At 53.1% G+C, this 121,178-nt stretch overlaps 2 protein-coding genes and 1 long non-coding RNA gene across 9 annotated transcripts; 1 reads left to right on the top strand and 2 right to left on the bottom strand.

The window, feature by feature from the left end:
• Positions 1-6,693: 6,693 nt before the first annotated feature.
• On the bottom strand, positions 6,694-9,055 carry LOC110150784 (WAS/WASL-interacting protein family member 1-like). The gene is made up of 4 exons (XM_070472790.1): positions 8,749-9,055; positions 7,951-8,704; positions 7,189-7,737; positions 6,694-7,105 (listed from the first exon to the last, which is right to left on the bottom strand). Exons 1-4 carry the CDS (start codon positions 9,053-9,055, stop codon positions 6,694-6,696), a joined length of 2,022 nt encoding a protein of 673 aa, XP_070328891.1.
• Positions 6,828-111,993, top strand: DNMT3A (DNA methyltransferase 3 alpha). 7 transcript variants are annotated; one of them, XM_070450805.1, is made up of 25 exons: positions 6,828-6,960; positions 33,409-33,663; positions 45,913-46,017; positions 60,225-60,495; positions 66,349-66,392; positions 66,846-66,992; positions 92,251-92,466; positions 92,694-92,852; positions 93,270-93,377; positions 93,595-93,751; positions 94,076-94,225; positions 94,348-94,392; positions 95,366-95,445; positions 95,931-96,043; positions 96,190-96,373; positions 96,624-96,708; positions 98,479-98,624; positions 99,460-99,550; positions 99,729-99,877; positions 100,892-100,977; positions 103,753-103,822; positions 104,464-104,582; positions 105,576-105,713; positions 107,569-107,679; positions 111,448-111,993. In XM_070450805.1, the coding sequence occupies exons 2-25, from the start codon at positions 33,601-33,603 to the stop codon at positions 111,482-111,484; spliced, it is 2,874 nt and encodes a 957-aa protein (XP_070306906.1). In that variant the 5' UTR covers positions 6,828-6,960; positions 33,409-33,600; the 3' UTR covers positions 111,485-111,993. The 7 variants fall into 7 exon arrangements, 6 of the variants coding, with proteins under 6 accessions (XP_070306906.1, XP_070306916.1, XP_070306903.1 ...); XR_011482108.1 differs by lacking the exon at positions 6,828-6,960 and adding an exon at positions 7,483-7,583 and having other exon boundaries at positions 107,569-108,286; XM_070450815.1 differs by lacking the exon at positions 6,828-6,960 and adding an exon at positions 7,483-7,583 and having other exon boundaries at positions 108,202-111,993.
• On the bottom strand, positions 55,073-57,369 carry LOC139029861 (uncharacterized). The gene is made up of 2 exons (XR_011482111.1): positions 57,175-57,369; positions 55,073-57,057 (listed from the first exon to the last, which is right to left on the bottom strand). It is a non-coding gene; the product is annotated as an uncharacterized lncRNA (long non-coding RNA).
• Positions 111,994-121,178: the final 9,185 nt, after the last annotated feature.

The following is a 121,178-nucleotide window of genomic DNA, read 5'->3' on the forward strand; positions in this document are numbered from 1 at the left end:
CACCACAGGCAGGTCAAGTTCTCACCCTCACAGTGCCTTCTTTCCTCTAAACCCAGGATGCCCTCGTTGACCCAACACCCCCCCATCCTTCAACCCCCGCTCAGATCCCATTTGCTCAGGGACTCCTGCGCTCCAGCCCCCTTCCCTTCTTGTCTGAGCTTCACAATTTAACTCCTGATTAACTGGTGAACGTTAGTCTGGATTGTGTTGTGTGTGAACTCCTCACAGGCAGAGACCATCTGTCTCATCAGGCTCTTCTGCACAATCAGTTCAGGCACTCAGTCATGTCCGACTCTTTGTGACCCCCATGGACTGAAGCACGCCAGGTTTCCTTGTCCATCACCAACTCTCAGAGCTTACTCAAATTCATGTCCATTGAGTCGGTGACGCCATCAACCGTCTCATCCTCTGTTGTCTCCTTCCGCCTTCGATCTTTCCCAGCATCAGGGTCTTTTCCAATGAGTCAGTTCTCTGATTCTGCACAATGCCAGGCACCAAATACACAGTATAGAAATATTAGTAAGTATTGGCTTGTAACACAAAGGGATAACCTTCTCAATTCATGAAAAGGTCATTTTGCTAGAAAAGTGGCCAAAAGATAAAATGACAGTTCTCAGTTTATAAATGCAAACACCCCTCAACACATGAAACGAGTTCAACCTCCTCGTGGTCAGAGAAATGCAAAATGAAATGTACAGCAAGAGATCACTGCTCACCCAACCGGTGGGCGGAAGTCCAAGAGTCTGATGACATACTCAATTGGCAATATTCTCTTTCACATGTATTCCTGGTGAGAAGGGAAAAGGCTACATGGGGGTAATTTTTTTAAGCTTTTTATTTTAAAATTATCTCACAGAAACTACAGAAAACTACAGAAAAGATGAAAATGTCACAAAATAATTTATTTTTTTTCTAAACTATTTGTGACAAAGTGTCAACATGGTGCCCAGTCACCCCCCCCAAAAAAATCTTACTATAGGATATATTTCTTTTTATCCTATACTAGAAATATATCCTTATAAATAAGGACACTGTCTTCCATAACTGCAGTACAAACATCAAAATCAGGAAAGTAACACTGATCCATTACTATAGTCCATTACTATCCTTAGACCCAATTTACAATTCTCTAAGGAGGAGAAGGGGACGACAGAGGATGAGATGGTTGTATGGCATCACCGACTCAATGGACATGGGTTTGGGTGATGGACAGGGAGGCCTGGCATTCCGTGGTTCACGGGATCACAAAGAGTCAAACACAACTGAGTGACTGAACTGAACTAAACTGAATTTTTCCAATAATGCCCTTTGTACCAAAAATATCCAATCCAGAATCACACATTTACTTGTCTTGTCTCTTTAGTTTCTTTCCTTCCATCTGGAATACTTCCTCAATCTTTCCCTGACTTTCATGGCCTTGACACTCTTGAAAAACACAAGTCAGTTATTTTGTAGGATATCCCTTTGCAATGGTGTGATGTTTGTGTCCTTTCAAAAGTCATATATCAGAACCTACCCTGCAAGGTGATGGTATCAGGAGGTGCAGCCTTTGGGAGAAGATTAAGTCATTAGGGCAGAGCTCTTATGACTGGGATTAGTGCTGTTATAAGAGAGACCCCAGAGAGCTAGCTTGTACCTACCACCATGTGGGGACACAGAGAAAAGATGGCTCTCTATGCAGAAGGAAGCATCACCAATCATCAGATCTACTGGCATCTTCATCTTGAACTTTCCAGCCCCTACTGTGAGATATAACTATTCATTGTTTATAAACCACCCAGTCTATAGTACTTTGTTATAGCAGCCCAAATGGGCCAGGAGGTTTGTCTGACGTCTCCTTGAGATTAGATTCAGGTGATGCATCTTTGGCTGGAGTATGTAAGACAGAAATGATGCTGTGTCGTTCTCACTGCATCCTGTTAGGTGGTGTATCATTTCAATTTGGTCCACTACTGATGAAGTTAACTTTGATCACTTGATTAAAGGGCTTTTTCATTGTAAAGTTATTCTTTTCCTCTTTGTAATTAGTAAGTATCTTGCTGGGAAGTACTTTGAGGCTGTGTAAATATCCCATTCCCCACTAAACTTGCAATTTGTTCGTTTATTTATTTCTAGCACTGTGGACTCATGGATTCCTATTTTATGCAGTGGATTTATGATCTGTTGGTATCATTATTTCAGTGCTCAAACTTTCCCTTATTTTCCCAGTAAAAGCCCTTTCTGTACCCCATCCTTCTTTGAATTCTTCTTTAACTTTAAAGTATAACATGTTCTGGGCTCATCTTGTTCTTTGCTTGACCCAGCTCTGGAAGCTGCCATTTCTCCAAAGAAAGTCCAGTTCCTTTTGGTAAAGAATGGTATTTAGAAACCAAGATCTGGGCATGAGGTATCCTCATCCCTGTTGAGGTTTCATTGCTTGTACATGCTCTCAGTGGACAGAAGAGGGGAATGTATGTATATACACAAGATGTAAATATACACACACACATTTTACATCTCCATTTATCTCTGGTTCTATCAATATACAGAAGTGAGGCTCAGAGTGGAGTGAGAGGCGGAGGCTAAGGTGTTTTCTGGAGGAAAAGGCTGAATCAGCATCTAGAAATAGGGGAGGGAAGTGGATGACAATTGCTGTGGGAAATCCAGTAAGAAGGTAAAAAGAACTGAATAAAAGGACTGTGTACTAGCACACGTAAAACTGTACAGAACGAATCTGTGTCTTTATGATTTTCTTGGTGAATTAGGATAATGACCTCATTTATGGGTTACAAAGCACTTTTATTTCCCTCTTTGTTGTAATGCTCACAACTTCTGTGGTGGCCATGCACTGGAGTCCACTCATCAGCTTTGGGATTGCAGGGGGCGAGTTACTAGTCAGTCCATGGAGTTCCTAGGAAATGAGCTGACTGGCAGCCAGTTGAGGTTTTAAGGAAGTGATTCTGCAGTCCTCAGACCTAGGGATTGCCCAGCCTCTGAAGGAATCCCCAGGAAGCCACGACCATGCCAATAGGCAGCTGGCCTTCCGCAAAGGGGACTTCTTCCCTGCAGGCCCTCAGGCTCAGCCATTGAAGACAATAAGCCTCCAGACGAGGACTAAGCTCCCTTAGAAGAAGTGAGTCCTGGCTGGCCCTCTGGCAGGGTGGGCCCCTGTGTGCTTTTTCCCTTCCCCTCTCTTCCAAAGTCAGTCTTCATTGAGAATAATCTATTTTATCTCCACCATCATAGGCTTGGTGTTTTGAGGGTGGTTAAATTTATAATGTAGCCACTGTTACAGATAATGAGAAGCCACGTGTAGACCATTGAGAGGAATGCAACTTACCTGGATCCTCTTTATTCTCCTTTGGGAAGGAGAGTAAGTGGATTTTTAGTTGTAGGTGGTGAGGGTTCTTTATTTTAGTAGGAGCATTTAAAAGTATCTTTTTATTGAGGTGAAATTCATATAATATTAAATTAAACTTTGGAAAATGTACAGTTCAGGGGCATTTAGTACATTCACAATATTGTGCAGCCACCACCTCTACCAAGCAGCAAGAGCATTAAAAAAAAATATTTATTTGGCTGTGCTGTGTCTTAGTTGCGGTACGTGAAATCTTTAATTTTCACTAGGGCATGCAGAATCTTTAGTTGTGCCATTTGAACTCTTAGTTGCTACATGTGGGATCTAGTTCCCTGACCAGGGATTGAACACAAGCTCCCTGCATTGGGAGCACGGAGTCTTAGCCACTGCCCACCAGGGAAGTCTCAGCAAGAGCATTTTTGATGGTTGTATGGGGAAAAGACAGTGTACATAGATGCTGGGCGGCCACTGGGTGAAGTGCAGTGTGTCTGCCCAGCACCCTTGCTTTGGACAACAGCTCTGCCCCTTCTCCACAGGGTGCTGTTGGGTCTGTCAGTCTCCAAACCTCCTGAACTCACTTAAGGGGATGGATATGTGATCCATGCCACCCCCAGGTGGTAGGACATGTTCAGAGTGGGCTTTGACCAAAGTCAGAACAACTGAAGTAACCCTCAGGACATCTCTGCTAGGGATGGCGCTGACAGCAAGGGTGCCACTGAAATACAAAACAGGACAATTGTGTCTCATATTTGAGGCTCAGGGGTTTGGAGGGTGTTTTTTTTATTATTAATTTATTTTTTATTGGGAGAGTGTTATTAAAGACATGGAGGACCTTCCCTGGTGGTCCAGTAGTTAAGACTGCACTTCCAGTGCAGGGGGCACGGGTTTGATCCCTGGTCAGGGAAGATTCTGTGTGTTGTGGCCAAAAGTAAATACATAAATAAATAAATAAAATAAAAGACAAGGAACCTCCTGCCCTGGAAGCATTAGGGGGTTTCCTGAAGGAAAGGAAATTATGTTCTTCCACTGGGATTCTCTAAGTTGGGAGAGTAGGGACATGAGACAGCTGCCTACCACCTTTAGTTTGTTTAAAGCACAGAAAAGTGCCCAAAGCGGGAAGAAGACAAGAGTGAAGGTGAGAGAATCAGCTCTGGAGCTGGTATTTGAGTCCCTGGATTGACCCGTTCCCTGGTCTTCCTGGCTATCTAAACTCTTAACTGCTTAATCCTTTTGTCAGGCAGGATTTTGTCACTTGTTTGTTACTGCAGGTGACTGATAACTGCCCCTCACCCCAGATGATCTAGGGTTGACCGGGATACTGGCTGGGCCACAGTGGAGCACACACAACTGATGGCTGTAGGAGCCTGAAGGCTAAATCAATCTGAGCTGGACCCCGTGTGATGTATGGTGAGGAAGGCCCAGTACGGTTAGCCAGCACTGATGTGTCTCTTCTTGGCACAGCCTGGAGGGCCTTCCTCATGCCAAAGACATCAGGACCAGGCGCCAGAACCAACCCTGCAGCCACACGTTTGCTTCTTACTGCACATAAGCAAACCCCCTAACATGGTCACCTTGGGCCTTTTGACATCAGCTTCACAGACATCCAGGGTCACACTTATCCAGGCTCCCAATGAGTTCATCACAGATAATTCTACTGAATAGAAAGCTGCTTTTTTTTTTTTTCTTTTTTGGCTGAGCCACGTGGCTTGCAGGGTCTTAGTACCCCGAACAGAGACTGAACCCAGGCCGTGGCAATGAAAGTGCTGAGTCCTAACCACGGAACAAGCCAAGGAATTCCCTACTGAAGAGAGACAGAACTGCCCACTTGACCCTGAGAGTGTCAGTTTATTGAGAATAACTGTAAGGTTTTAAGGGAACCATCACAATTTCAGAGTCAGACAGACCATGCTTTGGATCCTGGCTCTGCCGCTTCCCAGCTCTGTGGCTTTGACTGAGCCTCAGTTTCTTCATCTGCAGAATGGGGATGACACACACTACCACACAGTGTTGCTACGGACTAGGGGAAAAGTGCCAACCTGGTGCCTGGCACACAGGAGACACTCAGAAAACCCTCACTGCTAGTTGGAGTATTATTATATAAGCCCTAGGGTTTCCCTGGTGGCTCAGATGGTAAAGAATTCGCCTGCAGTACAGGAGCCCCAGGTTCGTTCCCTGGGTCAGGAAGATCCCCTGGAGAAGGGAATGATTACGTACTCGTTTTCTTGCCTGGAGAATTCCATGGACAGAGGAGCCTGGTGAGCTACAGTCCATGGGGTCGCAAAGAGTTGGACACTAGTGAACAACTAACACTTTCACACTTTAAGGAACTAGAAGGTATGGCAACTATCTTTCTAAACATGGTCTTCCCCTTAGCCAACCTTTAGCATGTCTATGATTGTCCACCTTGATGCTGAAAGCAAAGTGGCAAGGACCCTGCAATGCACATATTCATTCGGCCAAAGCTTGTGCCAAGTATGGGGCTACAGAGGTGACAGAGGTGGTCTCTGTCTTCAGAGACCACTTAAGATGGAAGGAACATCTTAAGTCTCTGGAACTGGCCAGGTAGAGACCATGGATAGCAGGACCTCTCACCAGTGCCATGGGGTGACCCCTTGAATGAGGAGGACACTGAAAACTGTGTAGGGAGTGGTATCTGACCTTGAGGCATGGGGAGTTGGCAGACTGAGGGACCTGGAAGCATTAGAAGACTATGTCCCAAAGAGTTAGGTAACTGTTGCTGTGACCCTTGAAGGGCTGAAGTTAGTGGGGGTGGAGGGAAAAGAAGGACTGGTTTCAGCAGAGAAGGTGATGGATGCCTGGGGAAGGGGGCACACTATATCCTGGGCCAGGGAGCTCAGAGCGCTGTAATAAAGATGAAGCACTGGGTGGAATGAGAGTACACTGTGGGAGATGACTGGTGGGGATACAGGCAGAAGAGGGGAGGGCAGTGAGGGGGCCAAGCCTAGCGGTGGTGGTTGGGAGAGTGAGAGCGGTGGTGCTGATGTAAGTAGACAGAGATGCCCCAAGTCAGACACCTGGAGCCCTGGGAACTCTATGGGAAATGAGACCAACCCTCGCAGCAATGGGGTGAGTAAGCACGAGGGTGGAGTGTAGGTGTGTGCACGGAATCTTAGAGCTGGAAGGGATCTTCAATGTCATTTAGTTCCACCTCCCAGCCAAGGAATCTTTCAGTCTTCCACTGACCAACTGAGGGCACTCAACTCTACTTGGACACCTCAAGGTACGGGGAGCTCACTCCCTTCAAGGGAGGCTCATCCAATAGAGGTGCTCGAGCCTCCAAGACGGCCTGGATAGGCCCGGCGCCCCGACCTTGGCCCTGTTGAATGGACTGGCCTCTACTCGGCGGCGGCACCTGGCGGGGGTGGCGGGTGGCGTGGGGGTTGCGACGCGGATGGGCCGGCGCTGCTGTCCCCAGCCCCAGTGCTGAGGCAGGCAGAGTGCAGTGGGCTCTGGTGGAGGTCGGGAGAACTGCAGGGCGAAAGCCGCCGGGGGCTCCGCGGGCTGCCGGGGGGGAGGCACTTGACACCGGCCGCGGGAGAGGAGGGGCCGCTGTCCCTGAGGCCAGTGCTGGATGCGGGGACCCAGCGCAGAAGCAGCGCCAGGTAGCGGGGCGCCCCGCGCAGGGTCGGGCCGGGGGGGTGGTGAGGGCTGCCGCAGGCCCCCGGCGGAGTGGCCGGGAGAAATGGCCGAGGCGGGGTGCCCGGGCCCTGCGCAGGGTCGGGGCACTGCGGGGTCCGGCTCTCCGACCTGCAGCGTGCGGGGACCCCCAGCGGGGACGTAGGGGCCGGGAAGTCGGGCCGAGGGCGCTAGGACCGGCCGCGCGCCCATGCCGCTCCCGCCGCGGCGCCCCGGGGCCCCCAAGTCGGCGCTGCCTCGCGGGCCGGCTCCGCAGCGCCGGGGCCGGGGCCAGCGCGGCCGCGGGGGGCGAGCAGCGGGCGGAGGCCTGGGCCCGCGGGCGGCCGGAGGGAGGGAAGGAGGAAGGCGGAGAGAAGGGGTGGGAGGGGGGGACCCGGCGGAGGAGGCGGAGAGAGGGAGCGCGACAGCGAGCGGAGGGAGGGAGCGAGCGAGCAAGGCAGGCAGGCGGGCCGGGAGGGAGGGAGGGAGGGCGCGCGGGCGGCGGCGGCGGCGGCGGCGGCGGCGGCGGCGAGAGCAGAGGACGAGCCGGGACGCGGCGCCGCGGCACTAGGGCGCGCAGCCGGGCCGGCCCGACCCCACCGGCCACACGGTAATGAGCGCCGCTGCTGGCGGCCCGGCAGGCCGGCCCGGAGGCGGGCGGGGAGGAGGGTAGCCGGGCGGGGGGCACGGTGGCGGGCAGTGCCCGGCTCGGGGCACGCTCCCGGACCTCCGCAACTCGGCGCCGGGCGCTCACGGGGCCAGGGCTGCGGGCGGCGACGGCGGGCCGGGCTGGCCAGGGCGACGCGGGGGATTGGAGGGTTTGTTTATGTCCCCGCGGGCTCGCCAGGCGCCCCCTCCCGTCCCGCCCGCTCCCGGCGCGGAGCCCCCTCCGCGCCCCCGCCCGGCTCCGGGCTCAAGTTCAAGTCTATACAATGCCGCCGGGGGCCCCCCTCCGCCGCCGGCCTCAGCCTCGGTGCCCGGCTAGGCGCTGCCGCAGGGGCCCCGGCCTGGCCGCCCCCGCCTTCCGGGCCCTGCCTGCCCCCGCCCCGGGGCCCAGCCTGGGGCCTGAGGCCGGGGCGCTGGAGGGCGCGGACCCCGACCCGGAATAATCGGCTCCCGCCGCGGCCCGCAGGGAGCGGGGGAGGGGGGCGGGGGCCGGGCCCCGCGCAGGCTCCGCGGCGGCGGCAGAAAATGGCAGCCTGGCACGACCCGGCCCCCCGCCCCTCCCCCCCGGCTCCAGGCCCTCCTCGGCCCGGCGGGGCGGGGGGACCCGGGAGGCCCCCGGGGGGCGGGCCGAGGGGTGATCGGGGGGCCGGGCCGGGGAGCGCTGCGCAGCGATCTTCCTCCGGCCACCTGTGGCTGGGGGTGCGGGGTGCCAGCGGATCTGGGAGGGGCGGCGGGGGTGGGGAGAGTGCCAGTTGGGGGGCACACCTCTCCGCGGAGAGTCGAGCGGCGCGCGCGCGGGGCGGGGTGGGGGGGGGCGGACGTCGTGCCTGGCTCCTCCCTGCCCCCGCCGCTGGCCGTGGGAGCCGGGGCGGCGGCGGCGGCGGCGGCGGCGGCGGCGGTGGCGGTGGCGGCGCCGCAGTGTGGGGGCGGGGCGGGGGCGGGCGAAGATCCCGGACCCGGGCCGCGGGGACCGGAAAACGCAGGGGGTGGGAGCCTCGGGGCCAGGGCCCGGGGCGTTTCGGGCGGGGGCGCCCAGGGTCGCCCCCTGCAGCAGCACCCACCCGCCTGCACACACTCACACGCACGCGGACACACTCACGCACACGCACCCCCGCTGGGCCGGTGCAGACGTGTCCTTGAAAGCTTCGCATCTGCACGGTGAAGGACGAGGCCTTGCCGAGGCTGCGGCTTGGGGTCTTCGGCCCCCACGTCCCAGTGTCCCGGGAGACCCCAAGCTTCAGAGCCGCAGGCGGCTTCGGGCCGTGTCCCGCCCTCACCCCAGCTCCCCTCCCCCAGGCCGCCCTGCCCTCCCTCCCCCTCGGCTCCGAAGGGGCTGGCCGGAGTCCAGGGCCCGCCCCCGGCCTCCCCCAGCCCCCCATCGCTGGGGCCCGCGGCCCTCGGGCTGCCAAACTGCATTTCGCTTTCCTGGAGCCTCCCTTCTTGGGGCACCCACTCCCTTCCCTCTCCCCCTACCCCCCCCAGCCCCTGTTATTTCCCCCTTTTCTCTCCATCCGTTCCGTCCTTCCTTCTCTCTCTACTGCAGAGCCAGTTGAGTAGGTGTTGGCGCCTTGGGTGGGGAGTGAGGGGCTTGCTGGTTCTCAGGGGCTCTCTTCCCCCCCCACTCCCCCCACCCCGGCTCGCGAAGGGGAGCCCCCTGTGGCTGCACCTTGACCCAAGATGGCGTCCTGCACCCAGCTGGGCAGCTCCGGCCTGCGTCAGGCGGGGAGGAAGGGCCCGGGGCCCTGAAGCCACACAACTCGCCCCCTCCCAAACCAGCAGGGACAGGAGGCTGCGGGAGAGGAGCCGGCCGCCCTGTGACCCAGCTTGCCCCTCGCTGCCGTGCCCAGAGACTGCCATCAGCATCCCTGGGGGACTGTTCCGTCTTCATGTTTCAGCTGGGGCTGCCAGCGGCTGAACCAGGCCTCCTGGGCTGGCGGGCTGTGAAGGGATCCTGGGATCAGGTGCTGCTCTGCTGTGCCTGCTCCCTCCCGGCAGATGTGACAGCTGCAGCCGAGGGAGCTTTTCTCCTTGGGCGATGCTTGGAGTGCTAAGACTGGCCTGTGGGATTTGGGGAGCCCAGCTGTCAGGCGGACCCTCCTTAGGCCATCCCCGGTGCTGGCCGGGGCTGGTCTCCTGGTTGGTTTCCTGAGCTTCCTGGGTTAGGAGGCTTGGGTTGTTAGGAGTTCTTGCTAGGTTTCTGGGACAAGGTGGTCCCCCTCTGCCTCCAGGTCCCACTGAGGCCCTGGTTGGGCTGTTTGACAGGCAACTCTGTGAAAAGTGTGAGTCTTGTGTGCGTGTGTGTGCATGTGTGCACATGTGCCGCACGCAGGCAGGGGCCCAGGCAAACCTGTGCAGCGGGTCTGGCACCTGCCTGCCTCCCTTCCCCGGGCCCCACTCCTCTGGGCCCTGGCTTCCTCTCCAGCTTCTTGTCCAGGTCCTTGGGCCTGTCTTCAGCTCCTCATCAAATGCACAGTTCCTGGCCCTGATGGACCGAGGCTCTCCTTGTCCTCCTTCCCAGGCTTACGGACCCGCAATAGGAAACCAGCCTTCGAAAAGGTGAATTCCTTCTCGAATTCAAGGAGTGTCAGTTTCACTGTGCAAGGGCTCCTCCCCTCCTCCCCCCACTCCCCAAGCACTGGAGAAGCAGAGGAGAGGACAACCACGGCCATGTGTCAGGGTGTCTGTGGACAAGATTCTTCTGTAGGGTGGGGGTTGGACTGCAGCTTGAAGGCCCATTCCAGCTTTTAAATTCTATGGCTCTGATTCCAGTGGTGGAGTTTCAGACCTAGGAAGGGGGGTGGGATGGTCTTATTTACACCACACAGGGATAATCAGGAAGGACTTCTCAGGAGAGGAGGTCTGAGTGAGAGCGGGGCCTCCTGAGGAGTGGGCCTTTGTAGGGAGCTGGTGGTGTGAAGGGTGGGGGCCCTTCAGGAAACAGGTTGGTCACATCTGACTCCACAAAGGGTGTAAAAGTTTAGCCTCTGGTTAAGCCCTCACATGTGTGTGTCCTTTTGTAGGTTTACGTGGGCATTTGCTGTGTGTGTGCACAATTTCTGAGATTTCCTCCCTGAGTCGAGTTTGCAGTGAGCGTCTGAGTTCATTGTGGATCTTCTTCAGGCTGAAACTCCAAACCTTCTCATCCTTTCTTGGTTTCTCTGGGGACCAGCCCTCATCCCAGAACCCACCCAGAGTTACCTCATTAGAACAAGAGATGCTCCTAGTTTCATGCCAGTGGTCCTCTGAAAAAGCCTACAAGGAAGACAGGACAAGCTATAAAATACTGGCCTGGGATGACCTGGCTGGGAAGAAGCAGGGCCAGAGCTGCCCTCTGGGGAGCTTAGACTGCCTCCTGCTTCAGCTCTCCTGGTCTGCTACACTCCGTGTCAATCTCGCCTCTTGGTTCATAGTCTCCACGGGACAGGACTCTTGCCCTGGCCACCTCTGGGTCCCCTTGGTCATTTTGTGGAGCTTCCAAGGTGTCTCCTGGATAGTGGGGAAACTTGCTGCACATCTGTGTTTGCATCCCCGTCCTCTCCCTAGCTGCACGGCTGGTGGCTGGCTGGGCTCTCTTCTTGCTCCTGCTCCGCCTTCCCCAAATAGTCACTGCCTACTTAGGCTCCTTAGGCTCAAGCCCCCCTGAAAAACCCAGATTCTTTTTCAGCGTGAGCCAGGACTCCATCAAGGCTCCTGTTTTTTTGGGAGCCAGATAGAAAGGGGACTCTGAGAGCAGTGTTGCCAGCTCTCTAATGGGTGAGTTAAAAATAGACCACCCTCTCCCCATCCTCTGCCTGAAATGTTACCATTAGAATCCAAGCCCTAGAATTTAGGGTTGAAAGACAACTTGAAGCTCTGAGAGCACTTGGAGCTGGGTTGGGGGCTGTTTGGGTGGGGAGCCAGACCCGGTTTCTTCCAGGGTTGGCAGCACTACCCAGAGCCCGAGGCCAGAGGGCCAACTGCCTGCCCATCACATGCTCCCCTCACTTAGCACTTCCTGCCACCTTCTGCTGTCTTGATCCTGGGGTCCCTGTCTTGGTGCCCGGGTCCCCTTGCCCGGTCTCATGCCCCACTGATAGTTAAGTGTCTCTGGCCTTCTGCTTGGAAACAGGCAACAGTCAGGACCAAGGAATGGCCTGTAGGAATTGTTTCCACTTCCCTTTTGGTGTTTAATGGAGAGTAGCGTGCTTGGAGGCTGGGCATCTCTGTGGGCCTGTGTGCTTTGCTGCTGCTGAGCAGGGCTTTAGTAGTAAACCAAAAGTGCCAGATTCCTTTCCACTCAAATCTTAAAGGCTCATTTTCAGGCATTTCTCTCTTTGACTCTTTTTCCTAAAAAAACAAAACAAAAACAACAAACAACCTACCAGATCTGAGATTCATGCAGTGTCAGAGATTTGCGTGTGTGTCCCTTGGCTAAGTATGTGGGCAAGACAGGGTGTGGTGCACGTGTGTCTCTGTGCATATTTCTGTGTACGCGGTGTGCAGCTGCGTGGGGACAGAGACTTGCTTCGACATGAGCCTGTCTGAGGCAGCCCAAGTGAGGGCCCTGGAGTCAGAGGGAACTGCATTCAGCTTCCAACAAGCGCAATTTCTTCGACCCTCCGTTTCCTCACCTATGACATGGAAATGAGACCAGGCTCTACGCATAGGTTGTTGGAAGGATTAAACGAGATAATGCCCATCGCCCTTGGCCGAGCGCAGGCGCTCAGCATGACTATCGTCATCATCAGGGTAGTTTGCATGGCTTGGTGCTGCAGGACTCTGGGAAGTCTTGTCCACCTTCCCGCCTCTGTGTGCAAAATCTTGGACAGATGAGGAAAGTGCTGGTTCTGATTGAAACGTCTTCAGAGGTGGGAGGCTCCTCAGCACCATTTAGCAATCCTTCCAGAGTTTAGCAGATCACAGTCAACAGGTTGTCTTTGTATCCACCTATAGTCCCTCACGCTGGTTTCAGCTCTTTATTCAGATTCTGTCCCAAGTGCAGCCTGTTTACTTCCATGTCCCAGAGACTTGCTGAGCATTTCCTGTGGGCCAGACCCTGTGCTGGGCTTTGAGAGGTTACGTGGTGAGTTTAGGGTGTGCCCAGCTAATTAGTGGCCACAGACCAAGGTCGAAGGAGAGGAAGACACAAAACACTCAAAGGACAGTGAGGTGACAACCAACTGGAGAGATCAGGGAAGACTTCTTGGAGGAGGTGGCACCTGTGATGAGCCTCTGAGCACAGAGATGGGGCTTCCTGACCAAGGAGAGGAAGCCAGGCTGCATGGGAAAAGGTGGCTGGAGTGTGGCGGAGACTCTGGGGCAGTGAGTGGGGGCCTCCATGTGCTGGAGGCCAGCCTGAGGCCCCATGCTGATTTGAGGGGAGTGGGCCCCTGGGCCCTAGCGCCGGCGTGGCCCGTGGAGACTCACTTCGAACTTCCCTGCTTGTGGCTCTGCAGGGTGGTGGAGAAGAGCAAGGAACGAAAGGGAGGGAGGGGAAGGGGCCAGCTGAGCTCGTTTGGTGTAGGATTCTTGATGATTCCTTTATGTTCTGTAGACTGAAGCTTAAGAGCTCAGACTCAGGGAAACAGAGCAGGGTTTAAATTATAGCAACCCCGGGGTGTCGCGGCAATTAAGGGGAACACCAGCGGGGCTGTATCTCTCTCAGTGATGGCAGCGTGATGTGAATGGGCGGCAGGAGGGTCCCTGACCTGGCCTCCCAGAGGTTTCTGGATCTGGTTTGGCACCCCCTGCCCCAGGCTGAGGCATTGCAGCACCCACATCATTCTTGTAAGGGGCCAAGAGCACAGGGAAGGGGAAGGGGGGACAGCAGATCTTGACTCTGCCCTGCCCTCTTCCCTCCCTCCTCCACGTGCAGCAGAACTGAGCCCCCCACCTGGAGGAGGGATGCTCCTAGGTGTGACTGGCAGTGCCTGGCAGCCCCAGCAAGGACAGCCAGTGGACAGGGCCCGCCAGGCCACATCTCCCTTGCTGATCACATCGTAGGCCTGCTTGTCTGGAGGACAGAGGCAGGGGGAGGAGGTGTGGGCGCCCGGGGCTTTCCTAGCCGAATCTCAGCAGGGAATGCAAATTTTTTTTTCAACTGCAGCTCTGCATTGCCCATTTCCATCCTGCTCTGCCCATCCCCCCCCCCCCCCCTCCAGGATTTCCCAGCCTTATTTACATCTATAAGCAGGTTCCTATTTTCTCTTTCCTGAGGTCATGGCCCTGCTCACTGTCATCCCTATTGATCTTCCCTCTGTGTTTCTGTTTGAAATGTCAAGGTCATCTTTAATTCTGAGCCAGTTGTTGGATGCCCCGTCTGGGTGCACAGAGGGGATGAGGACCATCTCACAGCTCGTAACGGGACGGCTGGAACTTGGGTGTCCTGGCCGCTAATCAGGTGCTCTTCCTGCTGTATTTCTAGGTAGATGGATCCTGGGGTCAGTGCAGAAGGTGTTCTAGACCTAATAGATCAGCTCCATCCTGGGATGCCTGGTGCTTCTTACTTCGAAAGATTAAAAGATGCTCAGAAGGACGTTACGGGATGGTGGGTTCAGATCTGTAGTTGACTGAGCTGTGCGTTGGATGTGGGCTCTGTCGTGGTGAATGCCCAGGAACACCTGAGCTGGGGGGCTGGGAGCTTGCCTTCCCTCAGAGTTTCCCCAGAGGACCCAGGGAGGGGCAGGCGAGGCGAGGGTGCTTGGACCCATGCCAGGCAACTGAGATCCGCCAGCATAGCAGAACCTGTTGGCAGAGGGCTTCTTGAAAGCATGGTCCTGTGTGATTTATTTTGTAGACTCTGAAAGGGTACTAAGTTAATGGATAAAAGGGAATCTAGTCAGATTCTCCCAAAGCCTTTCAAATGGGATACTCAATGTGTCTATTCTGACATGTTGGATGTCCATGATATGGTGTGGGGTCACCCCCACAAACAGCGTGCAGAGTCTGATCTCATTTTTGTAAAGTTCCTTTAAAACATATACCAGTATGCACACTTAGAGGCTAGCGCATGCTTAGAAACAAGTCGTTCTAGAAGGATCACCCAGCAAGCGTGTCAGCATTTTGGTTATACACTTTATACACTTTTGTAACCTTTGCAACAACGTAAAGGCACGTGCATTCCTTTCTTAATGACCACAGCAAAAATAAAACCACACTTTTGAAGCTTCTGGATAAGAACTTGAAAAAAATTTGAGTCACCCTTAGGCTGGAAGGGTGGGCCCTTTTATAATGAATGTGAAACTGGCTTGGAGAGTGACAGCAAAGGGTGGAGCTATCAGGTACTTGTATTTTCTGGAAAGGTTGCAGGGAGATTTATTGCAGACCCTGAGGTCTCCAAGCGAAGGCTGGACTGGTTGGGGTTGGGTGAGAGCAAAAAACAGGCAGCTGGCAGCACCCCAGTTCACGTCGGGGCTGCAGACCAAGTTCACTTTAGAGGATAGGGACGGGAAGCTCTCAGATCTGACCAGGATGACAAACTAATCATTGAGGATCTTCAGTCTGGTTGCTCTTGTGACCCAAATGGTCCCGGTGTGGACCTCAGGTGACCCAGCCCTGGCGTAGCTGGGGAGCCACATGCAGGGAGGCAAGATGGTGCTTCAGGAGGCCCCACCAGGGGAGGGGGGGAGGCCTGGGAAACTCATCTGGCATGTGGGCTGAAGCTGTGCCTGACTCTGATCTGAAGGCCCAGGAGCAGGTGGCAGTGACCCAGGTGACAGAGTGGAGAGGTGAGGAGGGGCGAATACAAATTCCTCTGCTGGTTGCTTGGCAACAGCACCCACCTCCCCCTTCCACAATCGGGTCGCCCAGCCCCGGGCCACGGGTGCCAACTTGGAGCTTGCTTTGCCCCATGAGGTTGCCTTTGTTAAAGACTGGAGAAAGGGTATGTGGACTTCTCCAGCCCCGCCCCACCCTGCCTCTGGAGTGAGGCCGTAAGATAAATAAAAGGACCATTAGCATCAGCATGGAAGCAAACCAGTCCCTCTGTGGACTGCCCCTTGTCCCAGGCTGCCAGGGGACAGATGTGCAGGGTGCAGAAGTGACCAGAGGGCAGGCAGACCTTGATTTGCATCTCAGCCCTACTACTCCTACGGTAACGGAGAGACCTAAAGGTCTCTGAGCTGGGTGTTTAATCTGTGAATCAGGGCTGAGAGGAGCATCTGCCTCTTACAGGCATTGCGCGAATCTAATGAAATATTGTGTGACGATGCCAGCACTGCACCCGGCGCATAGTAGGTACTCAGGTGGTGTGCATTCCTTTTCTCTTAATTGTGTCATGATGGGGGTGCATCTGGGGACTGGGCGAGATGACCCCTTTGAAGGCCCTCTTGTCTTCCAAGCCCCGACACGTGTTGTCTGTCATCCTCATCACCCCTCAGGGGTTGCATGGCCTCTGTCTCCTCCTCTGTAAAGCCCGGATTTGCTGGTTGATCTCCAGCCCTGGGCATCTCATCTCTGGGCCTTTAATTTTGATGTACTTCAGTCAGTTTCTTGAGACTCCATGCCCACCAGGAACCAAGCAGGTTCCTCAAGCTCCGGGCCCTCTCCCTTCCTGCCCTCTGCTCTCTTTGGGTCCAGAGCAGGCAGTGGCCTCTGCTCTGGTTGCTGGGCCTGCTGGCAGGGCCAGCTCTGCCCCCTGGCCCACAGGCATGGGAGGGTCTAGGCCGCAGCTGGGCCTGGCAGCTGGCGCACAGCAGTGCGCCCTAATGGTTTTATTACCAGCAACAATGTGTGCTTGCTGCCATCCTCTCCCAGGCCTGTGGTTCCCAGCCCAGCTAGCGGTGACCTGAGGGCCTGCCTGGTACTGGCAGCTCAGCTGGGAAGCCCAATGGGGCAGGGCAGTCGCCTCTGTGCTTTCTTTGGTTAACACCCTCTGTGTAGCCTGGACTCTGAGATGGTGCGGCAAGAGACCGGGGCCCCGACTCGACAGGCCTGGCAGCTCTTACGTTTTCTTTCCAGAGGCTCCTTGTTTCAGATCCACAAATAACATTTGTTTATTCATTTACTATAGACCTACTGTGTGTCAGGCACTGGCTGCAAAAACATAAAGAGGACTGAGCCGGTCCTCAGGGTGTCCGCAGCGGAGGCGAGAGTCTGGCAAGGTGACCATTACGTCATAGGTGGGTGGAGAGAGCTCTGCGGCGTGTGCCCAGGGCATTCCATGAGCTCAGAGAAGGGACATCTCAGGCAAGTGGGGAGGGAAAATCCAAGAAGGGTTTCTTAAGGAGGTGAGGCTGGAGCTGAGTCTTGAAGGGTGGGAAGCAGTTAGCCGAGTGGTCCAGAGCATTTTCTCCCCTGGTGCAGCAAGAGTGAAGGGTGATGGGAACCATGGGATGTGAGGCTGGGAGGGCCGAGCAGAGCTGGACAGAAGGCTGGGATGTTACCCATCAATAAGCATTGGGCTTGGAGTACCATGCTCGTATTTCTGTATCAGAAAGATGGTCCAGGGGCATCAGGGAGGAGAAATTGGGCAGCTGAGGCTGGGGACAGATTGACCCGGCAGAAGGCTGGTGCAGGAATCCAGGGGAGCAGCAGTGCAGGCACGGAGGAGGAGGGCTGTTCTGTGAGGTATTTAGGTGGGAGTGGCTGGGTGATGGAAAGGGTGAGGGAGCTGGCTCAGCCAGCCTGGTGGGCAGGGGCAGGGGTGCCATCCATTGAGAGGATGCGGGTGGAGGGAGTCTAGGAGAGATCTAGGAGTGCTTCCCACGGGAGGCGGGGCTGGAGTTGGGACTTGAGGGCGGTGCTTAGGATTTATGCAGCTGGAGCCTGGGCTGATTCAGGAAGGTGAGAGAGGCCTGGATGTGGGGGGGGGGGGCGCCCAGGGAGGCGCAGTGTCTGGCTGATGCATTAGAAAGGCAGGTGCGTTTTTCTCCGTAACTGGTAGCCATCCTTCTAGATTTTTGAGGATGGAAGTGACTTAACCAGGAGTTTGTACCACATGCACTGGGGATCCTGACATTTGGGGCTTTGAGCTGGGGCTTCTGCTTCTCAGGAGCTCCCCCAAATGATGAGCTGCAAGGCCTAGACCCTGTTCTTCAACTCCCACTGCACGACCTGGAGGGAGTTGTCATCACCCCCTGGAGTTGCAAAGTTGCCATCCACGCTCCATTCAGAGGCAGGTCTGCCAAGGTAGGAGGGAAGAAGATGGTGTCTCTGCAGTGCTTGTAGTGTTTGTTTGCAGTGTCGGTAAGCAAACAGAAAAGAAACAAAAACTGTTTCTCTAAAATAGAAATACGAGTCTTTTGTGTATCCTAGGAAGAGCTGTTTCTAAAGAGTTTCTAGAAAACGGCATGAGCCAGGTCAGCATCCCTGAACCTGGGCAGAGGCGGGAGGTGGCATGGCGTTGCGCCAGGGCCACCAAGCTCGGCGCTGGACAGGCACTGGTTTCACCTCAGCCCTGCCAACTCCTAACCACGTCCCCCTCAGGTAGATCACTTAACTTCCCTTAGCCTCAGTTTTGCCTTCTGCAAAGTGGAGACCACCTCCCAGGCTTGTGTTGTTTGTTTCAAAAACCCTGCTTCTTGCACTCAACTTGCATGTTTTGTTTCATGTATCTTTTAAAAGAATGCTCCTATAGTTGGCCTCGCAGGTGCATGAGGATCGCAGTTCAGCCATGCCTTGCCCCTGTCTGGCGCTCAGGAGGTACAACCCCTCTTCCCCTGTCTCACAGGCTGAGCCTCCTCTTGCTATTCGCCTCCCAAGAGGCCCAACCCCCAGTGGGTTTTGAGTTCCAGGTTTCTGGGAAGTTCCACTTAATCATGTTCCATTGACTCCCTTGTTCTGCAAACCTGGGTCACCCCAGTGTATCTGAAGAGCATCTGTTGAGCTCAGTGGGAATTAGGGGAGGGGGCTCAGGTTCTTCTTAGTAGAGGGGAGGTGGAGGTCTGTGCAGAGTGGCTCCTGGCTGTGTGGAGAACAGAAAGCGAGTGTGGGAAAGGCTCTCACCCACTTGGGTCCTGGGTGGACCGTAGGCTGGGACCTTGCCCAGGACCCGGCTTCCTGTGCCTGGAAAAGGGCTGCAGGACCTTGGTCCATCTCTCTGGGAGATGAGTTCGGGGTGACCTTGGCCTGAACAGTGAGGCCAGCTTCCCAGGAAGCGGGCACACGTGGTGGCCATTGGGCACACGTGGTGGCCTGTAATATGCAGCCACGCCCACGGGGAGAGTTTTGAAGCATCTGTGCCTTGCAGAGGAGGCTCTGGCGGGGGTGGGGGAAGGTGGGTTCTCAGCAGGGGCTCCTGTGGTGGTGACGTTGGCAAGAAGGCCAATCAGGCTGTCTCTGGCTGGGGGTGCGGTGGGTGGGGACCACTGACAATTCGAGGGTGGAAACCAGAGTTTCTCTGGTTAGTACAGACCTGCTCTTTCTTCCCTGTCACAGGGGGAGCGGGGTTTGTGTGGACCGAGGGTGTGGTGGTGTCATCACATGAAATGTAGAGCGTAATTAATCTAGCATACCCTTAATGGTATGCATAATTGTGCTGCCTGGTAATTAGGTGTAAATGGTAAGCAGTTCACATAAATGTTTTTGTAATTGGTATTAATTTTGCAGAGGCAAACTAAGTTTATGTGGTTTCCCTCTTCTTGCTCTGTTAGTTTTCTAGCACAGGCAATTCCTAGCTCTTGGAGGAATTCTATTGCAAATGTTTGTTTATAGGGCCATGTTTTGTATTTTCTCTCAGAACAATGTTATGAATGGTTATGAGGTTCCCAAGCTGGTTTCCAAATGCCTCTTTGGCCCGCACTTTAGGTGAAATGTGTGATGCATGTGTGGGGAGGCCTCGCCGGGAATCCTCCTGCTCCAGGTTCCCGGAGCCTGTGTGTGTGTGTGTGTGTGTGTGTGTGTGTGTGCGCGCGCGCGCGCTCATGAGCACGCATACGTGTCTTTCTGCATGTGTCTGTGTGTGAGTCTGTGTCTCAGTGTGTGCCTGTGACACCTCAGGTGACGGTGGCAGGTTAAGGGTTCTGGTAAAGATGTTATTTATTCTGGTTGCAAAGGCCTTTGCACTGGGGGATTAGGGGAAGCCTCGCAGCATTAGCAGGGAGAGAGCACTCTGGGTCAGGCCACAGCAGCTGTGTAGGAGCCATTCTTGGGCGTGGTGTGAAGTAGGAGTATAGGTTTCCTAAGGACACTTCACCGGCTTTACCCCCTAATTAATAACATGTTTTTTTTTTAATGAATATTTATTAAGTGCCTACCATGCTCCAGGTATCATGTTGAACATTCGGTTCAGATTCTCTCATATCTTAAAACAGAATCAGGAGGCAGGGACTCTTATTCACCCCATTGTGCAGGTTGGTAAAGTGAGGCCCGCGTCTGAGTGGCAGAGGTTTGAGGTGGGTTCTGGCTGAGCCCTCTTAGGGCTGAGCTGCACCAGGGGTGGCTGTGCCACCCGGAATTCTGGGCTCTTCGTCCTTCCTTCGGCTCCCCACCCCTGCCCCTCTACAAGTGGTTTGGTCTAGGTTGGGGCAGAGGGTAGGAGAAAGGAAACAAGGGGGCAGTGGGTAGTTCTGGCAGCTGCGGACTCTGTTTCTCGCTTTCCCTGGGTGGGAAGGGGCCGTGCCCCAGCAGCGGCTCCCAGACCCTGAAGGCCCTCTGAGGGACCTCCTGGTTTGGGCCTGGGAGGCATGGGTCTGCTGGGTGGCCTAGGAGGAGTGTGACAAAGTGCGGGCGGGCAAGCATCCATCACATGGGTGGTGTGGAGAGAATGGTCACAGGCAAGCTGGGGACCAGCCTTCAAGGGCCTGAGTACAGGGAGGCCAGCTCCCCCTACTTCCCATGGTTCACAGACACGCTGACCCAGGTGCCTTCCGATCCCGTGTGCCCTGGACATCTGGGGGCTGGTGGGGCCACACCGACCCAGGTGCCTCCCGACCCCACATGCCCTGAACATCTGGGGGCTGGTGGGGCCCGTAAACCCCACAGGAGGCGTATGCCCTGGCCTAGGGCAGGTGGAGCGGTGGCCTTCTCGGCACAGTGCCTTGGGGAGCTCTGCCAAGCGACCCCTAGAGTGGGGGTTGTGGGGGTTCACTCTAGGCACCGCAGCACTGTGCTGGATGTTGCAGCTGCCTAGGAGTGATTTCACACAGTCCTCTCGGCCTCAAGGGTCCCCCGGACCAGGGAGGATGGGAGGGGCGGGTGGCGGAAGCGCAAGGTGCAGGGCAGGACTCTGACCTCATGTGTTTAGGAAAACATGCACATCCGTCCGCACGTGAGACGCTAAATGACCACACAGCAAACTGATTAAAGACCCCTGGGTGGATGGTCGAGGAGAGGTTATAGGGGGTGGAGGTGCTGAGGGATGGAGGAGAAGGGGCCTGGGGGAGCTCTCTGGGAGGAGGGGCCCACCCCCTCACCCTCGGAGGAGAGAACGATGTGAGTGTTGACACAAGTGTGTGGGAACAGGGGATGTGAGCCTGGGGCCTGGAATGATGGAGTCTGCTAGGCGAGGTGGGGGCCAGGTCAGAGCGATAGGCTGAGGTCAAACTTGGCGAGCCAGCAGTGTAGACCAGACCCGAGTTTAGATTTTACGGTATGTGAAAATCACTGGCATCAGAGGGTTTTTTAAAAATAACAGCTTTGTCAGGATATAATTCACATACCATATAGTTCACCCTTTTAAAGTGTATGATTCGATGGTTTTTAGTACATTCACAGAGTTGGGCAACCATCACCACAATCAACTTCAGAACATTTTCATCAGGCATCATAGGTTTTGATTGAGGAAGCCATGTGTGGAGAATCTTTGCTGAGAGGCTGGGGTGGGAGGGAGAGCCGTGGCAGGCGGCGTTCCAAGATGACTGCCAAGGTCTAGACCTGTGGTTCCTGGGGGCCGGGAGGGCCGAGATGGGAATAGGGGCCTGAGGGTCAGATGCCTGGTGCAGTGTGGGGCTGGAAGGAGGAGGCAGGATCTCAGTTCTCCCTGGGGCGGGTTTTGGATTTTGATAGCTGAGGGTAAGGTGCTGCCACTTCCACACAGAGGAAACCAGAGGAAACATGAAGCCTCTGGTTCTTGAAGAGTAGGATCTTAGGTAACTCCAAGAGATCCAGGTGGGGGTGTCCAGAGAATAAAGATGGAGGCCTTGCAGTAGGAGGTCAGCGCTCACTGAAGACCTTAGTGGAGGAGAATTTGGAGTATAGCTGGAGCCGAGTGTGACCTGAGGGGGTGCCCGCTGTGCAGTAGTGGGAGCAAGACCCCAGCCAGCTCAGCAGACGGAGTGGAGGGCCTGAGGGCCAAGAGCATAGAGCCAAGTGGGGCGAGAGAGCCGGAGAGTCCTCTTGCTTGTGAACCTGCAGCAGCAGAGGTCTCCTGTTCACCCAGAGCCCAGCCCGGCAATGACACTCAGTAAGTGATTGCTGAGTGAGTGCTTGAAGCCGAGAATGACTAGCTGGCAAGGAGGCTGAATTGAGCTCAAAGATGCCAAGGATAGAAAAAAGGCCCTTTGAGGCCGTGGGTGACTATATCTGTCAGGGTCAATTCAGGAGACAGAAACCACATAGTGATTTGAACAGGAAAGTTTTAATATAAAGACTTATTAACTATAACAGGATTGGAATATTGAAAAGATTGACCAGTAAGAAGTAAAGAGAACTGCAAAGGACACAGAAGTAGCATTTCTGAGAACAGCCACTACACTTAAGGTGGCCACACAGTGCCCAAGGTAGAGGCCCCCAGGGTTGAAATCCTGACCGTGATGGAAAGGGCATGGCCTTGGCTCCCCGGATGACAGGAAAGTCACGTGATGCCATGTTGGCACTACTCGCTAGAAATTTGTGCTGCCTGTACCCCCCAGCCCACCCCCCATTCCTAGAACTCAATGGAAATCCATCCTTTTGGGTCCCAAGGAAAGTTGTTCATGAGGAATTATCTTGCTGGAGGCACAGTGCTGCTAAACCACCCCAAAGGAGAACTGAGTGAAGCTGCTGGCTGTTCTTGACTGTGAAGTACTGCTACAGCCAAGTGCTGGAGAAGCACCCTGGCTGCTGGAGCCGGGCACCGGAGAAGCTGTGATGGGACAGGACTGGGCTCCAGGGAGGGCTCTGGCTGCAGGAGAAGTTGTATACAGTGCAGGAATCCTCCGAGAGGGCACTCTGGCTCTGGGAGGGAAAGAACCTCCTCCTTCAGTGTCTGTGCAGTGCCCTCTACTGAGGGGGTTTGGTGTCAGGCCAGCTAGCAGAGGGGACATATTTAAAGGGCCTTGCTGCATCTTCACAGAGCAGGCAATGAAGGGTGAATCAAGTCGCTGGCATAGTCTGCTACTTCCGCTGCACAGCTTCCAGTGGCTTCCTTTTTACACCCACGTGACTCCCCTACAACAATAGAATAGTTGTATTTCTACCTGTCAAAGCAGCTCTCCTGCTTCCTGTTCTCACCTTGTCTTCCAAATGGGGAGTCCCAGCCCTAATTGTCTCAATCACTGTCCTCATGAATAATGCCTCATATTCAATCGCAGTCTCCCTGAATATTCTGTTACCTAAAGACTAGACTGTAATTCGAACTGAATTAACTAAATAAACTAAGTTAACTTCTAACAACTTGTTTATAAAATAATGAGAAGATGGCGGGAAAAGAAGAAAATTGTTAACCATGTACAAATAAACACATGTCTCTATCAAGTAAATGGAAAATATGCAAAACTGCTAGAGTTCTCATTTATGTATTTGTTCACAAGACCATGTTTGCTATCCAGCTTCCTTCTCCCATTTCTCATCCTTTAAGTTATCTGCACTCTGCTGGGACCTCAGCAGGGCCAGCTTTTACCTGGTGGAGTGACCCAAAACCCTTGATTCTTGAAGGATCTGAATCCTTGGTCTTCGGCTTTCCTTGCTCCCCCCCCCCCCGCCCTTTTTTTTTGTTGTTCTTGTAGTTTTTCATTAACCCTTACTTTTGATTATGGAACTAAGGTACCTGAGAGAATCTGCTAGTTCCAGAGATTATCTTCCTGGCTTGTATGGTGTCCAGCAACCCGATTTCTCCTTGGTAACTGGGATTAGTCACTCCAGCTCATGAAGTAACTCCTTTTTGTCTGTTGATTCAGCAGCATAAGCGGCTCCCCAAAAAGTCAATGACTCGTGTTACAATGCAATCATTATTGCAGTATCCTCTTGGTGGGGGGCAACACTCAGAGCCCCTAGACCCTTTCAGAGATACGGGGGTGAAGTGGGGGCCAGATGCAAGGATCACGGGGAGAGTAAGTGAAGAGCCTCTGGAGCTGGCAGTTGTGAACTCTTCTATAGAGAAGGCTAGAAAAGTGGAAAATCACACAGGTGTGGACCGTTGGTCACTTTAGGGTGAGGAGGGGCAGGGACAGAATCAGATCCAGGCTTGTGGCTTTCCAGACAGAAGGCCCCACCAGGGCCTCATGGGAGCTTCCAGCCTGGCCCCTGTGGCCTGCCTCCTAGACGCGGGATGCCCATCAACTCCCAGACGTGTGGCCCATCACCGCACATACATCCCCACCCCCCTAAGGCAGGATTCCTCCTGAGTCACCGCGTTCGGAAATGCGTACTTCTGTATGGAGCTCTGTATCGGCTCATTTTGGCTCCTCAGAACAACTTCAGCTCCTTACCAGTGTCTATTTTGAGTAAAAACCATTTTTTCCCCCTCTTTGCTTTTGGGGCTGTGTCATGGTAACCATAAAGTATGAGCCTAGGACTCTGATTCAACTCATCTCTGCCCATGTGGCCACCATAATGGCAGCACTGGGTGTGATTATAAATGCTCATGCTGGTGGTGCCCCAGCCTCGAGGGTGGTGTGACAGCCACAAGCCATCTTGCTGTGACTCCAGAGCCGGCAGATGGGCTTTGAAGTGGGGGACAGCATGGCAGGGTTGTTGGCCTGTCGCCAGTGGCTTTTGGTGTTCTATGGGCAGCTGGTGGTTTGGGTGGGAAGGACGTTTCTGGAAGTCAGAATGATGGTATGATGACAATCCTCTCCCTCGTATTGAGCGAGAATGAGCAATCAGAAAGTGGCACTGGGGCCTCCCCCGCCCCCTTATCTAGCCCCAGTCTTGTGACCAAGAGAGGCTGTGGCGGGGAGGGGGAAGACGTGGCAGATAAACATCTCCGTCTGGGAGGCCATGCTGCCTCCCTTTAGCTTTCTGCTGCCCCCAGCTTACCAAGTTTATCACCACCCTGGCAGATGATTGGGTGGTGTGGGGTGCACGATACTCTTCTGTCTTCTGTCACCCACAGGACACGTTTGCACCTCCTCCTAAGCTCAAGTGGGAAATTCAGCCTTGAGCCTGTTATCTGCAGGCTCAAGGGGCACAGACAGCTCAGCTGGGGGCCGTGCTACTCACATTCGTCGCCATGTTTGCAAGGACTCCTGAGTTAGATGAACCTGGATTCAGAATCCTGCCCGGGGACTTTCTCCCTGAAGTACTCTGGAGAGGAAATTAACCTCTCCAGGCCTCAGCTTATCCTTCTGTAAAATGGGAATAGTAGTAAAAACAACTTCATAGACTTCATAGGATGGTTCTGAGGATGAGATGGAGGCAGCGCGTGTCCCTTAGCACAGTGCCCAACACAGCAGGTGCTCAGTAAATAGAAGGATAAATACATGAGCGAATGGCTCCCGCATTGGGCAGGGCACTGAGTTGCATGATTAGAAGGTCGCATTGCCTGTTACCACCCCTCCCCCTGCCCTCACTGCCGACCAACCTCACCAGGAAAGAGAGATGACCTGGACACTTTGTTTTCTGATTAGTTCCTGCCCAAAGTTAAAATGTGGCTCAGTGGGAAAGAATCCACCTGCCAATGCAGGAGACCAGGGTTCGATCCCTGGGATGGGAAGATCCCCTGAAGAAGGGAAAGGCTACCCACTCCACTATTCTGACCTGGAGAATTCCATGTACTGTATAGCCCATGGGGTCGCAAAGAGTCAGACACGACTGAGCAACTTTCACTTTCACTAAGTTGAAACATGGCTCAGTGGTAAAGAATCCACCTGCCAATGCAGGACTCCAGGGTTCAATCCCTGGGTCAGGAAGATCCCCTGGAAGAGGAAATGGTAACCCACTCCAGTATTCTTACCTGGAAAATCCCCTGGACAGAGGAGCCTGGTGGGCTACCTATAGTCTGTGGGGTCGCAAAAGAGTCGGACCTGACTGAGTTACTAAGCGACAAAAGTTAACATGTCTGCAGTGGTCACTTGCTAATTGTAAGAGATCCTGATGGAATGAAAAACTGGGGGCCTCAGGGCGACAAGCCTGGATCTGTATTGATATCTGGCTCCCCCTACCACCCACATACTCTGTGACCTCAGCAGCTTTGCTAACCTCTCCTACCTCATTCTTCTCATCTAGGAAATGGGGATAAAAATAGTCTCCACTTCAGAGGGTTGGAGTGAGGTATAAAGATGAACAGGATGTTGAAACTGTAAAGCTCTTTCCACAGGGCCTAGCGCGTTGTAAGAATTGTAATCAGTATGGGCTCCTGTCTAAGTGAAGGACACTCACAGGCACTCCAGGGATGTCAACAAAGGAGAGAAAACTGTGGGCTTGGTTAGTCAGGGACCAATAATTGTTAAAATTGATTGAGTATTTTCTTTGTGTCAGGCACTGTGGTTAGCTTTTTTTTTTAAGTAATAATTTTAATGTTATTTTGTCCATTCTTCTTTGTGTGTTTTTTTTTTTTTGGCCATACCACCGAGCTTGCTGGATCTTAGTTCCCCCACCAAGGAATGGAACTTGGACCCCCTGTAGTGGCAGTGTAGAGTCCTAACCACTGGATATCAGGGAATTCCCTGTTACCATTTTTAATGCATCTCATTTTAATTCTCACAACAGGCCTGGGAAGTGGCAAGTGTCATTTTCCGCATTTTACAGCTGAGAAAACTGAGGCACAGGTATGCCTCAAGTTGCAAAGTTGTTGCTAGTTAAGCCAGAATTTGAACCCACGCAGTCAGGCCTTCCAGGTAAGACTTCAGGAGGTTGAGATTAGCGTATGAGTCAGCGTATGACTGTCAGCCAGAGGCACAGACTCACTCACACCTAAGTAGGGAAAGTCTCACATTACTCAGGGGAGGTTCAGAGATGACCAGCCTTCAGGTGCAGCTGGATTCAGGGGCCCCCAGACAGTGACTTCAGTGTTCCAGCCCTCTATCTCCATCCCTCAGGCAGACTTTCCCCAACACGGCCAGCAGCCCCTGACTCACATCTTATCATTGTTAGCATCTTTCCACTGCACCAAAACGCTCCTGGAGGGCCTCTGGTTGGCCCCGCCTGGTCACATGCTCACTGTGACTGGGGTTGGGGGTGGGGTCAGTGCAAACACCACAAAACCCCCTGGGAAGGAAAGGAAAGGAACTAGATAGACCCAAGCCAGCGAAGTCCACTACAAGTAGAGCAGACTACCAGCTTGAGGGGTGAAGAAGGAGCCCGGTGCCAAGATGGTTAGATATTTGTCCGCAATTCAAATACAGGATTTGAGATGGAGCAGGATAGTCTATCGTTATGGTGATCACATTAGGATCATTTTTGATGGAGAATTTGGGTTTGTGGGCTGTTATGGTTTTGTTTCTGGAAGAGGATAATTCCGTGCTGGCCCTTGCTGAGGTGAGACTTGCTTGACGGTCTAGTTGGTTCTGGTTGGAGAAGGCGTGAAGGCGAGGCTTTTGGGTGCATGGCCCAGGGTGCTGATGGTATTGGGGTTGGTGAAGAGGGTAGGAATGGTACTGGGGACAGTGTGGTGGTGGAGGTGGGAGCTGAACAGCAGGAGGGTGTGGGCAGGAGATGGTTGAGTTGTGGGTCTTGGGTCTGAGATGGACTGATGAGCAAGCGGCATCATGGTTAGGACTGTGGGCAGCCATGGCAGGTGGAGATGCAGTTTGGGAGGAATGTAAGGGAGCTGAGCTGTGCCGCGCATGGGCAGGACTTGGTGGAAATGATGTGCTGGGAGAATTAAACATTTCGTGAGGGGCGTGGTGGGGGGGCAAGGAGGAAGGTACCACTTTTAGAGCTGATGATGGAACTCTGTGTGGGTGTGAGGAGCTGATGATGGTTATTCTGTGGGATGTGATGGTTTCATAGAGTAATAGAGGTGGAAGGACTTAGCTGCACTCTTACGGAGGTGGATGGAGGCCAAGCCCACCCGATGGCTGCAGCTGGGATGTAAGCCCTCGTTCCCAGACCCATTCTCTCTTTTCAAAAATTACTCTTTATTTCTTCACAGTGATACATGCGTATAATTTAAGAAGTCAGACAGGACTAACATCTTTTCACAAAAATGCACTTGTTCCTCGCCTACTTCCACCTTCTTCTTCTCAGAGGCAACCACTTTTAGCTGTTTCTTCTAGCAATTTTACAGCTCGTGGATCTGAGTAATGTGTGTATTTTTGACTCTTCCGTTGTAGACATTTTCCATTGATTTCCTATGTAGTAAATAAGAACTTAACTCTCTTATATGGCCAGCCATGGCTTTCTACCCTGCCATCCTCCTACAGCTCTCGTGGTAGGCAGACTATTAATAGTACCTTACCAATGTTCTTTCAAAAATGTCTTATGCATAAAATAATATATGTATGTGTGTAGCTGTCAGGTTAATGGCCCCACAAAAATTCAGAGGATTAGGACGTGGCCACATCCACATCTGAACCTCGTGTACATGTGTCACCTCATGTGGCAAAAGAGCCTTTGCCGAAGTGGTTAAGTGAAGGATCTTGAGCTGGGGAGATTCATCCTGGATCACCTGGGTGGGCCCAGTGTCACCATCAGGATCTTTGAACGTGAGAGGCAGAGGCAGGCAGGTCAGAGTAGTGAGATGGGATAAAGACCAGCCATCACTGACTTTGAGGATGGAAGCGGGCCAGGAGCCAAGGAATGTGAGCCGCCTCCCAAAGCTGAAAAAGTCAAGAAAATGGATTCTCCCCAGGGCCTCTAGGAAAGAATACTGCCTGCCAACACCTTGATTTCAGCCCAGTGACAAGAACCATTTTGGACTTTGTTTAGACTTCTGACTTCCAGAACTTCAGGAAACAAATTTGTGTTTTTTTAAGGCATTAACTTTCTGGTAATTTGTAACAGGAGCCATAGGAAATTAATACACCATGTAATATGTATATATCCACATGCATACATGCAAACATGCATTCATTTGTAAGTTACATATATATATATGCTTATATGTATGTATACACACACACACACTTGTTAAATCAACTAATACAACTATTCACAGCTGAGCTTTTTACTGTACTACCTAAGTTTCCTTTTTTCCTCCTGAAGTGACTAATTACCTTGCTTCTTTATGTGCCTTATTTTCTTTATACCTTTTGCCCGTACCTGCCGCACCTGCTAATAGCTATCTGTATGGCTTTCCACAAGGGCAGTCACAGCAAGTATTATGTTTCAGTTCCATTTTTTGAGTTATCTGCTCTCAGCGCATACGGCACAGTGTAGCTGCTTTTCAGTGACTTCTTTCTGTGGTTTTCCTTGGCATTCCCGTCACCTTCCTTCTGGTTAGAATTCCTGTTTTCTGGAGCTCATGTCTTCTTGCTTGGTTTACTCCCCTGTTTGGAGCACATTGCCCACAACAGATCTGCATTTTTATCCAAATCCATTCAGCTCCTGAATCCAGACCCCAGAGTTAGAACAGCTAGTCACACCTGTAGTTCTGTCAGGTTAAAAAGACAGCCCCGGGGGTCAGGGGCATGGTGTTGACAGCACTCCAAGTTAGGAGGCTTCCCTCAGATATCTAGTGGTTCTTGGTTGTCCTTGCAGCATTAATAACAGGGCACTGAAATACAGATTAGAAGCTGGTTCACTTGCAGACCCATATTGGCTGATGTAAACAAGCCACTTGGAAACCATTTGGGTTCTGGTTGCTGGTATGGGTATTCTTAGACCTTTCTTCTTGTACTGATAAGATTCTGCTGAAAAGAAGGTAAGGATCTGGCTGCTGGTATTCTAGGAACCCAATGAGCGACTAGCCTGAGGTATTCAACATCACCATTGAAAATAACCTTCATCTCCTTGGGTTTGTGTTTTTGCATTTATTTGACAGCGCCAGGTCTTAGTTGCAGCACTTGGGATGTTTGATCTTTATTGCTGCATGCAGGACGTTTAATTGAGCATGTGAACTCTTAGTTGCAGCTTGTGGGTTCTACTTCCCTGACCAGGGATAGAACCCAGGCCCCCTGCATTGGGAGTCAGCCACCGGATCACCAGAGAAGTTGCCATCTCCTTGGTTTTGATTTATTGTTCTTGCTCTCAGCTGTGCTGGATGACTCTGTGCAAAGACCCTCTGTTTGGTGCTCTCCAGAGAGAAAACCTTCAGACTTTATGGTGGAAGTGTATCTAGATTTTAACTTCTTTCATTTGATCTTTTTCACACATACCTTCTCTTCACCCCTGGTTCCACGGGTGATCCATGGTGCTGTCATCCCAAGTGTCTTTAAAGGATTCTGTCATAAATCACTTGTCATGTACTGTCTGAAATTTGCCTGCTACAAGTCTGCTTTCCAGACCCCCACTTTTTGTTGGTGGTGTTTCCTCTCTGTTCAGCCCAATCTTGTGAATTTGTGTCTTAAACCATCTTTTCCCCACATTGGATTTAGAAGATTGCACATTTGGGCAGTTGGGTGTTTATATTCAGAATCCCAATCTTTTTCCATAACGGTTTTGTAACTGGAGCAGTGATGACAGTGACCATGTCAGTTGTGATACCAAGATACTTTCCTGTAGGATTCCTCAAAACAATTGTTTAAAAGTTCTTGTAAACATTATTCATGGCCACTGTGGACGTTAGCAGTATAAAGGAGAAAATAAAAGCTGCCTATCATGGTAGTGGGCCTTCCCTGGTGGCTCAGTGGTAAAGAATCTGCCTGCCAATGCAGGAGATGCCAGTTCGATCCCTGGATTGGGAGGATCCCCTGGAGAAGGAAACGGCAACCCACTCCAGGTTTCTTGCCTGGGAAATCACATGGATAGAGGAGCCTGTCAGGCCACAGTCCATGGGGTCCCAAAAGAGTCAGACACGACTTAGAGGTTAAACAACAACGAATCTTGGTGGGAGGGTTCTTGGCAAGGGTCTCTGTTTGGTGGTGGTTTGGTGATGCAGCCTTGGCACGGGTGAGGAGGGTGCTTTGGAGCCAGGAGCAGCAGGGCTGTCGTGTCATGCTGGGCACGTGCTGCTGCGTTGGGACCGTGGGCTCAGGAGCAGGTCTCTCCCCTCAGCAGGGCTGCTTGGGAGAAGAAGGAAGCATCTAAGGACAGGCAGGCAGCACTGTGTCCAGGCCTGGACCTTGACTGCCCCGGTGGGCCCCAGAGCTCTGCAGTGCATGGGCTGCCCGGCCCTGTGCTGGGTGATTTTCGATGATGCTGGCTGACTTGGAGGGACACTTACTGACAAGGCTGTTCCATCGGGTTACACGAAGGAGCCAGAAGGCTGACCCAGGTCAGCTGTGTTTGCTGTGTGGACAGAGTGTGCAGCTCAGGCGGGTAAGCAGGGGAGGGTGAGGGGGATGAGCATTTCCTTTCCGGGGTGTCTGCCCTCAGGGTCAACACCCTGTGATGTTCTGCTTTTTCCCTCCTGCTTCCTTCCTCTTGTCACCAGTGCTTTTTCTTACAGAAACCCCTGGACATTTCTAGCCCTCAGGGCAGCATTGAAACAAATTTCCTGGAGAGGGTTCTCTGTCCCTAAAGTACTTGGTGCCCAGCTCTGCATGGACGCCATGCTAGGCCCTCAGCGTTCCCGGAGATGCCCGGACCACCCCCACCCCCACCATCTGCTCCCACCCTTTGCCCTCAGGGCCTCCAGCAGCTTGGCAGGGCAGGACAGGGCTGGAAGACCTGGTTCTTGAAGATCAATCCAATGCTTCCATTTTACAGATGAGGAAACTGAGGGCCAGAGGAGCCCGAGTCAGGATTAGAGCCACCTCTGCTGACTCTGGGATCAGTGTTCTTCTTCCCAATCAGACTCTGCCTCTCTTGGCTTCCACCTCCTTTTCGAAGCTTTTGATGTGATGGGTGACTGGGGGATGTTTGTGCTAACAAACAAGGAATGGGTTTGAGGGGGACTTGCTGGCTAATGATGGACGGAAGCCCTGTGGAGTTCTGGGTTGGATTGGTGTCTGATGGGTTCCTGGGGTTGTCTCTGAGGGGTGGTATAAGCTGGGGGGATGGAGCTTTATAGAGATGCCCTGAGAGCTCTGGAGTTGGTGATCTGGGTTCAAGCCTCTGCTCTGACTCTGGAACACAGATAAGCCCTAGCCTTCTGCAACCTTAGATTCTACAGTAGATGGTAGTGATACTTCTATAGACGGTAGTAACCACTCGTGGAGATGGTAATAATAATACTCGTGGCTGCCCGAAGAGGAAGGCCCATTCTGGGTTTCGTACACCGTGGGACACATGGACCTGCTCTTGCTTCTGCACTGGCTATGCCAGCAGCTAATGGCACACACACGTTCTTCAGCCCAGGCATCCGTGGTCCACCTGCAGCTTCCTTAGGGCTCCCCTGGGCGGGGGTGGCACACCTTCAGCCCATCCAGGCTCTAACTTACGGGGGCCCCTCCTGTCCTGGCCCTAAGGAGGCCCTTCCTAGCGCCAGCTTCCCCTCCACACCACCCCAGCCCCCCAACGCCCATCCCCGGGGAGGGGCTGCACCCGTGGAAGACCCAAGCCTGCGCCTTCTCCGGTTCCTGGTTTTCCAGGGAGCCCTGGCTGGAGGGGGATGGGAGAAGAAGCCCTGGAGGGAGGGGGAATGGGGGAAGCAGAACCGGGAACTGGAAGGGGAAGGGTGTGGGTGGGCCTCGATCCAGCCTGCCTCCCACTTTCCTCCTGCCAGTCCCCTCCCTGTCCTGGCTGGCGCACTGGAGGCAGGGGCTTGGCCCAGGAGAACTCAGTGTCTCCTCCGAGTGAAGGGGGGGGCGGGTGAAGCCACAGCACCCCCACCCCCAGCTGAGGCCTGTGGTGGGGGTGGGGCCCAGGCTTTGTTAGTTCGCTGGCTTGAGGCCCACACCTGAAGCAGGGAGACTGAAAAGCCCCTAAAATTCAGCCTTGTGCCTTTGCAGGGCCCCTTGGAGCCCACCAGTTTCTGAGGGCAGATGGGGCCGGTTCACGGGTGGAGGGGCAGAGCAGCCTGGCCTCCTCCCTCGGCGTGGCTGCGGCCACAGCCTCTCCCGCCCACAGGGCGTCCCCACGACAGCTCTGCAGACCTAGGCCTTCAGCCTGGCCGCAGCCCCCGAGTTCAACCTCAGCTTTCTCCGGGCCCAGGCGCCCGTCCCGAAGTGAGGTGACATTCATTTCACTACATCCTGTGACTGCCGCTCACTTCCTCCACGTGGTGGGAGCGGTGTGGGGGTGGGGGTGCGGGGAGGACAGATCAGAGGAAAATGTAGCCGGGCTGGGGACCTCTGGGATTTCCCAGGGGGTGGTTGGGGGTGGGAGGGAGGCTGCGGGAAGCTTTCAAAGGAAAGAACAGACGTGAATGAAGACACGGGAGGAGGCGGGAGGCAGCTGTGAGTCCCACTGTGCCACAGCCGCGCGGAGGCCCCCGGGAGACTGTCGTCCCCTCGCTGCCTCGGAGGCAGGTGGCGGGCCCCCCGAGGGAAGCCAGGCAGGGCCCCGCTGCCAACTCGGTGGCCTCGATTTCCCCTGGTCCCTAGGGTGCCGGGTCCAGCCGGTGCCTGGGAAGAAGAGTCAGATTGGAGGGGCAGGCCTCACAGGCTGGGGGGTGGGGGGGCCCTGAAGCTTAGGGGCTGGCCCTGGGAGGGACTAGGGGTCAGGTGGGAGGGTCTGGGTGGGGGGGGCGGTGCCCGCCCTGCTGACCCCTCTCTTCTCTTCTTCCACAGGTGGAGTCACTGGAAGCCCAACCCCACCGGCAGCCTGAGGCCGCAGTTCCCCAGGGTTTCCGCTCCGCACCTGGATCTATGTCTAAGTTGTAACTCTTGCTTACCGAGACCACGATAATTCCTTCCCCAAAGCCCAGCAGCCCCCCAGCCCCGTGCAGCCCCAGCCTGCCTCCCACCGCCCAGCTGCCCGCGATGCCGGCCAGCGGCCCCGGGGACACCAGCGGCTCCGCTCCGGAGCGGGAAGAGGAGCGCAAGGTGAGCAGCTGACTGTGCAGGGATGAGGGGGAGAGCTGGGCGCTGGACCTCATTGCTCGTCTCCACATGGGGCTGTAGGGAGGAAGGAGTCTTCTTCTTTTGTGATAAGCAAACTGAGGTGTGAAGAGGTTAAATACTGGAGATCAGGCTCCAGGAGCTGGTCTCTAAGCCCACACCCCCACCCCTCCGCGGTGTTTGAGCCGAACTTCAGAGCCCAGGTCTGTGTGATTGTTAGGGGTCGGCCTGGCAGGGGCCCCAAACCTGGCTTCCTTTCTGAATCGGCCTCTTAACTAGCTGTGTGTCCTTAGGTCTGAGTCATTTTACCTAGTTTAGATCTGTTTGCCTGAGGGGTTAGTAGCTTTGGGGAGGCCAAAGACAAGTTCAAGGAGCTCTGTAGATGGGAGGCCTGGTGAGGACTCCCGCTGCCACACAGACAGCCCGGCTCACTGTGGGGTGTGGGGTGCGGTGAGCTCAGGGTGGCACCAGCCACGGTGGAGACACTGGTTTCCCGCCCCCACCCCACCCCGGCTCTGAGCAAGCGTCACTTCTGGCCCTAAAGCCAGTGACATCCTTGTTTTTAGGGCCCCAAGAGGGGTGACCTCTTTGCCCTTCTGCTGAACTCTAGGATGGGCCCAAGTCAGTTAGAGGAGATCCCTGCAGACTAGTGGGAGTCCCTGCTGGGTCCTGACTGGCTATCTGAGGACCTCACCAAGCCATGTCCACCTGTTGGCAGAACCACTCGAATCCCCAGGGATGGCAGGCCCCGCCTCCACCCTGACAGGGAAGCATGCCAGCCGTGACCTTCCTGGGGCGTCCCATCTGGTAGGCCCGGGCTGGTCCCCGCAGTGTCCTCTGCCTGCTCTCCTTTTCCTGAGCGGGTTTGAGGGGTGGTGGTGCTAGGTGGTAGCTGGGAGTAGCAGGGTGTGCTCACGGGGCACAGTTGGTCTTTCTGGAACCAGGGGGACACCTGACACCAGGCGTGGGACCCCTGAGCCCTCTGAGGAGCGGCAGCTCTGAGGACCGTGATCAGCCGCAGTTCCGAGACCCCGCTCCCTGCCTACTTTCCCCACTGTGTGTGCTCGGCCTCTTCTGAGGCTTGCTCATTCTTAGAGTCAGTTTCTGTTTTCTGGGTGATTTCCATCCATTTGGTCCTTGAGGACAGCCCTTGAAACAAGTGGGGCAAGGACAGATGGCCCTGGTTTGTAGACGAGGAAGCTGGGCCCAGCTAATCAGTGGTGAGTCCAGAAGAGAGCCCTGTCTCCTGCCCCACCTGTGTGGGTCCTGGTATGGACACACACACATACATGTGCATGCATGAAGCCCAGAAACCTGCCTTCCCAGCCAGGAACCCAGTAGAGTGCCTTAGGGTGAGAGGCCATGTATGCCCCCAAGCTGGGGACAAAGTGCATGCTGCAGCCCACCTGCTGGGGCTCCTAGGGGCTGCAGGTCAGTCCCTTTCTTTCTGATCCCATGGGCTTTCTGGGCTCCTCCCACCCAGGACTCAGACTGTAGCAGACCCACACCCTGCCATCAAAGAGCCAAGGCCACCTGCGGCCACCTGTGCTCTTGACCCGCAGCTGTGGCCATGACTAATTCCCTTCCCTCCTTGGGCCTGGCTTTGCTCCTCCTGACCCCCTCCCCTGGCCCAGTGTCCTTTCTGGTGCTGACACTGCTCTGTGTTTATACACCTGCAGTTGGTGGTCACCTGCCCCCCCACAGATGAAGGAGAGGGGGCAGACAGGCCACATTCCTCCCGTTACTGGCCAGGGCTTCCCTGGGCAGCAGAGCCCCCAGGGAGAGCAGCAGATGGGCTCACTATCATGACAATTCAGGACAGAGAAAAAGCACTGGCCAGAGAGTCCCAAGTCCCAGGCCCTAGGCCCGCGGATGTCATTTCCTGGAGATGTGACTTTCAGGCCCTCTGGGTTTGCATTTGCTCAGCTGTAAAATGGGGATAGTAACTCTCACTGTGCCTGTCTCATAGGGTGGTTGTGGAAGTCAGATGAGGTCACGGGCATGGAGTGCCCTGCAAACAGCAAAGTCTGGTCCAATTATGAGGGATTACGATTGCTATTATTATCTACCCATAGTAACTGCTCTGGCTCAAGAGGCAACAAACACACAGGCCCAGCGCCTGGTGCTGATAGAAGGAGCTGATAGACGGGGGCTGGGGCATGGCGGGCGCTCCTCCGTGGTGTGCATGCTGGCTCACCTGGCACGTCTCCCTGGCACCTCAGGGCTGCCTTTCGCGGCTCCAGGAGCCGCCCTGGGAGGGCGGGCAGAGATGCTGACAGCCACCTACGGCAGCCTGTGAAAGCCAGGCCTGGGGCAGGGGTGCCGCGTGGCTGCAGAGGGGAAGATGGGTTTGGGCCAGAGCCCAAGGAACCTGGCAGAGTTTCCAGGGGCGCCTGGCACAAAGGAGCTGCTTGGTGAGCCAGAGGGCAGGGGTGTGGCTGCCCACTGGCCCCTTCACCGCCTGGCCCCACGTGCCCTTCCCGCCTACCCCTCCTTCCCCAGCAGCACCGCCTCCCTGTACCTTTCACTGCTGTACTTCCTGGAGCCACCAGGCCTTTGTTTATGCTGCTTCCTCTGCCTGGTGTGCCCTTTCCCTGAGCTTCTCTCCTCCTTTCTGATCAAAGCCCTGGCTTCAGTCCGCCTTGAATTACAGAGAGAATCAGCGGTTCTCACACTGTGGTCTATAAACCAGCAATACCAGCAATACCTGGAAGCGTTAGATATGCAAATATTCAGGCCCCACCCCAGACCTGCTGAATCAGAAGCTCTGGGGAGAACCCAGCGATCCTTGTTTTAACCAGCCCTCTAGGGGACTTGAGAAGTACCGGTGTGGATCATATCCCGCCTTGCTGCTGCCCCTGGAGGGCAGGACCCCAATACTGTCATTGGGGTGGATCCTCAAGGCCTGACTAGCTCAGAGCAGATGCTCAGAAAATACCTTATGGATAGGAGAGGAGAATGAGAGTGGATGAGACTCCTTCACTGGAGAGCAGTCCCAGAGCTCGGATCAAGCAGGCAGGGCACAGTGCTGTGGTCAGTAGGCTGAGAGAGCAGAGAGGTGTCCTTCTGGCTCCTGCCCAGTGTCCCTTCTCCCTGCAGCCCCCCTCACCTTACCATCCGTCTGCTGGGCAGGGACGGGGCTGCTTGGGGAGACTGGGAGGAGGCAGGCTTGGAAGGGGTGCTGAGCTCTGGGGCTCTGGCCGGGAAGGGTCAGCTGGGTAAATGTGGCCACAGAGAAGGGAGGGGGAGGTAAACTGCAGGAAGGCCAGGAACCTGGGTCCTGGCTCAGGGGGAATCTTGGAGATGGGGTTCTAGGTCTCGCGTGGAGGGGAGAGGTGGGGCAGAGGAACAGGGCAGGGGACCAAGAGCGTTCCAAGCCTCGGGGTTGGAAGGGCCTCCTTGGATCCTCAAATGTGAATCAGTGCCTCACGAGGAGTCTAGGCCCCAGGCTGGGCCCCTCATCTTCCTGCTCCCCTTCTCCTTTGGCCTCAGAAACCTAACATATGCATTGAGTGCTGACTGTCTGCCAGGTGCTCTCTTAAGTTCTGTGCTTGCCTTCTTACAACTGCTCCCTAAGATAGGCTCTGTTATTTCCATCACTATCTTATTAAAGACTAAACTGATGCTCAGAGAGGTCAGGTCACTTGTTTAAGTCCACAGAGCTAGCAAGTGGTGGTGCTGGGATTATAACCCAGGCTTCTGGGCCTTTCAGGCTGCATCCCACGTGAAGGGGGAACAGAGTGGATGTTGCCTCCCCACTGTGATGTTCCGTGGTCCTAGCCACGTTTCTTCTGCTGCAAGTTAAAGAATGTTTATTTAGACTAAAAGTCGAGACGGTCAGAGAATGCTTTTCTCTGCATAGCCATGCTCTTGCCCTGGGGTGGATGTTGGGGACACTCATCCCTAGCAGGAGCTCACGTGTGCAGGCTAGTATGCACGACTGTGTACATGTGCACACGTGTGCGCTTGCACATGCACACACACACCCAATACATGCTCTTCTGTGTGAAGACACTGCTGTGTACATGTTGCTTCTTTCCCTTCTGCCTTCCCTCTTTTGTTTCTCTTCAAACTTAGGTTTTTTTCCAGTGCCTGGCACATAGTAGGGCTCCCCGAGTCTGTTGGGTGAACTGGATAGACCTCCCTGGAGGACCTAGCAAAAGGAAGGGGATAGGAAGATACAAGGATGGGTAAGCCATGCCTGCCCTCGGAGGCGGGCGGCTCCTCCTTGGACCCTCTCCTGCTGGGTAGGAGAAGCACCAGTGGTGGTGGTGGTGGGGAGATATGTATTTGTGCTGGGGAGCACAGCAGGTGTGCCCATGTATGCCTGTATGTGTGTCTTTACATACATGTGTATATATACACACATGTGGCCAGCGCCATGAAGGGAGCTTCTCCCTCCTCACCTAAGTCCAACCCAGAGGGCTGGCAAGCACTGACTTCCTGAGCTCTGGCTTGTGAGCTTCAGGGGCATCCTTGGGTGGGGTTCCCCTGGCTCCAGGCTCAGCTGTTCTTGCTGGTCCACAGGTCCGGCGTCCGCCCCCAGGCATGCCTTCCCTTTCATGCACTTAAAGCGCACATGGTCACTCAGGGCCGGCTCTTTTCTTTATAATTGTCATCATAGGGGTCGCTGAAATAGCCTTCCCTCTTACACATTTAAACAGTTCCAGAAAAGGCGGAAATACCCTTATCTCTTCAGGTACACAGCTAATAATAATGGTCCACGGACAATAAAAAATATCCACTTTTAGCTCAGTGGAGTCGATTAGATGCTCAGGCATGGAGAGCAGACGAGTGATGTAAATAGTGCCCCCACACAGCCCCAGAGCTGACCAGGACCTCCATTGTAGGGTTCAGGCTCTCTCAACTTCTCGAAGTTAGCTGCCACGACTTGTCACGTTTAACTTTGCAGTCAGTTCAGTCTTGAGTGGGGATCAGCTGGACTCTGGAGACAGGCCTGTGTTTGAATGTAGACTCAGCTACATGACTGCTGAGCATCGAAATGAGAGGTTTCCAGGAGACCGTGTGTGTGAGCGGTTAACACAGGGCCCTGGCACAGATTGAGTCTTATCATTTATTTTGGGTAGTTAACTAGCTGTCTGTCTACCTACCTTCTTACCTTTCTCCCCATTTGCTTATCTTGCTGCCTACCGCCCTATCTGCACATTGGTGCCCAAGATCTACTGTAGCCCCGAGGACTGAGGGCCTGGGAGAAGAATGGGGATGGTGCAGATGAGGGAGTGAGTGGTGTGGGTTTAAGCACCCTGAGAGCCCCTGGCCCTTTCTCCTGTCTCCCACTGAGCAGAAGCAAAACCAAGGCAAGTTGCAGGATGAACCCAAGTCCTATGGCAGCGGCTCTGCTATCTTTGGAGGCTCCATGAGGGGCCGTGGGCTGGGTGGGGAAGCCGAGCTCAGTTCTGTGGAGCGAAGAGGGCCGGCAGGGAGCTGAGCAGGAGAGGGTGTCCCAGGAAGAGTGTAAAGTGGGCTGATGCCTTTCCTCTCTGGCACCTGGGCTGGGCACAAGGACTGAACTTGGCCTGCAGCTGCCCTTATGGAGAGCCACAGAGCAACGAGGACTGTCACGTATAATCACCCCACTTAGCACATGCCAGCATGGAAAGGCAGAGTCTAGAGGACTGGCAATTTCCTCACTTAATCCTCACGTAACTGGAGGTGTCCACTGTCATTATCCCCATTTTTACAGGTGAGAAATTGAGGCTGAGAGAGGCTGAAAAACTTGGTAAAGGCCACATGGTGGCAGAGTGGTTTTACCTGGATTCTTTCTGTCCACGAAGTGAGGGTGGCTGGTGGGGCAAGGATGAGATGGTGGGCTGCACAGAACCTGGGTGGGCTGCTGAAGGGGTGAGGGCAGAGGCGCTTAGGAGCCACAGGGGAGGCAGCTAGCAGAGTGGCCATGCTCCATCCAGCCTTCAACACAGCACAGGCCCTTGTGTGTTTAGGTGGTGTCTCTCCCTCTGAACTGCGTTCCCTATTTGCTTATCTTTATATCTGGTACACAGTAGGTGCTCAATAAATGATTCTGAGCTCATCCACGGGCCTGGCCTCATGGCAGCCCCAGGACCGCAAGGGTGGGCATGGCTGGGCTGTGGTGGGCTGGGTGTATACTGGGGGAGTTTCTCTTTTGGAAAGCAGTGAGGCCCCAGCGTGGCGCACGGGGTATGAAGGACCTGGGAGAACCCATGGTGTGCAAGTGCCCAGGAGCTCTGAGGGTGGGAGGGGCCCAGAGGACATGGCCGCTGCCTGCTCAGGAATGGGGCCTTTTGGGAGCCGTGGAAGACCTTCATCAGTAATTATCACACGAAGCCCACCGAGCAGTCAGTGAATGCTTGTTGAATATTTTTGGATAGTTGGAATAGAGGACTGCTGAGCTCTGGGAGGTGGCTGAGAGCAGGAGAGGCAGGGGCCCAGGAGGGCCGTGTGGAAGTGTGAGCACCAACAGAAGTGTCCCATGGCTCTGCCCTCCTGCCCGGCCTCCTGCAGCTCACCCTGAGGCCACCTTTCCACGGGCTGGCCTGGGCCTGCTGGGCATGTGCGTGTGCATGAGCGTGTGTGGGGTGGCCCGGGGGTGGGGGTGGGGGGTCCTGTGCCCGTAGCTCTGCAGGCTGGGGACTCAGGTGCCCAGAACGGGCTCTGCCTGCCAGAGAAGCCAATTTGTTTCACTGAATTCCACGACCACAGACAGATCCTGGGAGGCCGGCCAGCCAGCTGGCGAAGGCTGGTACGTGCTTCTTGTCCCGGGGGGCCCAGGCAAGTGGCTGGCTAGATCCGGCAAGTTCATCCCCTCAACTCAAACACCAACTTGAGACATCTGCTCAGCGGATGCCGGGTTGTTAGCATCCGGTGTGCGTTCCGAAGGGAGCATGTGTGTCTCGCCGGCTATCTCTGGGTGAGGGCCTCGTGGGATATGCTGTCTCTTAGGGGGAGGGGTCCCTGTCTAGGCATGAGGCCCCTGAGACAACCGTGTGTGGATGTGTGTGTGTGTGTGTATGAATGCCAGCGCATACCTTTACCTTGGCTTGCCTGCCTGCTCATGTCACACATATGTACATGTGCCAGGAACACACGGCAGAGGAGGGTATCATGGCATGTTGCTGTGGAAAGATCCAGGGGCTGGGAATGAAAAGATTTAAATTTTGGTCCTTAAGGCCTCCCTTGCTGGCTCTCTGATCTCTGAAAGAACCACCCTGAGCTTCAGATTTCCCGCCTGCGTAATGGAAAAAAAAAAAGAACCAGCTCTACTTTCTGTAAGGCATAAGAATAAAATGAAATAACGTATGTGAAAATGCTTTGTTAATTACCACGTACTGTACAAATACGAGAGATTATTATCGTCATGGCCCAGCTCCTCAGAATGAGAAGTTGTATGTGGCTTAAAATAATCCATCCAGTGAGCTGTGTTAAAATGTAGGTCAAATCCTAGCCTCAGAAGTTGAGAGAGCCTGATGATAACTGCCTCATCTAACAGGCCTCCAAATGAGAAGGGGCTTTGAAACCTGTAAAGGGTTACGTAAATCGAAGTGACAGGATCATGTTTAAGACGAGAAGCTACATTTTAGTCACCCTGTTTCCTGATTTGCAGTTGTAATGATCAAGCAGCACTGATCCTCCTGCTCAGTTGTACTAGTGCAGATTTGTGGATTTGCACACGTGTGTCTCTCTCTGTATGTGTGTGGACTTGTTTATTGAGCATCTACTACGTGAGAGTCATTCATCAAGTATTTTGAGTCCCTGCCCTGCACCAGGTGCAGGGGATGGAGGCATTGGGGACAGAGGCCAAAGAGAATAAGAGAGTTCCTTCCCTGGAGGGGCTCATGGCCTGGCCAGGAGGAGAGGCAGCAGTCAGTTACAGTGTTGGAGAGTGGGTACTCTGTGAGAGGAAGCACCCAGAGACTCAGTCCAGTGGAGGGATGGGAGGAGGAGCCTGGGGGGGAAAGGAAGGGAATCTAGGAGGTGAGTTTGGAAAAGTCAGGGTTTGCTGGTCAACCTGAGAGGAAGGTAGTCGTGGCAGAAGCCAGGGTCTGTATCAAAGTCCCAGGGAGGAAGCAGCCCACATTGGCACCTGGTATGGTGGTTTTGCAATGGCCGGAGCTGCCGGCTGGAATCCTAGGGCCTGCCTTCACCCGGGCTAAGGAGCTTGGGCTGATCCCGCAGGGCCCTGGGAGCCCCCTCCACAAGGGCTTAAGCTCTGTGGAGTGACATAATCAGCTTTGCATTTTGGAAAGATCACGGAGCCCCAGTGTTCCTGAGGATCGCACTGCGGCGGGTACCAGCCAGATGTTGGGGTTTGTCTGAGCAGTGAGTGATGGCTGCATATGCAGGCCGTGAGCTGGGATTTGCATGGGGGCGGGGAGGAGGCACTTCTGGGAATAGTTCTGGTCCGTACGTGCGGAGCAAAGGAAGTTAGCAATTCTTGAGTGCCTCGCACATGTCAGCTTTCCATATATTACCTCAGTTAATTGTTCTACGATTGCTGCGAAGGAGGTGGAGGTATCAGTCTCCCCATTTTGTAGGTGTGGAACGCTAGACTGGAGAGGTTAACTAGCTGGAAGCGCCTAGTGAGGAAAGAGCAGAGCAGAAAGTCCAGCCTGCCCCTCCCCTGCCCCCTCCGCACAAAGCCCACCTCCCTAGAATTTCTGCCCATTCCCACTGGAAGGATCGACTAATCCAGTCCCTTCACTTGACAGATGAGGAAACCAACCTGGGCTCAAAGCTTGTTCTGCTCAATTTGTTACTGTTTTCCAGCTGCTCCAAGTCACTGCGGATCAGATTCTTCCCTTTCAGAGTATTAGTGACGCCTCCTAACTCAATGCTACTTGCAGATTTGATAAGCATATTTTACATTCCTTCGCTCAACCCATCAGCAGGGATACTGAATGAAACAGGCCTCCTGACAGATGCGGGAATGAACCACTTGATACGCCTCCTTGAGGGGCATGGCCCCAAGCCATCTGCTCACCCTGCTCAGCGTATTATCCCCTCTCCCTCGTGGGTGTGAACGTGGGCAGGCCCAGAGCAGAAGGTATCACCACCTCCCTCTGCCCTGCTATGTCGCTACATCATGGAAGAATGACATGACCAAAAATAGCGCGCTTTTCACAAAGCTGTGTGTGGGATCGGATGGAAAGGGTATAGGCCAGAGTCGCTCAGACCTGGCTGCAACTCCCGCCAAGTCTCATGGCCACTTAGTTTCCTGAGCACACCCTGGGGTACCTGCGGCCGAGTGTTGGACTGGGCAGCGAAGGCCTACTTGGGCCCCAGGGACTCCCTGTTCTCAACACGCCAGGACTGGACAGATGGTCTGGTGCCAGGGTCCTCCACCCCTTCCTCTTGGGGGTGTTGAGTTGAATAAAATTCAACAGGGGAAGATGCGCTGAGTGCCTCCGTGCATCAGGCCGAGAGCACGTGGCTTAAGGTGAGGAATGACAGCAAGTCTCCAGATGGCAGGGGGTTGCCTATCAGGGGCCCCCAGAGGCTTTCTCCGTATGCTGACGGGGTCGGGGGGATGCCTGGTAGTCCTTAAAAGTCAGGTGTCTTTGTTTTCCATCTGTGCAGGCGGCCTAGTGACTGTGGTTCCTGAGTGCTGTTCTGAGCCTCTGACTGGCTTTCACGCCTCTGATTAATTCAGAGCAAAAGTTAGAAAATCAGATGAATCCTCCTGTGAGAAATGCACTGTGTTAAAGAAACAGCTCAGAGGCCAGAATTTCTGGGTGGTGGGAGTCCTTCCAGACCCTTTGGCTGCCCAGACTGATCGCAACCCACCTCGGTACCCCACCCCGGCTGCTGCCTGTGCCTTCTAGGCCCGTCAGCCCGGACACAAGGAACAGTCAGAGGCTCAGCCAGGTCTGGCCTGTGTTCTGTAGGCAAGTCCAGGAGCTTGGTGGGCCCTCTTTTTTTCCAGGGAAGATGTCATTCTTCTCATCTGAGGGGCACGTGGAAAACCCACCAAGGGCTGAGTCTGTTCTAGGCTCTGGGAATTCAACAAGGGGATAAACCATTTTATTCATCTCCTTTCTTAAAAACCCCAGAAGCAGGCAGAATGGACACCAGACACCTTTATGGCCCCATTTTATGGATGAAGCAACTGAGGTTCAGCGAGAATGGTCCTGAAAACAGCACACAAACAAGCCAGGCACATACCAATTTAGGTTTGCTCTAAGCTCTGCCTTTCTATGGCCGGCTATTCTGTGAATGCTGAGTTACCTAGTCAGCGCAGTCAAGACAGTGCCCTTTTAGCCATTGTGGAATCTGACGCACCATCTTAGATTAAATTCACCGCATTTGGTTAGATTCAGTTGGAACCTTCACAAACATTAAGTTGCACCGGGAATCCTTGCTCTCTGTGTGATCCAGGTGGTTGTTTCTTAAACGAGGGTGTCTGTGGGGTCTCGGAAGATCGCTCAGAACCAGCAGATCTGGCCCACTCACCCTAGGCCCCCCCAGAGGCCTCTCCTCCACCTGGCTGTGTCCCACCTCAGCCTTTCTGCCCTCACAATCTCTCTGCCAGTTTTTCCTGAACAGAGCCTTTCAGGGGTCTCTGGTCCCAGGGTAGCCTTTCCTCTCTGCCCTGGACCCTCCCCTCCTGTCCACAGCTGGCACTGTGCTCCCTGCCCTTGGCTTCTCTTCCAGACTTCTCTCAGCTGGGTTCCTCAAACCGTCTCATCAGCCCCTCTCCAGGCCCTCAGTCCTCACTGCTGTGTCATTCTGCACAGCTTCTCCAAAGGCTGCCCATTCCCATCCCTAACCAAATCGCGCTGCCCTTGACTTCTCTGTGTCTGTCATTTGTGTGTGTGTGTGTGTGTGTGTGTGTGTGTCTGTCAATCTTTGCCTCTTGAGTTAGCAGCTTCCTTTTTTTTCTTGCACCCACAGTACACTGGTGTCCACTTTCTGCTCTTCTAAACACTCTCTCCGTCTTCCAACTCGACCATAGCTTTCCCCTTGGTGCTAAGGCCTGGCGCCTTTGTCATCATCTCTTTGCATGTCTTCTGAGAACTCCCAGAACCTCGACTGTGATGCCCCCAAATCTCCCTCCTGGTTGGGTCTGTCCCAGATGGGCCTCGAATGGATGGATGGACAGAGGAGCCAGGGTTGCTCTTCCCTCCGGTCTAAGGTCTACGACTGGTCACAGTAGGTTTCCGTCCGCATGTCTCACCATCACCTGAAAATTAATGTGGCAAACCACAAGCTATTTTGAAATCACAAAAAATGAAAGTTGAGTGGGACATTGAGAGCCACCTCGATGAAATCCCCTGGGAATCTGTGTGCCTCCCCTTCTCTGTGGCCCCAGCACGGTTCTGGGCCAGCGCCCTCCCTTGGGAGGACCGTGAAGCCGCCCAGAGCTGCTGATATCGTTACACGGGGGCACAAAGAGCAGCCTGTGGGCCCCCTGCTGGGTCGGGGTCCTGTTCTCTCTCCTGCCCCAACGCAGTTTGTGCTCGTGATTAGTCATGCTGGAGCCGCTGAGTCAGAAGCGACTTGTGGGTGGTTTGTGGCCAGGCTGGAGCAGTGAGGCAGGAGGACTTTCTAGGTTTATGTGTCTGCCCCACGAGACAAGCCCTGCAGGGCCTGGCCCTGGCACAGGTGAAGGGTGGTAACAAAACCAAGCTTCTGGTCCATCCCAGTCACCAAAAGAGGGGCATCACAATGAACTAAGACAAAGTCCCCAGGACTCTCCTGTGGGGTGACACTGCAATGGGGCAGGTGCTTCAGGGCAGGCGAGTGTAGAGTGGCTGTGGCACCCTGTGTGGCCTGTGACAAGCCTGCTTCCAAGGATTTCGTGCACTTCCAATAGACATCACTGTTTCGTGTGTCTCTTCATGGGATTCTCTTCAATAAAGGTGATTCACTCAGTATAGAGCTAATTTCATTTTTGTACTTGTGTTAGATTTTTTTTTTCCCATATAAATAAACTCATATCCAGAAACAACTTTTTTGTCAGAGCCTGTGTGATGAGTCTGTGGTTCAGAAAACGTGTCCACCTGAGGGATAGCTGTGTTCAGCCGGGGCAGTGGGGTGGCCCACAGGTCCCCCCGAGGATATACGGAAATCGGCCCGTGGGAGTGGCTCAGCTCTGCCAGGCAGGAGGCGGGTGAAAACCATCCCTACCAGGGTGCCAGCATGACACCGCCCTGGGAGTGTGGCTGCCCTATGAGTGGGACGCTGGGGAGGGCTCTGGGGGTCCAGCTCTGGCTTTACAGGCTGTGTCTGTGCCCACAGGAGGGAGAGGAGCAGGAGGAGGCTCGTGCCAAGGAGGAGCGGCAGGAGCCCAGCACGACTGCCCGGAAGGTGGGGCGGCCTGGAAGGAAGCGCAAGCATCCCCCGGTGAGTGAAGTGGTGTCCCCCCGAGCCCTGTGCGCGCGCACACACATGTACCCGCACATACAGGCTCTAAATGTCCGTGATGTGTGGCCTGCAGGGACCTGGGCACACTTAAGACTTGGGGATGGGGTACACCCCTCCAGCTGTTAAGAGGTCAATTCCATTCCCCATTCTCTGGACCCAAAAACCACCCTCACAACTCTCCTATTTTCTGCATCAAACTGGAGGCCCCCAGAGGCCAGGGGACTTGCATTATGGATCTAGTGGGACTTGAAGCAGGCCCCTGACTCCCACCTTCTTTCTAGAAGGGCAGCAAGAGGGTAGGACTTGTTTTTCCCTGGCCTGCCTGCACAGGCCCCTCCCTCCCCATCCAGACACCCACCTTGGGCCTCCGTCCCACCTGGAGAACTTGGAGGAAGGGGATTGAGGTCTGGAAGTCTGATCAAAGTGAGTAGGGAAGACATGCAGGCTCATGAGTCCCTTTATCAGAGAGAAGGAGGGCTGGGCACTGTTTTAAGTCTAGTCGAAGTGGAGGACCCCAGCCTCTGGGTGCCATTGCCTCGGAATCCAGGGTGAGGCTCCTGGGTTGCCCAAGATGAGGAGTGCTCTGTGGGGCAGGGCCCAGGGGCTGCAGGAGCCTGCCTTCCTTATGCCTTAAACACAGAGGCAGAACAGTAGTTATTTGCCAGCACCAACGACAGCTGGTTCCTTTCTTTTCGTCCCTTCCAGCTGAGAATGGGGAACTTGGAGCAAGAAGGTAAGGAGGAGCCAGGAGTCCTGCATTTGTAACTCAGCCCTTCAAGGACATGTCTCAGAGGAGCGGGATTTTCCTCCATGGGGTAGAGTAGGGTGAATGGTGGCTGCAATGAGGAAGGGAGGGCTACACCTATTGGAGGTGATGGGGTTTTTGGAGTCAGGAGGTTTGGGAACCTGTGGGGCACTGAAGTGTACTGCTGCCAGTGCTGCTTGGAGATTTGGAGTGGAAGGGGGCAGAAGTTAAGTCATTTCACTGGTAAGTAATTTTGAGCACTTTTAATATTCAAGCAAACATGGATATTTTATGGCCTGGAATGAAAAATGCACAGGTAGTTGAAAGATAAAACTGGGGACTTCAAAGGAATTTCCAGCTTGCAGCAGACTCCAGGCTGCACTTCTAGATTCCTGGGTGCCCCTCCACTCCACCCCCAGATAGAGTACCTTGTAGGGGAAAGTGGAGGGGCACAGTGCCGATGGAGTGAGAACCCGTCGGTCATTCTGTATCTGAGCTGTGCATGTGCTGGTGATCTGCAGAGCACACTCCGCCCTTACTTTCCGGTGCTAGGGGTGGGAGCCGCCACCTGTAGCGAATGGAACTGGCAGCCCTCTGACTCATCTTTGTGAGTCCCAGAACCAGAGGGAGGGCGCATCACTGAGAGGTGGGGGAGGTCCTTGAACCCGTGGGTCAAGGAAGTCAGGGCCAAGTGTGTGTCCAGAGTTGGATGAAGAGAGGGAAGGAGGGGGCACAGACCAGTGGATGAAGGGTCAGTGGGTCACACACCCTGGCCTGGAACAGGGGCCCAGCAGGGAAGGAAAAGCAGTCTTTAAAATCCAGCAGACCTGGGTCTAAATTTCAGCTCCACCACTGACCACTTGTGTGACCTTGAACAAGTCACCGCCTGAATCCTGGGTTCCCCTTCTGAAAAATAGAAATGATAAGGATGCATTCCCCCTACACCCCTGGGAGAATTAAATGGGTTAAAACACCAAAGAGCCAGAGGTCAGCCAAAGTCGGTCCTGTCCTTACCCAGAACAGAAGCAGCAGCGCTGGATTTATTGCTTGCCAGCTGTGTGACCTTAGTAAGTTACTGAATCTCTCTGAGCTTTTGCTTCCTCACTGGAAAAAATATGGCTGCCAGTCATACCTGCCCTGTCCACCTCCAGGGATGCTGTGCAAACAGCAAGGTGGCCTCCAAATGCACAGTGTCATAAACCTGCCCCTCTGGCCCCCATAGGGGCCAGTGGGCCAGGGTCTAGAAGGCCTTTCATGTGGGAGCCTGGCATCAGCCTCTCAGAACTCCATGGAAGGTGTGCACATCCTGTGCATGTCAGTATTGATGTGATCCAGTCCTAATTGACATCTGAAGCCACTTGGACTCCCAAGAGAGGCCCTGGGAAGGGGGACAGAGCACAGGGAGGCAATGTTGATTGGGGAGGCAGGGGGTCCAAGACAGCGTTGTGACAGGGACCCTTGCACATTGCAGGGCACAGAGAACAGCCAGCCGGTCTTTCCTGGCAGCAGCCCCATGGACACCGAAGGGAGCCCGCATAGGGGAAGTCTGTGCTGCAGCCCAGGGCCAGGCCACGGTCTCCTGGGCCTGTTGCAGAGCAGATGCTTGCCCAGGCCTCCTCCCCTCTTCAGCCAAGGAGCACAGCAGGGTGGGTTTTTGGGGACCTGGTGCAGCTGTGACCCTGAGAACAGATTGACCAGGGTGCTTTAAGGCAGCTGAGTGTGTGTCATCCAGCTAAGCCTGGAAACCGGGCAGGGAGTGGTAGGCTCAGCTCAAACCCTGGCAAGTGGAACAGAGCAGGCAGTGCTGGGAAGCACAAGAGGAAAACCTGGCTGCAGGCGGGCTCTTGATTTGTGCCAACGTTGCACACCCACTGCTGGACGGGGAGGGATCAGGTATATCCATTGGTGTCCTAGCCATTCCCCACCCAAGGTCTCTAGATTTTGCCCCCAAGGCCTACCTATCCTCTGGGTACCTTCCACTTTCTCCTGCATCAGCCTCCTGGCTGTGTCCTCACCCAGACCAGGCCCCACCTGCCCACAGCATCTCTCTAAACACCTCCAACCCTCTCCTTTTTGGCCACAAACACATTACACCAACTGAGCGCCTGCCAAATAAATAAGACTTATTTCAACCTAGTGTGTTCAAGAAGAGACCACATGTAATTACAGTAGATACAGCCTGGGGCACGTCACTGTTCAAGAATCTACAGGGGAACTTCCCTGGTGGTCCAGTGCTTAAGAATCCACCTGCCAATGCAGGGGACATGGATTTGACCCCTGGTCCAGGAAGATTCCACGTGCTGTGGAGCAGTTAAGCCTGTGTGCTGCAACTACTGAAGCCCGTGTACCTAGAGCCTGTGCTCCGCAACAGGAGAAGCCACTGCAGTGAGAAGCCTGGGCACCACAGTGAAGAGCAGCCCTTGTTTGCTGCAAATAGAGAAAGCCTGTGCACAGCAATGAAGACCCAGTGCAGCTAAAACTTAAATATTAAAAAAAAAAAATCTCCAGGGGCTCCATTTCTCATGGGATGAGACCTGGAACACTCCGTTTGGCTCCTCACCATGTGACTTCTGCTTCTGCATGGGTGCTCAGCGTCCACCTCTTTTGCCAAAGAAACCCCGTCTGCTTGCTGCTCCCTGAGCACCCTGGGCACATTTGTTCTGATGTTCTTGGCAGCCTTACCTGCTCTCTGCCCACTCGGTGTCACAGCCCACCGAAGCCTGTCTTGCAAATGAAGCCCGGGGCAGCCATCGTGAGCCACGCTGGCCCTCCCTTTTAAACCAATTGTTAAAATGAACACTAAGAACTAAGACAAGATAACAGCCCTGTGATCCCGGACCTGGGTCTGCACACCTGATGGAGAGGCACCAGTCTGAGCTGTTTGTTCCCCCATCTGCACAGAACTTGAGAATCAGAGTTTAGAAACCTTTATATCAACTTGATACTGTCACCACATCCACAGGCACGATTTTGTGCTTTATGGAAGTATCGTTCCCTGGTGGATTGGGAATCTAAGATACCTAAACCAAAGCCTGGCTTTTTGCATAGAAAAGCTTGTAGTGAGAGCATGTTGCTTCCATTAGATCTTCCATTCCAGAGGTGTACCACCCCTTCCCCTTGCACTGGGTACCCACTCACTGAGACTGGCAGCCCTGAAGAAAAGCTGAGAGTGGCACAGAGCTTGACTGCCTACAAAGGCCTTCTACCCCCGTGGACCTCATTTGATGCTGACAACAGACCTGTATGGGGAGGTGGGGGCTGCTGTCATGACCGTCCCCACAGTCAGAGGAAGAGACCGAGGTTCAGAGATGATGACCTAGACTTGGCCTCCAACCTCCCAACTGCAGAGCCCGGGGTGCTCATCCTCCCTTGCCACTCCAGTCTCATCACCTGGGAGACTGGGTACCCTAAATTTGCTTTAAGATAATATACAAAGGCTGGGCTGTTTGAAAACATGTGTAGACCTGGTCTAAAAAGCACCCAGAGGAAACAGAACTGAGCAGGGTGATTGACCCACATACTAGAGAGCCTGTGGCAAAGCGGGGAAGGGTGGTCTGAGGAGTAAGAGGTGGGCCCATTTCAACCAGGCGGCGGTGTTGGTCTGTGGCACTGGCCTAGGAGTCAGGATGCTCATGGCCCCCGCGGCAACAGGAAACAGGAAGCCAGCCACAGGGCTGGGCGGGGCCTCGAAGGGGAGCTGGCACCTGCGTGCAAGGCCTGCTGGCTGGCCAGTTCTCATGGCCCGCAGAGGGGACAGCACCATGTGGGGCTGGTCGCTGCTGGCCCCAGAGCGGAGGCCCACATGTGGGTGCAAGTGTCAGGCTGGGAGGAAGAGGCATCTTCCTGTTCTCCGGCTCCGAGGACGTTGAGAATAACAAGTGAGGGTGTCTGAAGCTGGTTCCTGCCTGATCGCAGGCCCAGACAGCCCTGCGACCAACTTTGTCCCTCGTGTTGGTTACACCTGGGGCTCTAGGAGGGACAGTATCCGCCCTTGCCCACCAGACCCTGGTGGGGGGCTGGTCCTTTGGGGACTGCTCTGTTTACTAGGTAGATGCACTTATTCATTGAAGATTTATACTCATCAACTTCCTCCAGGGTTATTTTTGCTCAGTGGGAGCACTCTGAGGTCACTTCTTGCTAAGAATAACCCAGAAAGGGAGGGAGGGGGAGGGGAGGAGGGGGCTGGGAGCAGGCGCTGAGCTCAGCCAGACCGGCCCAAAGCCAGTGTTACTCACTCCTCTTTGGAGGCGGAACCTCCAACACAGCGCCCCAGTGAGTGAGCTCACAAGGGCCACACTGCTCCACTTCAGAGCGAAGGATTTGGGGGTGTAAGCTGTGTGAAGCTGGGAGTCTGTCCCACGGCAGCTTAAGCCAGCTGTTGTGTAAGTTGCTCAGTAGTGTCTGACTCTTTGCAACCCCATGGTCTGTAGCCCGCCACGCTCCTCTGTCCATGGGATTCTCCAGGCAAGAATAGTGGAGTGGGTAGCCAGGGGATTCGCTTCTCCAGGGGATCTTCTGACCCAGGGATTGATCCTGGGTCTCCTGCATTACAAGTGAATTCTTTACAGTCTGAGCCGCCAGGGAAGCTAGCTGAGTACCTTTTAACTCGGTTATTGAGAGTTTGCAGTATTGGCTCATTTTCCCACCTAATAGGTCCCTTTGCTTCTGAAGACAGCGCTCTCTGTGTCCAGGTTTGAAGAGCTCCTTCACTTACCTCTGGAACCTTGACTCAGTGACTTGGAGCCGCTTGTTTTTAATGCACAAAACTTTCTGAAAGGGTGTCTCCCATTCCTGGGTCCCAGCCCCTCAGGGGGCGTCCCTGCTTGTGAGCCTGCATCAGGCACATGGCTGCCCGCTCCCTTGTCTCCTCATGCTTTTGAAGGGGTGGGGGAAAACAGGGCCGCAGGCCTCTCAGGAGGGCAGAGACTTTTCTTGGAACTGTGCCCTGCAGACGCCTCTGCTGTTCCACAGCTGGTCAGTCGGATCAACACTCATGGAGGCATCCGGTACCCAAGAGCCTGGTCCGAGGTCTGCGCCTGAAGTGCCAAAGAGATGTTGTGGGGAGGGGCTGGACTTCCGAAAGGTGATCCCTGGAAGGGGAAAGTAGGAGATTTTTCCACTTGTGACCCTCCTGAGCAGCATGTGCAGAGAGAGGACCCATGTGCCAGGGAGAGGATGGACTGTGAGCAGACTGGCTGGGCTGAGTGGATGGAGGTTTCATTTAAGAACACCTTCTATCTTGGTTGAAGAGGTAGTTTGCAGGCAGCCTGAGGGTTTACATTTTATCCTCTTGAAAATACGTTGTGTTTATCTAGAGAATTTTTGAGACGGCATGGGGTGTGAAGTGATGGGAGTCAAGTTTTGGGAAGGTCACTCTGGCATTTCTGAGCATGACAGTTTGAGCACCCAAGAATGCAGGGCAATAGGGTGATGAGGCCAGAAAATATGTCCAGAGTCTACTGGGGGGGTGGGCAGCCGTGATGGGACAGAATGGGTAGGGCCTGCACTGCTGGGCTGCAGACAAGGGAGAGGAGGGAAGGTGCTGCTGGCCTCCAGAGATGGCGACAGTGTTATTACCAGAGACGAAGACTTTTGGAAGGTCTGGCAGAGGCCCTTTCAGAGGCCACTCTAGATAGCTGGTCTTACCAGGGAAGCATCTGAGTGAAATCCCAGAATCTCCATTTTGCTTTCCCAAAAACCCCTGCTTATTTTCATCCCTCCCTGGCCCCTTCCCCAGAGCCACACGTCCCAGGCCACCTCCAGTGAGAGGCATTCATTCCCTCGGGTCCCGAGCCCTGAGGGCTTCCTAGGACCCCGTGGGCTTCTTGGGAGCCTGAGCTGCACTTGCCGCACTCCCACAGCGGCGGGGACCTTCCGTGCACGCTTTGGGGCAGAGTTGTTGACGTCGGTCTTCTTTCATCATCCTCACCTAGAGAATTCTGTGCGTTTCAGTTCTGCCACCTCAAGAAAGATGTAACGGAGCTGGAAGAGCTCCAGAGAAGGGCAGCTAAACCGATCCAGGGGAAGGCAGGGCTGCCAAGTGAGGACAGACAAGCACGATTACGGCCCTCCATTCGGGAGAGACAAAGGCTGAGTCGGGATGTGATTAAAGCTATGAAGTCACAGCATCGGGTGGGGCAGGATGAGCAAACCCCGGCGGGGGTGGGTGGGGGTGGGCGGGGAGACACCCAAAGAATCTTTAGAAAGGTAGGTGAAGCGGAGAAAAGAAAGCCCCATTTTCCATGGTGAGTTCCCTTCTCACCGAACCTGTCACCCGAGGCCTGAATGTAGAGGCTGAAAAACAGAAGAAACTTCAAAAGAGGTTGACTTAAACACTACGTGGGATCTTCTCCACATAATGGCTTTTTCAAGGCAGCCTCCAACTCACCCTGAAATCCTTTGAGGATGACTTCAAAGAGCACAGCCAGGCCCTCTTCCAGGTGGACAGGTGTCCCTGGCTGAAAGCAGAACCCCGGGTGGGCCACCACTCACCAGGTACATGCTCATTCTCACATCCGTGTGTCACAGCCAGCAGGGGTCCCAGCTGAGTGACCTCTGAGACTCTGCAACCCTGAAGTTCTCTCCTCCATCCTGAGTTACAAGTGTGTGTGCACGCACACACACACACACACACACACACACACAGGAGAGATCTCTGGGGAGGAGGGTGAGGGGGAAGGCAGCTCCCCGGCCTCAGTGGTGAGAGGAACGGTAGGATCTAGAAGTCACATGCAGCCTGGGAGATCAGACTTGCCAGAGTTGGCCCTCTTTGGCCTCTGGTCCTCTGTCCCTTGACCCCACTGGTGGCCCTTTTAGCTACTCCACTGGCTAAAAGGAAATTGGAAGGGCCAAGGTCCTGCTTCCAAAGTTTTGGGGCCCGACTCCAATCACCCCAGGAAGGCTGGGCAGGGAGGCTTGTCGGGCCTCTCTTGGGAGTGGGTGCAGGGGAACCTCTCTGGCTCTCCCTGCCTCAAGGCCACTTCCGGCCAATCAGAGCAGACAGTGACCAGGGGAAGGGGCTGCAGGAAGGCCTGGAACAGAGGAGCCTGGGGAGCCTGGGCCCAGTGCCAGTGCTTAGGGGACAGGGCCGCCCTGCTTACGTGGACAGTTCTGCTGTTTCCTGAAATTAGAGTCAAGTTGGGAAAATCCAGAGCTTGGTGGGGACCCGATGGGCCTGCAGCAGCTGAGGGACTGGATGAAGAGTGGGTGTGGGTGGAGGTGGGTGCTGGTGTGTGTTCGTTGACATCGTTCTGGGGCATCTGAGCACAGCTCTGTCCTGTGGCCGGTGAGCAGATGTCTCTGGGCCATGGGTGCACTCCTTGTGTGTCTGCACATGTGATTGTGTGTCTGTGTGTCTTTAATCAAGAAGACGTAACTGGCAGGACGCCAGGGTTCCCGGCTGGCACAGAGCTGACTGCTGCCAAGGGCCTTAAAGGCACAATGGCCATTTAGGGGTGGGAGTAGGAGGGCAGGAAGACTAGGGAGGGCGAGGTGAGGCCGCCCAACATCTGCTAGCCTCAGGGCCTCCCTCCTCTGGGAACGAAGGCCTTTTTCAGCAGCAGCTCCCGGCATGGGAAGAGAGGGTGAGTCAGGTGCCCAGAGCTAGGGCAGGACCTGGCTCTGACTTTCAGGGCTTTGCAATGCGAGAGGCAGGGTCCCTGGGTCTCCCCCCTCCACACCTGAGCTCAGGTAGGCCTGCATGCAAGGCTGTGCTGGAGAGCTGGGCCCTGGGCCCTATCTCCCGTGTATCATTTCCCTCACTTCTTACTTGCCAGTGTGTGTGTGTGTATTATAACTGTAAAAAGCCTCAAAAATCACTTCCCTATCTGGAGCCTCAGCACTTTGCCCCACCTTGGGAGACAAGGCCTCACCTCCTGAGGGCAGGTGGGCGTTCTGGGGTCTGGTCCAGACTTCCAGCAGAGAGGGAGGGGAGCAGGGCGTGGGGGGCAAGGCTGGGGAATTGGCTTTGGCCTGAACAGGTTCACTGCAGAAGGTTCCTTCTTGCTTCGCCTCTGGCCTTTCGTTGTGGTGGCTGCTGCCAAGGAAACAGCCGGCAGCCTTTCCCTGGCCCTGCTCAGGCACATCAAAGCCTCCTTTTCCTCCTTGCAGCCCTTGGGATTTGAGGTTGGGCTTTTCCGGAGACTCAACCCAGGTGGGAGGCCAGCTTTCGAATGCCTCTCCTGTACCTGGGTCATTCTGGAAGCTTTACCACTTAGAAGGTGTGTGACTGGAGGGCAAACTGTGGAGCCTTTTTCCTTGGAAAAGTGAGAGCAACATAACCCATCGGGATAACTGTGATAATTAAGTTTATTAATTGTCTAAGCATTTTTATGCCGAGCCCTCTGCTTAGTACTGGGGAGCTGTCAGTGGAGTGGTTGGAAGGAAGAGAAATAAAAAGGTAAATAAGGCAAAGCTCACAGCCTAGGAGGGAGACACACAGTAAACAAATAATTAGGTACCATGTGAGGAGTGCTCTAATGAGATAGGGTGTGAAAGTGCTTTGTAAACAAATGTGGTGTGCGGTGGACTGGGAGATGTGAGTGAATGCTGGAGTGGACTGCAGGGCCAGCCTCCACGGGGGCTCTTGGGGGGCAGAGGTTGGGAAAGGGGTGAGGCTGAGGGCCTTAAAGAGCAAGCAGGGCCTGACACAAATGCCTTCCAGGGGTGTATGTGTGTGAGAGAGAGAGACAGACAGACTTAAAATACTCCTTAGAAGACAGAAAGTAGAATAGTGGTTGCCAGGGGCTAGGAGGGGAAATGGGGAGATTTTTGTTTAAAGGGTACAGACTTTCAGTTTGGGATGATGAAAATGTTTTCAAGGTGGTTGGTGGTAATGGTTGTACAACAATGTGAATGTACTTAATGTCACTGAATTGTACACTTGAAAATGGTTAAAATGGTAGATTCTATGTTACATATATTTTATAACGACTTTTGAAAGTTTTTAAAAATTGGTCCTTAGAGAAGGTCCCTGTGTCCGTGCCCCTGTCCTCAGCCCAGGGCTTTTCAACAACAGCACCCTCCCCCTTTGGGGCTGCATGATTTCTGTGGTGGGGGCTGTCGTGTAGGGTATTTAGCAGCATCCCAGGCCCCTACCCATCAGAAGCCACAGCCCATGCCTACCCCCACCGCCCGCCGCCCCCACAGTGTGGTGACCAAAAATGTCTCAGACATATTGCTAAATGTCCTCTCAGGGGGCAAAATCCACCCCAGCTGAGAACCATTGCCTTCACCGCTTGGAATAAGCTGCTCACAGGAGAGGTCCAAGGAGCAGGTAGGCAGCAGAGAAGCAGGAGGCATTATCTTGGGATGGAGGGGTCTTGCTTGGAAGGAAGGCAAAGGCCAGCAAACTCTGAGGGGGCCCCAGGAAGTGGTAGGTCACATTTGAAGACCCAGAGTGAGGCATGTGGGGGTGGGGTAGGTGCACAGTGGGTGATAGAGTCTAGCTTAACTCCACTCAGTTGTGCCCACCCACCCAAAGGAAGAGAAGTGAGGGGGCCCATGGCTCCCATTCCCCTCCTGCCGCCACTCCTGACCCCCTCTCCCCACCTCTGCAGGTGAGAAGCAGAGGAAGTAGAAATTGTCACCTACAGCTGCTGGTGGTGCCTTCTAAAAGGGCCGGGGTGGGGGGGGGGGCGCTTCTGCTGCCACCCCTCCCCTCACAGGAGAAATGAGTGTCTCAGAGTATATTGTGTCTCCTCCACTCAAGGCAGTAGTAAAGAGTGAAAGCAAACAAAACCAGAGCTTTAACCAGTTTAGGTTTGACATACAACAAAGTCTAGACGTGTGGACTGGATGCTCTCACTGTGACCTGGTCTTTGGCATTAAGGAATCCATTATGAATACTAAACAGCTGCCAGGTGCCCTACTCCAACGCCCAGTCTAACCCAATAAAGCAATCTCGTGCCTCCTCTGTGTCTAGTGGCCACAGAGGAGAGGAGGGGGCTGAGAGGAGGTGGGAGCAGAGGAGGAGACGGAATCAGGAGGGCGCAGGCTGGGCTGGGGTGGCTGCTCCCAGTGGCTTCCAGGTCTGCTCCTCTCACCTGAGATGGAACATCCAGCTTCCCACTGTGGACCTCCTTCCTTCCTTCCTCTCAGTGGTTTCTTCTGGGTGGATCTGACCTGCCCAGTTTCCACACCTCAGAGAGAGGGACAGTGAGGGCCCACTAGTAGCTGGGAGTGAGGGGGGTAGTTCCTCATGGGTTAGATGGATCTCGAATTGACGGTGGTTAAGTCAGCAGCTCCCCTAAGCTCAGAACTCCAGTTGACTCAGGCTGTTGGGGAAGGGGGGTGAGGGGGAATGGTGAGATCAGGGCAGATTTCAGCCCACTTGAACTGACCCCCTGGGGCTGGAGCTGTGCAGAGCGCCCCCTGGCGCCTCCTCCTCCTACCTCTAGAAGGATGGCGTGTCTCACCCTCTTGCAGGCTGGGGGTCCCTCTGGAGCAGGCTTGAGAGGGGTCTCCAGTCAGGGTGGCTCGGGACCCCAGGGCTGGGTCGGGTCTCAGATCAGGTACTCCTGGGTCTCTACGCTCTGGAGCCGGCAGTCAACAGGAAGTGAGTCCCAGGGTGAGAAGAGGCTGTGTGGTCCCCGGGCAGGAAGTAAGTGACAGTGGCGTTGTCTGAGCAGTCTGTGGGGCTGGGAGCCTACCCTGACTCGAGGTGTGTGTGGGGAAGCGAGTGGCTAGAGGAAAGGAGGACACGGCCATGGTAAGAGATTGGTGCTGCAGACCCAAACTTCTCAGCCTGGCCAGCGGGACCCCCCTACTCCCTCCCCCTGGGAGCTCCGTGTCTGGGGCTCCAGTGGCGGCACAGCTGGACCCGAGGTGGGCAGAGCGCCGCCCCCCCCCCCCCCCGCGGCTCCCCCCAACAAGGCACGCCCGGCTCTCCAGGTTGCTTGGGCCACGTGACTGTGTCACACACAGGAGGCTTGAGGACTGAGAGGATTCATCCGAGGAGGGGAGCTCCAGGCCAGGGAGCCCACTGGCTTGAGCAGGGAGGTGGTAAAGACCTCCTGAGTCCTGGAGAGAGTGTGTGTGTGAGTCCCAGCACACGGGGCGGCCACTGAGGAGAGGGACAGAGGCTGCTTGCTCCACTGGTGGCCCCGTGTTTGGCCTCCTGGCTCTGCTGGCTTTGGCCTTCAGTGCCCAAGCATGGTGGAGGACTTCTCCCTTCCCCACCCCACCCCCGAGGCCTACCTCTTCCTCTTGCTGCAGCAACCCCCCCCCCCCCCCGACCCCACCCCACCCCCGCTGCTGAGGAGCACACACATGTGTAGCCTTCCGTGGGAGGGTTTCTTCCTGGAAGCAGGCCTGCCCAAGCTGGTCCAGGTGCCCCCCTCCCCCGGAGAAAGCAGCCTGGCCAGGCCTCGAGGTCCCTCTGCATGCCCTCAGGCTGCTCTGTGTAGGGAACGTCATCCAGGGCGGACTCTGGCTTTTATTTCTGTCGTTTTCTCCAAGGCCCTGGTCCTTCTCTGCCACCTCAGGGGTTTCCTCGCCATACAGCAGTGGGCTCATCGGTGAGAGTGTGGATCCCTGGGGCAGAAACCGCCTTGGAAACTGCAGGGCCTGGCAGGGAGAGGCTGGGGAACCCAGCACTCTGTCAAGCTTTGGGGTGCGTTCTTCAGGGGTATAGCTCTCTGGAGGGAGTTTGGCAGGATTTCTTTCCTCACACTTGGATGGGCAGACCCTCTTCCCCAGCCAGGCCACTTCCGGGACTCTGGCCTATGGAAATTCACAGGTGCACTGAGCCGTAAGTGCAAGAAGTTCTCTCCAACAGAAAGCCAGTCGGCCCAAAGCCCACCACTAGGAGACGATTTGAATAAATTAAGGACCATCCTTTCCATAGAATGTTGAGCAGCTGAGGCAGAGTGAGCCAGATCCATACTCGCTGGTATGGAGAGATGCCCGCTGTGCTTGTGAAGTGAAAAAGCAAGTTGTAGAACAGGATAAGTCATATGATCCCTTCTTAGGGGAAAAAAAAAATTCTGGATCTGGATATGTGTGTAAATACATGTGTATAAACATGCAACTTATGCATGACTAGATGCACAGGCAAAAAAGTCGAGAAAAGATACTCGCCAAACTGTTAATGATGGTTCACCTATGGAGAGTGATTCTGGAGGTGGGGAATTGAAATAGGGGCTTTAACCTTTCAGAGCTATTCATTTTTGTGTGGTTAGAATTTTTGTATGTGACTGGCTTTTATAAATAGAAAAAAAATGACTTGCAGGGAACCTTCCTGTAGGACCAGTCATCTCACCTTACAGGTGGGGAAACTGAGGCACACTCTTGAGCAACACCTTCCTGAGGTTTTTGCTGATTTCGTGCCACTCCTGCCCTCCTCCGGGCACCAATTCTGCAGGGGAGCTGGCGGGCAGGGCTGCGGCGGGTGGTCCAGTGCCCACGGACATGGCAGAGCGCCAGGCACAGGGGGACTCCTGTCTCTCCTGCCCTGAGAGGACACCTCTGTCCCTTCTGAGATGTCCTGGCCTACCTGCCCCTGGATGGCCGAGGGCCAAGTGCTCGCCAGGCTCTGTCCTCGCAAGGTGTGTGACCTCGAGCTAATCACAAAAGTCTCTGAGAGCCTACTCGGGAGGCCGGGTGTTCTGAGGGGTAACAGGTGAGAGGGAGCTTTGCCCACCATGCAGTGACACTTAGGAGGAACGGTTATGACAACTCTCAGTGTGGTTCCCGTAGCAAGCTCAGTTCTGAGACTCCTGGGGACAAAGCATGACACTTCCTCTTGGAGGGGAACATGGCAGCATGAACTCCAGAAGACTTGCTCCAGGCCACTGTGTGCTGCTGGCTGGGGGGCCTTGGCTCTCCTGGGGTCTGAGCGCCCTCGAGAGGCTGTGGGGCCAAAGCTGAGGGAAGGAACAGTGCTCGGTATGGGGGAGAGGAGGCCCCCCTTTCACCCTCACACTCCACGTGGCCAGGCAGCAGCTCAAGAGACCAAGAGGACAGCCAGAGGGGCATTGACACAGGAGTCAGATCAGCCCCAGGTTACCTGGAATCCTCTGGAAACGGGTCCTGGTTTGAAGTGGAGATAGAATGAGGAACATTCGTTTTCAGTGGGGGCCACAGAGAAGACTTGGGGACCCCCCTGTCACTTCAGTGAGTGGGGGTGCTGTGGACTGGGGTACAGAGCTATAAACATGTTAGTAATGAAGACAACTAGCACTTGTACAGGGCTTCAGTTTACAAAGCACTTTCTCATACATTTTCCCGTTTTCTTCACTGGCGTCCACAGACCTTTTGACTTCAGAGGGTGAAGCCCTTGAATCTGAGAGAAAAAATTGTGTGTTTGACTGCATACACATTTATGTGAACACCATTTTCTGGACAGACGGTGTGTAATTTTCGCCAGAATCGCCAGTGGGCCAATGATGCATGAGGGGCTGAAACCACTGGTCTGACGCTCCCCTCGTGTTTATCTTTGCAGGTGGAAAGCAGTGACACACCGAAGGACCCTGCCGTGACCTCCAAGTCCCCGTCCATGGCCCAAGACTCAGGCCCCTCCGAGCTGTTACCCAACGGGGACTTGGAGAAGCGGAGTGAGCCCCAGCCAGAGGAGGGGAGCCCCGCTGGGGGGCAGAAGGGCGGGGCCCCAGCAGAGGGAGAGGGTGCCACTGAGACTCCACCCGAAGCCTCCAGAGCTGTAGAGAATGGCTGCTGCACCCCCAAGGATGGCCGGGGAGCCCCTGCAGAAGAGGGTAAGTCCCGGGCACAAGGGGGGCAGCCTCTGCAGGGCTGGCTGGGGTCTCCCTGAGGGTTAGAACTCAGGGCCTGGGAGGTCCCAGGAGGCACCGGCTGGGTGGTGGCTGCAGGTCTACTTGCCAAGGCTATGTGCCCTGGAGGCTACTGGCTGGATATAGCCTGCGCAAATTTTATTTGACTCAGGCAGTATTTTAAACATTTTTTAAAAAAAATTAGTTGCCAGTATTTCGAAATCAAGAAATTTCACATAAAAATCTGGAGTTTTGGCTTCTCATGAAAAAAAAAAAAAACTAGATTTGATACAACAGTGAGTTTGCAGAATGCTAGTGGTTGCTGAACTGGGGTGATGGCTGTCTCCCCACAGGCTGGTTGTTCCCCTTGCTTTCCATCAGCCTCGGCCTCGCCTGCTGACTCTTAGGGTCTCACAAGACCTGCGACTCTTAGGGATGCACACATTGGAAGCCCCTGGCCTGGGCGCTCGAGGGCAGCAGGTGCCCTTGTGGGTGTTATAAGCCCCGTCAGCCTTTCCCAGTGCAGATGTCCTGAGCCCACCACAGTTCAGCCGAGGGGAGTGAAGTTCAGTGGTGACAGAGTAGGGGAGGGGGAGGGTAGGTGGGGGTGGGGTGTGCACTGCCCAGCCCAGACCTCTTCCTCTAGGGACTTTTTGGCCTCGCCCTGGAGCCCTGGAAAGTTGCCCACTTTTTTCTTTCAGGTTAAGCCAGCGATTTCAGGGCCAACAGAGCTGTAAACATGTTAGTAATGAGGACAACTAGCATTTGTACAGGGCTTCACAGTTTACCAAGCGCTTTCTCATACATTATCACGTTTGATCCTCCCAGGGCCCTGCCAGGTTGTTTTGCATATGTGCATTTTAATTTCAGAATGCCTTCCTTCCAAGAGTACATGGTGGGGAGTGAGTCAATCGATTAATTGGCGTGACTTAATTTCGCATGCTTCCAAACCTCATATTCATGCAGGGTAGAGAGCATCTCCAGAAGAGATTTCCCAATTTATTTAAAAAAAAAAATCTTTCATTCATTTACTATTCAACTAATATTTACGACGTTCCCACCACGTGCAAAGGGCTTTCTGAGGTACTCATTCTGCATCTGTGGTTTTATTTACTCTCTCAGTCTTCTTCAAGAGGTATTATGAGCCTCATCTTAAGGTGGGAAAAAAATCAAGGCTTAATGAGATGCAGTGACTTGCTCGGGGACCCCAAGCCTATTGGCAGATTCGGAATTCATTCGTCTTGGTCTCTAGCTTCAGAGTCTGTGTGCCCTTCCCATGCCCCCTGCTGTTCTGGGGAGTGGGGTTGATGTGGGGGCCATTCCTGAACTCCGCACCTCTGGGGATGTGTCCTGACACGCAGAGGAGTGGCCATTTGGCCTGATCTGAAACAGGAAGAAAGGGAGAAAACGCCATCTCCCTTTACAAAGGCCAGATGTGCAAGAGCAGAACTGGGAACCCACCGGCCCTGCCCACCAGACAGGCAGCTCCTGGGCCCCCACTATCGCTTGCACCCAGTTGAGGCCTAGGGCTAGGGCAGGCCTTCCTGCCTGTTGGGATGGAGCCAGAACTATGAGGCTACTCTTAACTCATGAGAGTTTGCTTTCGGTTTGGGATTTCCCTGTCCTCCGTTCTCAGGAGCAACTCCTCTAGTTGGTCAATAGGGGTTTATTAAACACTTGCTTGATGTGTGCCGGGATCTGGGGAAACTATCACGAACAAAAACCTGGTTCTTGCCCTGGAGGACCTCAACAGTCCACTGAAGAGACGGACATTAATGAGAAATGCACACTTACAAGTGTGTGTTTATACACGGAGATAAGTTCTCGAAGGGAAAATAAACATGGTTCTCAGGAACTGTAACAGAGGAGCCCCAGACAAGCTGGGCTGTTACACCTAAGCAGAAGGATAAGCTGAGGTTTGCCAGGGGAGGGGAAGTGCAGGGAGGGAGTGAGAACAGGTGGGAGGGAGCAGGGTATCCAGGGACCTGACAGAAACCCACATGTGTAGAATGGGGGGAGGGAGGGAGAAGGGTGTGTGACAGGGGGACAGCAGATACGGCCAGCGCAGCTTCAAGGCTGCCCTTTCGAGGGGTGACATGATCCGCTTTACGTTTTGAAAAGATCCCTTTGCCATCTGGATCCTGGGATGGAACAGAGGGAAGCAGGATGAGCAATCAGGCGCCGAGGGGAGGATGGCAGATCTGGAGAGCTGTGGATGAATGCCAGGGACGGGAGGGGGGCAGGCAGAGATGGTGTCAGGGTGACTCCTGGGTTTGGGACTTTCGCACGTTGAGTGGATCCTTCTCAGACTCTTAGTGCAAAGTGCAGTGGGTGAAAACGTCCCGTGTGTCCTCGATCTCCAAAATTTGGCCTTGGAGCACTCTTGGGTGGCCTCAGCTATTGAGGCTGTGGAGATGCTGGCAGGGATTAGAGCTGGGATCCCTGAAGGTCACGGTGAATTGCCTGGATGCTGAGACTGGTGAACTGGTATCTAGAGGGGTGGGCAGTGGCCTACTGGAGGCTCGGCCACCGGTCCAGCTGTCAGCCCCATAGAATGCATACGCAGCTGCTTGGTTCCAAGAAGGAAGGAGATTGAGGCCCCAGGGAGAAAGTGACTTGGCCAGGGTCTCCTTTCAGTTCCCTTTATTCCCAGGTCTCTTTTCAGGGGCCCCATCTGTCTCTCCCGGAATCCCTCTCATTATTTTCTACACAGGAAACATGGAGGACTTTAAAGCAGTCTTGGCCTGGGCACCCTCCTGTGTGTACGTAGGAGCCCCAAATTCTGATAGTACAGCCAGGAGAAAGGAGGAACAGGGGAGATGATGAGTAATAAGGACAAGAGCCACCTGGACAGGCAGGAGGTGGCCTTGGAACTGCTCCTGCTCTCCTAGCATTAAGGCCATCATGATGATTGTAGTAATGATGGTAATGTAGCTTTCTTTTTTACTGAACATTAACCATGTGTTGAGTGTTCCATGTTCTTGCTACTCAAAATGGTCCATGGACCAGCAGCATCTCCTGGCATCACCTGGCATGTTACAAATGCAGTCTCCAGCCCCACCCTAGACCTACTGAATTAGAATCTACATTTGAAAGAGAGCCTCATGATTCTGAGGCATGTTAAACTTTGAGAAGCCCTTCTCTTTATGTAATTCTCTCATTTAATCCTTGCGAGCATCTAAGGAAGACTTTTATTATCCCCATTTTTCAGATGGGGAGACTGAGGGTTCAGACAGGTTAAGTTAGTTACTGAGATTATACAACCTGGTGAAGGGCCAGATGAGGGTCAGCACAGAGCTTCTCTCTGCTTAGACTGACACACTAGTACTGGGCTAGTAGCTACCCTCTGAGGCCAGCCTGACCTCAGTCCTGTCATTGGGATTTTGGTTCATTTTAAAGGGAATTTGGGGGTGACCCCCTGGCAGAGTATAGCCTCAGACCAGCAGGTAAGTGTTAGAAGCACTCTGGCCTCCCCTGCCCCCAGGACCTGAGATGCCCCAGGGTTATGTCCAAGCCTGCCAGGGCCATCCTGGAAGACACACAGCCACCTGGCCCAGCCTGCGACCCTGGGTCTGGGCAGGGAGCAGATGGACGGCAGAGGGAGTGTCCAGAGAGCAGCTGACCACCCCCTGACTCAGGACAAGTGCTGCATTCTGAAGCAGCCCAGTTGGTTGTTTTGCTGGGCCGGGCTGGAAAGTGTGTGTGCGATATCACTCAAGTGGGCATGCGCGGAATCTGTCAGGGAGAACATTCCAGAAAGAAGCCAGTTGGAAACCGCATGAGGAAAAGTAGTTCTGTTTCGGGGAGCATGGGGGCTGGGGAAGGAGGAAGAGGGGAGCCTCAGGGCGGTGCGATGTAAAAAGGAAATAGCCGGCTTGGGAGTAAGGAGCCCTGAAATTGGATCTCAGCTCTGGTAGTAAGTCCCTCCGCTCCACAACCCGCTCCCCCGCGCCCCCCGCGCCTCAGTTTCCCCCTCGAAGGGCAAGACAAGTACTCCATCATCTCGACAATTCCTTCCAGCCCCGATTCTCGTTAATTCTAGCGAACAGAGGATTCCCCACAAGCCAAAAGCCAAGGAGGGTCCCCCGGAAGAAAGGTCCCAGGCGCCGCGTGATCCGAGGGTGGGCGCCCCCTCCTGGCCGGCCCAAAGCCTCGCCGGTGGAACGAGGGGGGTCTGAGAGAAGTTAGGGGGCGAGAACCCAGGGAAGGAGGGAGGCCCGGAGCGGGCGGGTGGGAGGGGGAGCCCTGCCCCAGAAGGCGCGAGAAACAGTTGGGGGTGGCGGGGGGGGGGTGGGGGGTTGCTGGCAGTGGTGAGGCTAGAGGGCCTAAAGGAAGCACGAGGAAGCGACAGGGAAAGTCCGGTGAGACGTACCTTAAAAGGCCTGCTGTGTACACAGCGCTGGCGAGTTAACACGCGCCCCCGCTTCCTCCCGGCGCCCTGGGCACCTGGCACTGCGGGGTCCACACCTCCCAGCAAACCCACAGGTGCAGCCCTACCTGCCCTGTTCCCGGGCTCCAGGTCTCCCTCGGTGAATGAGAGAAGGGGAAAGAAATACCCTCTTCAGGGGCTTGGAGATTCAGAGACCTTCATTGCTGTGGCTGGTTTCCGCCTCACAGCCAGGAGATGCAAGAAGGGCTGTTTTTTCCGTTTGGGCTCTTTGTCTCCCCTTCACACCGCCCACAACCCCCCCACCCCCCCGCCTGCCAAGTGACCTTGAGCCAGCCTTAGTGACCTTCCTGCTTTGGGGCCAAGCTCAGTAATCTTGGCTTCAGACAAAGGAGTTCTGGGGCCCAGGTGAGAGGAGGCTCATCCCGCCCCCCAACACACACCCCAGCCTCCCCGCCTCAGCACCCCCAGTCTCCAGCAGGAAGCTGGAAGGCATAATTAACCCAACCCACAGCCAGGCAGGGCTGCAGACTCCGGAGTATGCCGGTGAGGAACCGGACCAGCGCAGGAGCTCCAGGACCTTCTGGAGCTTGGGACCTGGAGAAGGACAGGAGAGGATAAGGCCTCCCTGCCCCCCACCTTTAAAGGCTGTACTGCTGGGGCTTCAGCCCCGCAGGGGAGCCTTCCCTTCCAGGAACTGGAGTCCGGGCCAACTGAGGAACCGTGGGGAAGTGGAGCAGGGAAATGCTGTCTGAAGCACTAGCAGGGTTATGTACCGATACTCAACGAGGAAACGCCTGAGAGAGATTACAGAACGACTGTGCAGAGAGAGTGGGAATCCAAGGCTTCTAGAATAAAGACAGAACTCAGGGACCTGAGAATGGGGTACAGAGGCAGATATTCATGGCAGAAGCACAGTGTTGAGAACTGCAGGAGCACCTTAGAAACCATTTCCAGCATCTTTATTTTCCACATGAGGAAACTGAGTCTCAAAGAGACGAAGTTGCTTCAGTAGTCTTGCTCCGGTCTCCCTCTGCCCCCATCCTCCCACCCCCAGAGCATCTTTGCCACACCCCACACCTTGTAGTCTGGCCTCCCCTCCAGTAATTGAGCTCTTTTGACTGGGAGTAGCCAAAGGGGCTCTTTCCAGACCCTTCTGTGTGCCTGCCTCACTCCATGGGCCAGAAACCACAGCCCTGGCTTTTCTGTTGTTCCTTTGGGTTTGGGCCTCCAACCCTGCCCAGGTCCTTTTTCTGCCCTGGCTGCGCTCTGAGTCCTGGGGCCAGCATGATATGATGCCCGGCACACAGTAGGCCATCAGGTTTGACATAGGCGCGACCAAATGGTTGGAGAAACCCTATCCCCGAGGCAGGGACCCCAGGCACAAGGTGAGGCCTCTGAGCCACTCCTGTAACTCTGCCGACAGTCCCTTTGTTCTTCCCTCTCCACAGGCAAAGAACAGAAGGAGACCAACATCGAATCCATGAAAATGGAGGCAAGTGTTTTCCTCACCCCCCAGGGGCTCTGTGGATCCTGATTCTAGGAGAAGAAAGCCACCGCTCTGACCGACTGTGGCGAGTGTGTGTGAGGGGAGCCCGAGGTGGCCCCTGGCCCCTTCTGTACTTGTCCCTCCGTGAGGAGCAGAGGAAGTGGGTATGGAGGTTGGAAGGCCCCCAGCGAGGCAGCCAGCTGGTCCCCACTCCGAGACCAAGCACTTCCCCTCCTGCTTTATGTCCTGCCCCACATCCCGCCGCCATCCCTCACTCCTGCCCCCCAGGCAGGGGCTTGTCCCACACTCCAGGGCCGGCATCTCCGGCCAGGAGTCAGAGCTCCTGTGTTCTGTATGAGGTGAGTGCCTCCTTGGTTTCCCCTCCAGGAGGAACGACCCTGCAGCAGGGCTGTCCATGCCCACCTTAATGCCAGTCTGTCTGTCGTCTCTCTGTCCTAGGGCTCCCGGGGCCGGCTGCGGGGTGGCCTGGGCTGGGAGTCCAGCCTCCGCCAGCGGCCCATGCCGCGGCTCACCTTCCAGGCGGGGGACCCCTACTACATCAGCAAGCGCAAGCGGGACGAGTGGCTGGCACGCTGGAAAAGGGAGGTGAGGTGCCTTCTCTGGCCTGGGCCCCAGCCCGTCCCACAGAACCGGGAAACCGGAAGTTAGCTTCAGCCACCGTCTGCGGCTGTTGTCAGGCCCTGGCTGAGCCTCAGTTTCCCCTTCCCCTTCAGGTTAACCTCTCACACTTACAGGGAACTGATGGCTCCCTAGGCAGTGACTGCGCGTCCTTTGTTATTTCCACAAATGTTACTGGACTCTCCCCATGCAAGCAGGCAGTGTCTAGGCCTTGTGCACGTACAATTCCTGCCCTCATGGAGCTGACATTGTGATGGGGGAGATGGACAGCAAACAAGTAAACAAGAGCTGAAATAGAGGGTAACAAAGGCCTGCTTTAGGTGGGGTGGTGCAGAGAGGCTTCTTGAAGAAGGCGGCATTGAAGTTGAGACCTGAAGGAATAAAAGAGCTGGCTCTGTGAGTTGCGGGGAGGGGGAGAATATTCTAGGCAGAGGAAACAGCACAAGTGAGGCCCTGACTTGTTTGGTTGTGTAAAAGACCGGTCTTCTCAGAGTGAACCAAGCGGGGGAGAGAGGGGCCAGACGAGAGGCGGTGAGGGGAGGTAAGCAGAGGCCGATCAGACAGAGCCTTGAGATCTGGGCTGGAAGCTGGTTTAACACTGAGTATCCTGGGCAGCCCCTGAAGGTTTCTGTGCAGAGGAGTGATTCGATGTAGATTAAAGGAGCAGCAATGGTGAAGGGGAGGGGCAGATCTGGGCTTGCTAACTGATGGGAAGGATGTGGGAGAGGAGAGGATGGACACATGGCCCACAGGGCTTCGGCTTGAACACCCGGGTGATGGGTGTGCTGCTTCCTCAGGTGGGAAGACTAGAGGAGGAATGGGTGTGGGGTGGGAGGGAAGCAAGTGTTTAGTCTGAGATACTAAGGTGCCCGGATCCCAAAGCGGAGGGAGGTCCAGGCTGCAGATGCAAAGGTGGGAAGGCATAGAACCACAAACACTGATGAGTTCACCTAGGAGACTAGAGAGAACCGAGACGCATCCTGGGCCTTGGTCCACAGAAACCCTACAGTTACAGGGGCAGTGGCAGTAGCCATACTGAGAAGGGGCCTGGGAGGAAGAGCCGCGTCTCAGAAAGGAAAGAAGCTTTTCCAGAGGCAGTGGCCACCCTGCCCTGTGTAGGCTGAATTGAGACAGGCTGTTTGCACCTGCCCATCTGGAGGCAGCCGGTGACTTTTCTAAGAGAGGCTTCCGTGTGGGTCAGGAGGGAGAAAGCCAGGCCAGGGCTTCAGCAGCGAGAGGCAGTGAGGCGGTGGAGACCAAGGGGCGAAAGCAGTCCCCCCGAGCAACCACTGGGAGACTGCCCTCCTGTGTGTCTGATGAGCAGAGAGAAAGCGTGCTGACCAGCTGGTGCCAGGAAGGGAAGGGACCCGCCATGAATTGCCACCACCTGGGGGCCTTTCACATTCACTCACTGGTCTTTACCCCAGGCCTACAAAGAAGGGTGTTATCCTGTCTGCATTGTGCGAGAGCTTGCTCTAGAGAAAGTTCCGAACCAGGCGGGAAAGAGAGAGGGTGGTGGCTACTTGATTATTTCCATTTCCTCTGAGATCCAGGAAGGCAGAAATTTCTCTCCTGGAAGAGCCTGGAAAAGGGACAACCTCTGCAAGGTCTCTGAGCTTTAAGTGTGGTCTTTGGGATGGAAATTTTGTTCAGGACTTGGGGCTATTCCTCTGTGGTTGGTGGGAGGGGTTTTGCTTTTTAACTACTCATTATGTGGGGTCTGTGCTTCTACTTTCCTTTAGCCCTGGGGCCAGAAGCTAGATATAATAACTTTTACACTTGAAGGGCTCCCAGAAATTTGCTGATTCTCAAACTGTACTTGAAGAACCCTTATGGAGGCCTGCCTTCAGTTGCAATTAAAAAAAAAAAAAGGCAGTCTTTTCTCAACTCACAGGGAAAAGTAAGATAATAGATATATTTTCTCAATTTTAAAATTGCCAATAAAGTTTATTAAAAAAATTTTTTTTGGCTGCACCATGTGGCTTGTGGGATCTTAGTTCCCAACCAGGGATTGATACCATGTCCCCTGTGGTGGAAGCACAGAGTCCTAACCACTGGACCACCAGGGAAGTCCCCCAACTAAAACTCAGGGTGAGGGATCGGGCACCTCAGGCAGAGCATTGCCAAGGAACTTAAGACTAATTCTGCCTGGGGTCACCTTTGCATCAGCAAGAGGTGGCTTTTGGCTTTTAAAGGATGAACTTGAATTTAGGGAAAGGGGAGGAAAGACGAGATAGAAAGAGACTTACAGCATGTGCAGAAGTTCAGAGGCACAAGACTGCGTGGTCTTTTCGGGAATGGAGGTCTATGGTGGTGGATGAAGGAGCACAGGATGCAGGCTCAGGGCCGCAGGAGGATGGCTGGGGAACTGGGCTTGTGTGAAGGCTGTGGGGCTTCACCTGACCACAGTCTGCCCCTGGTCCACGTGCCTCACCTGTAGAGCCTTCTACCCTCAAAATATCCCCCTCAGCTTAATTTTCTTTTCCCATGACCTCCCTGGTCACTCCACACTGTGAGGTCTGCTCTTTACCATCTGAGATTACCTGCCACCTTAAGCTTAAAAAAAAAAACAATTAAGACTTAGAATATCACAAAATAAATGAAATTTAAATAATTGGATGAGAAAATGGGGCATTTCCAACCCCTCTGCCAAGGTTGAAGTGGGGATTCCTGCCCGAGCTGGGATGCTCATGTCTGTCTGTCCCATCTCCTATTCTCTGCACCTCTGTACTCGTCCTTGTAAGGATTAAATTCTGCCTTAGTCGTGACCAGGCCCTGCAATAGAACCAGCAACAACTCTCCGTTTTCTCCCTATCATGTCAGAAATCCTCTGGCTGTTTCTCAAAACTTCAATCCTCACTGTGACCTCCACAATGGTTCCACCCCCTGAACCCCCAACTACCATGCTCTAATAGGACAGTCCCTGTGAGAGACCGGTCTCCCCTTTCTACTTCCTTCCTGCTTTTGTTTCTGCTATACTTTCCCCTATTCATTCTTCAGGGTTGAGTCCGAGAGCTGCTGCCTCCTCCAAGAAGCCCTCTGGGATCTCCCCAGTCCACACTGCCCTCTTCCCTTCTCTGCACTCCTGTAGTCCTTACTGTTAATATTGTTGGGTTTAGCAGTCAGTTATATTTCATGGAGTATTTTTCACTAACTCTTACATGTTATGTCTTCCCCAGTTATGCCAAATCTGATAATTGGGCAGGGAGAACAGGCTCTGTGAATAGCTGTTGGTTGGCTAAGCAGTTGGGAGGTGGGTAAATGTGAGACAACTTCTCAGGGAGCTCGGGCCCAGGCCATTGGTTTCTGGGGGTGCTGACAAGTGTACACGGAGAATAGTGTGGGGCTGGGGGACTGAGGGCAGGCTCCCACGGGTAAGGCGGATTCCTTATTGGCATTCCTGCTGTCCCCACTCGGTCTCCACTGTGCTTGAGCCAAGGAGAACCTACCTTGGCCTGGCAGAATTAGCCCAGGGCAAGTAGTGGGGAGGAGAGACGAGAGGCACCGTCCTCCAAAGGAGGGCAGTTCCAGACTCTTCTAACTGTTTTCAGAACAGCGTGGCCTGAAGGAGCACTTTAGGCTTAGGAAGGGCTTTTTCACAGGTGTTACCTCACTAACCCTTATGAGTCTGAGGCAGAGGCCTGGCCAAGCGGCTGGAGCTGCCATCAAGCCAGATGGCATGTGGGCTCCCTGCGTGTGTCGGTGCTGGTGGTTTTAGGATGCATTTATAGCCAGGTGATGTTACGACTCTCTTTAATGTCTTCGCTCCAACCGATTCTAAATTTCTTCAGGGTCAGGAAACCATGTCCTGCTGTTCTAAAATCTTGCCTCTTTCCTGGCCTCCAACCCAAATGGAGGGACTCCTGCATCCTCAGACTTACCAGATGTTTCAGTTCAGTTCAGTTCAGTCGCTCAGTTCTGTCTGACTCTTTGTGACCCCATGAATCACAGCATGCCAGGCCTCCCTGTCCATCACCAACTCCCGGAGTTTACTCAAATTCGTGCCCATCGAGTGGGTGATGCCATCCAGCCATCCCATCCTCTGTCATCCCTTCTCCTCCTGCCCCCAATCCCTCCCAGCATCAGGGTCTTTTCCAATGAGTCAGCTCTTCGCAGGAGGTGGCCAAAGTACTGGAGTTTCAGCTTCAGCATCAGTCCTTCCAATGAATACCCAGGACTGATCTCCTTTAGGATGGACTGGTTGGATTTCCTTGCAGTCCAAGGGACTCTCAAGAGTCTTCTCCAACACCACAGTTCAAAAGCATCAATTTTTCCGTGCTCAGCTTTCTTCACAGTCCAACTCTCACATCCATACATGACCACTGGAAAAACCATAGCCTTGACTAGACGGATCTTTGTTGGCTAAGTAATGTCTCCGCTTTTCAATATGCTGTCTAGGTTGGTCATAACTTCCCTTTCAAGGAGTAAGCGTCTTTTAATTTTATGGCTGCAGTCACCATCCACAGTGATTTTGAAGCCCAAAAAAATAAAGTCTGACACTGTTTCCACTGTCTCCCCATCTATTTCCCATGAGGTGATGGGACCAGATGCCATGATCTTAGTTTTCTGAATGTTAAACTTTAAGCCAACTTTTTCACTCTCCTCTTTCACTTTCATCAAGAGGCTTTTCAGTTCCTCTTTACTCTCTGCTGTAAGTGTGGTGTCATCCGCATATCTGAGGTTATTGATATTTCTCCCAGCAATCTTGATTCCAGCTTGTGCTTCATTCAGCCCAGCATTTCTCATCATGTACTCTGCATATAAGTTAAATAAGCAATATAAAGTCTTGATGTACTCCTTTTCCTATTTGGAACCAGTCTGTTGTTCCATGTCCAGTTCTAACTGTTGCTTTCTGACCTGCATACAGGTTTCTCAAGAGGCAGGTCAGGTGGTCTGGTATTCCCATCTCTTTCAGAATTTTCCACAGTTTGTTGTGATCCACACAGTCAAAGGCTTTGGCATAGTCAATAAAGCAGATATAGATGTTTTTCTGGAACTCTCTTGCTTTTCGATGATCCAGCGGATATTGGCAATTTGATCTCTGGTTCCTCTGCCTTTTCTAGAACCAGCTTGAACATCTGGAATTTCTCGATTCACATATTGCTGAAGCCTGGCTTGGAGGATTTTGAGTATTACTTTACTAGCGTGTGAGATGAGTGCAATTGTGTGGTAGTTTGAGCATTCTTTGGGATTGCCTTTCTTAGAGGCTGGAATGAAAACTGACCTTTTCCAGTCCTGTGGCCACTGCTGAGTTTTCTGAATTTGCTGGCATATTGAGTGCAGCACTTTGACAGCATCATCTTTCAGGATTTGAAATAGCTCAACTGGAATTCCATCACATCCACTAGCTTTGTTTATAGAGATGCTTTCTGAGGCCCACTTGACTTCACATTCCAGGATGTCTGGCTCTAGGTGAGTGATCACACCATTGTGATTATCTGGCTCGTGAAGATCTCTTTTGTACAGTTCTTCTGTGTATTCTTGCCACCTCTTCTTAATATCTTCTGCTTCTGTTAGGTCCATACAATTTCTGTCCTTTATCGAACCCATCTTTGCCTGAAATGTTCCCTTGATATCTCTAATTTTCTTGAAGAGATCTTTAGTCTTTCCCATTCTGTTGTTTTCCTCTATTTCTTTGCATTGATCGCTGAGGAAGGCTTTCTTATCTCTCCTGGCTATTCTTTGGAACTCTGCATTCCAATGGGAATATCTTTCCTTTTCTCCTTTGCTTTTCGCTTCTCTTCTTTTCACAGCTATTTATAAGGCCTCCTCATACAACCATTTTGCCTTTTTGCATTTCTTTTCCATGGGGATGGTCTTGATCCCTGTCTCCTGTACAATGTCATGAACTTATGTCCATAGTTCTATTAAACTAGATGTTTAATATGTATTAAATACTGATAACAAGTAATCAGGGGCTTCTCAGGTGGTGCTAGTGGTAAAGAGCCCGCCTGCTAATGCAGGAGATGTAAGAGATTTGGGTTAGATCCCTGGGTCAGGAAGATCCCCTGGCAGCCCACTCCAGTATTCTTGCCTGGATAATTCCATGGACAGAGGATCCTGGTGGGCTACAGTCCATGGGGTTGAAGAAGAGTCAGACATGACTAAAGCGACTTAGCATGCACACAGGCAACAGTAATCTCTGGTCCACATATTCCAGTCTGTCCTCTCCTCCCTTCTCCCTCCTGCACTCAGAGCCCCCTTCTCTTCCCACAGGCAACACAGCCTTCGCCTTCCTGGAAGTGAGTCCCGGTGCCAACTTGTCTACTCACTGGACCCGGGACCTTCAGCATCACTTAACCACCCCATCCCCGTTCCCCTCCCCCGCCACCATTCCCGCCCCTCAAGCTTAGGTCCCTGTGCTGTTTGTAGGCTTTGGCTGTACTCTGCTGTCCTGTGTGCATTTCATCTTCATGGAACCCCACTCACCAGTTTGTTTTCTGCTTGTGCCCAACCTGAACTTGTTCAGCACAGGCCCTCTGGGCACCTCTGCCCCCAGGGCTTGCCATGCAGGACGTACTCTGTAAAGGTTTGCTGAATGAATGAATGACTACTTCTAATCTCAGAGTTGTGTGGGTTAGTAAGGGATATATACCATGTGCAGCACAGGGTTAGAATATAATAGAACATGCATAATTCTTTAAAACTGATTTTATATAAGTATTACACAAATACATTCTTTAAAAAAACAAACCATCCCTCCCCAGTGACTTTAGTTCCCCTAACAGAGGTATCTGGTGCTGTCTCTATCCATCTATGTGTGTGTGTAAATTTATAATTTTGCTTCACAGTTGCTTTTTTCTCTTTTCCTTTTTTATATAAATAGAACCACACTATAGTTTCGTTTTACAGCTTGGTTTTTCACTTACGATAAGTCTGGGCAATCAAGCCACGTAATTACTGTTCTCTTCCACCGTATGGATTACCATGATTTTATTTAACCATTCTCTTATTGGTGGACATTTGTGTGGTTTACAATATTTTACTGCATAAGCACCACAGCAGTGAACATCCTTGGTCATGTCTCTTTGTGCATCTGTTTCTCTCAGATAGATACCTAGAAAGAGAAATGCTGGGTTGAAAGGAATGTGTATTTTGCATTTTATAGTCTGCCAAATTGTCCTCCAAAAAGGGCAGTGCCAACTTAGGCTCCTGTAAACAGGGTATGAGAAGATTTTCACCTGTGCCAACATCAATATTTTGCTTATCTAATGGGTGGGAAAAGCACTATCTTGTTATGATTTTAATTGGCATTTCCCAGATAATAAGTGAGGTTGGACATCTTTTCATATGTTTATTGGCCATTTGTGCTGCTGCTTCTGTGAGCTGAGCAAATGTTGCTTCCTCTTGCTTTATAACCCTGCAGTCTCAACAGACTGTGCTTCCTGTCGGCCCTGGGAAGAACAGCCTCTGAGTGTCCAGAGGGTCATCTCCTGCTGTGCTATATTCCATTTAATAAGCTATCCCCAAGCACCTTCGGTGTTGGGGGGTTGAGGGTATTGTGCCGGGCACTTTAAGAAGAAGATGAATTAAGTGTGATCTCCTGGACTTTAGTACAGGAGATGTGAGAAATGGCAGTGTAAAGTAGACCTTTAAGGACTAAAACCACACTATTAGCCAAGTATGTGGGTAGCAGTTTTAGGGGATTCCAACTGGCAGACGTTCCTTGCTTATTAACCATATAGTGTATAAACTAATGAAAACCTGAACCCTTACAGGATAGCCTCAGAAATAACATTGCCCTTAAAGGAGATGATGCTCTTTGGAGCAGGTGTGACAAGTGTACTTTACCAGAATGCTGAACGAACACCTTTTAAAGGCACTGTTGTGACAGCCTGTAATCAGTAGTGAGTTCCAGGGCTGGCCCTTAGGACAGGCTGTGAAACTGTCATCACAGAGATGCCCTGATGTCTCTTCAGTGGACCAGCTGTTCGCTCACTGGAATGTTCACTCCACCTGGTTGTGGGGGGACACAGAAGAGTGCTTAGAACAACCCCCACTTTTTAGTGGTGAGAAAACAGTAACAAGGCACTGGGTTCAGCAGTGGCCATGGCCAAAACTGAAATAGGCCAAAGGAGTAGCTTTATGAGCACCTCCTTCATCTCAGGTGGCTCAGCTGGTAAAGAATCCGCCTGCAATGTGGGAGACCTGGGTTTGATCCCTGGGTTGGGATGATCCCCTGAAGAACGAAAAGGCTACCCACTTCAGTATTCTGGCCGAGAGAATTCCATGGACTATACAGTCCGTGGAGTCGCAAAGAGTCAGACATGATTGAGCGATTTTCACTTTCACTTCATCTCAGGGACAGTGCCGAGAGCACTAACTTTTGCCACAATCCTAAGAAATGATAAAGTAACTTTGTATTTCAGGATTCACAAAATAGAGACCACCCCTGTGGCTCGGCCCAGATCAGAACTCTGAACCCAGGTCAGTGCATGGGCTAGGCCGTCCATGTGTATGTGTGCTCAGTTATGTCTGACTCTTTGCAACCCCATGGACTGTGCCTGCCAGGCTCCTCTGTCCATGGGATTCTCCAGGCAAGAATAGTGGAGTGGGTAGCCAGGGGGTTTGCCTCTCCAGGGGAATCTTTCGACCCAGGGATTGAACCCCCATGTTTTGCATCTCCTGCATTGGCAGGCAGATTCTTTACTGCTGTGGCACCTGGGAAACCCTAGCCCATGGCTATTCCAGTGACTAGGAATCCATACTTCCATAAGAGGGGGCCGAGGTTTGATCCCCAGTTGGAGAACTAAGATCCCATATGCCATGCCTCAGCCAAAAAACATTTTTTTAAATAACAAATAAAGCTAGGTCAGTGCAGGTACAGGAAACTCCTGCTAATCCTTCAGCTCAGTTTAGTGGGTTCACCTTCCCCTAGGAAACAAGACTCACTGACTTATAAGGAAATCCCATCCTTGCTGGCCAGTCATGCCCTGTTCCTGTTCCGGATGCCTCTTCTGTCAGTGGGCGGAACTTGTGCTGGCCCAGCATCCTTGGGAAGGCACTCTTGCAGCTCTGAGCCACTGTACTCCCCCAGTCTGTGGACCCTTTTCCCTTAAATAAAGGACATCGGACTTGTTACTAAATTGTATTATTTTTGTCATTTCACAGGTATACTATTCACAATAAGAGCTAATTTTCGTCCTTATTTTACCACTAGGAAGCTAAGATTCCTGTAGATGAGGAGATAAGAGCCACGTGGACATCCTTGTGGAGAGGCCCGTGGGCTAAACCAGACTCCAGAGTGCGGGCTGCTTCTGTTTTGCAAACAACTCCACTAGAACTGGGTCTTCCTGGTTTTCAGTCTTGGCTTCCCCTGAAACTACAGGATGGGGTTGGAGGGAGCTCACTGTCCCAGCCCTCCTTCCATGCCGCCTTGCCCCACCTTGGCTACAGGTCTGAGGCTGCAGGTCTTCAGGCCGCAGGGTCTTGCCAGGTTTGGGTCCCTTTCACCCTGGGGACCCCTTCCCCACTTCCTTCTCCGCTCCTTTGGTCCTGAGCCCTCACCCTTGAACTGTTTTCTCATGATCGGTTTTGATGTTGTGAAATTGGATTAAGTAAATGGAATGAGATTCAGGAGGCCTGGTTTCTGAGTACAGCCTCTACCCGGGATCAATTTGAGAAGGTCGTTCTCCTCTCTGTACTTTAGCTTCCTCATTTGTAGCAGGGCACAAATAGACCAGATGACCCCCGAGATTCAGAAATAGCATAATTTAAGGGGAGGCAGACTGAAGTCATGAGCTGTAGCTCCCTTTGTCTCCTTGTATGGATGTCCTAAATTAAATGTTTGAGTGAATTCTCATACCTCACATATATGCTTCTTTTAGAGGCACATACATAAAGCATCTTAATAAAGATGCTTAGAAAAAACTTTCACAAAATTCATGTTTTGTGCTAGAATCTAGCTTTCCTTTCCTCTTCATGGTGGACCACTTTTATTGTGTTTGCTGCTGGGATCAGAAATGATAGGGCTGGCTACTCACCTGGGTGAGGGAGGGGCTTGAAGCCACCACTAAAAAGGTGCTGTTGCAAATACACCCCTGTCTAACAGGCACATGTTCCTGGGGCATTTCCTTAGCTCAGGAACTGCACATCCCTGTTCTGGCTTTGGTCACCATGTGCCTAGCTAGGTCTACCCCTTACTGCTCGTTTTCTCTGCTTTAGTCACACGGTCACCCTTCATCATTTTGAGAGTTACAAACCTTGACTGAGCAAATACTTTGTGCTCAGGCTTTCAGAAAACTCCATATGCATCTGGGTCTCTGCCACGTCCCCACATTTTCTAGACATAAAGAAACACATTTAAAGGAATGTCAGAATCCCACCCTGGCAGTGGTAGGCAGTTAAGTGCTGCAACCCAGTAAGAGCTAGGATAGAAATAGGAGGAAAGGGGCCATGGGAGCGGCTAACTAGCCCTGCCCAAGGAGGCTGGGAAGGCCTGCTGTAGAAGAGACATCTTGCAGGCCTGCTACTAGGATAGGAGTTTGCCTGATAGGGACAGTGGGGGAAGGGCACTGAGTGAGATCCAAAAAAACCCTCTTAAGAGGTTGGGATCTAGAGCACCTCAAGATTTCTTGCATTTTTATTTCAGCTTTCAGAAACAAGCTCATAGCCCTCGCTGTGAGGCAAGCAGAGGAGATCAATGGTGCTGTTCTCTCTCCTCTGCTTTCATGATCAGAGCATTCATTAAGGAGGTCCCTGGGATGCTCAAGCTCAGGGGCTCAGCTGGACTGTGTGACTCTGTTAAGGAGCCAGTACTCTAGATGTTGTAAACGGACTTGCTGCTGCTGCTGAGTTGCTTCAGTCGTGTCCAACTCTCTGTGACCCCGTAGACGGCAGCCCACCAGGCTCCTCCATCCCTGGGATTCTCCAGGCAAGAACACTGGAGTGGGTTGCCATTTCCTTCTCCAGTGCATGACAGTGAAAAGTGAAAGTGAAGATGCTCAGTTGTGTCCCACTCTTAGCGACCCCATGGACTGCAGCCTACCAGGCTCCTCCGCCCATGGGATTGTCCAGGCAAGAGTACTGGAGTGGGTTGCCACTGCCTTCTCCACACGGGCTTGAGTCTGTATTTACTAAATACACGCAGCAGCATGCTGGCACTGGAGGAGACAGTGGACACAGTCCCTGTCCCCGGGCACACATGGTCTAGAGGAGGAGGCAGGAGTGCCCACCGTGAGCCACAGTATCAGATGGAGCATGGGCCTCAGCCCGTGCTTCTGCCACCCAGAGTCTGGTGAGCACAGAGGGCGAGAAAACTTCTGGGGGTACTCCTGGAAGGTTCCCTGGAGGAGGTGTCCTTTGAGAATTCCAAAAAGGATAAATAAGGAAGGTGTTTCAGGAAAAAGAACCACTGAGGGAAAAGACTAAGAGTCATGAAGCTTCTGGGTTGGTCAGGGAACAGCGTGAGAGCTGGTAACTAGGTGTGGGAGTCGGCAAGGAAGTGTAAGAAGAGATAAAACTGCAAAGGGAGATGGTCAGATTGTCACCAGCCTCCCTGTCATAGTGAGAAACGTGGGCTTCCCTGTGCAGGAGGGAGCTGGAATGTTAGAGAACCGGATGTGTATTTTGGGAGGGTAACCCTGGCTGCAATGCAAGGGGACCCAAGGTTAGAAGAAGGACCAATTAGGAGGGCGTTTCATCTGATTTTGACGAAGGGGCCAGGCAGTGGGAGGCAGACTTGATAGAACTGATACAGTTTGCCTCTGGTTGGAGGGAAGGGAGAAACTGGGCTGGTATTTGGGGGCTGGGGTAAGTGGTCATTATATGAGCTAGGAAATCCTCAACTAGGGAGGAAGAGCAGGTTAGGAGCAGGAAGGTGGTATGGGCTTTCTGTTTTCTTAAGGATGTATTTTGATGGTCAGAAGCTTTTTATTTGAACAAAGTCCAGTTAACCAAATTCTTCTTTTATTGGAGTGTGTGTGTGTGTGTGTGTGTGATCTCTGAGTTCTCTGCGTGCCCTAAAGTCATGAAGAGACTCTCTCAGGAGGAGTAAATTTTATTTGTTTGGCTGTGTCAGATCTTAGTTGCGGCATGTGGGATCTTTCGTTGCGGCATCCTGGCTCAGTAGTTGTAGCGGGCAGGCCTAGTTGCCATGAGCCACAGGGATCAAACCCACGTCCCCTGCACTGGAAGGTGGATTCTTAACTGCTGGACCACCAGGAAGTCCCAGGAATGGACTTTTAAGTTAGGTTTTGGACAAGCTGCTTTTGAGAAGCCAGCAGGGTGGCTGACAATGGGGAGGGGTTTAGCAGGCACTCAGGAGTCATCCACTAGGAGGGTAAGTGCAGGTTGGTGAGCAGGGAGGGAGGAACCCTGCATTGGGAAGACCAGGGTAGCAAAGGTCAGCTCACCTACCTGGGGCTTCTGGAAGCAACCAGCTGGCAGGAGTTCCAGAACAACTGAAGGACCACTAAAGGCCCCCTTTTCACCTGTCTGTGGAGCCTTTTAAAAGAGTTGCCTTTTAAACAGTACCTAGATTCGCAAAAACAGGAGATTGCACTTTTTTATTCCTACTTTTGCTTAATTTGAGTTGAAAGTGAAAAATTAACAATATACTGCCCATTATTTCCTAACTAGAGTCATAGAGCATTTGTGAAGGGTTGTTATTAAAGGATGGCAAGTCAGAAAAACAGTAAAATTTGCTCACAGCGTGCAGTTGGCATGGGAGAGGGGGAGGACCCGGATGGCCACAGAGACTTGACAGGTTAGAACTGAGTGACTAATACACACACATTCTGGAGCTATGAGGCAGAGACTCTGGTGTGATTCCTGGGAAATCTGATTTTCTAGTCAGGTGCCTATGGTTCTGGGGCTTGTGCAAGTTTGAGAACCACACAGCTTCAGATGATCAGAAGTAAACCAAACCGGACAAAGAAGTGTAGTGAATAGTGTTACTTGCTCAGTCGCGTCCGACTCTTTGCGACCTCATGGACTGTAGCTTGCCAGGCTCCTCTGTGCATGGAATTCTCCAGGCAAGTATACTGGAGTGGGTTGCCACGTCCTTCTCCAGGGGATCTTCCCAAGCTGGGATCGAATCCAGGTCTCCTGCATTGCAGGCAGATTCTTTACCACTTGAGTAAACCTGGAAGCCACCTGACACAGAAGAGATTTCTCCAAAGATGCATTTATTGTGTCACCCACCACCCTGATAGTGAAGGACAGGGAAGCCTGGCATGTTGCAGTCCATAGAGTTGCCGAGTCGGGCACACCTTAGCAACTGAACAACCACCACCACCCTGTCACCCTCACGGGGTCTCCCTGCACATTCGCATTACCTGGGAGTTTGTTTTAACCACTGCTGTCTGGGCCCCCCATCCTGCATTCAGTACACTTGGAATTTAGTTCTGGGCCCAGACCCAGATCGCTCCTAAAGCTCTCCGGGTGATTCTCAGGGCTTGAAACTCAGACTGAACACTGAGCTGAGGAAGAAGTATGGGCTCTAAGGCCGGCACAGCTACAGAACTGTTTCCCAACAGAGGTGGGGGGCGAAAACCGGAAAGGACTTGGTGCAGGAATTCAAATGTTTCCTTTGGGATGGAGATGGTAGGCGTTCCTAGTGTTTTCAGCAATGGGTTTACCCCAAGGCTTGTCCGCTGGGCTCCTCCTGGGTCCTCTCTTTGGACCCTGAAACTTGAAAGGGTCTGCATGCCTGAATCTGAATGGTGGTCCCTGAGGTCCCTCCCTTTGACCCTTGGAGCCTGGGGTGGGGGAGGGGAGGAGAAAGCAACCCTGGCGGTTCAGGTTTACCTGATTGCTTTGGACCCACACTCCCCCAGATATAAAATTAACAAGTCTCCCCAGAGTCTAGTTTCTAAAGCAAAGTGACTGAACGTGGTCAAGCTAACTTGTCAAAAGGTTCTTTCCAAACCTCTTACACGATATGGCCTCCTGACTTCCTTTGACCTTACCTGTAATACTCAGTAGATATCTGTGGTCCCATCAGACTGATTAAGAAACTAAGACCCAAAGAAGCTAGGCACTTAGCGAAAGCTTTGTCATCAGCTGTGATCCTCTGTTCCCATCTTGCCCCTTCTGTTCTGTTTCCTGGCAAGGGGCAGATGAAACCTGGGCATCTGCAGCACCACTGCCCCTACCCTTGCTCCCTGCCCACAGCCTGCACTCGGCTCGCAGGCAGGGCCGTGCTCACCCCGCAGCTCCCGGTCAGGGGCTGGAAGTGATGGGGTGGGAGAGTCGGGTTTGGGGAGAAGCCTTCCTCTTAAGGAGCAGACCTGGAGCTGTCGGGAAAGAGGGGGCAGATGGGCGAGGGGAGGAAGGAGGCTGCAGTTGAGGCTTCTGGAGCTGCTGGCAGGTCTGGCGAGTTGAGACTTCCAAGCATGTAATGACTGGGAAGGGACGGGGGGAGCCAGCAAAGAAGGGATGGGAGAACCAGGGACAGAGACAGAAGAGATGGAGACGTGAAGGGTCAGCAAGGAGGTGGCTCCCAGACCCTGCATTTTACTCTGGATCCGAATGTTTGTTAGCAGTGGAACGTAGAACAGGCAGGAGGCCCTCGGCGGCTCACCTCCCTAACAGGTGTGCCTACAGCTGTGCTTGTGCATCTCGCTGGGAAGCTAACGCAATTGCCGATGCCCCCAAAGATCTGCCCATCTGAGAAACCTGGGAGGCTGGGCCCTGTCCTGGTTTACCGTCTCTCATCCTCCCTCAAAGTCTTCCTGCCTTGACTGATCCCAGCCGCCTCAGATTTCCTTTAGCACATGGAGAAAGTATCTCTACCACATAATTTACCATCTAATTGCATGCTGTCTTGAATGAGGGCTGTGGCTTCATGTGCGGTGGGTCCTGGGCACACAATTAGGCTGTGAGGAGTAACAGGAGGGAGGCCAGCTCCTGCACTGGCTCCGCCCCCTCCCTCCCCCCAAGCCAACCCCACCCCCCCACCCCCCAGCCCCAGCTGGTGTGGGTGCTGCTGCTGGATCCTAGAGTTTTGGTGTGATTCAGGCAGGCTCAGAGGTTGGCCCCTGGATAAACCACAGCCTCATTACAGTTCTGAAAGCAGACTAGACCGGCAGGGGTGAGGGGTTGTGAGGGGGTGGGCTGCCCCTGCCCCATGGCCTTTGCCTAAAGATGAGCCTCTCTTGGGCCCAGGTTTGGGGATGGCACCAAGCCCAACCAGGCCAGCACACTGCAGTTTCCATGGTGACCCTTTTGGTTTCCTTCCGAAGGAGGATGGATTTCCTCTTTCAGTCCAGGTCGTCTGCCTGGGCCACCACCACTCTGAACAATGGGGACCAGACTGCCCAGCCCCGCTCCCCTCCACTTACTGCCACAGGGGACAGTTTGTGGAGATGCTCAGTTTTAAGTCACAGTCCAATATCAGATATCAGCATGTTCTGGTCTGAAGGGGGAGCAAGAGAGACAGGCCCAGGAGAGGGGGCGACTCCCCTCCTTCTACCTCCCTCTCCTCAGTTTTTGACCCTTTGGGTGGGCTCGGTCCCCTGAAGGCCTCAGTTTCCTCATTTGTAACTGCCAGGGCCGTCAGTGATCTCCACACCTGACTGGAAGCAGAATCACTTAGGGGGAGGGGGTTTTAATAGATTCCTGGGCTCTACCCCAAGCCAGCTCATTGCCATAGATAGGCCTAGGAATCTGTATTTTTAAAAACCTCGTTGGGTGATCCTGATACAAACAAAGTTTGAGATTCTCCTGTCAAGGTGACCTGTGAGGCCCCCACAGGAAGGAAAGGAAGCTCTGCCTTGTGCTGAGGACTGACTGGCCTTTCTGGGGTCCCTGGAGCTTCCGAAGAGCCCATCGTAGGTCACTCTTGTCAGGAAGCCGGTGTTTCCTAGTCACATTGGCTAAGCCAAGACCAGGCCCCCACCTTTTCCCCACAGGAGAAGCCAGGAGAGAGAGGATTGGGGGGTGGGGGGGAGGTTGCCATAACAACCAGCTCCAGGCAGAGGCCTCCCTTCCAGGGGCTGGTACTTCACCCCAGCAATGGTGGTTTCCATGGAGATGGGTTACTGAGGGACAGGGGGAACATTTGCCCCACTTAGTATATTAGTCAGGAGCTGCCAGAAGGCAGAACCATCTCTAGGTGGGAGCCTTGGACCCCTGTCAACTTTGAGTCGTCCCCCGCCCCCCGCCCCACTGTGGCCTCTGCTCTCTGGGTGCAGGTCTGACGCTTTCTCCCCGCTTGGTTGCTCTCTCTGTGACTGGTCTCCCTAGCAACAAGTCCTGCTAACTCCTTGCTGTTGGCTCTGTGGCTATTTTTAGCTTCCCTGCCAGCAGCCCAGTCCTGGTCATTTGCTTGCAACCTCCATGTGGATGGCAGGGGAGCAGGAAAACAAAGATTCCCGGCCTCTTTTGGGACTGTGGACCCAGACCTCTTAAGCACCTATCGTAACTTTGCTGTGGAAAGTATTTGCCCCCATCTAGGAACTTGGTCAGTAGACCCTGGATGAGGCTCTGGAGACAGTGTTGGATTCCGTTCAGCAAACACTGCTTTAATCCTCTACAGTGTGCAAGAGGCTCTGGTCCACACTGCTTCCACGTGAACCTGAGAGCCAGGCCCTGCCCTCTAGGGACTTTTAATCTTGTGGAGAGGAAAGAGGAGTACACCTTAGTCTAAGCAAAGATCGGCAGGTGCTAGGAGAGGATTACAAAGTGCTCTGGGAGTATGGGGGAGGAGGTGGGACAAGGTAACTTTTGGGTGGGGGACGATAAGGGTGAGGGGCCAGAGCAGCACTGTCCAGGAGAATGTTCTGCAATGACAGAAATGTTCTAAAATCTGTGCCCTCCGCTACAGTAGCACCCCTCAGCCACATGGGCTCTTGAACACTTGGGTTGTGGCTAGTGCAACTGAGGAACTGAATTTTCATTTTTATCTAATTTCAATGAATTTAAATGGCTTCGTGCAGCCAGTGGCGCTCTCACTGGCCAATTCAGGTCTAGAGAAACCTTCATGGTGGAGGTAGCTGGTGAACTGGGCTGAGAAGGAAAGGTAGGCTTTTGACTGGTGGAAGGTGAAGTGGAGGAGCAAGGAACGGCATGAGCAAAGGCATGGAGGCAGGGAAAGGGCATATTTGGGAAATAGCAAGTGGGTGGGCCAAGTGTAGGCTGTGTGAGGTAAGGGCTGCAGATGGTGGGGGCCTTAAGTGCCATGCAAGGAGTGCAGGCTGTAATCAGCAGGTGGTCAGAGGTCTACTGTGTAGCATGGAGGCTTCTGAGCTATAGGTGGAAGGGCAGGATTGGAAGAGACATCCATCCTGACCTCGTGGTTCTTGTCTAGATAAGTTCTCATTCGTCATGGGGGCAGTGGGAATGTTCGTGTGTCAAGAAATACACAATGTCTCCCAATATGTGGCTTTGCAGATGGCTTCCCAGGGATCCTGGCTCCTCCACTTTTGAGTTCAGGGACTCAGGTGCTAAAATGTCCTGTTCAGTGGACGCCACATAACCTCCCCACCTCCCACCAGCACTGGATTTTATGACAAAGCATGCCTCAGAACGCTGAACTTCAAGTTAAAATCAGTCAGGCATTCCCACTTGCGCCCGTGGGAGCTGCTGCTCCTGGGTGGAGGATCACGACTTAGCATCTCATCTCCGCTCCACAAGCTGGAAAGTCAGCTTCACAGCGCTCCCTACACTCCTGCTCCCAAAGACAGGGGTGAGGCCCACACCCGGATGTTCAGCTTACAGATTTATAATAGGACTTGTCCTTCCAACACAGATCCATCCAAGTGCTTGTCCCCATTTTATCTGGCAACTTACTGGTATCAGAGTCACTGGAAAATGTAATTAAAGTTAGAAGTTTGCTTGATGAACACAGGATCAGTGCTGAGTCAGGTGTCCTTAAGAGGTATTTTCATCAGGCCTGTTGGATCTGCCTGCCAAACAGGAAATATGCCCTCTCTTTCAGGTTGTCCTCTCTTTTGGACCATGCTGGATACTTCCTCTCCAACGCTTCTTTTAGGCTCTTGACATCCACCAGATGATCTTTTCATCCAGGGGTTCCTCCTTTCAACATACTTTTAGAATACGTCCAAGAACCTGGCTCATTTTACATGGCTCTGCTATTTTAGACTGACTATCTTTATCTTAATCAAAAGACCTATCCCAATAACCACCCTGGGAGGGTTACTTTGGAAGGTCAAGAACATATATGACCTGAGGATCCTAGAAGGCTGACCTGGTTTTTTCCTGACCTTTGGCTAAAGTCACTTCTTAGCCTAATCTTGGGATCTCTTCTGCTTTGAGGTCTCTGTGCCCACCAAGTACAAGTTAGACACAGATTTCAGTCTGAGTGACTCACTGTATAGAAAAGGGGAACCTTTCCCATCGGAATAGCTACAGGAGAGGGGTGGTGCTGTAAGTAAGAAGAGGACACCTTTGAGTTGAGCTTCGTTTTGCTTAAGTTGGGAGCTATGTGGAAGAGGCCAGATTTGGGCTTAATTTTACTAAGCCCAATTTTTTATTGAGGTATAGTTGATTTACAATATTATGTTTCGGGGTACAACATAGCGATTCACAATTTTTAAAGATTATACTCCATTTATAGTTATTATGGGGTTCCCTGGTAACTCAGCTGTTAAAGAATCCGCCTGCAATGCAGGAGACCCCGGTTCGATTCCTGGGTCGGGAAGATCCCCTGGAGAAGGGATGGGTTACCCACTCTAGTATTCTTGGGCTTCCCTTGTGGCTCAGCTGGTAAAGAATCGGTCTGCAATGCAGGAGACCTGATTTAATCACTGGGTTGGGGAGATTCCCCTGGACGAAGGGAATGGCTACCCACTCCAGTATTCTTGCCTGGAGAATTCCATGGACAGAGGAACCTGGCGGGCTGTAGTTCATGGGGTCGCAGAGTTGCGCATGACTGAGTGACTCACACACACACAGTTATTATAAAATAGTAACTATATTCCTCGTGCTATGTATCCTTATAGTTTATGTTAAATAGTTTCTACCTCTTAATTCCCTAGTCTTTCTTGCCCCTCCCCCCCCCCCAATTTGAGCTTAATTTTAGAGAATGAGAATAAGGAAGTTTGGCAGGTGGAGGGAGAAGCCACTTTTTGAGTGGGCCAAGGGAAAGCGAAACTGATGGTGCTGATCTGTTCTGACACTTTTGAGTCCTGGCTGCATAAACAGGTGTCATTACTTACTGAAGACCAAGACCACGGAGTGTAGAGTCTAAATGTTTAGCCACGTAACAATGGAAAAAGAGATGTCATAGGTGAGATAGTGTTTTTAAAGAGCTGGCCAAGCCAGATCAGAAACTTCATTTTGAGAGGATGCCTGGGGTGAGGTCTAAAGTGGCCTGTTAACAGGGACTGGATGCCGGGGAGGCATGAGTGAGAGAAGCCAAGCAAGTCCTATTACATTCCTCAAAGGGTGAGAGCAGGCAAGAGGTATAAACTCATGGAAACTGTACCAGGCAGGTACCTTGATTGGCTTGAAAGACGCTAAGGGCAGACTAGGGCCTTTGTTTTGTGGAAGGGCTCCTCTTTGCTGTAGAGGTTCTGGGTCTCAGGGCTGGGAGGACGTTTGTACTCCGTGGGTGTTCTGTGGAGAAGGCTCTCTGATGTGGGGTCCTCTTCCCTCTTCAGAGCCTCCTTGTTCTCTGATGGCCCCCAGGAGGGTGCTGAACCCGGGCAAGGATGGTGGGTTCTCCTTACAGCACATCTTTTGACCTCATTATACCAGCACCTGTTCCAGCTGGTTTGTTCCCTCTGTGGCTGAAAGCCAGGCACCTGGGGGCATTATCTCCTTGAGATGCTGGTATCCCCGGCCTGGGAGGGCAGACGTTATCACTCCTGTTTTGCAAGTGAAAAAAGCCTTCTTGGAGTTAAGGGGCTTGTTCAAGGTCACAGGGACAGAACCAGAACTCCAGTCCAGATCTATCAGCAGTGCAGCCGGCCATACAGCCATTTCCTGCTGGGACACTTACCCTCAGTTCCCCTGCTCTGCCTTTTAGTTCATCTTGCAAACTGAAACCACGCTAATCTTTACAAAATACCCATTCACCTCGTCATGTCAGAAAACCTGCGGTCATTCTTCAGTGCAATAGGATATATCCACTGACATCTCTTCTCTGCACTTTCACTTTAGTTGTATTTGAAGGGATGGGAGGTGGAGGTGGCAAGGGTTTTCCTCCCTTTCCAGCCTAACATCTCTTTCTTCCTACCTGGCCAGTCTCATTCCAGATCTGATTCATCCTACAGGTTCAGTCTCTGCTCCACATTGATCTCATTAACCTCATTTATCACTCATACTACTTGTTTTTGGTTGGCTTCCAAGCCATCCTGGCCCACTGGACTTGGTATTGGTGGTATAGTTCTATTTAGAGATGCTTTTCAATGACCTTTTCCAATCACCCCAAGTCTAGTTGAATTTGTTAGCTCCTTGAAGGCAGGGCCAACAGAGTCTGCTTCTGGGTTGCTTGGGGGGGGGGCGGGGTGTGGAGAGAGAGAGAGTGAGTGAGTGTGTGTGTGTGTGTGTGTATATATATATGTATATATTCTCCCTGGGGGGAGGGGCCTCTGCTCAGGAGGAGGGAGCATGAAATGGTTGAAGGTGTAACTGGAGGCTCCACCTGGAGGCTCCAGAGGAGGAATGGAGTCTTGAGCTGCAGATGTTAGTGCTGGGAATAAAGGTGTTGCTATACTTTTGAACTCCTTCTCCCCACCCCACCCCCAACCCTGCACCTTGCAAACAGGAAAAATGAGACATCTCGAAGGCAGACCCAGAATGACCCAGGGGACCCAAGGACTTGGCCAGGAAGTGATTTTCTAAGCCTGAACTCCTCACACCACGCTAAGGCACAGCTCTATCCACTGGCAGTGTGAAGAGGAGACCCCCCCCCCTTCTCGCCGCCCCCCCCAACCCCAGTTCTCGTTCTGGAGCGCTCCCGGTTTTGTGTGGGCGCTTTCTGTCCCTCTGTGTGCTTTGAATTTTCCTACAGCTTCCTGGGCCTCTCCGCTCGTTTGTAAGCTTTTCCTTTTTCTTTTTGGTTGCGCTGCGGAGAGACTCACTTTTAACAACTTTCTCCAGGCTGTCCCAGACGGTCCGAAAGCTCCAGTCTCCTTTCGTCTGCGCTCCCAGTTGTCGGGGCGCTCGCAGCTTACCTCCGCAGCTGGAGCGCAGCCCCTTCCCTCCCGACCCCCGTTCTTCCCTCCCCGCGCTGTCCGCGGGTTCCCGGCCTCGCCCCCAGCTCCGCGCCCGGTTCGGGCCGAGTCGGGGCGGGGGGGCGGGGGCAGGGAAGGCCGCGCGGTGGGATGGTGCGGACACCGCCTCCAGCCTGGCCTGGGCGGGGCCCCAGGAATGGGCGGAGGCCCAGCCGCGCCCCCAGGCCCCTGCGCCGGCCCGCGCCCCTCGGACCGGAGGAGAGGGGCTGGCCCATTGCCAGCGTCTGAGAGCCGGCCCCCTCCCCCGGCCCGCTCGCAGCCAACCAGGCACTCCAGCGGGGCCCACGTGACCTGGAGTTCTAGACAAAGAAAATGTTCAATCCCTCCCCCCCACCTCCCCCCTCCCCCTCTCTCTGGCCCCCTCCGCCCCCCAGCCCCATCGCCCCCTTCCCCTCCCCCCAGACGGGCAGCTACTTACAGAGCTTCAGGGCCGGGGCTCACACCTGAGCTGGACCACCGAGGGGCTGCACCTGGCCTTATGGGTAGGTTCCTGGACGGAGCCCTGGGGAAACTGGGGGCGGGGAGGCGGCAGGGGCCGGTGGGAGGATCTCTGGGCCTGCAGCCCTCTGGGTTGAGAAGAGTCAAGTCTGCCTCCCCGGCCCGCGGGAGCTGGCTGCCCTGCCTGGCCTGAGTTCTGGAGATGCTGAGTTACTGCCGTCCCACCCACTCTCTGCTCAGGAACCCCAAGCCCCACTCCTCCCTGCTCTCAGGTGGGACCTGGCGGCTCCGGGGCCAGGAAGAGCAGCCCTGGCCTGAGCCTGGAGCAGTGGTCAGCAAAGGCTGGGGGGCAGACTCCGTCCCGTGGAGTTGGGCTGGAGGCAGCGGTTTTGCTGAGCTGGCTGGCAGATGGGTTGTTGGCGTTTCCTGGCTGACCTGTGTTCCTGGCTAGTGGACCACGCTGTCCTCAGGCCGTGCCAACCTTGTGGACTCCCAGGAGGGATGATCCCCTCTCCTGTGTGTTCCTGGGAGCCGCCGTCAGGCCACCAGAAAGAAGTGGTGTCGGAGTGGGAGGGAGCAGTGCGACCCTGACACGGGGCTGTGGGGTGGCCTTATGCCGGCCTGGGATGGCAGAGGCACCGGGAACAGCCCCGGGTCTGCTGCCCCAGCGGGCATCCACCTGGGCCCCTAGACCTCTGACCTTTGGCATGGGAAGCAGCCTGAGTCCGGAGGGAGGTGGAGGCGGGACAGCTGCCCGAAGACATGGGACTGGATGGGGAGGCCTTGCCTCCACCAGAGTGGAGTTGCCAGTGGCTCTCCAGGCCGAACAAACTCCAGGCCAAGTGGCCTCCCGGGCCGCCCGTAGTGGAGCTGCGGTGGTGTCTTCATCCTGCCCACTCTCTTGGCTACTCTGGCCTGGGACCTTCTGAACTGAGGTGGTGGGGAGGTGTGTAGGAGCTGTAAGCCCCAAAGCCCAAGCCCAGAGTTAATTAACCCTTATTTCTCCTATTGTCTGCCTGGGGAGGAGGGTTGGCACGAACGTGGAAGCCCAGCCCTCTCGCACTGCCCTAGGCAAGTCTATTCTAATGAGCCCCTCCCCCACCCAGCCACCCTCTCGCCCCTTCTTCCCCTTTCCTCTTGCCTCCTGCTGCTAACCCACCCCCCTCTTCTTCCTTCCCCCACTCCTGCTGGCCAGGTCCTGTTGGAGGCCCCTTCCTCCTCCAGTGCCTGCCAGACCATGCTGGATGCGTGTTCTCCTGCACCTACTGGGTTGGGGGCGCTTAACAGCCATCAGCAGCATCCTCTGACAAGCTGGGGGAAGTTGTGGGGGAAGAAGAATGTTCAGGCACTTGCTTTGGAGGGGGTGAAAAGAGAGACAAAGGGGCTGAGGGGGAGTCAGGAGGGTGGTGGCAGGCACGACTCCCTTCTAGACTAGGGGATGTGGAGGGGGGTGCCTGGCGTGCCCCCCCCCCCCCAGTGCTGCTGGCTGTAGATCCTCTTCCATCTGCACTCTTTGTTCTGGCTGAGGGGGCCGTCACCCCCTGGAAACTGGGGCTTTGGGTCATCCAAGGCAGCACCCTGGTCTAGATCAGCATCCATGCCTGAGGTTCACAGAGGCCTGCGCGGTGGAGGGAAGGGAGCAGAGACGGCGAGGCACACTTGTATCTGAGCACATCTGGTACTGGGATAGTGCTGCTGCAGCTGACAATGCTGGAGAAGAAGCCCTCTCCCCTCAGGAGTTGAGTGCACATCTAGACACACCTTCCTGTAGGGGAGGAGGAGGTAGATAATTGATTTAGGCTGGGGTGGGGCAGAGTCCCCAGGTGAGAGTGGGGCTGGGGAAGGAGGAGCGGTAACCCTGCATTCTCCCGCCCCCTGATCTCCAACAGCTCATTCTTCCAGCTGTTGGTGCTTTGGGAGCAAAGGATGCTTTATCCCACTGTAGAATTTGAGTTAGAGAAAGAACTAGGACTTCCACCCTCAGGTTTTAGGAATTGCTGTAAGAAGCAGGTTTGGTTTGTGGCTGGGAGGCAAAGACTTGCAGATAGAACAAAATAAAATGCATCTAAGAGACAGTAGACCCTTGAGCTGTTCTTAACTGGGGACCTGGGGGTCCATGGACAGGCTTCAGAGAGTCCTTAGAACTCCTGGTACATGCATAAATCATATTCTTAAACCAATCAGAAAAGGTTAACAGCAATCTGTCAGTTCAAACTCCTTTTTAAGGTGGAGCAACTTAAGGAACTGCTCCAAAGTCAGCTATTAATTAGTAGCAAGGCTAAGACAGGAATGTAAACTCTGTGACTTCCAACTTGGAGGTCTTGTTCTCCAGGTAATCTTGAGAATGGGTTTGTATTCACAGCTCTGAACTCTCAGGGAAAGTGTTATTTTGATGATGGGATTTTTTTCCCCCTTGAATCTGGTGTGGTGAAAATGGGGGCAGAGCCTTGAAGTTTGAAGGCCACGTGTCCTAGATTCGATAGTTGGGGTGAGGTTAGGTGGAATGCCCCTCAGCTAACTGTCAGGTATTTCATCCTCTGTAGGGTGATGGGAGGGCTTCCCTGGTGGCTCAGTTTTAAAGAACCCTCCTGCCAATGCAGGAGATGCAAGAGACGTGGGTTCGATCCCTGGGTTGGTAAGATCCCCCTGGAGAAGGAAATGGCACCCCCACTCCATCATTCTTGCCTGGGAAATCCCATGGAGAGACAGTTCTCGTGGGCTACAATCCATGAGGTCGCAAAGAGTCGGACACGACTTAGTGACTAAACAAGGGTGATGGGAATCCTGGAGCAGGTTTTGAGAAGGAATGGGCCTGCAGGTCACAGTCTGAAAGAAGAGCATGAAACAGTGAAAGGATGGAGGCTGTTCAGGTTGGGTGAATCCTTGGGTTTGTCAGTGGGATGGCAGAGAGGATGCCTGGCTGTACTGTGGACTCCCTAAATAACTGTTGAAAGAATGAATACATTGATGGATCTGAAAGGTGCACGTAGAAAGAAGGCATAGAATCTGATGACCAAGTATGTTAGATATAATCCTGAGAACTCCAGGATGGCATGTGAGCAGGAGAGCAGGCAAGCTCTTCTGGGTCTTGTGGTGGTGGTTGAGCAGATGGGAAAAGAACTGAGCACTGTGAACACAAAATAGTGATTTCATTGTTAGACATCACAGCAAAACTAGAATTGTGTGGAAGCCAAGACCAGGAATAGAAGGGGTCGACTACCCAGGAAAACTGTGGAGAAAAGAACAAGAGAATCTGTTTCTAGACTGGGGAGTAAGATAAGAAAGGATGGAGCCAAGGTCTGTGCCTAATCTTAGGTGCATGATTGGTATCTAAACAGAATAGTCTCTGCATATAATTGATGCATATCAGAGGGTGGGCAATTGATGATGCTGACCATTGAGGAAGATTAGTTGAGGGAGGAAGATTTCCTAAGAGGTAGAAGAGAAGGCTGAAGTTGAGCCAAGTGATTGAGTTCACCTCTCAACTGCAAATCTTTCTGTTTTCAACGGCGAGCCCGTTGAGTTGATGAGGGAACTCCTGTCTCCAGCCCCTAACCTTCTGTCATGATCTCCAGACCACGGAGAGATTGAGAAGTGCCCCTTGAGTATCAGATCAGGGTAACTTCTGTTCCTTGTTTCCCCAGGCTGAGAAGAAAGCCAAGGTGATTGCAGTAATGAATGCTGTTGAAGAAAACCAGGGGTCCACTGAGTCTCAGAAGGTGGAGGAAGCCAGTCCTCCCGCCGTGCAGCAGCCCACCGACCCTGCGTCCCCCACGGTGGCCACCACGCCTGAGCCTGTGGGGGCTGATGCTGGGGACAAGAACGCCACCAAAGCAGCTGACGATGAACCGGAGTACGAGGTGAGCCGCTGGCTTCTTCACCCACCTCGTCCGGCTCCTCCTGTCCTGCTCTCTCTACCTGACCCCACGTCTTTTGGTCTCTCCAGTCTTGCTCTGTCCATTCCGATGGAGCTCCCTCCCGGCTGTCGTGACCCTCAGACGTCCAGGGCTGGGGGTGCTGTGGGGGGAAGCAGGGTGGCAGGGCCTTGTGACCACCCTGTAATGACTTCTGCTCCTTGGGGCTCCAGGACGGCCGGGGCTTTGGCATTGGGGAGCTGGTGTGGGGGAAACTGCGGGGCTTCTCCTGGTGGCCAGGCCGCATTGTGTCTTGGTGGATGACGGGCCGGAGCCGAGCAGCGGAAGGCACTCGTTGGGTCATGTGGTTTGGAGACGGCAAGTTCTCAGTGGTGAGTCGGGGGTTCGTTGGTGGCCTGGTGGGTGGGGATGGGAAGGGGTCTTGGTCCCAGGGTCTCTGGTTTGGGCTGGGGGTGTGGTTGGAATGGGATCATAGGAGAGGGAGCTGTGTTCATCCCCACTCTGCGAATGTGTGGTTGGAAGAATCCTCAGAGGTAATGAGGTCGTACTTGGAGAGTTCGGCTGCCTTCCAGGAACCCTTTACCTGGAATGCCCTTCCACCTGTGTCAGGTCCTCGTCACATCTGGGGCTGGACTCTTCCTTTGCATTCTGTGATTACTTATTGGTGCATCCAGTCCTCCCGAGGGCAGAGGCGGGTCTTAATGCCCCCCCACCCCACCATGCCAAGCATGTGGTGGGTGCTCGATGAGCTTGGGAAGAGGTGCAAATGAGGCGGGTTGTGCCTCCAGGTGTGCGTGGAGAAGCTGATGCCGCTGAGCTCCTTCTGCAGTGCTTTCCACCAGGCCACCTACAACAAGCAGCCCATGTACCGCAAGGCCATCTACGAGGTTTTGCAGGTCAGTGCTCCTCCAAGGGGCTTAGGGGCGGGTGGGGTGTGGGGGCGGGCTCCATCTGGGGGCTGGAGCCCAGGGTTAGGCTTGGGCAGAGGGTCCACCTGTGAGGCCCTTTGGCCTCCTCTCCTCACTCGCCCCCTTTCTGCACCTTTTCCCGCCTCTTGGCTGAGCCCACCTTCGCTACTCTCCTGACAGCCTCCCCCACACGTGTTGCCCCCAGGTGGCCAGCAGCCGAGCAGGGAAGCTGTTTCCAATGTGCCATGACAGCGACGAGAGCGACACTGCCAAGGCTGTGGAGGTGCAGAACAAACAGATGATCGAGTGGGCCCTGGGAGGGTTCCAGCCCTCTGGCCCCAAGGGCCTGGAGCCCCCAGAAGGTACATGCAGGTGCACCAGCAACTCTATGCCTGGGCTGGGGGAGCCATGCTTGAAGGGGGGGCCTACAAGGTCTCTCTCCCATCACAGTGGCCCGTGGGAATGCTACCGTTCCCGTCTCCCTGGGGTCAGGGTAGGGACAGGGCTGCCCTGGGACTCTGAATGACCTATTCCCCATTGGCTTGCGGGCCCCAGAGAGTTGGGAGTAGGAACAAGTTAGGGACCAGGCTGCACCCCCTTGTTGTTGTAGGCAGATGTGCAGGGGAGGGAGCTGGGGTTCCTTGTCAGCGGTAACCGTGGTCTCCTCACCTGCTTCCCTGATCCAGAGGAGAAGAACCCCTACAAAGAAGTTTACACAGACATGTGGGTTGAACCCGAGGCAGCTGCCTATGCGCCGCCCCCACCAGCCAAAAAGCCCCGAAAGAGCACAACGGAGAAGCCTAAGGTCAAGGAGATTATTGATGAACGCACAAGAGGTAGTGGGCCTGGTTCTGGAGGGAGTGGCCTCTGGAGGGCGTGGTGGGGTGAGGCTGGCATTCAGAGGGGTGGGTGTGGCCCTCGAGGGCCCCTCTAATGGCACGTTCTCCTCCCCTCCCAGAGCGGCTGGTGTATGAGGTACGGCAGAAGTGCCGGAACATCGAGGGTGAGTCGTGAGGGGCTGCTGGGTGTTGACTCTGGGAAGTCAGTTATTTGTTGTCCATGGGCCGGGCATGCGGGTCCTTCGGGTGGACATGAGGCCCACAGGTGGTGGCCGGCACAGAGCAGTAAGGTGCCAGGGAACGGCTGCTGTTGTGGGCCAGGGGTACTTAGAGATGGCCCTGTCCCGTGCCTCCCACCGCCTCCAGCCTGCTTGACACACACCTGCCTTCCCAGTGCCACAGTCTTCCCTGTCAGTGGTAGGGGCTGGTCATTAGGGTTGTGGGTCAGAGAAAGGTGCCCTCTCTTGGACTTGCATGCAGGCTCAAGTTGCTTCAGTCATGTCCGACTCTTCGCAAACCCCTGGACTGTAGCCTGCCAGGCTCCTCTGTCCATGGGATTCTCCAGGCAAAAATACTGGAGTGGTTGCCGTGACCTCCTCCAGGGGATCTTCCTGACCCAGGGATTGAACCCGCATCTCCTGCATTGTAGGCGGATTCTTTACACCTAAGCCACCGGGGAAGTCTGGATTTGAGCTTGGCCCTTTTACCTTTTCTCCACCTTCTCTCCTCTGATGGTCATTAGTGCCTCCCAGGTCTTGTCTCCCTTTGCCAAGTGATGGTGTGTCCAGCTCGGGGACCTCAGGGCTGGGAAGGATGGGAGCAGGGGCCCAGGCCCTGAGGACTGGCTGCTCAGGGACATCTCCAGAGTGACCCGAGGTCCGGCCTGTTCTCGCAGGCAGGCTCTTGTCCTCATATCATGCTTTTCCTGGAAGGTGGCGTTGCTGCTCTGGGAGATGAGTAGCCTTCTGGGATGGGGCCGCATGGCCTCCCTGTTCCATGGGGCCCCTCCCAGATGCCTTCCTGCCGCCTTTTCTGGCTGACACTCCAGCACGCCACTAGACACAGCTCTTCTGGAGCCAGGCTTGGGCCCCAGGCGGGAGGGGGTCCTTCAGTGACACTCTGCCTCCGCTGTTCCAGACATCTGCATCTCTTGTGGGAGCCTCAACGTCACCTTGGAACACCCTCTCTTCATCGGAGGAATGTGCCAAAACTGCAAGGTAGGGCACACAGCAGAGACGAGGCCCTGGGCTGACCACACCTCTTGGCCTCTGGGCTGTAGCACGTGTGGTAGCTATAAGGGTGACTCAGGTTTGCTCTTGATGCAGAGTCCTGATAAAATGGACCCTGGGGGTTCAAGTGTCTGACCTGCTGTTGCTTTTCCTCTGAGAAAAGACCTTGCCTCCACTCTAAGGCCTGGTTCTTGTCTCCAGATGCGGGCTCACAATGTCACAGTCACTAGTGTGAAGTGGGGGCAGGACAGGTCGTTGAGTTAGGGTTAGGGTACCTCTCCCCACGGCGTCCCCTTCCCAGATGTGTGGTCCGGGCGGAACCCTGACTGGATGGGTGGCAGGGTTGTGTCTCTAGGGCTGTATTGAGGTTCCAAGGGGAGAGCCCAGAGGCTGGGTTTACCGCCTGTCTTTGCGCTGGCTGGCCTGGGTGCTGCTCTGCCCGTTGGTCTCTGAGCCTCCACACTGCTCCCTAGAACTGCTTCCTGGAATGCGCGTACCAGTACGATGATGACGGCTATCAGTCCTACTGCACCATCTGCTGCGGGGGGCGCGAGGTGCTCATGTGTGGGAACAACAATTGCTGCAGGTGAGGCCCTGCCCCGAAGGCGGTGCACTCCTCCTTGCCTGGCACCTGGACTTTCGCCGCCCATTCTGCCCAGCGCTGCAGCCACAGCCACGCTCCATCCTGTCCTGGGGGTGAGCGTTCCCTCCGCTCCCCTTGCTTCCTTCCAGGTGCTTTTGCGTGGAGTGTGTGGATCTCTTGGTGGGGCCAGGGGCTGCGCAGGCAGCCATCAAGGAAGACCCCTGGAACTGCTACATGTGTGGGCACAAGGGTACCTACGGGCTGCTGCGGCGGCGGGACGACTGGCCGTCTCGGCTCCAGATGTTCTTCGCCAACAACCATGACCAGGAATTCGTGAGTGCTGGGTGCTGGGTGGAGGGCAGCTCTTTTCAACCCCTACCTGCCAGAGCCAGAGGGCAGACTCTGCCAAAGCAAGAGCACTGGATTGAGGTCCTGAGCACCGTGTAGCCGTGCCTGCGCTGCCAGCCAGGGGTGTGGGGGTCCGGAGGGTCCAAGTGCTCATAATCGGCAGAGAGGCCTGCCCCAGGTGTGGGTCTGCGGTACATTCCTGGATGCTCACCTGGCCTGTTGTGCTGGCTGCTAGGACCCTCCGAAGGTTTACCCACCTGTCCCAGCTGAGAAGAGGAAGCCCATCCGGGTGCTGTCTCTATTCGATGGAATCGCTACAGGTGAGAGTGGTTGGCATCTTGGTCCTAGGACATGGGCGCTGAGCTTGGGGGACTCTGTGTATGTCACTCTGGCAAAACAGGGTGACAGTTAATATTACAGCTGTTAAAATGTTAGCCTAAGGAGGAAACTCTTGTGTTCAATGAGAAGTTGAAAATAAGTGGTAAGCCAGCATGTTCAGTGGGCATTCCCTTAAATGGGCAGGGAGGCAGGGCTAGGGGGCTCTTCAGCAGAGAATGGAGGTGTCGCTGGTCAGAGATTATTGAAGATTTTCACAAAACCTCAAAGGACAGACTTGGCGACCAAAGTAAAAACATAGGCAGTCCTGTTGTGCTTTGATTATAAGTCACAGTGAAAAACAAACTGTAAACAAAAGAGTCTAAAGAATATTTAAATTGCCCATAATCCTATAATTAGTGTTTTGGTATATGTCCTTTTACATTTTTAGATTTTAGATATTTTCTGGGCTTGTATGTTTATATAATCATATGTAGATATTAAAATGCATAGTGTTATAACTTGCCATTTCATTTATAGTGTTATGAGTAGTTTTTCACATCAACCAATATAGGACTATGTTATTTGTAAATGCTACATATGATTCCGTGGAGTGAAAGTACCATAATTTAATAAACCCCTATTGGATGGTTTAATTTTTTCCTGATTCTTCTGGGCAGTGCTGTAACAAGCATTCTCATACATGCGTTTTTATATACTTAACCCATTAACTGTGTAGTCAGTTTTTAATTTCATGTGGTTCTTAACCTGAGTCTTGACATCCACCCCTCTGCCCTGCCCCCAGGCTGAGGCTGTTCTATATTTAGGAAAGAACAGTCCTCAGAACTTGTCCCAGGATCAGAGGGAGATGGGAAGGCTGGGCCCAGAGACCTTGGCCAGAGGGTGGGACTGGTCCCCCGGCCGGATGTGTGTCTTCTGTACCCAGCTCAGTGCTGTCGTTGTGTGAACCTAAAGGAGTTCATGTACAGCTTTGGTTTCCCAGGCTAACTTAAGCTGCGTCACACCCCAAGAGGCTGCGCAGGCTCCTTGTAGGGAGGTCTGCTAGGAGCAGATCTGCTGGGAGCAGTGGAAGATCATACAGAGTCTCCTGAAGTTCTCAGGGTCTCTCGGAACGCTGGTCTGTTCCAGCCAGCGTTTGTGGAAGGGTCCTGGTCAGGAAGCGTGAATACTGGTTAGCTCAGGAGGAAGCACATTCAATGAGACCACCCACTCTGCCTTGAAGACCCAAGAGAAGGGCTGGATCAGGCATGCGTGGTCCTCTGAGGTGGAGAAGGGTGCCCAAGTGTTGGGGTTTCACAGAGGTGGGAAGGCCATCCTGGGGGCCATGGAATGGGGTGGGCATCAGTGAAACCTTTTTAGAGCAGGCGGTGTTTACATTGAGTATTGTTGGATGGCTGAATTGCAGCATGATGTTAAGGGCCAAGGAAGGACCCGTGTACAGAAATAGCAAAGGAAAGCCCACTCCAGAGTGAGCTGTTGTTCTCCCCTCGTTCCGGAAAGCCCTGGAATGTCCTTCTTGGAATGTTTTCTGAATAGATCCAATTAGGGATGAGACAGCCTCAACGGTAACAGCCTCAATGTCCTTGTTACTGATAATTCCAATCTGACCCGGAAGTCTCCGGGCAGCCTTCTGGGCAGGGTGGGGCTTGGGCCTGACTCTGACCCACGTGTCCGGCTGGCCACAGGGACCCCCTGCAAAGACCAGGGTGCCGGGCAGGTGACCCAGTGACTCTGCTTTTTGCTGGCTGGTACAGGGCTTCTGGTGCTGAAGGACTTGGGCATTCAGGTGGACCGCTACATCGCATCTGAGGTGTGTGAGGACTCCATCACGGTGGGCATGGTGCGGCACCAGGGGAAGATCATGTACGTCGGGGACGTCCGCAGCGTTACACAGAAGCATGTACGTCAGCGCCGCAGTCCGCCCCTTTCTCCACGTCACTCATCTCCTGGGCCCGCCCCCTCACGGCACTCAACTCCTGGGCCCGCCCCTTTATGGCACTCAGCCCCCTGGACCCGCCCCCTTCTACACCTCGCTCAGCTCCTGGGGCCCCCCCCCCCCCCCCCCGCTTTTCAAATCACTCAGCTCCTGGGCCGGCGCCCACTGCTTTCATCTTCCTCTCCTCGCTTGAACTCTCTCCCTCTTTTGTCTCAAGAGGCTGGGCAGGTTCCACTGGGAATTGGGAAGCCAGGCATTTTGGGCTTGGGCTTCTCCCTGGCTGGTTTCTGGACCCCCTTGAGTGAAGCGCTGTGGGGTACAGTTGGTTCCCGTCCTCCTGGTACTGCTAGCCACTGCAGCTTCTCCAGCCTGCATTTTGTGAGAGTAGTGGGGTCTGGTGGGGTCCTCTCTGAGTGGCCCTCTTGCCTTTCCAGGTAAACATGTAGACCTTGAATCCCAGCCCCTGAAGGGCATTGGAAGGGTTCAGAGGGCCCAGGACCCCTTTCATCTGGCGCAGCCCGGACTGCTGTCTCTGCACGGCTGTTTTCCTTGCTGGCCTCCTAGATCCCCAGTTTAGTCGCTTCACTTTACTATCTGGAAAACTGGGCCCAGAGAGCCTCAGTAACTTGCCCATGGCTGGAAGAAGTGTGTATGTGTGTGTAGAGAGCATACAAAGCATTCGGGTCTTTTCTCTCCCAAGCAAAGTACTTTTTTTTGCCAACTTCACAGATCATTTCTCTCTTCCTTTCCGCCTCTGTCCCCGGACATCAGGCCCATCACATTACCTTTATCCTCCCAGATCCAGGAGTGGGGCCCGTTCGATCTGGTGATTGGGGGCAGTCCCTGCAATGATCTCTCCATCGTCAACCCCGCCCGCAAGGGACTCTACGGTAGGTGGCTCGTCACCCCTCCGCCTCCTGAGCTGGCGCTTCCGCACATCGGTTTCCTCTTTGGATATTTCTGCCCTGGGACGGCTACTCCCAACGACCCCACCCTCCCCGTGCCCGAGCCACACCACTGTCTCCTGCAGACAGCCCCAGCTGATGGCTTTCTCTTCCGACCTCTCAGAGGGCACTGGCCGGCTCTTCTTTGAGTTCTACCGCCTCCTGCATGATGCGCGGCCCAAGGAGGGAGATGACCGCCCCTTCTTCTGGCTCTTTGAGAATGTGGTGGCCATGGGCGTTAGTGACAAGAGGGACATCTCGCGATTTCTCGAGGTATAGCCAGCACCCTTGGTTTGGCCAGCTCACTAATGGCTTCTACCTTGGACTGCTGCTTTATCCCTATCTCATCTGCATTGTGGAGCTGGGGACTGGGGACTTCTGCTTTGCAAGGGGCCCGTTGGTAAGCTCTGGGCTTCCCGAGTAGGCGAGGAGGAAGCCCACCCCTGATAGAACCCGTGGCCTCACTCTTAAGAGGTGGTATGTCAGTGTGGCCTCAGAGCATGGAGGACCTGACTCATAAGCAAGGTGGAGTGCCAGACTCCTTGGCTGGGAGGTCTGTGTGCTGTTTCCCTGGGGGAACCTTTTGAGATGCCAGAATCAGTTTTCCGAACCAGGATGGTTTGTGCTCATTCCCAGGCACCATGATGGGTGCTTTATGCCACCTGGGAAGAAAACATGGTTTATCTCAGTTTTTACTTCCAGTAATGTGGGTCCCAAATTGGCTGAGCCCAGTTTGGGCCTGTGCAGAAGTTTTCTGGGCCAGAGTCCTTCTCTGGCTGAGCAGTCTGTATGCCCAAGTCTTGGGGTCAGACCCGTCAAGCTGGTGTTGACTGCGTTGGAGCAAGCGTCTGTTTGGCTCATTATCTGGACATGCAGTAAAGACGTCCATACTTGTTGGAATGTTTTTTCCCAAAGCCTCTGGGTTAGCTGGAGCTGTGTGGTCCAACGAGGTGGACATCTGCCACATGCGGTGTTTAAACTGACGTTAAAACTCCCCAGTCGCACCAGCCTCCTCAATTACCCAACTTTCAGCACCTGGTGGCTAGTGGGGACATGGTACAGTGCAGATAGAACATCTCCATCTTGGCATTGTGGACCATGTGCGGGTCTAGAATGTTCCTGTGGGAGCATGTGGAATGTAGCTGAGTTTGATTCTGGCTTTTCCAGGGAGCTTCAGGCTGTCACAGCGTGGCCTCTTGAGAGAGAAGTGAGTGCCTTTGAGGCTCTAAACTAATAAGCTTCCTGGCACGCTATAATATTCATCTCTCTCTCTCTCCTGTTTTATAGTCCAACCCTGTGATGATTGATGCCAAAGAAGTGTCAGCTGCGCACAGGGCCCGCTACTTCTGGGGGAACCTTCCTGGTATGAACAGGTTGGTGAGAGCTCCGTGCCTGGGTGGCCACGGGTGGGTGTCTGCAGGCAGGACGATGGCGCGAGGGGTGACCAGCCTCCCCTGCAGACCAGCTTGCTGCTCTGCCAAGTTTTTTGTCTTTGCTTTTCCTTGAGGAAGAAGGGGAGTCAGGGTGTAGAAAATAACTTGGCTGAGAATCGAAAAACTAGTGGTCCCAGATAGGACCTTTAAAAAACACACTCTTGACACAGAAGACCGTGTATTGCGCTGCTGAGTTACAGGGTTGGTTCTCTTGTACTGGTGATGAGTACAGCTAGAGTCAGCTAGTCCTTAGTTTCCTGAGGTAAAGCCATGGAGGACGTGTTTGGGAATGGGAAAGAGTGGTGCTGCCGCTGGGCCACACCGGCTCCAGAGACAGCATCTTTTTTTTTTATATATATTTTCTTTTTTTTTTTCATTTATTTTTATTAGTTGGAGGCTAATTACTCTACAGTATTGTAGTGGTTTTTGTCATACATTGACATGAATCAGCCATGGATTTACATGCATTCCCCATCCCGATCCCCCCTCCCACCTCCCTCTCTACCCAATCCCTCTGGGTCTTCCCAGTGCACCAGGCTCGAGCCCTTGTCTCATGCATCCAACCTGGGCTGGTGATCTGTTTCACCCTGGGTAATATACATGTTCGATGCTGTTCTCTCGAAACATCTCACCCTCGCCTTCTCCCACAGAGTCCAAAAGTCTGTTCTGTACATCTGTGTCTCTTTTTCTGTTTTGCATATAGGGTTATCATTACCATCTTTCTAAATTCCATATATATGTGTTAGTATACTGTAATGGTCTTTATCTTTCTGGCTTACTTCACTCTGTATAATGGGCTCCAGTTTCATCCATCTCATTAGAACTGGTTCAAATGAATTGTTTTTAATGGCTGAGTAATATTCTGTGGTGTATATGTACCACAGCTTCCTTATCCATTCTTCTGCTAATGGGCATCTAGGTTGCTTCCGTGTCCTGGCTATTATAAACAGTGCTACGATGAACATTGGGGTGCACGTGCAGAGACAGCATCTTGAAACAGCAGGCACCACACAGCTTAGAGCATCCTGCTCCACTTACTGTTCATGCACATTGTTGGCATCGAGTCCTTTTTTGGGAAGATGCCCTTTGTGTAGGTTGCACAGAGATGTTAATGTCCAGGAACGAAGAAAATTTCATTTCTTCAGTGTAATAGTCATATTATAAAAAGGCCTATGAGAAGAAACCACCAGGTTTCTCCCCCAGTGGCTCAGAAGGTAAAGCATCTGCCTACAATGTGGGAGATCCAGGTTCAATCTCTGGGTGGGAAAGGTCCTCTGGAGAAGGAAATGGCAACCCACTCCAGTACTCTTGTCTGGAAAATCCATGAACAGAGGATCCTGGCAGGCTGCAGTCCATTGGGTTGCAAAGAGTTGGACACGACTGAGCGACTTCACTCACTTTATGAGGATAAAAGAATTCTGGTTGAGAGTCAGCGGTTCAAAAGCAGAGGGAGACTCCCCCAATTGCAATAATATATTACAAAGAGAAGTATTTTCCAGAATGTTTTAAGTTTGTTTTAAAATTATTTTAATTGGGGGATAGTCACACTGTTGTGATGATTTTTGCCATGTATCAGCATGAATCGGCCATAGGCTGTGTGTCCCCTCCCTCCTGAATGGCCTACACCCCCAAATGTGGATTTTAAATCTCCATGGTTTCCTTGTAAATTAGATGAACCATTTAACCTGACCTCGGTCATCTACTATGCCTCTCTGCCAATAGCAGGAGGTTTTAGGAACTTCCCAGTCTCAGACCTGTTTGGCAAGGCTGTCTTCCTCGAGGGCTTGTGGCTCGGAAAGAGGTGGGTCAGTGGGTAGCTGACCTAAAAACTGTCTTGGTGTCCCCCCAACCTTCCCAGGATGTTTGTGCATATTGGATAAAGTGGATGGGCTTATGTAGTCTAGAGCCACTAAGTCATTATCTCCTGACAGACCTTGGGCCTGTGGGGTTTTCTTACCTGCTTCTTCCAAGCCTAAAATTTTAGAACTCTGAGCTTCCAGGAGGAGTGGAGGTACTGCAGGGTACAAAGTACAAGCACAAGGGGACAAAGTACACTGTGTGTGTGTGTGTGCGTGTGTGCACATAAACAGAGAGGAGTTTGGAGGTGCAACTTGACCATGGGTCCTGGGTGGTGGACCACTATGTGAAACCTTTAGTAAGTAATCCTAAATGTCAGAAAAGGCTATCACCTAAAGTGATACTTAGTGATCTCGTCTGCCGTCTGAAAAGTGACACGTTGAGTGTCACAGAGCTTTAGTCTTCTGGGGACTGTGCAGAATTTAAGTTCTTGTTAACTGTACATGTAAGATGTACAGTTTGATGAGTGTCATCCACCGTACATACCTGTAACCATCACCATAGTCGAAATACAGAACATTCTGTCATGCCAAAGCTTGCTTTGTGATGAGTACTTTTCAGGTGCAGTCTATTTTTAGGGAACAGGTTTAAAAATAATTGGGTGTTTCCCCTTCTTGGCAGGCAGGCGTTATCTGTTTATTTGTAGTTTGGGACTACTTTTGAGTTTACCTTAAAGGATTTGATGCTTCATGGCCCTATGTCCGTGAGTGGCCACAGTGTCTGTGCCTGTGTTTGGGGGAGCTTGATGGGGGTTCTTTACTTCTCCATGTGAATCAGATGGCTGCTGGGTCAGTGCTGAGAGTACATCCCTGCCATTCTCCTGATTTCGGTCATTACCCTCTCTCTCCTGCCTCCTAGGCCATTGGCATCCACTGTGAATGATAAGCTGGAGCTGCAGGAGTGTCTGGAGCACGGCCGAATAGCCAAGGTTAGCCTCAGCATCAAAGCCCTCTGCTAGGGATAAGGAGAAGGGCAGGATGCGCTGGAGCAGCACCAGGGCTGTGTGCTGCCTGCGGAGGATGTAACTCGGGGTTGCAGTTGGCCAGACGGGGAGGGTCTGGGGGAAAGCCTGAAGGGCAGGGGAAGAGGTCAGAATCCTTGCTGAGTGTTGCCCTGCTGGTCCTGTGGGAGGCAGACGCTAAGAAGTCTTGGCCAAGATCCCTGGGCTTTTGAATTACCAGGCCAGGATCATCATTGCACAAGCCTTCAGAGCAGATTCTCCTATGATGTGGCAGTTCCATTTCTCTCTGGAGAAATCTCCTGGGACTGCTGGCACCCCAGGGGTGTCTTTGCACCCCTGGGTAATTCGGCATCCTTTTGCCTGTAAATCATTACTCCTGGGAAGAAAAACATTTCTTAGAAGACTTGGGAAGGACAGTGGCTCAAGCTGTTGTCTCTCTAGTCTTGGCCAGCAGGATTGGAGTGAGGATGGCCGGGTACCCTCTGTGTAGGAGGAAGAGCAGGGCAACCCTGGCCCCTGGATGAAGCAGGCCTTGTAGGCCTCGGACATGGCAGTCACTGTCAGCTGCGGATGAGTGCTCATCTTCCGTTTCCTCTCCCATCTTCTAGTTCAGCAAAGTGAGGACCATTACTACTAGGTCGAACTCCATAAAGCAGGGCAAAGACCAGCATTTCCCCGTCTTCATGAATGAGAAAGAGGACATCTTATGGTGCACTGAAATGGAAAGGTACCCACTCTTTGTGCTGGTGGGGGGTGGGATCCCAGCCTCTGTGCCAGGCTCAGATCCCTTGCAGACATCCCGTGAGCAGTGGGTTTGTCTTCCCAGGCATTTCCCAACATGGCTGATGCCTCTGCGTTGTGAGGCTGGGGCTAAGTAGGGGGCATCTAGGAATCTGTCCCTAGTGCCTTGGCTCCCAGTGGTCCTGCTCAACTCCAAAGAGACACTGCAGCTGCAGAGCCGGTCCCGCCACCCGGAGGCCAAGAGGGACCCGGCTTCCCTGCTTCACGCTGCTCATGTTAGGTTCTTTGTAGACCAAGACAGCACGGGAGCAGATGGGCCTTATAGCTTCAGTGCCCTCGTTTGTGCCGACTGGACTCGAGTCCTTTTTCTTGGGGTAACTGCAATTTAGCCAAACCAAGAGACAATTAACACACAACCAGAGCAAGCAGGAACTCCTGGCGTCAGGCATGAGTTGGGAGCCCTTGCAGAGTTCTCCCTCCTCTGCGGGGGAGGGGGGGATATAGGGATGTGTATTTATTACAGACTTGAGATGCCCACTGTGGGTCTCAGTCTCAGGTGAAGCGTGTCCTAGATGGGTTTTTCACAAACACTGACTTTGTTTCTGGGCGTCCTGTGTGGGTCAGTGGTAAAGAATCCACCTGCCAATGCAGGAAACGCGGGTGACGCAGGTTTGATCCCTGAGTTGGGATGATCCCCTGAAGGAGGAAATGGCCACCCACTCTGGTATTCTTGCCTGCGAAATCCCATAGACAGAGGAGTCTGGTGAGCTGTCCAGTCCATGGGGTTTGCAGAGTCAGACGCGACTGAGCACACACACAGCGTTGTTTCCGCTGTATGGTAAATCTCGGCAGTCATCATCTTAACTTGCCTTCAGACCCACATAAAGTAGCCAGGCGCCTGAGACTTGATTTAGTTATCACAGACAGGATCGCCCCAGCCTGGCGCTGACCCCTGCCCCTCTCTGCCTTTTCTCCCCAGGGTGTTTGGCTTCCCTGTCCACTATACCGACGTCTCCAACATGAGCCGCTTGGCGAGGCAGAGACTGCTGGGCCGGTCGTGGAGCGTGCCGGTCATCCGCCACCTCTTCGCTCCGCTGAAGGAATATTTTGCTTGTGTGTAAGGGACGTGAGGGCAAACCAAGTTAGTGACACAAGGTTTAACAAACAAACAAAAAACACAAAACACAACAGAACACCAACAACGTGAGGATGGAGAGAAGTATCAGCACCCAGAAGAGAAAAAGGAATTTAAAACAAAACAAACAAACCCCACAGAGGCGGAAATTCCGGAGGGCTTTGCCTTGCAAAAAGGGTTGGACATCATCTCCTGATTTTTCGATGTTAATCTTCAGTCCTATTTAAAAACAAAACCAAGCTCCCTCCCCAACCCCACTACCCCCTTTTTTTCTGGTCAAACCTTTTGTTTTCTACTCTTTTCAGAGGGGTTTTCTGTTTGTTTGGGTTTTTGTTTCTTGCTGTGACTGAAACAAGAGGGTTTATTGCAGCAAAAAAAAAAAAAAAAAAAGAATCAGTAACAAAAAATAGTAACCATACCTTGCAGAGGAAAGATGGGAGAGAAGGAAAAAAAGGAAATTCTATAGAAATCTATATATTGGATTTTTTTTTCTTTTTTTTTTTTTTTTTTACTATATATCTTTTTTTTTGTTGTTGTCTCTAGCCTGATCAGATAGGAGCACAAGCAGGGGACAGAAAACAGACACTCAGGTGGCAGAGTCCCCTCCCAGCCACTGAGCTGTCTTGCCAGCACCATTCCTGGTCATGCAGATCACAACCCAACTAGCAGCAGAGAGACGAGAACACCACACAAGACCCTTTTATACAGTATTCAGGTGCCTACCACACAGGAAACCTTGAAGAAAATCAGTTTCTAGAAGCCGCTGTTACCTCTTGTTTACAGTTTATATATATATGATAGAAATGAGATATATATATAAAAGGTACTGTTAACTACTGTACAACCCGACTTCATAATGGTGCTTTACAACAGCGAGATGAGTAAAAACATCAGCTTCCACGTTGCCTTATGTGCAAAGGGTTTTAACCAAGGATGGAGAAAGGGAGACAGCTTGGAGGTGAACCGTTTCCGTGGTGGGGTTTTTTGATTTCCCCTTGGTGTTTAACAAGGTGTGAAGGAGAATTTGGGAACAGCGTTCTCCCGCTTCTCCCTGCCAAAAAAAGGGGGGTGAGATTCGGTGGTTGGGACCGTGGAAAGCTGAAAGTGGGATCCATCCAGGCTCACGCAATAACCTTTTGATTTTTTTCAAAAAGGAGACTCCCTCGGCAAGATGGCAGGATGAGGGGTCTTCATTCCCAATTTCTCACATTAGCCGATTCGAGGGCTCCTTGCGGTGGGATCAGAAAAAAAAATCCAGAGTGCGGGCAAGTGACAGTTCAGACCCCACCTGGAGCAAATAAAAAAACATACAAAACGTACTGGTGCTCTCCTGTCTAAGTCGCTTTTTGTGTGTTCTTTTATGAGGCCCCCACCATCCACCCTCTGTGCACAAGGCGGCTTCCGGCCCCTGGAATGTGATGTTTTTGGTCATCTCCAAAGGCTGCAGTTTTATACTGGGAGGCTGATGACACCTTTTCTTATAATTATTCTTATGGTTCTGGTTATAATTATGTTTGTTTTCAGATTTTCTTTTAAGAAAACAAAAACCCAACCCCCCCCTCCCTTTAGGTTTCAAACCAAGGTGCGGGGAGCAGGGTGCTTCTAAGTTAGTGGTGGCCCTGGTGCCCTGGCTCCCCACCCCTCGGGCCAGGTGGGCCACCAGGCGCGGCGGGCAACAGCTGAGCGGCCAGGGGGGGTCCCCGAGGCCGGCCTTCCGGGCGCATCCCTCTTCTCTTCTGCTTCCCTCCTCTCGAGTCACGTGTGTCAGGGCTGGAGGGAGGACCAGGCCCCTCTCTCCTCGCGTGTGTGATCGGAGTGGTGTGTATTTTTTTTCTAGTACTTGGTCTGATGAAAGCTGTGCTCTTACCTCGAGTCGGCAGCACCTGGAGCCCCAAGTGCACGGCACTTGGTTCCGCTTCCCACCGAGGCAGGCGGCCTGGCGTTGGCGGTAGGCAGGGCTGGTGTGGGTGGCTCCAGGGTGAGGGCCCAACGGGCAGACGCCTGCCTGAATAGATGGGGTGTAGATATGTGGCATATAGAGATATATATTTTATAATGGGAGGGGGGAATGGCACCTCCTGGGACTGGCAGGGCTGGGAGGTGTGCTGTCAAGCACATGGTCCCATGTTCGCATCCCTAGAAAGATAGGGCCTATGGTGATAGGCGCTATATAAATACATAGATAGGGTCATGTATAAGAAATATTATGTCGTGGGGAGTGGGGGAAGGAGGCTCAGAAGGCTGAGTCTCGGGCCCCACTGCAGACAAGCCCCACACCAATCAATCAGTCCCACACACACACACAGGAACATGTTTCTATACCGATGCATAACAAATGCACGTGCACACACACACACACACACACACACACACACACACAGCCAGGGAGCTCCCAGTGCTCTTCTCCCCAGGATTCAGGACTTTGCGGAGTCGGCCCTGCAGCTCTTTACCTCTGTTGCCCTGTTTGCAGGTAGACTGTCAATCCCAGAAGTTGCTAGGTGCTGAAGACAGGAAAAGGAGGAGGTTTTCTTTTAGCAGGTGCTCTCCTCTAGCAGGTAGCGTTCTATCTCTTTTGCCCCTGGTGATGTCAAAAGATTCTTCTGTTAGCAACCTGTGACACTGACCTGCAACCCTAGGCACCAGTCAAGTCAGCCCTCAGCTCCCCCTACCTATTCTCCCCCCGTCCAAAATGAAACTGACGTCCAGGGCTGTCTTGGCCAGGGGGCTTCCATTGGAAAGAAATGGGACAGCGAACCTCATCTTTGGAACAAAGCAAATTAGTAATTGGTTAAAAAAAAAAAAAATTAACCAAGCTTTGAATCCCTTGCTCATTGCTCAGGAGTAAGCTCACAGCTGGTGGCCATGGTCTCCCACTCCTTTTAGGGGGTGCTTAGTCCCACACCTCAAGCTACTCATATCCTTGTCAGATTGGTTTTTAAGATCATACCCGGTTGCTTCCTGCCAGCTCCGTGCCGTGATGGCAGGTGGTGACGGTGGGCTCCCACGGGGCTGGAGCAGCTGGCAGGGGGGTTCCCTCTGCCCCTCCCTCGTTGGAGTCTGTACCCAACTGTGGTGCTCACCCCGCCCCCCTCCTCCTCCAGCCAGGCTCCATCTTCCTGCCCGGAGCCCACCAGCACCACTCCGGAGGGCGGGGGAGGAGGGCTGCGCAGACAGTCCAAGGTGCTCCCTCCCCTGGCGGCGGCCGACGCTAAGGTCTTCCCAGCCTGTGTCAGGACTGTCTCTTCCTCTGCAGACCTTCTGGCTCTCCTAGGCCGTGTGTCTGCTGCTGTGTGCAGGGGTTTGTTTTTCCCAGTGGCCCAGGTTCCATCCAGGGAGTGAGCGTGGGGAAGAAACTTAGTAGCCAGGGATGTGGCAAGCCCTGAGGGGTCAGCGTGGGCCGGCCAGCTTGCTTGTTGTGGCTGATCTTTGTTCCTCCTGGTCTGGCAACCTGCCTTGGCCAAAGGCCCCCTTGCAGGGATGAGCATTAACAATCGCCAGCTTTTCTTCCAGCCACACCCAGGGGCTTGGTCCCACAGTAGAACTTGGCAGGTCCCAAGGGGACCTTGGGAATGTGCCAACTTGGCCAGGCTGGGGTGCTCTTCACAATCTCCTTCCAACCCCCAGGGTGCCTCTGGGGATACCTTCTAAAGGAGAGCTGTGCTTGGATAGGCCGAGTCAAAGTCGTGCGTGGATTAAGGTGGGGGATCATTGGTAGAGGCAGTGCAGTGGGAGAAACCAGGAATGCCTTTGGAAAATTCTGGAGCATGTTCTCGGTGGAGTTTTGTTTCTCTTGAGCAGGCTTATTTACAAATTCCTGGAAATGGGGGTTTCCAGGGACTTAGGGTGGTACCCCCTACTTACTGCAGGTGCCAAGTGGAGTGTGGTGCCAAAGAGATCCGTGGCTCTGGGCTGGGGGAGCTGGCCGGGGTCACAGAGCTGGGGGTTGTCTGCCCACAGAGGAAGCTGGTACTCGGCCAGCAGCTGCTGTGCTCTGGGGGCCTCGAGCTGGTTGGTGCTGACCCCCTTCCCTGGGGACCAGCTGAAGAGCATAGGCTGGGGAGCTGGGGATGAAGGCTGGTGGGGTCTTGCAGACAGCCACCTGGGTGTGCCACTGTCTGTTTTTCTTTATAGACCCCAGAACCTTCCTGCTGTTGAACATTCTAGAAAGCAGACTTCCCCAAAAGAGTACAGGGGGCTGCTTTGCTTTTGAGACGGGCCTGGGAGAGGTTGGCTGGCGAAGGTGCCTGTGTGGGTTTTTGATGAGTTTGTAGGACGCAGATTGGGACAGGCCGACCCAGCAGGAAGGAAGGCTGGTGGACATTGAACTAGTCTCCCCCTACTTCCTGAGCAACTGGCAATTCTGGGGAAACCTCAATGGGAATAGCCCACCATCTCCAGCACAGGATGGTGTACAACAGGAGCAAGGGAAGGATTCTTTCAGCAGAGCCATCCAGGGAGTGGTCTTAGTCTTCATCTCACTGATGACATAAGTTATATATAAAGTGGGTCTTGGAGGCGGATTTGAATTCCTGTTGTCCTGCCTGGTGCAGAGATGCTGTGGCAATGGTGTCTTTAAGAGGTGTCATTTTCAGGGAACTTGCAGGGTTAGGGCCATGGGACCTGCCTGGCACCGCGATCTGATCTGACAAGAGCTGCTTGTTACTTGTGGTCAGCAGAGCCCAGATGCTGGTGAGAACTGGGTTTCTAGCCAGGCCCTGTTTTGATCCTGGGAGATGAGGAATCTGAATTTGTCATCAGGCAGGGTCTAGTTTGGACGCTTCCAGCCCTTGTGGTCAAGAGAGGACACTGGAGTTGTCCCGCTCTCTTTTCCTCCACCTCTGGAGGGGTGGTGTGGACCTGCTGGAGCAAGGATTAACCACAAGTGTTTGGAGGATCTAAGAGGAAAGAGGATAGATTTATATCAACGATGGACTCCACTGTTCTAGCAGAAGCTCTTGGATCTTTACGTTTTGGTAAAGGAAGGCCGGGGTCTCTAGGATGTGAGGTCAGACTCTCTTGCACTGTGTGTTCCTGAGACCCGGCTGAGCAGGCCTGTGGTTGGCTTCCTGTTTACCGCTGGCCCTCAACAGTGGAGTCCAGGGGAGAGGGACAGACAGGCAGGTCAGAAGCAGTGAGGACAAGGATGAAAGGTCCTTGGCTGGTCATGACTGGCTAAATTGCCCTGACGGAAGCCCCCAGACTCCTGTAACTCCCCTAACTGGAAAACTTCCCCGAGGGGCATGGGAGGGCGGCTTCCTCATGGCCTCCAGCCCTGGGCCCGAGAACATGAGCAGGGATCCGAAAGCATCACCTGAGTCCCATTTCACTTCACAGACTGATTTGGTAGCACAGCCCTAGAATCCAACCAACCACAAAAATACCGAAATTCCTTAGAATACGCAGAGGGAGGAGGTGACTCAACAAGGTGCTAAAACATTTTATTAAAAATATATATTGTTAAATTAAGTCTGCTGTCTGGACAATGACTGTTTGTTTTGTTTTCTTGTAGTGGAGTTTAAAAGAGACTATTATTTTACTCTGATATATTATTATTAAAAAGGCATTTTAACTTTGTACTTGAAAACTAAATGAACGATTTCATGTGTTTTAGCTGAGGCATTGAAGTAGCGGGTGCTTACTTATTTGTGGGAAATCATGTATTCATACTGAAGAATAAACTCCGTAGCTGATTTGGTAATAACTTTTACTGTTACAGACGATTTCGCTTTGACCCCGGCGGGAGAGCACTTTGACTGCACATTCCACGCAGCTAAATGCAGGACTTACTCCCCGACCCTTCCCTTCCCGGCCCTCTTTCCTTTTTCTTCAGTTCCTCTTCTGACTCTTTGTTGTTGTTGTTGTTTTTTTTTTCTTCCTGGTTCCAGCATCCTTTCACCACTGTATTTTTTTTTTTTTTTTTTTTTAGGGTTGCTTCTCTATTTATTGACAATAATAATGTACATTTCACAGTCTGGTTCTGGGACATTGGGGAGGGGGTGTGAGAAGGCCCTGCGTGGGTCCCCACCGCCATGCCCCCATGTCCTGTTGTATCTCTGTGTAAGTGATGCTCGTGACATAGCTGTTATGAAATAATTATAAAGAGGTCAGTGCGTACAGCAGATGTAGAAAGTCTGTCAATTCCGCCTTCATCACATTTTTTTTTGTGCCCAGAAGAATATAATAAAGCTCCTTTCTAATGTACTTGTGCTGGAGAACACTTGAATAAATGGACTGTTTTTGTGCAAAAAGAAAAACGGAAAAAGCACCGTAATAATGTCCTTTTGTCTTGCGTCTCCTTCCCCCTGACATGACTGTTCTCAGCCTTCCCCAGAGAGGTTTAAGTGCCCCAATTGGGAGGTCCTAGCATTGGGTGTAGACAAGGCAGTTCCCCCCTTTAAAACATCACCTGCATGAACATTCAATAAGGATTGTAAACCAGATGAAAAAAAGGGTGGTTTGATTGACTGGAAGGTCAAAGATCAGTTAGCGAGGCATAGTTGCTGGAAAAGCAAATTCTGTCCAAGGCTGAGCGGGGAAGATGATCATCAGAGGGATCACAGGGCTTTGGTCATGGGCACTGTTCCCCTCTCTCTGGGTTTTTTTTTCCCCCAAAACACAGGGGCATCCAGAAGAGAGCACCGGTGTGGTGGACAGTCTGGACTGGGCAATGGACCCTGCAAGACACAGGCATTTGGCCTGAAAAAGGGAGAATTGAGGGATGAGTGCGGACAGTGACAGGGTAAGCCCAGGGGGTGGGGTGATTCTGGGTCATTCCATGTGGCAGGTGGAAGAGGGGCCTGCAGGCAGAGGTGAACCTGTTTCAGCTCAGCATAGGGAGATCCTGTTTCACTCCTGGCCAGCAGTACAGGGCTTCCCTGAGAATAGCGAAACCCTGGTTGATTAAGAGGTGATGAACAGCCACTGGGGCTCATGCTGGGCTTCCCTGAGACCCCAAGCCTGGGTTCTGGCTGACCTGCCCCTCCTTGGCCCTAACTTGCTCGTAGACTGCCTTGTGGTTGGAAGAGCCGGTCCACACACGACATCCCTTTTGTCCTCATGATTCTTTGCCTGATGGTCACTAGTTCCCTGTCCTCCCATCTAAGAGACTGATCTGAACACACAGAAGAATCCGACTTTTCCCATCACATCTCCCTAAGACCCCCATTTCATGCTGCACTTCCATCCTAAGCACCAAGCAGATCCAGCCAACGGTTTCTTCTCCTAAGGGAGGGTTATTCAAGGTTTCTTTCCTACATTAGATTTTGGGGGAGGTTTAGGACGGCACCACTTTGCTGGCAGCTTTGAAAGAAATTATAAGGGGAAATTTTTAGAAAAAGAAAATAACAGGCCCCCCCCTCCCATGGGCACTTTTTATTTTCTTTACAAAACTGTAAATGTGTATTTAACTTCTACTTTTTTCTCATATTTTTCAGTATTGATGTAGAATTCTTTTTTAAAAATGGCTGCATGACATTTTCTTGTTGGATGTTTGTTTATATATATATATATGCATTTTATTTTAGCTATAAATAGAGCTGCAATAAATATCTTTATATGTTGGCTTTCCCCCCCTATATTTTGTATTTTTTTCTTTTAAGATACATTCCCAGGAATGAAACTTACTGGGGCAAAGTATGAACATGGTGGTCGCATCCTGACACATTTGCCTGATTTCCGCCCAATCCTCAGCTCTGAGACTCTGAGTTCAGAAAGAAACAAATGTAGTCTTTTGTCAGACAAACTTCGAAATGTGTTCATCTCAGTGAGAAAGACTCAAGACTCTGTGTGAGAGAGAAGCTGGAGATCTGCAGCTACAAGCCAGAGATGGAAGCAATACTATTTGGTCACTAAATTTTGAAAGTGAGCTCATTTGGAGTGTGGGCCTGGAGGAAGCCTGGCAGAGGGTGGAATTCACACTGAGAGTCTAGCTCCAAAGCTAAGGAGAAATGGGAGGGTGTTTTTGGTGCCTTCCTGCTCTGAAAGCCAAGGCTGAGCACCCCAGTGTCATCTGAGCTGGGGGGTGGGAGGTCTGGCCAGAGCTTATGGGAGGGAGATTCTGGGGCCATTTCATTACTAGAAACCATCCTGTGAAGTTCCTGGATTTAAATAAGATGTTATTTGATGATACAGGGATTGGGAGAGATAGGAAAAGGTCAGGACTGGGCAGGAATCAAGGTAAATGGGGATTGACTGCTCAGGGGAGGGCAGGCTGCCCTGGGTGGGGAGGAGGTGCCATATACCACCAGGTCCAGGCTTGTTGGTTGAAAAGATCCTTCCCTGGGCGCAACAAGGTTAATTTGGGTCTGGAGTGGAATTAGAAGAGGGAGGAGAGAAGAGGCTGGCTGGGGGCTGGCTGGTTGGGGAAGCCAAAGTCATACATAGCAGGGCCAGAGGGGCAGGCGTGGGCAGTGGGTGTCACTCCTGGGGGTGCCGGTTTTGGGGGTGAGGCTTCAGTGGGGGGGGGGGAAGAAAGTGTATGTTAGAGGTGGGGGCACAAGGAAGTCACATCCAAGGAGGATGAGGCTCCCTTTGGACAGTCCCCTGGTATCACCCCAAAGCTCCCTTTCTCTTTAGTTCCAACACACTTTAAAATGGGCTTTCCTGGTAGCTCAGATGTTAAAGAATGTGCCTGCAGGGAGACCCTGGTTCCATCCCTGGGTCAGGAAGATCCTCTGGAGAAGGGAATGGCAACCCACTCTAGTATTCTTGCCCAGAGAATTCCATGGAGAAATCATGGGGTCGCAAAGAGTCAGACATGACTGAGCGACTTTCATTTTTCACACTTTAAAAGGCCATGGCCCACTCACCTCAGTGGTACCTTTGCCTCCCCTCACCTGGGATCCGAGGAGGGGCTGCGGCTGGGCTGGAAGGCTGGAGGCTTGGGGACGACAGCCTCTGAAGGGTGGACAACTCAAACAGCAATTTCCAGAGGTGGGTTCAAATGTCAAAGAGCAGCCCTGCCAAGCTCTCCCTGTTCAACCCCGAAGTCCCAGGTGCGCTGAACTGTAGCAGAAGAAAGACCATCATTTAGAACATGCTTGTCTGGATCCTGTGTGGCCTCGGGCAGGTCAGCCACCCTTCTTGGGCCTGGGTCTTCTCGCTGGAAACTTGGGTTTTGATGTGTGGTCAAGCATGTGGCCTCTGGTGGCACCCTTGTGAAAAGGGAGGAGACTCGGAGCCTTTGGCCCTGAGGCCCTGATGGGTCACAAACCCTGCAGCCCCCTCCCCCCTGCTTCACTGGAGGAAGGAAAAATGCCAGCATAGAGAAATATACCCCACCTCTCCCAAGGTGTCCATCCCTTGTCTGGCCCTGACTTGGCTTGGGTAACAGCGACTTGAGCTTACTTCATCACCGAGGTCCTGCCTGGCCCAGTGTGAGGACTTCCCGTTACCTCCCTGTCCTTCCTCCCCCAACCCACACCTCTCGCCTGTCTCAAGAGGGGGCTGTGCTGATCCTCTCTCAGATACCCTGTTTCTCTGCTCCACTTTACAGCGATGAAACTTGAAGGCACTCCCAGCCCTCACCGGCTCTGCTTGCTCACTTCCTGTTCCCCTCCCCCCTCCCCCAGCAGGGCCATCACCCCCCTCCCATGACCTCTCAAGAGCTGGACCGGGGGACTCCCCTCCTCCCTGAGTTGCTGACATCACACCCTGCATCTTCCTATGCCCCTGGGTTCCTTCCTCTTCCTGTCCTCAGCGTGTGGGAGGGTCTGGGACTCCCACATCCTCCTCCACCCCAGCTTCCCTTGGAGGCCCAGGTTCATATATCCAGCTATGATCATACATCCAGCTGGCCCCTACACTTGGAGGTTACACAGGCACCTTAAATGTGACCTGAAAACCCTAATTCTTGGTCTCCTCTCAACCGGCTCCTAGTCTATGTCTCAGTAACTGGCGCTTGTGTGTGTGTGCTAAGTCACTCAGTTGTGTCTGATTCTTTGTTACCCCCATGGACAGTAGCCTGCCAGGCTTCTCTCTCCATGGAATTTTCCAGGCAAGAATACTGGATTGGGTTGCCACTTCCTCCTCCAGGGAATCCTCCCAACCCAGGGATCAAAGCAGAGTCTCCGGCATTGGCAGGCAGGTTCTTTACCACTGAGCCCCCAGGGAAGCCCTCCTATCACCCTACAGAGAGTGAAATACCTGATAGTATGTAGCTACCTGGGAAGCCCCTTCACTGGCATCTAAACCCTGGGGCTCATCCTTGATTCCTCCCTTTCTGTCACTTCCTATATCTGGTTCACCAATTTGTTCTAACAGTCCTCACCTCTAAATGTATCCTTCATTCAGCCATCCTTGCCCACCCTGCTTCTGCTGCTTTAGCCCAAGTCCCGATCATCTGTCCCCTAACTGGTCTCTTTCCCCATTTTTTTGCCTTCTTGTCCCTTCTAGCCCATTCAGTACACAGAATAATCTCATTAAAAATCAAACCCTAAAAAAAGCCCCATCAGTTCTGTGCCTGGTGGCTCAGATGGTAAAGAATCTGCCTGCAATGTGGGAGACCTGGGTTTGGAAGATCCCCTGGAGAAGGAAATGCCAATCCACTCCACTATTCTTGCCTGGGTAATCCCATGGACAGAGGAGCCTGGCGGGCTGCAGTCCATGGGGTCGTAAAGGTCAGACATGACCGAGCAACTAAACACAGCACAGCACATACAGCAACAAGAATAAACTTCACCTCGGACTCCAAAGTTCCACCAGCCTCAGACAACACCCAAGCAGCACTGGTCTTCTTTCCTATAAACACACCAACCTCTTTCCAGTCACAGGGTTTTTGTACAAGCTGCGCCCTCTACCTGGAAAGCTTATTCATCTCCCTCCTCTGCCTGTTTCCCCTCATTTAGGTCTCTGGGCAGAGAGACACTCCCTGACCACTCTCCTATCTCAAGAAGTCTTGTTTCTACTCCTTCCTATTTTATTCCTTATCTTTGTAGCTATCACTCTGAAATTCTGACTCATCATTTTGGTTTACCTGTTGATTAACTATCTTTCCTGCAAGAGCAGAGCCTTCCCCGCGGCCCACACCAGGTCTGGCACATAATCTCTTTCTAGTTATTATAATCATTGTTATTACTAACAATGTATGTACCAGAAATCATTCTGTGTTAACATCTTCACAACCTCTGTGCCAGGTATTATTATCCCATTTTACAGATGGGATACATACTCGGTCATGATCACTGGGCACACAGTGGCAGTGTCTGAATTTCAAAAACTGTCTGCATACTTCCAGGCTGCAGGTTGCAGCCTGAGGTATTACCTGTCCCCACTTAGCCTCTCGTGTGTTGGACTGGTCCCCTAGGGTCTCTGTGGCAACTCCCTGCTCCCTCTTCAAGGGTCTGGGTGTGCAGCCCCTCACCCTTCTCTACTTAGTCCTGGCTCCTTCTGCACCCACCACCCCAGGGGGTTGTCTCCTTAGAATAAGAGAAATGCAGGAGTTGGAAGCCTGGGCATAGGGGGACCTCGGTGAAAGATTTCCTATTTTATAGCTTCTACTCTGTGCATACAGGCTTCCCAGGTGCGATAGTGGTAAAGAACCCACCGGCCAATGCAGGAGACCAAAGAGATGTGGATTTGATTCCTGGGTTGGAAAGATCCCCTGGAGAAGGGCATGGCAACCCACTCTAGTGTTCTTGCCTGGAGAATCCCCATGGACAGCGTGGTGGACTATAGTCCATGCGGTCGCACAGAGTCAGACACGACTGAGCAACTTAGCATGCACACATTCCCCATATTAGTCCTTAAGACTTGGGTTTCTGGGGGGCCTTGATGACTCCTGGGTGTGCAGCCCAAGGGGCCTCAGCTACGGTGGGACCTCTCCCTGGAAGTGGAGAAGACCCTGTGTGTGGGGGAGGGAGCAGGGGCCTAGGGGGTACCGCTCTCCCTGTCTACCTGCTGGGGACCAGGACAGGAGGTGGGTCCCGCTGGCAGATACTCACACTTTTTGAGTGAGGATGAGGTATCGCTAGGTTGCCAGAGGAGCAGGTCTCCTGATAAGGGTCAGCTTTCACCACCTCCCACCCTAATCACATTGGTAACTAATACAGGGGGATAGGCTGTTGTCCTTGAGGGCTGGGCTTTGAGGCTGCCGTGTCTGGACAGGCCACTGGTCTCATTCCCTGCTGCTCTGAGGAGGTAGGGACCCCTGAATGAGCCTGGAGAAGGTCCAGTTGGGCTCCCCACAACCTGTTGAGTGAAGCATATGGAGAGAGGTTCAAGACCATCCCTTATCGGTTCTGACCCACCACTTAGTGGACAGTGTCACCAGCCTCTCTGAACTGTGGCTTATTCACCCCCAAAATGGGTTCATGTTCTGCTTTAAGTAGGTCCTCCGAGAGTGGCTGTGGGGAGTCCTCGAAAGCCCGGTCAACCTGTCCCATCTCACGGCTGGCTTCCGCTGGAACGCAGGGCCGGAGACCCAGGGCCTCTCCCACCCTCTCTCTCTTTCTTCCTCTCTGGAAATGTTTTTATCCAATTACTTAAGTCATACTTGGCCACTGAATTAAAAACATTAGAAATTTTAAAAAGGCACAAAGGAGAAAATAGTATGTGGTAGTTACATGGGTGTATATTTTTGTCAAAACTCATTTAACTGTGCTCTTAAATACACTGCAGTTTATTGTGTGTAAATTATACCTCAATAAAGTTTTTATTTTTAAGACTCCCACATTATTGACATTTTAGTATATTTACTTCTAGACTTTTATTTATATATAGTGTATATTCCATTATATATACATATGTAAATGTTTGTGTTTATGTATAAATCTACATGCACAAAGTCTAAACAAGTCTCGAATTCGAAATGTATGTGTGAATATATACATATTTGTCTTTTAAATAAAGATGGACCCCGACGTGTGTGCCATTTGTGAAGCGAGGTTTCCCACTGAGGCAGCTGGCACTCTCCACCTTCAGGAGGTCTTGCCCACCCTCATGGGACTGGTCTGTGCACAGCAGGCCCCCATCCAGTGCTGCGTGAACTAGTCTTTTGGGGCAGGGAGCCTGAGATTAGCACTTCCTGGACTGGCTAGGCCTCTCTCATCTGAATTTCTGGAAAGGCCTCTTAGGCCCTGTGAAAAAGGAGAAAAGAGGAAAGAGGAGGTGTCAAGCCTGTGGGTGAACCTAGGGGAGGAGGCAACCCTGATGGAGGGATGTGGAAGTGAGAATGACCAGGAACTTAAAGGATGGCCTGGGCAGGGAGGGAGGCCCACTCAAGGGGTCAGGAATGGCCAATGGCCATAGGGTGGATTCAGTCACAAGAAGGAACACAGAGTCCTGCCTGATTGATGGAAGGAGGCTTGGCAGAGCTTGGAATAGGTGTGAAGGGTTGGGAGTGGAGGGAAATGCATGGATGGATATGGAGTCTATGAGAGAGGCCCCAAGAACTGCCACCCAGTTTTCTGTATAGCTGGAGCCCACACTGGGAAGGTCTAATAGGTGTTCCGGATCTCTGGGTCTGGCTGTGTAGGAGGTGCCGTCTGGTCCAAAGGGCAGAGAATGGACAGATGGGACCGTGGGGTGGTGCTACAGGGGCTGTCATTTCCAGCAGGAAGATGTGGCCAGCTATCACCATGACAGAAATGTTCTGATCAGCTCATCCTCTACCCCTTGAACCCCACGTGATGAATCACACTGTCTTCATCCTGGTGACATATTTACAGAACCATGTGTTTAACAAAAAGGAAACAGACCCTTTCAGTTAGGAAGGATGCAGGGTTGATTCACAGAATTGAACAGATCTCAGGACCTGGCTTCAAGTACTGGTTCTCTCTCTCTCTCTCTTTCTTGCTCTTTCCTTATCTCTTGATCTCGCTCCACTTCTGTCTTTTGTTTTGGCTCCTTCTGGCCTCCTTCTATAAATGGGCTGATTCTATATGGGGGGAAGAAGGCCAATGAGAGCACTGTATTTACATGCTCTCAGCTGACGGCCCCAGTGGAGCTCTCCTGATAGCCTTATATCTAGCTCAGGGAAGTATTCTGATTGGTCCTGCTTAATCCTGTACCAACTCATTACTGGGTCCAGTCACTTTGTCCAAGGAAGCTGGGTACCCTGATTGGTCAGGTCAGAGTGATATGGGGGAGGGGAGGCGGCCCCTGCTTTCAGAAGGGCATGGAGTTGAAAGGGGCTGGTCAAACCCAAACTGTAGCAACCAGATGCCATCACATATGGTTTCAAGGATGAAGAAGGCAGAGGGCCTGTGTTACAGAACACACCGTCTGCTCAGGGAGATGGGACTGCAAGAGAGGTTCATTAAAAATATTTGTGGGTGGTTGTCTTCAGACCACGGAGAGACTGCCCAGCTTTTGGAAAAAGTAGAATAAAAACGGGAACACCCCTATCCTGCAACTGATTGGTTCACATTTCCAAGGCCACAGCAGCTTGAGGAATTGAATCTAAAAATATGGATCTTAGTAATGGTAGGAAGGCAGTGCAGAAAAGCAGAAAAGGCATACTAGCCAGAGTTTGAATCCCAGCTCTTTACTAGCTGTGGAACAATCAGCTTGACCTCTTCGAAGACTCCACTTCCTCATCTGTAACACAGAATAACTGATGGCCTCCTTCCCTGGGCTGTTGTGAGGATTAAGATATGAAAGTCAGACAGACAGTTCAACAGAGCATGTATATGCATACTCAGTCAATGAGCTCTAACATGGTATGAGTCTTTGAGCTATGCTGCCACCAGTGAAACTGCTGGTATCCCAGCTCCCTCCCTTTTTTCTAGGGGATCCTTACTTCTCAGAAGTTGCTCCAGGGGCTTCCCTGGTGGCTCAGTGGTAAAGAATCTGCCTGCCAATGCAGGAGACACAGGTTTGATCCCTGATTCAGGAAGATCTCACATGCCACAGAGCAACTAAGCCTTTGTGCCACAACTATTGAGCCTGTGCTCTGGAGCCCAAGGGCTGCAACTACTGAAGCCTGTGTGCCCCAGAGCCCTTGCTCCACAACAAGAGAAGCCACTGCAATGAGAAACCCACACACCACAGCTAGAGAGTAGCCCCCATTCGCCACAACTAGAGAAAAGCCCGAGGAGCAACGAAGACCCAGCACTGCCAGTTCAGTTCAGTCGCTCAGTCGTGTCCAACTCTTTGCGACCCCATGGACTGCAGCACGCCAGGCTTCCCTGTCCAACACCAACTCCCAGAGTGTGCTCAAACTCATGTCCATTGAGTCGCTGATGTCATCCAACCATCTCATCTTCTGTCATCCCCTTCTCCTCCTGCCTTCAATATTTCCCAGCATCAAGGTCTTTTCCAATGAGTCAGTTCTTTGCATCAGGTGGCCAAAGGATTGGAGCTTCAGCATCAGTCCTTCCAATCAATATTCAGGACAAATAAAAATTAAAAAAACAAAAACAACCAAGTCGCCCCAGATGCTTTCTTTGGGCAGAAGTAAGGCATCCCAGCCTGAGAAGGCAGGTGGGACCCCTTCGCATGGAGAGAGAT

Source organism: Odocoileus virginianus, chromosome 2, assembly GCF_023699985.2.
Source record: "Odocoileus virginianus isolate 20LAN1187 ecotype Illinois chromosome 2, Ovbor_1.2, whole genome shotgun sequence".
NCBI classification, from domain to species: Eukaryota; Metazoa; Chordata; class Mammalia; order Artiodactyla; family Cervidae; genus Odocoileus; species Odocoileus virginianus.

Bases quoted from the DNA above. Each gene is read 5' to 3' on its own strand.
- DNMT3A (XM_070450805.1), top strand. From the start codon at position 33,601: ATGCCGGCCAGCGGCCCCGGGGACACCAGCGGCTCCGCTCCGGAGCGG. The intron at 93,378-93,594 runs GTCAGTGCTCCT...TGTTGCCCCCAG, and splicing joins CCATCTACGAGGTTTTGCAG to GTGGCCAGCAGCCGAGCAGG. The intron at 98,625-99,459 runs GTACGTCAGCGC...TTATCCTCCCAG, and splicing joins GCAGCGTTACACAGAAGCAT to ATCCAGGAGTGGGGCCCGTT.
- LOC110150784 (XM_070472790.1), bottom strand. From the start codon at position 9,055: ATGCAGTTTGGCAGCCCGAGGGCCGCGGGCCCCAGCGATGGGGGGCTG. The intron at 8,705-8,748 runs GTGCGTGTGCGT...GAGTGTGTGCAG, and splicing joins TCTGCACCGGCCCAGCGGGG to GCGGGTGGGTGCTGCTGCAG. The intron at 7,106-7,188 runs GCATGGGCGCGC...CGCACGCTGCAG, and splicing joins GGGGCGCCGCGGCGGGAGCG to GTCGGAGAGCCGGACCCCGC.